At 36.9% G+C, this 144,179-nt stretch overlaps 1 protein-coding gene across 1 annotated transcript; it reads right to left on the bottom strand.

Moving 5' to 3' along the window:
• Window positions 1-60,062: 60,062 nt before the first annotated feature.
• lz (lozenge) lies at window positions 60,063-128,999 on the bottom strand. Its single transcript, XM_067780756.1, has 5 exons — window positions 128,255-128,999; window positions 119,713-119,952; window positions 97,634-98,014; window positions 87,678-87,908; window positions 60,063-63,388 (listed from the first exon to the last, which is right to left on the bottom strand). The coding sequence occupies exons 1-5, from the start codon at window positions 128,718-128,720 to the stop codon at window positions 62,472-62,474; spliced, it is 2,235 nt and encodes a 744-aa protein (XP_067636857.1). The 5' UTR covers window positions 128,721-128,999; the 3' UTR covers window positions 60,063-62,471.
• Between the last annotated feature and the right edge of the window lie 15,180 nt (window positions 129,000-144,179).

Here is a 144,179-nt window from a genome sequence, read left to right as displayed (position 1 = left end):
ATTCTTTGTGCTTAAAAGAACATCAGGCACATTTCTTCAGTTCATATTCTACATTGCATATCGAGCTGAAATGGATTTGAAAAACAGCTGTTTATTTTAAAAAATAAAAAAAAGTCGTTTGTAGCATTAGAAAATAAAAATAATTTATCCATGTTTTATTTTATTTTCATGAAAATACTTTAGGACTTGTAGTCCAGTCTTTTTTTTAACCATGAAACGCAAGGCGCGATAACCTCCGAAGAGATTTTAGGCTGAACTTATCTTCCAATTTGCGTCGTGCTCGTTTTAATTTTTCCTACAAATTGGCGGGACGGGTCCTACATGTTTTACGCCGACTCCGAACGACGAAGCTTTTCATGGCAGAAATACAGTCGGAGTGTATGCCAAATCACTGCTGAGAGCGACCCCGTTTAGAAAGAGTTACCTTTTGCTTTGCCCGGGAATGGAACCCAGAATCTTCGGTGTGGTAGGCAGAGAATGCTACCACCACACCAGGGCAGCCGCTATATAAAAAAAAGATGCCTTTTTTGCTAAGAACGCCATGATTCTTAAGTTTAGCAGCTGTTTAGAAACAACGCTTGTTACAAACATGAGCTCTAATGTGACTCAAGCCCAAATTATTTTAGGCTACATACATATTTGACGCCATTGCTATGAAAAAACGTTGTGATCAAATAAGTAAAAAGTATAAATTTGAAAACTATGATCAGTTTCCTCAGATGAAATATGTATTAATCTTGTATTTACATAAATGTAAAAATGGTGAGGTTAGGAATGTTTTCAGTTGTATATTTTGAATCAAAACAAGCAAAACCACAAATACTTGATAGGTAAACTAGAGTTTAATCCTGACAGTGCGGTCGCTGAAGCTCAGTTTTAGTTTACTGTTAAAGTTGACTGAAAAACTGCATAATAAGTTTAAGCGGAGCTTAACTGACAACTTGAGTTGAACTTGTACTGAAAAACTGGGCTTAATACTGCTAGGTTGCTGGCTTTGATAAAAATCGCTGTGAGTGTGAACCCACAGTCAAAAATTACGTTGTTCCTCAGAAATCGCGCGATAAACTCTGGTTTTCATATACAATTTATTTAACCCTCTAGCCGGCAAGCCCGCCTTTAGGCGGGGTTAGATTAAACTGGTAAAACATGTGTACCCCCAATTTTTTCGTACAATTTTTAATGCACCATGTTCGCTAATTATTAGATCAATGCGGCTGCCTTGATTTTAAAGCTGTAAGTGTTAGCAGGGTGCCGTTATAATCATTCTAGTTGGAAAAATAGAGTGCACTGACTACAAATATTATTTTTGCAAGAAGTGGTTTTGGTAACTATAATATAAGTGATAAAACATGTTTCGATCGTCAAAAAAAAATTATTGGTAAGTAGACTAATTGTTAAAGATTGAAATATGTGAATATGATGTGGAATTATAAAAAAAGATTATAGTATTATTGGCCAAAACGTATAGTCTGCCTAAAGGCGGAGTTGCCTGTTCCGCTGTTTTTTTTTTATAGCGAAAATCATACTAACCATACGTTTGTTCTTCAGTAGACGAACTTATATTACTGAAATGGATTACTCCAAAAGGCTCAAGTTGTCACAGTTGGCTGATGAAGAAATTGCAGAATTCATGGAAGCTTTAGATGACGACGATGGCCGTTCTGAAGATGAGATAAGCGAAGACGGGAGTGAAACTGAAGAGTAAGTTATATCAGATAGGGATTTTGAGCGAATTGATAATTACATTCAGGAACTACGAAGTGCTTCTACTAGCGACTTTCTCGCAAAAACTACTAACCGAATGCAGCTCATATGAAGATGATGTGTGCTTTGCGACAATACATGCCAGCTAAACCACACAAATATGGAAAAAAGTTATTTGCCCAGGTGACTCATACGGGTTCGCGTACAGCTTTGAAGTTTGTAAAGGTGCAGGCGACAATGATGTATTTGAAGGCGTCCCTGATTTGGGGGCAACCTCAAATGCCGTTGTTCGTTTGTCACAAACGATCCCTGATTTTAAGAACTACAAATTGTATTTTGATAACTTTTACACATCGCTTCCACTTTTGGGTTACTTGCGAAGTCGAGGAATTCTATCCCTAGGTAGGAAGGTGCCAATCGAATTCCAACCTGCAAGCTGTCTAAGGATAAAGATGTTTGCAAAAAAGATCGAGGTTATTCAGAAGAGTTTCTGGGTACTGCTTATGGTATTGAAATAACTACAGTTGTATGGAAGGGCACAAAAGCCGTTGTCTTGGCTTCAACATACGCAGGTGTAAAGCAGTTTAGAGAGGCATCTGATGAAACGCCATCAAGAAAGACAATTAGATACGACAGGAAGGATAAGCAATATATTTAAATGACCTGCCCTAATATTATTACACAACTATCATATGGGGGGAGTTGATCTCATGGGCGCTTTACTAGGACGCTATTCGGATGAAAACGACGAAGTGGACGCTAAATATATTTTATCATCTTATAGATATGGCAATGGTATAGGCATACCTGCTCTATCGTCGAATTACCGCAAATCATCAGCTTACAAATGTGAAACTCCCGGATTTTCGAGTTGAAGTAGCTAAGATACTTTGTAGCTCTCAAAAACTTTTAAGGAGACCAGTGGGGCGACCAGCTAGTGCTTCTCCAAGTGACCAATGGAAGCCAAATAAAAAAACCAACGCACCACCGATTGATATTCTTTACGATGGCATTGATCATATACCTGATTCTTTGGATCGGAGCAATAAAGGATGTGCAAAATGCCTGGTTGTAAATCAGAAACTGAAATATTTTGCACAAAATGTAATCTTACGTATGCTTATCAGCTAAAAAAAAAAATTTCCAACTATTCCATAAACAATAATTCAATACTCTTTTAACTTTTTTTGTTAATAAAAATACATAAGAAAATTCTTTCTCGTTCATTTCAAGTACCCGTAAACAGGCAGGTCCGCCTAAAGGCGGGGTGGGGTTTTTCAGCCCTGGGGGGAAATTATTAACTGTTTTGGCAATCTGACATCAAATTCGAGTTTATCGCACTAGAATTAATAGGTATGAATTTTTTCATTGAAAATAAAAATTGGCCGGTTAGAGGGTTAAGTAAAATAATCGACAACAGATCAGCGCAGCACAGAACACTGTAAAGTAAATCAATTATCAATTTAAATACTACATTAATTCGTTTATAGAAATTATGCGACTTAATGTTCTGCGAGACTGGTTCGAGTTGGAAATCCCAATAACCAAAGATAGAGTGTAATAAATTATTATGCACGAGTGTGTGCGAACAAATCGAGACACCGTTTACGGTTCAAATTAAAAACTCATAATTTTTTCTCATTTTCTTAATCACTTTCGCTTTCAATAGTATTCGTCATAATTAAGTTTATTACGTAGGTACTTCCTAAAAATATGACGCAGAGTATGCACAAAGCAGCATCGAATTTTAATTGATAATGCCAGTTTCACACAGAGGCTTAATGAAATAATTAATCATGTTTTCTACATTAAAGCCCTAATTGAACTCAATCTTCCATACAAAATACATTTTCTTAACTATATCATTATTGCTTTATTGAATGCCTAATCGAGTGAAAAATCCAGTCGGTTTTGCTTGTTGCTTCGAATTTTATTGTCAATGTAACAAATGACAATCAAAAATAAATTATTTTCAATACTTTACGAATATATCATGGCGGAACGATACAAGGTGGCAGCATGGTACAGCTGATTATAAACTTTTTTTATTTGATTTGATACATCAACTTCCGGCGCAGTACGATTTTGACATTTGTCCATCGAATTTACAAAAACAAAGTACATGGGATTTTTATTTATGTTTGTAGGTATGTCACCATGCTGCCACCTTGTATCGTTCCGATATGGAATATATGGAAAACTCGAAAAAATTCAAAATTAAATTTTCGCTGCAAAAGATAGTATGGCTTTTTTTTGTAAAACGAAATATTTTTTTGGGGCTGCTGACAGATGTTCGCTTAATGATGCAAAATGTCCTGTATGAAAAGGGAAAATAAATTATTTCATTAAATAGAATTGTGACTCGATTTAGTTTCTGTGTGAAAACGGTATAAGTCTTTTTTGCTGCACTCTTTCAAATATTGCATGCCTTAAAGGTCAGTGAACTGCTGGATATATCGCAATTTTGCGCATTTGACATTTTGGCATTTGAAATTTAACACCCAATTTTGACAAGTACTTTGTGTTTGTTGTTGTTACTCATTAACTGATGATTGTATCTAATTTGTTGCAAGCACGCAGCACAGAATGCTTTGCCCATCACTACATCAACCGATCGACCGATACACGTCAAACTGTCAATCCGTTTTGATGTGTTGCGTAACTTTTTTTGTTTGCACCGCCACTCCCCACTACCAAAGGATACCCAAAATGAGCGCTGCAACTGGATTAATGATTATTATGGCAGAAAACATAATTGCAAGCACTTCTGTTTTAAGTATCAAGATCTAAGCTACACCTGCTTATGCGATAGTGAAAGAGAAAAATATGGACATCTGGGCAATTTGAGATAAATTTCATATGCAAATTTTTTGCTGGTTTGCAAGTTTTGCATGCATTCTGTGGAAGCATTTTTTTGAGCTAAAAAAAAAAAACAAAAAACTGAGTGCAATCATTGATGGGCGTAAAAATGATTAATAAATGAAGCATATTTTGGAGTTTGGATTTTTTGTGGAATTTGAAGTATACAATTTTTTCTGCTTGAGTTGATAGTGAAGCATGAAATGCCTTATGGACTGACTGGGATTTTTAAGCCTAATGGCGGAACTCAACAAATATAGAAATCCCTTCCTCTTTTGAAGGGATACCCACCATAACCTAACCTCCACATTCCGCGGACTCTTTCGTTCCTGGGACCGTAATAAGAAGCGCGCTATATGAACTCTCTTTCTCCTGCTTATATTTAGTGGTATTCCCCTATTCGACGGCTTTTGCTCTAAAGTCTACTGCAACAATCAGGTTTACAGTTCAGATCTTCTCCAATACGTTCTAGCTTTTTGCTGAACCGTTACCGATGGCTCCAAGTTAGCGGAAGGGGTCGGGTCTGCTGTTTACTGTATCGATCCAGAAATAAGTAGATACTATAGGCTGCCAGATTACTGTAGCGTATTTCAGGCGGCAATTATAATGGTGAAGAATTTCTGAAGGAAGCGTGCTTAAGGGAACGAAAATGGTGATGAGTTGGCAAAGAAGGGTGCAGCACTCGCTGAATCGACGATAGGCATCCCAATCCATTTGGGAGAAATCAAAAGGAGACAGGAGTTGCATATGATCCATCAAGCAGGAAGGGCGTGAACAAAAGCGCGGGGCTGAAAAATGTCTAAGATTATGTGCAAAGCCTACAATATTAGACTCACAAAGTGGCTTATATCTTAAGACCTAAAGCTCACGATGGGCATACAAACTGGACACTGCCTTCTGGGGTCACATGCTTATAAGAAAAGCCTCGTCAGTAACAGCAGGTGTTGAAAGTGCGCACGTTCTGGTTCGTGTCCTGCGCTTGCCAGGTCAAGGCTCCAACTATTAGGGGCGGCAGAGCTGCCAGATCTATGTACTAGAAAACGTCTAGTATTTGCCAAAGAGGATGGAGCTATTCTATAACTTAAGTCCTGGTACCTGATCGGGGCTCTTCAGTTTGGTCTTCAAACTAATTCTGGTAGCACTATAGACAAATCCAGAGTATGTGAGGTGTTCATTGACCGGCCAGTCCAACATAACCTAACCTGAACCGTTAAAAGGTATCATTCGGAGACAATTAGTAGCTGACTATTGTGGGATTATCCACAGTTGGTGTCTATTTGGCTTAATAAGGTTCGCTCAAGAGTAAACGGATGGATGAGATGTAGTAGCTCATCAGCAAGCATACTCCGTTTAAGGCTGCATTAAATAAAGCTCCATCTCTGATATTGCAGTTAGGCCGCTGGATCCTCGTGTGCCGCTCTGAAAATGCTAAATGATCAAGACGCAGGAAATGGCCGAGCCACTTTGTGTAACATTAGCAGAATTTTGGGCTAGCTGAGGCTTACTGGTTGTTTTACCCACACTTCCAGTGGGAAGCTAACGCATAGTCGAGACACCCAAAACGGCATTGCATTTCTGCCTACGTCTAATTCTGCAATTAATCAAGCCAATGCCTATGCACGGTGCTGGGCTAAGCGGTTGTCTAATTCGTTTTTTTTTATTCCTAAGGGCTTGCACAATAGTGCCATCAAACCTGGTTGGGGTGGCTGCTTCGGCTTCCGACGCACTACTTTAGACCAAGAATCCCCATGTAAAAGCTTATTTATTCTTTCACCTCTATTTCTTCTTGGCCTCTGAGTCCCAAGTCAAAGAGTATGAACTCGTTCCCGTTTAATTAAGTCCTTGAACAGTCTATGCAGCTGAATATCCCTTCCTGGAGTTAGGTCTATCCTTACGTCCTTGGACACGGTAAATATAAGATAAAAATAGTGTGGCGAATGTTGACACCACTAGTAAATAATCACGCAACAACAAAAACATGAAGCAAGCCACACTTGTATACATGAATACATCAGTCATCATTTATACACATACATACAAGGCAACGAAGAGATATTTCACACACATACATGTGGTTATCAGCCGAAGTTGTTACTCACACATACACATGCATATATGTAGCTCAATTACCAAGCAGTAGATACAGCAGTTCTAGAAGGCGAAACGTCTAGACTTTAGAAGAAATATGGGAATAAAAGCAGCGCAAGCTGAGTAGTCAGTAATCGGTTTGATTTAAACATGCTTTTAGTTGTGAACTATAATTGTGAAGTACTACTCTCAAATTAGTCTAAATAAAGATCAGTTTGCTATTCGACAGTTCAGCGATTCGAACGTTAGTAGAAGGTTTCAAATAATCGGAATTTCCCTAAATTCGTTACAATAGATATTAAGCTAAAAATAAAGTCAAAGATATAGATGAAGATGAAGGTAAAGATAAGGTGAAGATTAAGCTGAAAATGAAGACAAAGATATAAATACAGGTAAAGATAGAGACAAAGATAAATATAAAGATAATGCTAAAGATAAACGTATAGATAAAGATGAAGATAATGATAAAAATAAATATGAAAATGAGGATAAAAATAAAGTGATTCATTTTGTTTTGTTGATTTTCCGACAGGTTGGCTCTTTGATGTATATTGGAACGATTTTCCGTCATCCCTTGTCAAATTTAGTTTCCAGAAAAACTGTGTCAATTTTCATTCTCTCTATCAGATACATCATAAAAATATAGATAAATATAAAGATTAAGATAAATAAAAATATATAGATAAAGATGAAAAATAAAGACAAAGATAAAAATAAAAATAAAGATAAAGACAAAAATTAAAATAAAGAAAACGCTGTAAAAAACTAATTCGAGTGAAGTAGGTGCCCTCCGAACTTTATCTTAGACATGGTCCTTCAAACCGGATATGCGCAAAAAAAATCCAAAAAAATATAATTTATAAATGAAACACCCTAATGCACACAGATAGAGCATCCTATATATTGTTAAATGGTTGAGTTTTAACCTTTTTTAATTGACTTCTTTTATTGTCTGATTAATTAATTTATTTTTCAATGCACTTTTTTGCAATATTCAATCTGATGTAAACATTTACGGGAAGCGGTTTGTATTAAGGCGCGTGTCATTATCATCAATAAAAATCCTAAACGCTAATAATGTTTACAGTTAAAACCGCAGTAGATATACGAAATATACATTTAGCCAAAAAAAAAAGTGTTTTTAGTATAAAAATTGCCAGCAAAATAAATTAAAACTCAATAGATGTGTCGTCGTCGCTTCCGCTGTTTTAGCGGGAAAATGTGAAATTCATATCGACATATGTACATACATACATACACACATACTTATCTAAGTAATACAAATTTCAATTACCACACAAACGCGCACGATGGGAATTCCACCTGCCACGTGAGATTGTGTGCGTGTTTGCTTGTGGCCTGCGGCATATTGGGTATGTGAACTGTGAACTTGATTAGCGGTTTTTTGGCTAACGTTTTTGACATATTTTCCAACGCGTCTCTACTACAACTTAAACGCCTCGCAAGCCAATACTTCCGGTCTAACGCCACTGGCATTCCTGCTGTTTGCTAAAATAGTTGTACATTTATTTGTTAATGTTGTTATTGTTACTTTGTTTTGCTAACAATTTAGCTCTCTCTGTGCCATTTTTCACTTTGGCTAATTTGCAAATTAAGTCGTTGCATTATAAAAAGCCAAACCAATATTGCTTCGATTCGTTTAATCCCGCTCGCCCGCCTAGCGTTTCATTATTATCCGTTGTTTAGCGTAATGTAATTGTTTTTCAATAAATTTCCATTCAATTTATTCTTGTTGTATGTATTTTGTAGTTGTTTTTGGGTGTTGCTTACACGTTTATTTATTTGTGATTTTCGTAGTGAAAAATGTCCAAATTGTGCGGATATGATCCATTACATGGAAATTGTGTGCCTGTATTGTTGTTGTTATTGATGTAAACCGCTTATTAAATATTGAAAATGTAGGATTTAATTGAAAATTTGGTAGACCAAATAGTGGCGATAGGGATTTTCCATATGTACATACATGTATGTATGTATATAATATTAGGGTGCTATCACAGAATTTGTGTCAGAAACGCCCCAATGAAGCACATTTTTACGTATTATGAAATAAGATAGTATTCAATAAAATTCTGTGATGTTGCGTTCTTGAAAGAGATTTGGAATTAGGGCGCTCTTTAAAGCAATTATTATATAGAGCGTTTTTCTAGACTTTGATGTGACAGGGGGTTGTAGAAGCGGCAGCAGTCTACATACTTACTCAACGATGCGCACAGCAGAATCAGTAAACACCTTTGCTGAGGCGCACACGGTGATCCGGAAAAGAATAAAGCAAACTACCAAGAGAGACACGAGCCACTCTGACCCAACTTTGTTCTAGATACTGCACCATGTTAAACTCTTACTTGTCCAGAATCAGTCTTGACACACTCAATGTATGCCCTGCATGCGATGTTTCCCTACATGACGCCAAACCTCCTTTTAATTGTAATGTAAAACCTTCGCCCCTAAAAGCAGCATCCCTATGATCCAACACTGTTGAAACTGCTAGTTTCATCGAGCTCTCCCGTTAGATGACTTTGATGACATTTTGTGAGTGGTCGCACATATTGAATAGTGCGAAGCAATGTTAACACAGCAACAACAACACGCGCACAGTGGTTTAAGTTGTACTGACAAGCGGGAAAAATGCATCCATGTCAAATTCAAATATATTACAACAAAACTTTAATCTAAGCTTGTTTCAATGTCGCTGATTATGAATATTAAAATTATTTAAGAAATGTAAAATGGTGGGTCCTAAATGACGGATAAAATTTGTAAAAAATAAGCGCATTTTATTAAAGTTTACCTTGCGGATGAGATATCATTGATCACGAAAGAAATAGTTTTATTTTTGAAGTTCAGCCGAAGAATAAAAGCTTAATATATTTAAAATGCAAAAGGTTATCAGTTTACTCAGCAAAATATACCGAATCTCAACGAAGAGAAGGAAGACTTTCATCTAAAATAATGGACCCACTAATGATGTTCTGGATCGCTCCTTTGGTTTGGACAGACTAACTCACCCGATTTAACTGTTGCAGACTTTCATGTAGGGTATTTTTCAGATCACGCGCTTAAATTAGCTATTAAGTCCTCAATAAGAAATTTGCCAGGATTGCGAGGACGTTGTGACAAAAGTGATGGAAAATGCAAAGAATGACAGAGACAGTTGATCGATACCATTTTATCTGCTAATGAAATAAATTCCAATGGATTGAACAAACAAAAGTGATAACGAAATATGATAAATAATAATAATTCCCAACAGTTTTATCATCCAAAGCCAGCGTTGAGAGTGATCTAAACTAAACTAAGATCTAGAACTGCGTATTCACAGAGAATTTTTAAGCCCATCAGCTAAGTAAAACACTAATCAGGATGGGTTAAATACTACGGCCATATAATTTAGGAAATTTATTTAGGCAATTTAATTATTAGTACATTGAGATAATGAAATCTTTTATAGTACAACGAACAGATGTCATAACCATTGTGGTTTACATAATGCTAATTAACTTATATATATATAGTTCTATATCTTAAGCTCTGTTTCACAAAAAAAAAAATAAAATAAAAATAGATGAGAGTGAAGTAGAAACAGAAAGGTTAAGGAGTATAGAGAAATATGCAGATATCAAAAGTGCCAACAGATAAAAAGCTCAAGTGCTATCACTAGAGAAAAAACTATAAAGAATCTGTTTATAGTTGTTTTGGTTTAGAGAGTTTCTTACAGCAGTAGGAATAGAATTCCAGAGACGTATAGTGTTGACGAAAAACAACCTAGTAGACTCTACGTAGTTAAAAATAGGGACAGCTAAAGTGCATGATCTAGTCGATTTATTAAAGACTATTTTATCGTATAAGTACAGCAGCGTCTTTGTTGAAATAAGACGGAAAAGAAAATTGCAGCTCCTAGCCTTATGGTAATCGAATAGGTTGCATCCTAAAACTCGATTTCTCCATGCTGATATATAGTCGAATTTGCACAGTCCATAAACATAACGCGTAACTTGATTAAACACAACCTCAATTTTATGAGCCGACCTTGAGTCTAGCTTGTTGTAAACTAACTCAGAATACGTAATGATTGGGACCATGAGTTGGATGGCAAGTTTTTTCCTAATTTGAAGAGGGGTATAGGGCGCAGTTTGCCTCAAATTACGAAGAGTCACATATACCTTACCCACTACTGTGTTAACATGATCGATCGCAGTGAGGCTCAAGTTCAACACAACTCCAAGGTTTTTAGCTTTATTGACGGTTGTTATAACAGCGTTTGCGATGCTTATTTTAGGTATTTCAAGCCTCGAAGCATCCTTTTTCGCAATGGGCAAGCAGTACGATTTTCCAGCATTGAGGCACAAGCCATTGTTATTAGCCCAAACAAATATCGCCGATAAGTCATTATTGATTTTAAGGCGAGAGTAGATTGTGTACAGATACGTGGGTCCTGATTTGTTTCGCCAATAACCTTTCTAACGCTTTTGATAAGATCGATAAGAGGCTAACAGGCCTGAAATCTCCCGGGGAAAACGCTTTTCTATTTTTGGGGTAAGGTCGAACTTTGGCCACTTTTCACGATTCCGGGAAGCTTGAGGTTGTTATCGAATGGTTGCTTATATGGGTAACTGTCCCTACAATGAGTGCAGAATCATTTTTACAAATATAATTGGAATTCCATCTAATCCGATTGCTTTGGTCTTAATTTTAAGGATGCATCTTATTACATCGGTTTCCGGTACCGTAGAGAATTCAAACGTGACACCTTGAAAACAAGCAGATTTACCAAAAAGAACATTCATTGGACTTAAAGTAGATACAGCACTACTAACAAACGCATTATTAAGGACAGTTGATAAATATGTAGTTTGCAAAGAGCGAATAGTTTGTAAAGAAAAATCATCAAGTTAGAACGATAAATGAATTTCTAATTATTAAAAGAGGAAAGAATAGATTGTTTTAAGAATGTAGATTATAGAAGAAATTTTGAATTGAAATAATTAACGCGGATTCCAGATTATCGATCCATGTCCTATTATCAATCTAGCCAATTTTGTAAAAGGATTTTCATAACATAAGGATCGCTAAATTCTTTTGTTTAAGTGACTTAAACTATCAACATTTTTCGTTCGTTTGTTTCATTAGCCATTGAGTGTGCTTGTAATTCTCAACTGGTTAGTGAAATATTCTAAAGACATACTTTCAATTTTTTATCCCAAAGTGGAGTTTTTCAAAGCAAAACAAGGTGGCTCAACCCGCAGCCAATACCTTGGAGCCCCCAATGCTCGCCCCCAATGAATACATACAAGGTGTAACAGGCGCATAGCGACCTCACTCTAAACAATAAAATAATATACAGTACACTAAAAATAACAAAATAATCTAACTACAAAAACCGATTCGCCCGCCGAATCACCAAAGCTTAGAGACTTTTGACCACCGCTTTACGAATGCTGACACACAGCAAGCCTTATTGACAGTTACATTATTATGGAGGTTGAAACTAAATTTGCTACCTATCGCAACCCCTAAGTCAACAAACTCATACACTTGATCAAGCTTATAATTGTTAATTGTGATTAGAAAAGCTTAAGGTCGTCAGCATGCATCAAAATTTTGCAGGATTTAATTATCTTAGAGATATCATTAATGAATAGCAAGAACAGAATCGCGCCAAGATCGCTACCTTGAGGAACCGCGGAGGACACGTCTATTATTATTTTCAAAAACCACGCTTTGAGTCCTGGCAAGAAGATAAGATAAGATCCACCGAGTGAGACTCAGTTACAAACTTTATCAAACGCTTTACTGGAATTCGTATAAATAACGTCCGTGTGCACACCTTTTCTAAATACAGTTAATACAATCGTTGTGAAAGTTGATTTACCTTTGTAAATCGGTTAAGCCATTTTGGAGACCGTGGTGCCAGAAAGAGGAGTAGAAATACAAAATTTTATGTTCAACTAAAAATTGTCAGGGCCCACCGTCTTTTAGTTAATTGTTCTTGAAACTAGCGTGGTAATGTATTTTCAAAAAGTCGAAAAAATATTTTTTCGGCAAAAAAAAAAACATGAATATGTGTGTGTGTATTTGATAAATTTGAAATTCTTTCTTGCCGGAAAGCGTAAGTAATGTAAGAAACGGTTGTACCCTGTAGGTGTATTTATAATGATAAAAACATGGTAACCGAGAAATCTATGATTATGGTGGCTGAATTTCAGTGGAATCAACCATATATATATATAAATATATATATTTCTGTATTATGACACATTCTTTTTCAGTGTCCTTAACAATGATTTCGGTGCACCAAATGAAAAAACTGCTCGTATTCAAAGCCATACAAAATTTGACCTATCCTAATGTATAAGTATTAGTAAAAATAGTGGCAATGGAAAAGCAAATTAATCAAATATTTATGTGATGATTAATGAAAAGATATTTAAATTGGGATAAATTAACTACTTAAATACAATGCTTTTGAATTTTTTGCTTACTTTTCAAACTGTTTTTTGACACATTTCTATAAATAGGTCTAATACATCTATTGAGCACACCTTTTTGACCACGGCCCGTTGAATCAATCGTTCAATGCGCCACCTAGCGGAAATTTTTGGACTATTTTGAACTATGTTCAAATCATAAATATCTCAAAGATTTTGTGCAGAAAGTAGGTGGGATTAAAAGAAAGTTATCTAACTTGAGAGTAAGTAAAACAAGTAAGGAAGGCTAAGTTCGGGTGTAACCGAACATAACATACTCAGCTGAGAGCTTTGGAGACAAAATATGGGAAAATCACCATGTAGGAAAATGAGCCTAGGGTAACCTTGGAATGTGTTTGTATGACATCGGTATCAAATGGAAGGTATTAAAGAGTATAATAAAAGGGCGTGGGCCATACTTCTATAGGTGGACACCATTTCGAGAAATCGCCATAAAAGTGGACCATGGGTGACTATAGAATGTGTTTGTACGATATGGGCATCAAATTATAGGTGTTATTGAGGGTTTTAAAAGGGTGTAGCCCTTAGTTGTATATGTGAAGGAGCTTTCGAGATATCGACCAAAATGTGGACCAGGGTGACCCAGAACATCATCTGTCGGGTACCGCTAATTTATATATATATGTAACTAGCTTATGCCCGTGGGTTTTACCCCACGTTTCTATAAAAATATGCAAGCTACGCGTAACTGGGTAAAGCATGAGTTGGTAAGATTGACTTCTGCTACAGCTAATGACTGATGTATGATATTTGTATCAGGATTCCCCTCGCGTAGGTGAGGTGGACAATTGAGTTGCAGAAGCTCTGAAGCTATAAAGGTTTGTATTGCGCTCATCAATCCCTTGATTCGCAGCTAATGATCGTCCTTGAGCTTCATTGAATAGGAAATTTGAGGCATTTACAAATCTATCGGTATCAATGGAATCCTTTGTTTTAAACTATTTTGTTTTCGAAATTTTCCGATAAAATGAATTGCTTCAATGACATTCGTAAAAGTTTTGTGATTAAAAGCCTTGTCTTTCCCAGTACATAAGCGTGCGTAAGCGAAATAACGAAACATACATATTATGATATTATGGGACCTTTTTTTAAGGATCAATCGATGAGGAGATGTTTCTGATGGCTCAAAAGAGCTAATAAACTCAATCGGATATGCACAGCTTGAGACTATTCCACGACTATGTTTATAGAATGAGGTGCCTAAAATGCCTTTTCTCAAAGCCATTTATTGTTTGTAAAAATAGATTCAATATTTGGAAGAAACATTAGCTTTTAAAGCTTCAGGTGATGTCATAATTTCTCAAAAACTTGCAGGAAAATAAATCAAATCTGTTAGTAAAGGAATAGGAATTTTGCTATAATTAATTTCAAGAAGTTGATTATCAAAAGTTGCTGCTGGAGTATTTCCGCCAAAATGCCCTCTCATATTTCTAAAGAGAGTAAATTTTTGTACGTAAAGCCGTCTATAGACGAAAAAGCATTAATTTACTTCAACTGCGGCTGTTCCAGCAAGTAACAGGAAAGCGCCACCTTTGGGATGACCATTACACCTTAAATTCTTAAGGGTTCGGTCTAAACTTGCAGCGACTGTTTATGAGTCATGGTACACACATTGCACACCCTCACTTTGGCCTGCTGGTTTGCTTATGTTGCACATCGGTGTATCAGATGTTTACAGACAGTTGTCATTTAAATGCGGAGTTGTACATCCACTACAGAAAGGGTATCCCCGGTATCTGGAGAAAGCAAGTGCCATAGTGATTCCTCTTTTTGCTCTTACATCAATTAATATTAAATTAAACAGAAATTTTTTTCCGGTTCTTCCAGGCGTCTCCAAAAATACCAACCCTAAAGATAACATAATAGAATACTAAAGGAATAACAGCCAAACCCAACTCTGCAATCAAACTTTACGTGTTCAAATAACCTAAGTTTTAAAGGCAGTCATAGTTCTGAAAGTCCCATGTGTCTTGTTTTTTTTTTCAATTCCACATATTACTGGCGCTGTTAGAACTTAACGTCATATAGCTCCTTACCAATTTTCATTATTCCATTTGTATGGGAGGTGCCACGCCCCTTCTTACTCACCCCTTCTTTTCTTAGTGTTGTTAGGGATTGATCCAATTTAACTCTTTACTGGATTTAAATGTTCTTAGAATATTTCCAGAGTTATGCTGTATCAAACATTCCATTTGTATGGTAGGTGCCACGCCCCCCTTTCCCCAATTCCACATTGTACTGGTGGTGTTAGGACTTAACCTCAAATAACTCCTTACCAATTTTCATTAGCCTACCATTACTACATCCAGAGATATGCAGTATGATAAATTCCATTTATATGGGAGATGACACGCCCCCTTCTCCCCCACCCCACATTTTCTTATGGGTGTTAGGGATTGACCTCATATAACTCCTTACTGAATTTCAATGTTCTAGCATGAATACCTTCAGAGTTATGTAGTGCCAAATATTCATTTTGCATGGGAGGTGCCACGCCCCTTTTATATATCGATATTATTTTTAGCCTATGACCATCCTTGGAAGGTTTCTAGTGGGTTTTGCAAATTTGGTTGTGATCGGTCGATCCGTTTAGGACGCAACTCGATCTATACCTACATACATAATTTGAATTTTATATATATAGATACCACGAATACCACGAACAGTATTCCTGCCATGATTCCAAAGGCTTTTGATTTCGCTCTGCATAACTTTTTATTTTTCTTCTACTTAATATGGTAGGTGTCACAACCATTTTACAAAGTTTTTTCTAAAGTTATATTTTGCGTCAAAAACCAATCCAATTACCATGTTTCATCCCTTTTTTCGTATTTGGTATATAATCATATAAATTCGTATAGAAGCTATACCCTTACCGAATTTCACAAGGATTGGTAAATGTTTGTTCGACTTATGGCATTAAAAGTATCCTAGACAAATTAAATGAAAAAGGCCGGAGCCACGCCCATTTTGAAATTTTCTTTTATTTTTGTATTTTGTTGCACCATATCATTACTGGAGTTGAATGTTGACATAATTTACTTTTATACTGTAAAGATATTAAATTTTTTGTTAAAATTTTACTTTTAAAATTTTTGTTTTTAAAGTGGGCGTGTTCGTCATCCGAAATTTCACCTCATTTACCCAGAGTACGTTAGATACTTAAAGCTCAAGTGGTGATTATTTCTTCGCGAGAAAAGCTGTGAAATAATGAATTTATAACGTGAATCGTTATTAAGAAAGAAATACTTTGGAAATTTGCATTTTTTTTATTTAATACATATGTATGTATGCCTCGAACTGTCTACTACCCAGTAAACATTTTCGTTCAATGATTCGTGATTCCTCGTTGAAGGGAGTTCCCCCTATGCTTTACCTTAACTTTATATTAACTTTGATTGGATAACGGTTGGTTGTACAGGTATAAAGGAATCGAGATAGATATAGACTTCCATATATCAAAATCATCAGCATCGAAACAAAATTTGATTGAGCCATGTCCGTCCGTCCGTCCGTCCGCCCGTTAACACGATAACTTGAGTAAATATTGAGATATCTTCACCAAATTTGGTACACCAGCTTATCTGGACCCAGAATAGATTGGTATTGAAAATGAGCGAAATCGGATGATACCCACGCCTACTTTTTATATATATAACATTTTGGAAATACAAAAAACCTGATTATTTAGAAAATAATACACCCAGAATATTGAAATTTGATATGTGAACTGATATTTTATATTATATATGATATTTGAATTTTTTAAATGGACGTGGCATCGCCCACTTGTGATAAAATAAATTTTAAAAATATTATTAATCATAAATCAAAAATCGTTAAACCTATCGAAACAAAATTCGGCAGAGAGGTTGCCTTTACTATAGGAATGCTTTGAAGAAAAATTAACAAAATCGGTTAAGGACCACGCCCACTTTTATATAAAAGATTTTTAAAAGGGTCGTCGACGAATAAAATAAGCTATATCTTTGCAAAAAGGCGCTTTGTATCAAACGTATTTCATTTCCCAAGTGGATTTGTAACAATAAATAGGAACAACTTTAAATTTAAAAAATGGGCGTGACACCGCCCCTTTTATGACTAGCAATTTTCTATGTTTCGGGAGCCATAACTCGAAGAAAAATTAATGGATCGTAATAAAATTCGGTACACAGATTTTCCCTATAGCAGGAAAAATTTCTAGAAAAAATGGACGAGATCGGTTAAAGACCACGCCCACTTTTATATAAAAGATTTTTAAAATAGTCGTAGACTAGAATAATAAGCTATAACTTAGCAAAAACTAGTTTGAATCAATGATATTTCACTTATCAAGATTTATTGTAAGAGGAAATGGGGAGACAATTTATTTAAACGGGCGGTGGTGCCACGTGTTATGTAGAAAAGTAATTTATCTGAAATGAAATGTACAATTGAAGCTCACGCTAAGTATATAATATTCGGTTCCACCTGAACTTAAACACCTTTACTTGTTGACTAAGAGATTTAATTCTTATCACTGCGGCTCGCTCCCTTCACGGCCCTTCGACCATCTTTCACCATCTCACGCGCCGATTCCAGACGCTCGCTCTCCCAAACGGTTAGTCAATCTTGGCTTTCAAATGCTGAACTATTCTTAATGTTGCTTGGTATTATAAAAGGACCAGTTTCGCCTATCCGCCTCGTTTCCCTCTCCTTCGCCGAGCTCACTGACTCCAAGCTTTCTGCCTTTCTTGGTCGATAATATCACTTTCCTTTTTTCCGGCTAGCAACGCTATTCTCGTTTACTATTCCCATTTTTATCCTCCCTGAAAGTGTTTAATATATAATTTGGGAACGCTGCGCCCATTGCAGTAAACTACCCAGTTAACATTTTCGTTCAATGATTCATGATTCGTCGCTAAAGGTAGCCCCCCTATGCGCTGCTTTTTTTACTAAGAGGTGTAAGTCTTGTCGTTGCGGCTCGCTCCCTTTACGGTCTTTCGACCATGCTTCACCGTCCCACGGGCCGATTCCAGGTGCTCGCTTTCCAGGTCGATTGAGTCGACCTTGGCTAACAAACGCTGGATTATGCTTAATGCTGCCCGGTATTTTGAGAAGACTCGTTTCCACCACTTTCCTTTTTTCCGCCTAGCAACGTTATTCTCTTTTTATATTCCCATTTTTATGCTCCTTGAAAGTGTTTGATATTAAATTTGGTAACGCTGCGCCTCTTGCTGTGATAAGTGCACCGTTACTTTACTAAGCGGCCCGGTTTCTGGAAGGCTACATACAAATAAAATATGTACATCCTTCCAATCATCTAATAGGAAGTGTAAGCATAACATCCTGGATTGGCGAAGTTTTGGTCCCACCGCTCTCCCATGAGGTGAAAAGGCATAAATGCAGGCCGCTTAACCGCTTAGGCTCTTAGTCGACCGTTTTAAATGGCATTTCTTGTGTACCATGTCAGTCAGCATATTCGCTACCACATACTCACTAGAATATCCGATGACGGTATACATTGCCGTATTCATACAAGCAACCACGAATTAGTCTGGGAGCATACATTTATCGGACCATAGCCAGTACTATATTATCAAAGAAAACGAGGTCTAGACCAATCAATGCATTTTGTGCTTACTGGGTATTTATGTCACTATTCGCAATGTTAAAGCTTTCGGCGAACGGTTTTTTTATTAAGTCCAGTGTATTTGGCTTTGCATACAAATCAGCTGTTCGTATAACTAACCTACGACCACATGGAATTGGAAAGCAACAAAAACAATTAGTGAGCAAACAATAAAACGTGATATCGAGGAACTGGTCAACGAAAATCCGTATGTACGCACGTATGTAGTAGATGATTCATACGTCTTGCGTATGTCTAACATCAGCAAGTGGACCAGTTGAAGTGACAAAACCCCGGTGCGCTGTGAGTCAACAGATTGAATTCAGCTAAATTCAAAGAGAGTCCCCATTTCACACACAACCGCTTGAACATTTCAACGGTTGAGAGCAGTTATTCCCAATTCGTTTTGTTCAGTGAGCGGAGCAAAGCACAGGGGCCTGGCTAAGTGGGAGCGCAACGCTTGCGCTCTATGAATTGTGGGTGGTAACAAAGTTTTTATTGATTTATCATTGTATTGGTGTTTTTGTACATGGAATTTTTTTTGGGGGATTTTATAACGCGCCTCCTTGCGGGACTTGCACATGCTTAGATTTGTTTTTATTAACATCAAGAATATTGTGGGTACATAAATAGATAGGTAGGTGGGTATGTACGATTATATTTTTTGAATCACCTTTTTATGGTTGCTTTTTTAAGCTTTTTTTGGTTGTTTAATAATGAAAGCAACTTGTTTAATTATGAAAGTTTTATGAGGATTGATTTATGAGCGAAATATGTTTGAGTGATTATTTTTTGTTTATTGTTGAATTTTAGTATTTCCTATGAAGTTTATGTGTAAGTCAACGTAGACTCCAATAGATATGATCAGTGTTGGCTTCAAGGGGTTGCCAGCGCAATTAATAGCTTCTCCGAACCAATTGTCAGACTCACCCACCAGTGGCGAAACCTGTTAATTTAGCAGGCAAAGCTCTGTTTCGGAAGGGAGGGCTTGGATAAGCTACAAGGTTCAATGTGGTCATAGGTATAAAATCGTTCTCGAGATGGTCGGCCTAGTACCTTAGTGGTGCTATTTTCCGGAATGTACAGGCAAAGGACCATAAACATTGATAAAACTTTCCAAACCCTTCGAGGAGTGTCCTTGTCGCTACAAGAACAAGAAAAAGATAGCCGTTGGTGAAAGTCCGCAAACGTGTACCCAATAAGATTTCGTTCGTTAGAGGTGGCTTTAGGGGGAAACTAAGAGTTATGTGCTTTTAGAACGATTTTTTTATTCTTATTCTGGCCGTTATGCAAAATAGTTTTCAAACATGCTGCAAAATTTTTGAATTCTGGATTAACTGTAAGGATCATGGAGATTACTGACCACATAGAACAAATTACAAAGCAATTGGCCAGCCGATTGCATGCTACGCATCCCCGATATGGTCGCCAAGCCTAAATACTACTCACTGGAAGAAGCTACAGGCCTGCCAAAATACTGCCCTCATAACCGCTACGGGTTGTCTCCTTATGTCCCCAGAACAACACCTACATAATGAGGCGAGAATACTCCCCATTAGGGAGAGAAATGAAATGCTAACCAAATAGTTCTAGTTGAATACCCAGAAACTTGGGCATCCCAACAGACATCTGATTGCTGAGCTAACATCGACTAGGGGCTTAAGGAGTCATCTCCGTAAGCATTATGCGGAAATACGGCACCTGAGAACTCAGCCGTATGAAGCCAAAAACACAAGCAGGTCCTCAGTGAACTCCACAAACAGGCGTCGGACCTTTATGCCGGGAATTGCCCGCTGAATCCAGTACTCAAAGAACAGTACCCCAAACTTGCAGAAGAGGAACGCACACTCCCTAGGGAAACGCGAGTCACTCTAGCTCAACTTCGATCTGGATACTGTAACAGGTTAAACACTTACATATCCAGAATCAACCCCGACATACAAAATGTATGCCCTGTTTGCCATGTGTCCTCACATGTCACCAACTATCTCTTCAATTGTAATGTGGAACCAACGCCTCTAACACCCCCTCTCATTATGGTCCACCCCTGTCGAAACAGCAAGTTTCCTTAGACTCCCGTTAGAGGATATTGATGACAATTTGTGATCGATCACACCTATTGGATGGGGCGAAGCACTGCTACAACAACAACAACAACAGTTTCTGTTTTGTTTTCCTTAACTGTCTGCGTAACTTTTGTTTCTGGGCGGCTACGACCCTCTGCCATTAGATGTCGAGCGACGATATAACGTGCTTGTATCTCGTTTGATCCGCGTTGATTCCTACTATAGCGAATTGTGATTCCATTTGTATGAAGTAGAGATCTGGCTTTTCCTTGCAGAATACAGGTGGCTTGATGCCAACACGGAAGATTTCGTCAGAAAATCGTTGACGCACGGGAATATGTTGTTCGTGAAGCTGCGATTACGAAAGGCTGGCTACCAAATGCGGTTTCACCTGTTTGCCATTATAAAAGTTTAAAAAATCGGCAGAATTGTTACAATTAAATGCGGAGGTAAGGCTAAACACAAAATCAGACCTTCGAAATTGCTGAGGCTATCATATCTATTCAGAAATAATATCATGTCAACCGGTTTGGCTCAGACCTGGATATAATAGCGAGAACCATACACTACCAAGTTGAAAAATGAATCCAATTTCTTTCGATTTATAGCTTTCAAAACTTTAAAATTTTTCTTCTACCGAATGTGGGCGGAGCATCGGCCATTTTCCAAAATTAATTAATTAAATTCTACTTTGCAGCACCATTTCATCAATATATTTTAATGTAATTTGTCAGTTTTGCTCGTGTATTAAATTTGGTGACGACATCTTAATGTTTTCTTAAGTTATTGTGACGGATGGAAGGCAGGCTGGGTAGAAAAAGTGAGCGTGGTTTCCAACCGATGCACAGTGGTCGGTCTTATATGGAGTTGGTGGACAAAAATACTTCCAGTATGGATATCAACGTGAAACTTTGGTCACGGGTGATACCTTTATACCGACCCACAACCACCCTCTTTCACCGCATGCATACAAAAAGTAAGTAGATGTGGGGGGAAAGGTGGTAAGATGTGTCTATCGCAAGTACAATGTTTAATAGTATTAAATAAAGAAATTAAAGTTATTAAAAGATCTTGCATATATAACAATAACAAAACAACAAAGCCACACAAAAGTTTACATTTGCATATCGTCGACTGGATAAAATAATGTCGTATGTCACATGTGAGTACTTATAACATACGACAATAATTTATCAGAGTGACGCTACCAGAAAAACTGTCGCAAAACATAGTTAGTGGCAGGAAGTGGCAGCTGATATTAGGTTAGGGTTAGGTTAGGTTCAAATGGCTGCCGTCCACATTGGAGCGGCACACTTAGGCCTTTATAGGCCCATTGTGAAACCACACGGATTTGTTCCTACTCTCCTAATCAAACCACTCCGTTGAGTTTATGAAGCTAACTAAGCGTCGTGTATTGACCTCAGCTATATCAGTCAGATCTACGAGAAACATCTTGCCCATAAAACCTTGCCTTCTTCTACCGAGCGCTGGACATTCACAGAGTAGACGCCTAACAGTTTCAGGTTCTTCTTCGTTGCCGCAGCTTCTACAATAATCATTAAATGGAGCGCCAATCCTTTCCGCATGCGGTCCAATACAAACATGATCCGTAAGAAGACCTAAAACTAAGGAAATATCCCTCTTACGGAGGCTGAGAAGCTCTCGCGATCTCTTCTCATTCCATTCCGGCCATGTGAGTTTTGCCGTGTGGCATCTATCATGATGCTTCCACCTGACTCCCGATTCCATCAGTAGATCCTCCTTTATCTTGAGCTTGCAGGTGGAGAGCGGCATGCCCAACCTCTTCCAGGATGGCGAAAATGGAAGGGATGTACCCTTTCTTGCAAGCTCATCCGCCATCTCATTACCTGGTGTGCCCTTATGTCCCGGAACCCATACCAGATGCAGAGTAAACTGTTCAGCCATCACGTTAAGTGATCTGCGACAGCCTACTACAGTTTCAGAATTAGCTGTGACAGAGTCAAGGGCTTTCAGTGCTGCCTCACTGTCTGATAAAATATAAATGTGTTTCTGAGAGACTACCTTCTCCCTAAGGCAGTCCAAAGCGTCTTGTATGGCCTCAAGCTCGACCTGAAATACGCTACAGTGATCCGGAAGGCGAAACGATCTTTGTATCCCCAATCGTTCCGAATAGACACCCCCTCTGACCCTGTTATCCAGTTTAGATCCATCTGTGTAGATCTGAATGCTGTTAGTGGGCCAATCAGAGTCATTCGCCCACTGTTCCCTCTCAGGGGTTAATATCTCGTATCCCTTGTTAAAGTTGGTATGTGGTTTGCAGAAATCTGTCCATTCTGGTATGCAGAATCTGTCGAGCATTTCAGTATGTTTGCAGTGCGACCATGTGGTCAGTTTCCTCAGCCTGATAGCTGCACATGCTGCATATTTAATGCCTACTATATCTATGGGTAGTAGGTTCAGTATTACATTCATAGCCTCCGTTGGCGTTGTGCGGATGGCTGCGCTTATGCATAGTAGTGCAGATCTTTGCACCTTTTGAAGAGCAAGAACCGTCGAGGATGATATTAACACTTTAGAATTTTAAAACTTTGGCTAATAATAAGATATAAGTCCCAACGTGAGGATCGGTGAGAAACCCAACTAAAACTTTAGCTAAAATTGAAATATTTGTGCAAATAAATACTAATAAAGGCACTGGTGAAATTTTAAATAACAAAAAAAAAAACACAACAAGCTAAAGACACGGAGATTATTTCAAAATGAAAGAAATCCCTTTGACTTTGAAATCATTTTCAAAAACCAACTAATACCTACCATAACCTCACTTTTGAAGCTATTCTTAAAGATTACAGTTCGAATACAATAAAAGCAAATATACCTTTTAAAAGGCTGTTCTAATAAGAGATACTAACGACACATTTGGTGACAGACTTTTCACTTTGATTTTTTTTTATTTTTGGCCTATGGAACCGACCACTGTGCGATGTCACCCATTTTTAAAAGAAATTATTAAGATGAAAAGAATGCTCCTAACGACCTTCGTTAAGATTGGCCGTCTGTTATTCGATGGCATTAATAGCATTATAGAGGGATAAACTAAAAAAGATTCGCACCCACGCCCATTTTTTTCAGTGGGTAGTGTCGCCAATCAACTTTGTTAGTTTTCATAAAGTGTATATAATATAGTTGTCTTATATGGGTGCAAAATTATTATTTTTTTATATTTTTTGGCAGGGTACCATCTTAATTGGTTCTCTATCCTAAGAAACCATTTCAGTATTTTAAAAAAAATTTTTTGAGGAATATTTAGAGGTCGCTACCGAGGGTTGAATTATGTATGGCGGATGGTACTTTTATGGTACTATTTACTATTTCACTTTCTCTAGTAACCTTCAACGATTTTTTTCCCCAAAATAACCTAGATAATATTTAAGGTTATAAGTAGACCTTTTTTATTTCTTTTTTTTTTGTTTGTTTTTTTTTTTTTTTTTCGTTTTAATTATTACAATGATTTTTTTAAGTTTGATCTTCTGTAGTGACCTCTAAAAACCTTATATAAAAAAATATATGCCCTCAGTATATCTGAGTTAATAATGATTTCACGGGGTGCGCTGTTAATTTTTAAAAGTGGAAGAATGAGGACCAGCCTTGTATATGCATACAACAACAAGGAAACTTCTGTGTCGAATTTCAGCATGATATATTCACCGGATTTTGATTTGAACTATTAAATTTTCGGTAATTCTTTACGACAGCATGACACTGCTAATACGCGTCGAGAGGGGTATCAAACGACGCGTCTTAACATCAGTATTAATAATCCGAAGGCGGAAAATAATAAGTAAATAATAAAAATTTTAACTCGTTCAAAAGATATTAACAAAAAACCGAAAAAAGACCCGCGGGTACCTCCGAAACCGGGGGTGGTATCCATGGTATTTTTGCACAGAACACCCTTCTGCGTTGGCGGCCTTCGGCCGTGCTTATTAAAGACTACCCTGGGTGGGTCCAACACCGGTTTGGAGACCAAAACTATATCCGCGCAAAACACTTACGTTCACAATTTTTTTGGTAGGTACTACAACATTACAACAAGCACATAAAATCGCCAACTTTAACTCCAAATATCTCCGGACAGAGATCAAAATCTTCTTTTCCGCCTTCGGAGACGCATATTAGGAGTGTCATGCTGTCGTAGAGAACTACCAAATTTTCTTATGTATTTTGGTTGTTGTGGATAATTGCTTTAGTGAGTTATAATAAATATGAAAGAAGAATTGTATCGTTTGCATTGTGTGTTCCGTAGCGAACAGAAAAATAGCAGTGGCAATTGTTTTTAAATTTGGTCAGTTTAATTATTTTTTTTTTTTTTGACGATATTTTAAGAAAAAACTTCTATTAATTATGAAATCAATGTCGAAAACTTTTTCCAAAAAAATCCAAGAAAATTTGACTAAAAAAAATTCGAACATTTTATTTGAAGCTCTCAAAAGTTATTTGAGTATACAGTCTTCTAGCCCTTGCAGTTTGAGTCAAAAAGTGACAAGTTATGGGTCTTTCGAAACCTGCATTGCATTTGGAAAAAAAAAAAAAAAATTCACACTTTGCGTAGAGGAGTATCTAAAACACCCTTCGAAAAAAGCTTTCAAAAATCAACGCAAATTCTGAGAAACGGTGCTAGAAGCAACGGTTTTAATTATATCTACACCACCAATCGTAACTATGACGCCCAGCGGGTTAGGGGGCTTAGAATAAACCCGCGTCAGGTATGCCTGTCATAAGAGGCGACTAAAGTACCTCTATTCAAGTGGTTATGTAGAGCAAAATGTAGCTTCTCCAATACAATTGTCAACTTCACGTGGCGAATCCTGTTACTTTAACAGCCGAGGCTCTGGCGACCCCAATTTCATCATAGATCTAATAGGTGGGAGGGCGGTATGGCCTTGAACGTTTCATGTGGTCATACTAAATCGTTCCCGAGATGGTAGGGCTGGTGCCGTAATGGTGATTGTTACCGGAACGTACCGGATCTGCACCCGGCAAAGGACCATCAACATCGATAAGACTGTGTCCTTATCGCTACAACAATATGACGCCTGCCAATTATCCACACACGAAGTTGCCTCGCTTAAGTCCATGCCTGGCAAACTATTATAACCACTTTTCGACGACGAGCGCATACTAATACTAGCCTACAATGATCAGAAACCCAACAGTAACTCGACCACCATGAAAGCACATAGCAAGGGTTTGTTAGCCACCCACAGCGAAACATCTATTTGTTTAGTACCTTCCGTCCCAAGATATCCAGAAACATCACAATACAAATGCCACGTCACTTGAGCGCGTTATGAACAAAGTTTTCTTTGCATGTCTTTGCAAGGTAGCGAATGGATAAGGTTGCCACACAATTGCGTTTAATGGAGCCACTTGCACTTCGATATACTAAAATTGATTGCACTACAAAACTGCATAGTCGAAAAACTTCTGAAAACTCTACATAGATAAAAAGTTCGAAAGTATTTTTGAAAGTATTTTGTATAGTTAATACCGAAATAAAAGAGTTAAATTGACGAAATTTAATAAAAATTGCCACTGGTATTTTCGTGTTCGCTGCTGTACATATGTACACTTACATGTACGTAAGTAGAAGTTCGCAATTGCAATATAATAAATTTCAACATTTAACCGCAAAAACAACAAACTCACTTAGTGCAAAAGTTTCACCATCACAATCATATTTGTACTTAATTAATATAATAATAATTAAAGATGCTAGTAAATGCAGTTATATGTCAGTATGTAGATATAAAAACACCGAAATATGTACGCATTTATAGAAACCACCTATACAATTATAAATACATTGCATATAATTAACTTAACTTAGTTGCACATGTGTACACAATACATTAAGTATGTGAATTTGGTAAAACAGTTTGCATGTCATATATGGGTCGTTCCATGACAACTCACCTTACCGATGGGTTATGTATCGGCGTTTTTGCTGAAATTTGAAAATTTGGACAACACTTCTGAACGGTTTTCCATGATTTGTTTTTATTTTTCCTTTAATTTTTTAAAATAAATTTATCGAAAATTCATGATTTCAGTTATTTTTCTTGGAATTGGATGCTCGTTTTTTTGTTTTATTCCAAAGAAGAAAATTGTCGGTATGTACATGAGTACATACATAGGAATTTCCATGTCAAAACATACTGTTTTCACTGAAATTTGGACATCTTTTTGTGCAGAGTTGTCTATGATTTGTTTCAAATTTGGTTTCAGCTCATAGAAAGATATAAGTCTACGGCTTAGTGCTTGAATGCCAGAGCGAAAACGCCGTATCTGAGAATATATTTCAAAGCACCCTACTTTAAAATTTGTTTTAAAATGTGCCCCATCCCAGAATTCGGATGAAGAACGCCATGTCTCATGTCATGTCATTTTCGGCATAAACACCCTAGCAAATGTTTTTGAAACAAATTCTGAAATAAGGCATTATTAAAAAAAATTTTGAGATAAGGCGTTTTCAAAACGACAGCCAAGATGTGGGATAGACAAATCCTTCAGCATTCGAAGTGATTGAAAATGAATATCAGTTTTTTTTTTTTAATTGATTGGCGAAAACATTTTTGGTTTGTTTTTTAATTTATTTTCTTTTTGATAGTTTTTCAAAAAAAGGCTAAAAAGTGTGTCTTTAAGGCCCTTTTGCAGAACGGCAGGTTAATTTAAAAAATTTGTTAAATATATATGAGTTTAACTCGTCTTGTGGCAAGTAGGCCTAAGTTTTTTAATGCTTTTTCAACTTCAAAGTTTATAAAAAAAAATAAATACAAGGCGCGATAACCTCCGAAGAGATTTAAGGCCGAGCTTATGTTCCAATTTGCGTCGGATTCCTTTAGATTTTTCCTATAAATCGTCGGAACGGGATCTACATGTTTTACGGCGACTTCGAACAGCATCTGCAATGCAGATGAGTTTTCACGGAGAACCTTTACATGGTGAAATACACTTGGAGTGCTTTTCCCGGGACGTGAGCCCAGGATATTTAAAGTTTACTTTAAAGCTCAAAACTTCTCCTATAAAGAAAAATTACAAGACTCGTCTCGTAAAGAGATTGGTTATAAAGAAATCCACAAACCTGAAGGTAGGGGAGGAAGTGTTTGCGATTATAACATTAACACGTAGTAGCCTAAGACCGTTTTAGTATAACAACTAAAAAGAATAATAGCCTGTTGGCGTTTAACAGTGAGTTATCATTAGCGTGAAAGCGTATCAGCGTAAAGAGGTAAATTCGAAACAGCGTCAAACCGTAGTACCATATGAGAAAACAAGCGTATAAGCGTACATGCGTTTTAGCATATTAACGTAAAATAACAAAGTTTGCCACAGTGGTAGACTGGTTATGGGTATCGTCGTAGTCGTAAACGTATTAACCTAACTAAGATACGTATTATCGTACAAGCATGTTAGCCTGTCCCCATTAATTTATAATAATTTATCAAAAAATTATTAATTAGTTATCGAAAAAATATCGATTTGTTATCGGAGTATTGCAAGTTTACTATTGGCGTGCTATTGATTTTTTATCGAAAATGATCGATTTTTTATCGAAATTTATCGATTTTTATCCAGAAGATATTGATTTTATATCGAAAATATATCGATTTTCTATCGGAGTGTCACGAATTTGTTATCGATGTGTTATCGATTTTTTATTTACCGCGCATCGGCGTGTTATGAAACAGATACCGATACAACTTCACTATAATGCGCCGATAAAAAACCAATAATAAGCCGATGACTATTATCAGGAAGAGCTGAGTGGATTTAGTCATGTCCGTTTGTCTGTTTGTCGGAACCGATCTGATCGGACCACTATAGCATATATCCCTCATATAACCGATTTTTCAGAAAAGAGGATGTTTGTCATATCTTCCTCAATTTATCAGATTGAAGCTTCAAATTTCACCAAATGCTTACGTATATAGCATATATTGTTGTCTGAAAAAATCATAGAGATCGGCGGTATATGTAGTATATACCCCATATAAAATCTCATTTCAGCCCTCTTTTTTACGGCTAAGCTTCAAATTTCATCAAATACTTACGCTTACGTCATGTGTGGCTGAAATAAGTGATTCGCGGCCATAGTTTTTACATGCAGACCAGAAAAAACGTGTAACTTTGCATCCTCACACAAAGTGCCTACCTATTTTTATACTCAGCTGAGCAGAGCTCACAGAGTATATTAATTTTTTTCCCATAACGGTACCACGTAACGGCATAAACTAATCGAGATAGATATAGACTTCTACATATCAAAATGATCTGCGCGAAAAAAGAAATTCATTTAGCCATGTCTGTCCGTCCGTCCGTCCGTCCTTCTATCCCTGAACACGATAACTTGAATAAATTTTGAGGTATCTTAATGAAATTTGGTATGTGGGCTCCTGGGCACTCATACCAGATCGCTATTTAAAATGAGCGAAATCGGACAATAACCATGCCCACTTTTTCGATTTCGAAAATTTCGAAAAACCGAAAAAGTGCGATAATTCATTGCCAAAGATGGATAAAGCGATGAAACTTGGTAGGTGGGTTGACCTTATGACGCAGAATAGAAAATTAGTAAAATGTTGGACAATGGACGTGGCACCGCCTACTTTTAAAAACATGTAATTTAAAAGTTTTGCAAGCTGTAATTTGGCAGCTGAGTATGTGATGTTAAGTTACACCCGAACTTAGCCTTCCTTAACTTTGAATGGATAACGGTTGGTTGTACAGGTATAAAGGAATCGAAATAGACATAGACTTCCATATATCAAAATCATCAGCGTCGAAAAAAAATTTGATGAATATTGAGATATCTTCACCAAATTTGGAACACGAGCTTATGTGGATCCAGAATAGATTGGTATTGAAAATGAGCGAAATCGGACGATAACCACGCCCACTTTTTATATATACAACATTTTGGAAAATACAAAAAACCTGATTATTTAGTAAATAATACACCTAGAATGTTGAAATTTGACGTGTGGACTGATATTGAGACTTTTGATAAAAATTTGAAAAAAACTTTTAAAATGGGCGTGGCACCGCCCACTTGCGATAAAATAAATTTTACAAATATTGTTAATCATAAATCAAAAATCGTTAAACCTATCGTAACAAAATTCGGCAGGGAGGTTGCCTTTACTATAAGAAATGCTTTGAAGAAAAACTTACGAAATTGGTTAAGGACCACGCCCACTTTTATATATACGATTCTTAAAAGGCTCGTGGACGAATAAAATAAGCTCTATCTTTGCAAAAAAGAGATTTATATCAATGGTATTTCATTTCCCAAGTGGATTTATAAAAATAAATAGGAAAAGCTCAAAATTTAAACAAGTAAGGATGGGACTGTCTTCGGCTGTGCCGGGGACTTCATACCTTTCATGAATGGGGCTGAACAATAATCTTATCCCGTTCGTAATCTCCTAATAATCGGATGTATAAGATAAGAAATATATAGTGAACAGATGTACATACCTAAACGGTTTTTAAGATAAATATAAAATAAAAAATGGCAAAAACCCCCTTTACTGAAGGGTCGGTTGTATGGGACGTATATGTTATAGTGGTCCGATCCTACCGGATCCGACAAATGTCTAATATAATACAAAAATACATCCTTGTGTCAAATTTCATTAAGATATCTCAAAATTTGAAGGACTAGTTTGCGTTCAAACATACAGAGGGACATACGGACGGATGGACAGACGGACATGGCTATATCAACTCAGCTCGTCGCCCTGATCAATTCGGTATACTTAATGGTGAGTCTGTCTTCTATATTTCTCAACGTTACAAACATCGGACCAAAGTTAATATACCATTTCATGTTCGTGAAAGTTATAAAAAATGGGCGTGGCACCGCCCCTTTTATGACTAAGCAATTTTCTATGATTCGGGAGCCATAACTCGAAGAAAAATTAACGGACCGTAATAAAATTGGGCACACAAATTTTCCCTATAGTAGAAAATATTTCTGGCAAAAATGGACGGGATCGGTTAAAGACCGCGGCAACTTAGAAATAAAACAAGTTTAAAAGGGTCGTAGACTAGAATAATAAGCTATAACTTAGCAAAAAATAGTTTTGAATCAATGATATTTCACTTATCCAGTTTTATTGTAAGAGGAAATGGGGAGACATGTTTTTAAACGGGCGGTGCCACGTGTTATGTAGAAAAGTAATTTATCTGAAATGAAATGTGCAATTGAAGCTCACGCTGAGTATATAATATTCGGTTACACCCGAACTTAGACACCTTTACTTGTTTTATTTTATATTTATCATAAAAATTGCTTAGGTATGTACATCTGTTCACTATATATTTTTGATCTTATGCAGCCGATTGTTTGGATATTACGAATGGGATACGATTATAGTTGAGCCCCATTCATGAAAGGTATGAAGTCCCGTCCTTACTTGTTTATTTTTCAAATTTCGCTCTAGCGCGTCGCAGCCGAAGGCGTTAACTTCAAAAACTAATGAATAATTTGACAAAACAAAATAGTCTCCAATCATACCACAAATGCACCATGTTTTTTGCTGGGTATATATACATGAATACATACATACATATATGGTACATCAATAAGTTTATGCTCATCCAGGCGTGATTGGCTACAACTACCTACCTACAGCGCATATTAAACAAAATATTATTATTGCAAAATGCAAAATTTGAATGAAACCTTAAAAACGCACCTCAAACAATTGCAACGTCACTAAAATTATAGATTCGCATGTGTGTATGTGTGTGCATGGGTATGTAAATTGTAGTTGTACGTTTACAATTAACCGCTAGCACCAACAGCTCCCCCACCAACATCGCCACTATTAGTATTACCACCAACAGGAGACCACAAAATATATAACGCGCCAACAACAACAATAGCTACATAAAGCAATGCCTGCAACAAAGCAACAACAGCAGCAGCAGCAGACGATCGAGATGATCGTGCAAGCTTTGCGGTTATTTGTCGGTATAGATTGAATTGGACACCGCAAGCTCACACACTATAGGCGGTTGCAACAATAATAATGTATATGTATATGTGTTAGTGTGTGTAAGTTTATGTATATGTGGTAACTACAATGACACCAATTTAATACACACCATTGTACATATATAAGTGTACATAAATATGTAGATATGTTCATACGTGCGCAAGTTTATGGCTAGAAGTGGTTATATGCCAATAAGCCAAACGCTTTACTTCTCTTTAGTCTTTTTTTTTTTTGTACTTTTTGCAAGGATACAGGATGTTTATGAGACAGATGTTCATTCAGCTAAAAAAATATTGATCGTTCGTCTCAAAGAAATCTCATTTAATAAGAAAATCTCCTACAGCAGGTTGAATAACGAAAATACAGAGCGAAAAAAAGACACAAATTCACTAGACTATTATTACAAGTATCGGTTCTTAGTCTTAGTTTTCATTTAGTTTGGGCATTAATAGTAGCTAGAATTTTCAGCTCACCTTATCCTAGTCCCGAAGCGGATTTAAACTGCCTAGTTACTTGGTGCTAGAGGTTTACGCCGATCAATTTACGGCGTAGGCGGCGCGCCGGCGTACGCCGGTGTTCTTACTTTAAAAAGCTTGATTTTTCTATTTAAAAAAAATAATATTTCGGAAAGGTTTTGTTTGTATGTATATAAGGAAATCAATGTGTTGGCCATTTCGGAAAGATCCGGGGTTTTTGCCTCAAGATCTCGCAGACAGTTCAAAAATTTTCAGGAGTAGCTCCTTGCGGAGGGATTGTCCCTCGTTCGCTTACTACAGAGATGCTTCGAACCTAATCCAGGTCTTTGGAATTGGTACGGCTGCGTCTGCTGAAAAGAAATAGAGATACATAAAATAGCCCCAATTTTGTTTGCATATCTCGTGCAAAGCGTAGTTTCGCCGAGGGTTAACTCCTAATAATCGTCGGGAACACTATTTCTTTAAATCATTTGTGGGTCCTTGGCGGTCACGCACAAAGGCGACTTACGGTCTATATACTCATGATACTCGTGGCATGGGGCGCCTCCAGCTTTTTCGACTGTTTAAGAGCTACGATTCCCCATGTACGAACAGTTGCGATCCCGCACCAGTATGGGAAGACTATACCAATTGGGAAAACAATACAACCTTTACAAACCATCTTTTGCTGCTCTTCCCGTTCCGACCGATGTCCGGCAGGGTGAGCGTGCGTTCCGCAAGGTCATCGCTTCAGCTTCTGCACGCTTCATCCCGGCCGGTAGAATACCTGAAATCATAACGCATATCCCGGCCGAAGCCGCAAATTTAGCAAGAGAACGTGACCTTGCGAGACAGCTCAACCCTAGAGACCCCCTTATTAGGAGTCTTAATTTGGATATCATACGTCTGGTAAATGAACATAAACGTACCAAATGAGCGGAGCATGCAACCTCTCTGCGGGTGTTGGTAAAATTTGGGCAACCGTTAAATCCTTGTCTAATCCAACTAAACACAATGATAAAGTTTCTATAGCCTTCGGTGATAAAACTTTTATCTGATTCGAAGAAATGTGCAAGCGGCTTTTGCCGACAATTTACAATGCATTCTTCTATAGACAAAGCCAGACGTCGTGCTAACAGACGAGTCCATAAACATAAACACGACGTACCGCCCATTACCATCACCCCCACAGAGGTTGAAGCAGCCATCCGTAAGGCTAGGCCCTCCAAGTCGATAGGCCCGGGCGAAATAGCCATGCCAATGCTTTAACACCTTGGCGATGAGGGAAGAAAATACCTAACACATGTTTTCAACCTGTCACTGGAATACTTCGTCATTACCGAAAAATGGAAAATGGCAAGGATAATCCCGCTACTAAAGCCTGGCAAACCAGCTAACGAAGGCGAGTCTTATCGACCGATATCACTCCTTCCGCCAGTAGCTAAGACATTGGAAACCGTTCTGCTCCCTTATTTCACGGCAAATCTTCACCTAGCCACGAACCAAAATGGCTTCCGTAAATTGCACAGCCCCACCACCGCTCTCAATTCCATTATCACTCACATTAATTACGGATTAAATCAGCAAAAACCCATCATAGGACGATGCTCGTGGCACTTTGCTTGTCAAAAGCTTTTGACACAGTCAACCACGGCACGATACTCCAAGACATAGAAGGCTCACACCTTCCCGCTTGTCTAAAAAGATGGACCACAGGAACATAATTTCTAAATATATATGGATACAATTTTTAAAATGTAGACCAAAGTTTGCAGACGTTTGTGTTCACAACATTGACTTTAATAACCTTAGTTAAATCAAAACGATATTTTAGAATGAAAGTCGACCGATTTTAAGTGAGAGAGGTTATGTGGGCATATAAATTTATTATATAACTTTTCTTTTAGTGTTTTGTTTTAATAACTTGGTGAATTGGGTGATGCAAAGTCCTTGTTCAGCTGACATCGAAACGCCTGTTTTTTTAAATAACTTTTGCACAGTTAGAAAGAGTTAAATTTCGCAATTAGTTTCTTATAACTGCCAGTGATGCGCATCCGTTGATACCACTTTCGACCATATCCGACCAATTTTCGACATGAAGAATAAATGGCCTAAATAGTATTAAACGAGTAGAAAATATAGTATCTCGCCGGACGCCGCCGCCGACGCCGCCGCGCCGATATTTTTGACATTCGGCGGCGGCGTGCGAAAAACGACCACAATCGGCGGCGGCGGCGGCGTTTATCGGCGGCGTATATCTCTACTTGGTGCAACGTAAATTCAATGCCGCTTAACCTCAGTAAATGTAAATTCTCTCGGAGATCTTTGCCAGCAGCCTCTTATGTAATTAATAATTTTTGTCTTCTATCAGAAAATACTTGGGAGTCACGATAGATGCTAAACTTAGTTTCAACCTTCATATTAATGGTACTGTCAATAAGGCTAGAGGTGTTCTTTCATTCGTGAAACGGTGGTCCAAAGTATTTAGTGACCCTTATGTAACTAAAGCACTTTTCACCACTTTAGTTAGAAATGGAATCCTAAATATCGAGTTCATGTAGATCGACTTGAATCAGTACAAAAGCAATTTCTACTTTTCTTTTTAAGAAATTTTCAGTGGGACTTTGCGTATAATCTTCCCCCTTATACTAGTCGGTTGAAGCTTATAAATCTTCCAAGCTCTTGCAAGTCGTAGAGAACTGCTAGGCGTACTATTTATGGCTAAACTACTGAATGGATTGATTTCTAGCCCAATTATCTTAAACGAAGTAAACTTTAACGTTTCATCACGAGTGTCAAGACATTACAAACCTCTTCTTTTGAGGCAGTGTAGAACTAATGTCGAATTAAATGGACCTTTTCGGTGTTTGTGTCATGATTTTAACACTCATTCTTGTTCATCTGATATAACGGACTCACTTTTTACTATAAAGAAAACTGCCCTATCCTATCTTAACTCGTAACAAAAACAAATAAAAAAAATTTATTTACTAAAAGGTTCACTTACTTAACAATGTAGTATATGCATAATTTTTAACTGTTATTTATAATACTCAGCTGATGATTTTTATTCTGTAGCTGAGCAGTTTTAGATCTCAATGCTTAACAAACCTCCGCCTGTCAACAACTCGCCAAAAACAAATCCCTCGCGTCGCACAGTGGTGCCTCTGCCGTTAAAGCATGGCAAAAATCCAAAAAATCATGAAAGCCTTCGCTAAATCTAATACATGTTTCTAATAGAGAATTTTCCAGGGATCAAGAATATACAACTGTTTTTTTCACAGAAAATTATAGTTTAACAGGTAGAGCCGCTCAAAATTGACCAATTTTCAACATTGCACAGTGTTTCGTGTATACAAGCTAGCTGGACAAAATTATTTTATGAGATTTTCCGTTTCATATGCAGTAATTTATTACAACTACGTAATTTTTTTCAGCCATATGTGCTTTTTTCTTATTTTTTTCCAAAATTTTACTTCATATGCATACATTTGCTTATTTCATATACAGTAACTCATGTGAATAAGTGACATAGATCCAAAAATATTTAAAGGACTTAAGAATATTACTTTATTGTAATTAAATTGAATGAACTACAAATCTCAATAATCTAAAAAATTCTAAAAATTCGGAAAAAAAATTAAAATTTTTTAGGAAAATTCGTCGAATTTTTCAAACATTTTTTAAATATAATTTAGTTTTTGTTATAGATCGTGACAAATTTTCTTATGGGAAATTAGTTAAAATAAATTTGCGAAAGCGAAAACTCTAAGAATTGTCCAAAAAGGGTGTCTACATATTTATGTGAGTGACTGTACATATGTACATACTGTAACGAATTTGCTGCAAATCCTTTTATTTGCAACCCTCTGCTAAGTTCGTATCGCTAAACTGTTGAATAAATAACTCCAATATTGAATAATGGAAAAATGGCCTTTATTAAAGTACTTCACAATAACACTTATACTTTGCTACTCGCTGGCTTAATAACCAAACTGATTGATAACTCAAATGAAACTCTACTATTGGCCGCCAGATCGCGTGCTTAATCAAACTGATTGATAGCTCAACTCAAACTGAATTACTTCTTACTTGCCTGCCCCGCTTTTATAGTTTACGCTGCATACTTCTAGGCTCTTCGATTTCCAGAATTTACTAGTTAGTTTCGGCTACAAAATCGCCAGCCACAACTACGTGCACAAATTATTGCTCTCTCTTGTGACAACTCAGATAAGATATATGCATGTATTTGTGCATTGCCGCTCCGCTGCACGTATACGTACATATGTGTAGACGCAATTATTTATTCGTTTATGTAGATACATAATGATCGAATTATTGATGTGAATGTTTGTAGTTTACAGTCTCTCGCGCATACATAGGCGTATAAGTAAATGCATCTGTGTGTGACATCTTTCGGCTGCCTTATATATGTGTATACATGATTTGATTATTGACGTAAATACTGCTTATCGTGGCCTTGGCATCGCCTTAGTGATGGTATAACTTAGTGATGTTAATATCCGTGACAATACATATTTTGTATTTATTTGAGTATTAATCCTGGCACTACAATTTTTACAAAATTATTTTATAGTACCAGTCAGGAATGTAAAAGTGAATTACAATAATAATAACAACAATGTAAATAATTAAATTAATTATGTGAAAATAACTTATTACAAAAACTTAAAAGTAAAGTATCATACAAAGTACAAAAACAATATATTTAAATTAAATAAAACCTGATCCAACAAAAAGTTATAGAGTAAGTTATCTTTTATAATTATGTTATTATTCGCTATCATCACTTTCATTCGATGAGTCACTTGTGGAATAGTCACGAGCATCAGCAACACTACTGTGAAAGCTTGAAACAACTGGAGTATTTATTGACTCCTCAACATTATCGGGGGACAGTAAGTTTAAGACTTCTGAAGTCAGACATTTAAATTTTTTCTTAGGTATCTCCCTAAAACTGTTAACTAAAGGGGCTTCACGCGACTGCTTTTGTATGTTATCATCCCTGAATCGTCTCAAATCTTTGTTACGGGCTTCCTGTGCTTCCTCAGAAAGTTGACCAATAGGTAAAATTGCTGATTTTATAATATCAGTACTATGCACTAAGATTTTGTGAACTGTAACAGGTATATTAAACCATGGATAGAGATCTATGTATAGTTTTTTAGTCTCGACCGCAAATTTTTCAAATCTTTGAATATTTATATTGTACCCAGATGCTAATGCGCAAAGGAGAGTGTCGAATCTTTTGATGAGCGTAACACCCAGTCCCGTAATCTCAGCACCAGCCTCAGAATTTTCGAAAAACCTACGAGCAGTGTTGCCGTCATTAGTATTTCCGAAACCTGGTTTTGGTTTATCTACTATCAATCCAAGCTTTGCAGTATTTATATTACATTGAGGTATTGGCGTAGATGCTACCAAATGGGGTTGTTTTGTGTAGCGTTCCTGTGTGGTTATACCTGCATTAGGATTGCTTTGTATGTACCTGTTTTTATGCCTTGGTGACTGGTGCGGTAGGTTGTGGCAGGTTGAAGTCAGTGATCTTCACCTTTTTGCTTTTGGTGTGCCCTTTTTGACCTTGCGCGTTTATGTTTGTGTGTTTTATGGCTACGTGTTTATTCCCTGTACCTGGGAATTGGGTTTTCCGTTTGTAGATCAGCTTTAAAGGTTCAAATATCTCGTCGGAGCTGGTACGTACATACAACCTATTTTATATGTAGAGATAACTAAATCTACAAAAAAAAAAAAATTAAAAATAGATGTGCAAAGAATTCGCAATAGTTTTTTCTTTGGACTATTAGAGAATACTTGCAACTATAACATATGTTAAATTTACCCGGGATATCGGCGGATGTATGTAACTTTTTTGTCCCTAAAGTTAAAAATATAGAGAAAAAATACCTTTTCTTCTTAATAACGGAATGTTAAATGTATTGAAAATACTCTAATTACGAAACAATTACTATTAAAAAATTTTACTTACCTTCGAGCTTAGAATCCATAAAAAAAATTATATAAAACTGCTCACTTAAAAGAAATATTAAGCTTAATATACAACAAGAATTTTGCAAATTAATCAATGCATTTTATGGCCACTCCTGCCTTCTTAAATCAATTACTCAATATATATGACAAAAAATATCAAAAAAAAGCAAAAATCCCGTTATTTCGTTTGTTTTCTTTCATTTCTCATTACACTTTTCTTGGAATAAGAACTTTGTTTTTGTCCAGCTAGCTTGTTCTACACGAAACACTGTGCGTCGCACAGTGGCGCCTCTGCCGTTAAAGCATGGCAAAAATCCAAAAAATCATGAAAGCCTTGGCTAAATCTAATACATGTTTCTAATAGAGAATTTTCCAGGGATCATTAATATACAACTGTTTTTTCACAGAAAATTATAGTTTACCAGGTAGAGCCGCTCAAAATTGACCAATTTTCAACATTGGGAAACATTTGAAAATTTTCTCTTTTTCGTTGTATTTAAAATGGTTTTGTGAGTAAATAAGGCGGCCGGTTGTCGTTTTGTTGTATAGCAATTAAATATAATTTAATTTAGGATTGAAAAAAAAAAATGTTTTTTTTTTTGGTAAAAGTTGGCGGATATACCTGTTTTTCAAAATGCTTATTTTTAGACCCTTTTTAAAACTTTGATGGAAAAAAAACAAAATGTTAAAATATGTGCTCCGTCAAATTACCAGTAGTTATTTGTGAAATATTCAGTTACCTAAATTCAAAAAGTCTACCTGCGTCCAGCTGCAACTTCACTTTTTACAACAAATAAAGTTAAACAACCTTGGGCATAAATACGCGCCTGAGCAGGTATATATAATTCAATCCGGCCGTAAGGTCGTTTTTGTTATTGGAACTTGTTAACAACATACATTTTTTTAGTTACCTGAAATTCATTTTAATAATTTGAGTAGGTATATAAAGCTATCCATCATACAATGCAAATTATCATTCGTCTTTTGGAGATTAAGGAACTAAGTATTCTGTTTACTTAAATAAAGTGAATAGTATTTTTAAATATAGTTCACAGTTTAATATTTAGTCAGATACACTCGAAGCCAATTCTAATATGTATCTAGAAAACTCGAAACTATTTGCTGTGTTTAAATCGACAAAGTCAAGACGGGACATCGTTGAGGCTATTATAAGAGAATTAGCGAGTGAAACAGGCATTAAAGAAAAGGAAGGCCTGGAAGAAAAAAATTGGTTTACAATACAATATGATAGAACGAAAATGGAAGGACGTCTATCGTAGCAATTAAAAATTTCTAAGTAAGCATAAAAAGTGGCTAGCTGACAAAACTTTTTTGGACGAAGAAACGCCTAGCACGTCAACCAATCCAACTAGAGGGAGACCAACAAAACCCATAGAAGAGTGTTCTACCTACACAAGGAAAAGGAAGCTGTCTGATACCACAAAAGCTATGGCCACGACTCATCTTTCAGAAGCACTGGCTATTAAATATGAAAAAGACGAAGAAAACGTGAAGTCTTATATAACAGAAGCAGTTACGGTAGCAAGTCCAGTGCGACTGATGAGGATCAAAAACAGCATTCCCACACCACCAAATGCGCTACCTAGGAAATACACTCGCGAAGAAGCTTTGGCTCTGTTTATAGATCTCGGTTTAACGAAGAAAAAACATATTATATTGCGTAAGCCATTATTGCAATGTAATGCCGATATTTTACCAGGATACAAAAAAATGTCTCTAGCCAAGAAAGAAGCAGTTCCTCTAAGTCCCAAAATAACCAAAGTATCAGCTAAAATTGAGCTACGAAACCTAATGGATCATACGTCTACACGACTCCTTCAAAGTTTTACTGAAGAAAAGTTGAAATCACTGCCAAAGGAGCTAGCATTGATAACTAAGTGGGGCTGTGATGGATCATCAGGACAAAGCGCATATAAACAAAGAATAAATGTAGACGATGAAACAATTACAGATAGTAATATGTTTATGGCTTCTATTGTTCCATTACGACTAAAAGATGAAGCTTCAGAATATTGGAAAAATCGACGTCTGTCATCAACTATATTGTGCCGCCCGATATTATTTAAATATGAGGAGTCTTCGGAACTCATAAAAGCTACAGTGAGTGATATAAAAAATCAAATTGCCAAATTAGAACCAACAAAAATTTGAATTGAAGAGGGGAATGTCATTACAATAAAGCATGATTTTCTTCTAACAATGGTCGATGGAAAAGCTTTGAACTTAATAACAAATACGACATCTACAATGAAATGTTCAATTTGCAAAAGGGATCAAAAGCACTTTGAAAATCTTGATGATTCAATAACTGACGAAATAAATTATTAGTATGGAATATCTCCTTTGCATGCTAGGATAAGATGTGTGGAATTTGTTTTGAAGCTGGCTTATACACTACCACAACAAGGAGAAGTTTGCGACGACAATACAATATGTAAGGAGAAACAAAACAGGCGAAAAAAAAATAATTCAGGATGCATTCTATAAAGAGATTGACCTTAGAGTTGACTGTCTAAAGTATGGATACGGAATACACATGATGGTAACTCCTCAAGAAGATTTTTTTAAAACGATGAAGTGACTGCTCGCATAACAGGACTTGATAGAGATATTGTGAAAAGATTGGGAGTAATTTTAAATATTTTAAACTGCCATGAATCAGTTAATGGAACCAAATTTGAAGAATATGCATCTAAAACTGCAGAGTTGCTGCATCAAAAGTATCCTGAGAAGAAACTTACACCGACGGTACATAAAATTTTAGCGCATGGAAAAGATTTAATAGAGTACCAGTGCTTACCATTAGGAGAATAGTCTGAAGAAGCTCAAGAATCTTGGAACAAGGACTACAAAAGATATAGACGTATTAACACCTGCAAAGTATCAAGAGTTAGACAAAACGAAGACCTTTTCAACATGTTAACTATCTCTTCTGATCCAGTCATATCATCTATGAGGTATGTAAGAACACAAAAAGATCTTACAGATGCGTATAGCTCAGAAATGGTTGCTTTGTTAGATATATGTTCCAGTGGCGATGGCTATGTTAAGATAAAATAAGTTTCTCACTTCTTATCACAACAACGAACAAGAGATTTATTAATTAATTTCGTTACTTTATTGAAAAATAAGATATCTATATATTTCGCCTTCAAACGAGTATTACATTTTTATAGAAATCAATACGTCTATCGAGTTTGGTACAAATTGGTAAAAACTTTTTAGCATAAATGGGCAGTGCCGCCCCCTTTTTCCAAAATTCGTTGGCTATTTATTCTTTAGTTCAAATAAAACTTCATTGAACCACTTTCAATAACTTTTAGTTATTAATAAAATACATATTTGGCTTGTAAATTAAAAAACAAAACATGTAAAATTTTACGATGAATTTTGAAGCACCTTGTTAGTGTGGCACCAAAAACGGACACTATCCTATCAAAAGCATTAGTTTATTTTATTTAATGCTTAAATACGTCATTATAAAACAAATTTCTTTTTATTTTTTACTAAAAACATTTTGTTTTTGCATTTTTCTAAACATTTTCGATTTTGATGAATTTTTTTGAAGCACCCTGTATCTGTGACATTCTGAGCTTTCACACAATAAAACCTCAAATAATTAGTTTCATTTGCATTTTAAATTTTTAAAATATCTTCATTGGTTCAAAAGTTATGATTTTTGCAAAGAAAAAACTCAAAAGGCGCCACTGTGCGTCGGTTGGGCGGGCTTTGGAGGGTATTAAAACGTTGGGTATTATTGCTATCCCAATGCTCTAATGGAATATGCCTAGCATCTTTTGAAAATCTTGCCTTCCTAAAACAGTTGGCAATTATTTCTGGTTTAACATAGACATTCCATACAAGGCTTAGATTTCGAATTGAATGTTTTTCAACTTGTTTTTTACATCTTTAAGGTGCGCAGTGCAGTTATTAAAAAACACAACACCTTCCCGTTTTCATCACCAAATTTTTTGTCGAGGTTTACAATCTATTTTGTAAAAATCTCACTGGTCATCCATGCCTTTTTCTTAAACTCATAATCGACAACTAAAGATCTTATTCCCTTGAAGCACCTCGGATTTTTGGCCTTTCCGATTACAAGCAATTTTAGCTTTTCCGATCCAATCATATTGCTTCCACCAGGAGAGTTTTTCTCTCCTTGCTTTGTTTTTCACCAAACCATTTCTCATTTTTGAATGCCAGTGTTTTATTTGGAAAGCATTTGAAAAACAAAGCAGTCTCGTTGGCACTAAAGATATTGTTAAAAAAAAAAAAAAAAATGTAAGGCGCGATAGCTTCCGAAGAGATCTAAGGCCGAGCTTCTCTTCCAATTTGCGTCGTGCTCCTTTTTAATTTTTCCTACAAATTGGCGGGACGGGACCTACTTGTTTTGCCTACTCCGAACGGCATCTGCGAGGCAGATGAGTTTTCACAGGGGCGACTGGGCTTAGAAAAATTGTCTTCTAATTGAAAGAGCTATACGCAGACATCAACATAGTCCAGCGAATTAAAATGCAGCGGCTGCGCTGGCTAGGCCATGTTATGCGGATGAATGATGATGCTCCGGCCAAGAAAGTGTTTCTATCGGAACCCGCTTATGGAAACAGAGGTAGAGGGCGGTCCCCACTCCGTTGGAAGGACCAGGTGGAAAACGATTTAAACTCCCTTGGTGTGACCAATTGGCACCGGTTGGCGGAGCGAAGGAGCGACTGGCGCGCCTTGTTGGACGGCCATAACCGTTTAGACGGTTAAGCGCCAATTAAGTAAGTAAGTAATTGAAAAACCTTATTTCTAAAATTTTGATGTTGCTTTTCCCGGGGTGTGAACCCAGGACATTCGGTATGGTAGGCGGAGCACGCTACCATCACACCAAGGTGGCAACAAAGATCTTGTTAATATTGTAATTTTCAATCAATCTCGGTAAGACGTTCATTACACATCTTTCACGATTTTCTATATTGTCGTCAGCAATTGCCCCACATAAAGTCTTTTGAATAACGCCATTCCGACTTTTAAACTAGTCAAACCAACCTGTACTAGCCTCAAACTCCTGTGCCCCCAGTCATCAGCAAAATCTTTGGCCTTTGGCTTCAATAATGTTCCAGATAAAGGAATATTCTCAAAATGGCAAGGTCGAAGTCTCTTGCGTTTGGTATTTACTGCCAGATCGTCCCCATTTTTTAAAATCACTTCGCTATTCTTTAAAATATTTGATAAAGTGCTGGGAAGAACTCCGAGTTGATTAGCAATATCTTTTTTTTTTGTTTCCGTTATTAACTTTGTTAATGATTAATATTTTTTTTTTCAATGTAATTCTGCTTCGATGCGGTATTTTAACTTCAATCACTGAATAAAACTACAACAGCTGAGCTCTTTCTGTTTTAATTTTGGTATTCCCCTTATTACAGTTTATCCATACTTCTGGGAATACGCAGCTATATATAATTTATTGTAAGAGAAAACTTATTTGAAAACATTCACTATATGGAGACAAAAACGTATGACGCTTAAATTTCCAGCTGTAAAATTTGTTCATTATATAGAAAACTTCACTATATAGAAATTCATTATAAGGAGACAAAAATACACCGAAAGTAGAACGATAAAGTAGTGTCTTCGAAACCACTTCATTATAAAGAGAACTTCATTATATGGAAGTTCACTGTAGAGAAGTTCGACTGTTTGTATTTCTAAAAACTTTTTTCTAAATTTATGATGTTACTTTGCCAGGGCTTGCACCCAGGACTTCTGGTGTGATAGGCGGAGCTTGCTACTGTCACACCACGCCAACCTTCCCCAAAGTGCAAGCAATAACTTGACGAAGTTGTATTGACCTGCTTCGAAAAGGATATATTATCTTTGCTGACGTTCTCCTTCCTGAATTTTGTATACCTTTCATGAAAATGAAATGGTATATTATGTTTGATCCGAATTTCGAAAATTGCCAATAAGTATACCGAAATGATCAGTATGCCGATCTTTTATAATATGTTCGTTTTATAATGGTCAATTCGAGCCATTTCCGACTCATCTCTCAAGATCTCAAGAGTGCTACCAAACCGCGCCCATATTTGGTCTATACTTAAACGAAAGACTTAAGACACGAACTTTTCTATGTCAATATATTCGCGATTCGTTTACTAATAAGTATAAATAAGCCTTATCAACTTGCAAGAACATCGAATTTTAATATCAACAAAACTGAAAAACTCTGTGGAAAGCGAAGCGAGGATAAATTTGCTAATTAATTTGCATTATAAAAAACGGAAATTTTATTCCTTCAATTATTTTGATGTTTCTGAAACCTAGCGCGAAGTAGAGAAAAAAATAGTATTTGATTTGCTCAGCGACAGTTTCGAAATCCGATGGGAACAATTATGGGGATTCAAGGGGTTGATTAGCGCAATACAAAGCCTTGTCGCAGAGCTTTAGCAATCCAATTTTCAACCCTACCCGAGTGGAATCCTGTTACAAATATGATTGTATCATTCAGATATTTAGCAGACGAGGCTCTGGCGGCTGCAAGTTCCTCATGGAACTAGGGATGGCGGGTGGTATGGTCTAGATGTTTGAACGTGGTCATATTAATAGTTCCCAATGTGGTCGGGCTAGTACCTCAATGGTGCTTGTTTCCGGAACGCGCCGCATCTATATCCATTCGGAGACTGTCTTTATGGTTAATACAACAACAAGTCATTCAAAAAGCTTAAAATTGTCTCTGACAAAACGACCAAATTTAGGACCCCTGGTGTTTACTAGCTTACCTATCATCTCTCCCTTTTAATATTATATACAAAAATTTTGCTTTCCACGTAACACCTTGTAACTTGTATAAGTAACTGGGAAACTAAGCAATTCAGACGTCACTGGATTGCTTGCCCAGGGCAAAGACAGGCCAAACTGTTTATACTTTCGGCAACGAAAGTATCAGCCAAACTCCTTAATCTAAGCAGGGAGGACCTAAGAACTCTTACTAGGTACTATACGGGACACTGTGGTCTACGATATCACCTAAGTAAGTTAAATCTATCCGATACTCAAATTTGTCGTTTCTGTGAGCTAGAGGATGAAACGCCGGTTCGCATTCTCTGCGAATGCGTTGCTCTGGCTAGGCAGAGACTCTCCCATATAGGTGGTGTGACTCTTAATCCCTATGTGATATGAAGCCTGAAGGGATATTTAGACACATCAAAAGCCTCCAGGTACAAAATTAGTCTGAAAGGTCATGCACAATGGATCTGCACAAAAGGTTGCAGTGCTTCCAGGCCAAGTAATAATAATAATAAAACCTTGTAAAAAATTCTGTTTGAGAGCTACTTTTCGTCAGCCATAAAATGTTACTCATACGTCCCGACATACAACTGTCCTAATAGAACAAAGTATTTGGGTGCTTTTCTCTGAATTTATTAATTTCTGTGGTTTCTCGACATAACCAAAAAAGTCAACTACAGCTGTTTTTTTATAAAATAAACTTTAAGGTTTTGAAGTGTTTGTCAAAAGCTGCAAACTTTCATGACTTTATCGTTTATAATATCATTGTATGGGTTGCCAAAGTTAAAATATTAAAAAAAAAATTAAGGCAAGGAAAGAAAACTAAAGAAAAACAAAGGAAGGGAAAGAAAAGGAGAGTTAAAGAAACGAAAAAAATTGAGAGAAAAGGAAATATTTGTAGCTATCGCCAAAGCCGGAATCGAAGCTGGACGGCGAGCTAACAATTTGCTATCGTATTGTTAACAGTTTGTTATCGAAGAGTGCAGGGTCTGTGATCCATCTGTTAGAGGCGTGCTGTCCATTTCTCATCGACGAGTTAAATGTTTGTTATAGGTACATTATTGACGAGTTATCGATTTGTTATCGAAGTTCTAAACATTTGTTATCAACAACAAAGGTTATCAATGAGTCATATACATTTTATCGACAAGTTATCGGTTTGTGATCGAAAAGTTAACGATTTCTTATCGAAATGGTAACAATTTGTAACAGAGGACTCATCAGCTTATTCTGATACATATGCCGATACAACTTTAATATAAAAACGAAAACACATTTTTAAACAGGTATTAATAAACTCGGCGATGATAACACAGTCGACAGCATCTCAAACCTAGAAACCAGACTGTATATTTCCGAAGGTTAATGAATCCAAATTTGGCCTCAGAATTGCTCTATGAGCTCTGGTTTTCGAGATATCCTAACATAAAATGCAAAGAACACCGTTATTGCCCATATTTGAGGTTATGTAGCCTTGCAGATGTTTCCTTTCAACAAAACTAAAGGACGGCATCTCTAAACGCAAGTCTTCTTCTTTCAATTGGCGTTGAGTTTGCTCAAATATACCTCTTTTTTGCTGATATATCGCATTTTGAAATTTTTGTGTTTCTAAATTTTACTAAATTTCTTGAATTGAGTCTTATTTTTCTTAAAATTTTATCTCACACCATAAGTGTGCTAACTCACCACACCCCTACACTATCTAACCCTCGGGTACCAAGTCACACACAGCCCTAACCCATAGAAACCATCCCTATCATAACGCAAGCAGGCTAACCCACTTAACCTTGGGGACAGCGTTTACTCGCATATTTTTCTTAAAATAAGTCTTCTTTCTTTAGATATCTCACACCACAAGTGAGCTAGCTAACTTAACTATTAACACATCAACTCCCGTATCCCCTAACCCCTAGAAACCACCCCTACCACACCAGAAGCAGGCAAACCCACCTAACCTTGGGAAATTTAGAAACATGAAACTTTAAAAATGTGATATCTCCGCGAAAAAATGATATTTGAGCAAACTCAACGCCACATGAAAGAAGAAGACTTGTGTTTAAAGGTGTCGTCCTTTAACTTTAGTGAAAGGAAACATCTGCAAGGCTACCTAACCTCAAATATGGGCAAAAACGGTGTTTTTTGCAACTTTAGGTTGGGATATGTCGAAAACGAGATCTGATAGAAAAATTCTGAGACCAGATTTGAATTTACCGCATCATAAACCTTCGGAAATATATAGTCTGGTTTCTGGATCTGAATGTGGGTTAAATTTTGTCGGCCTGTATAATTTGCTATCGATAATAAGCGTCAAATGAAAATTCGAAAGCGTCAATTGGAATTCGAATAGTATGTTGTAAATGAGAAAAATCAATTGAATTCGATATGAAAATAGGCAATCGTGGATGACAGGGCATCAAATGAAAATGCGAAAGCATATTTTTTAATTGCCAGTATTTTTTTTTTAATTGGCACGGTATCAGTATCTGGAAGAAAGTATCAATTGCAATGAGAAAGCACATTTTGTAAATGACAAACTCCTCCAGTTACTGTTTCCTTCGTTTCACCCACAAATTGTTCGAACTATCTCTCTGCGGGATGGTGCTAAACGAGGGACTTCATACAGGCTATCGTAAATCACATCAAGAGCTGTCGTACACCAATAACGAATCGTTTTATGGTTCACCGACTCTGCCCAGCGTAGAAAAACTGGCAGAACCCAAGCAAAACAATGATATCGCGCCAACTGCATCGGCCCCTGGCAACTTACTATTACTCTTCGCATGCCCAGTTGATGCCTTTTCATTCACGCTTGACTATTATAATATCGTAGTGACGCTCCCTCATTTCCAACTCACTAGCTCGAGTTGACGCTTTTCCATTTGCAATTGACTTTTTTCAATTACAGTTGATCTTTCTCAATTACAATTGACTATTCTCAATTGAAAATGACGCTTTCACATTTTGATTTGACGCTTCCTCATTTACAATTGGCTATTCTCATTTTTAATTGACTTTTCTTATTTAAAACTTCCAATTCTAAATTACAATTGACGCTTCGAATTTTCATTTCACTATTCTTATATTGAAGTGACATATTCGCATTTGCAATTGCCTATTCTTATTTTCAGCTAACACTTTATCGTTTACAAGTGAACATGTATTAAACCCCACAAATTCTAAAAATATTTCCAATGCACAATATATTGCTTTTCTTTATATCACTCCATATAACAGTAGCCTTTCAATATGCAGATGCTTTGGACCGCCCAGCTGCAATGCATGTCAACTCAAACACTTTAGCCATAACGCTTTTGACATCAGCACATGCACATGAGCAAGTCCACAGACATACATACTCGCGAACACACAAGAAAATTAAGCAGTAGGTAATAGCAATGTTGAATAAAAGCTACAAAAAAAAAAAAACAACTCCAAGTCTCCACAAATTCCAATATTGAAACTCAACCTGCGTGAATTCCTGCTTCTTCATAGATTCGCCCCAGCTTCAGCGAACATACGTACGTATTTTGCTCATTACCAAGTTCTTTGTGCTACGCATTGCTAGAGCTTTAATAATTGAGTTTTTGTTATACCTGCTAATTGTTAGAAAGTCAAATTTTCATATAGATATTCTACTTAAGTATGTGTGTAAAGTTTCTTGTGCGTCCACCGCAAGGTGATCAAATGTACTCTCACACTCTTCGAACCAACATTTTTGCTGCTGCTGCTGTTGATGACCGTTTGCTCATACAAAGGGAATCGATCACTTGGATCGTTTGAATATCTTCAGTACTTTTTTTCATACGCGTGTGCTCCGCACTCGTCGATAAAGAGCCGCTTGATGTTGCACATGCGCGCTGTAGCATCTTGGGGCTTCATTCTTTCTCTGGCAAATGAGTACGTGGCAGTTAATTATGAACGAGAATTTGATATTGTCCTATATATTTTTTTAACGCTTATATTACTTTACTTTTACCTATGCATACTTTCGCATTGTTTTTCCTTTTGTTTTGTTGTTGTTGTTATGCTTCTTATGTTCACGGGCTTCTGTTAAGTTGAGACTTTTCATGTCTTTTCAATTTTACACATGAGTGCTGATGCACACGCCGTTGCTGCAGCAGCAGCAGCACATATCGCAAGGGGGGGCCTTAAATATGAAGAATATGCAACAATTAAAAAAAAACAATTATGATAAACATGCGTGACATAGTGCGAATGAATAAAAACTCATTCGTCAACCAATACTGGAGTCAATCGATATCCAATATATGCCGACGCCAATAACATCTTTGCATAAGAATAAAAAAAAAATTGTAATTTGCAATCGAAGACGAGCCCTTTGAAAAGTATTTCATTGCTATTGGTATCGATGGCTCGAAGAACTTGTCAGGCTTCACTCTGGCGTACAAAATTTTGATGCATTAACAACGCGATGCACATATTGTGGCAAATGTTGACATCACTAGGCTGTTAGTAAAGAATCACGCAATAACAAAAACATTAAAGCGAGCCACACTGGTGTACATGAACACAGAAATCATCATTTACACGCATACAAACAAGGAAACAAAGAGATACTCACAAACACATGTAATCATCAGCCGAAATTGTTACTCACACATACACACGCGTATATGTAGCTCAATTACCAAGTATGCGATACAGCAGTTCTAGAAGGCGAAACGTAGACTTTAGTAGAAATATGCCAAGGAAGCAACGGAGAGTATAAAAGCAACGCAAGCTGAGTAGTCAGTAATCAGTTTTGATTTAAGCACGCTATTGGTTGTGAAGTATAATTGTTAAGTACTACTCCCAAAGTAATCTAAATAAAGACCATTATTCAATACGGAATATTGGAGTGATTTATTCAACGTTTAGCGATTCGAACGTAAGAAAAATGTTTCGAGTAAGCGGAATTTCCTTAAATTCGTTACAATATGTACATTTTTTTTACATGTAAACGTGCAGGTAAAAAAATAACGGTAACAATTCTAAAAATTGTGAATTTTATAACAAAAGCTATGTACACAAACTTCGAAAACATGTTCGAAAATTTTCGAAAATTCTAGATGCATTCGTAAATAAAAAAAAATTGAATAAATTGTGTACGAAACCGATAAAGCCAATTTCGAAAACGTTTTCAAAAAGTGTTGAAAAACTGCATGAAACTTTCCAATTCATTTCAGTCTGACGAAGCACAAGTTTTAAGGCTCTCGAAATTAGATTTGATTTTTTAAATTTTCATTTTTAATATATAAGAAATGTGAAACACCTACCACTAAAAAAATATAAAAATAACATATGTAAATATAGTTTAAAAATCGTGTCTCCGCTTACAAACAAGCATACACACAAGTGAAGCTAATAAGAATAAGCGTGTTAAAAACTTGTAATTTGTCAAAATGCATACTCAGAAGATTTCTTAAACCCAAATCAAATTTAAAAATTTTTTGGAATATTTTTACAAACTTGTCGAAATTTTCAAACGGTTTTGAAGTTTAAAAAAAAATTTCGCTTTTTCAAAAATTTGTCCAATCATCAAAATAAAATTTGAAAACCTTTTGAGAAAACTTTAAAAACTTCTTGAAATTTCCCATTCCGAAAAAGTTTTTGAAATTGATTTAGAAACTGCCTATTCAAAGAGTTTTCTTAAACACCAAATTTTCAAGACAACTTTTAACAACATTTCGAGTTTAGCAGTTTTTGCAATTTTTTTAAATAGTTTTCATTGTTAAATGAATTGCACGTTAAAAAACTGTTTTCTCAAAAAGTTTTCTAAAACTAAATAAGATGCTAAAACTTTTTAGAAAAGAAAATTTAAAAAATTTTTCGAAACTATAAGTTTTTTTTCGAAAACGTTTTTGAAATTCTTTTAAATAATTTTCGTAATACGATTTAATTAAAAATTTGTTTTTTAAATCAACGAATAACGGTGTCGTATTGATATAAAGTTTTAAGATTTGAGTTGTTTCCATGGTTTCCAATACGAAATTTCATTAAAGCATACAACATACGATGAATATGTTGTTCCTCATAAATTAAATCAAATAAACGCTTTTCTAGTCCCACTTTTTCAAACTTTTGTACTAAAGCCAAAAGTATCATAAAGAAATTTTAGTCGCGGTTTGAGACGGTTAAGGGGTGTCGGACAAAGGTCAGACTATGAAGACTTGAAAATTTTAAATACAATTTTTTGTTTTCAAATACAAAAAATCGGCAATGCTGCAGTTGGCGATATTACATACAAACTTTGACACCAATTGGAAATGATTAAGGTATGTTGTACAAGTTGAATTTATTTTAAAAACACTCTATTAGGCAATTCACAGGGTCTCTTAATTACCATATGTGCTATGCTTTGGTCATAATAAAAATAATAAATAAAATAAAAAATAAAATTTTATATTCAAAATTCAAAATGATATTCGGGTACTAAATAAAATCCGACTAAGAACGATTTAGTAGAATTTCTTATAATTTCGCGCAAAATGTTTCAAAAACCAAAGAAACGATATCAGATACCCATAATTTCGGAGCGTATAATCTTGTTTCAGATTTTGATCCAAATGTGGCCAAAGTAGCCCAAAAGCAGTTTTTGTTATTTAGAAAAGAACACAGCTTTAATATCCAACAAGGTTTCGAGATACCGAACTATATAATATACTTACAATGTAATGAATATAGGATCCCGGTATTCTAGAAACAATGTCGAGAGATTTTCCTCTATATATATAAAATTGACTTACCCAAATGCGCATACCGAATACATAATACATAACTACAAGTGTACTGTAGGAATTCAATCTGATTCATCACCTCAATTTGTGGCGATTCTATTATACTTACTTTATTTTTGATAACCTCGGCTCAAGTAATTTAGAATATATGAGTATGCCAGCAGGCCGTCTGATGCTTCCTAACGTCACAACCTTACACGCTCTAAGATAAGTCTTTTGCTTTCGTTATCGATTAGCGAAAACAGCTTCAGACAGATACCACTTAAACTTTGCAGCATAATTGCTGCTCAATGTTAAAGAGTTGAATGTTATGCTGGGTGTAGATAAAGGCGTGTCTCGAACCCATCTCTCAGCCACACTGGCGTCTCCGTAAACACTACGATATAACACAATGGTTTTATCCACCATAAAGAGTTCTCTCCTATTTATCACGAGTCATATTTTCGATATCGAGCGAAAAAAACTCTTCTAACCAAACTTTTAATTTGGTCCAATACTGGAACTTCCATTTGCAGATTTTGATTGTGATTCCACGAAAATTCGTGCTAAATTAAGAGCTCGAAGTTCGATACGCAGAACAATAGTGGTCGTTTCAATAGTTCTCTGGTAATTATACTCAGTTGAGCAGAGCTCACAGAGTATATTAAGTTTGATTGGATAACGGTTGGTTGTACATATATAAAGGAATCGAGATAGATATAGACTTCCATATATCAAAATAATCAGGATCGAAAAAAAAAATTGATTGAGCCATGTCCGTCCGTCCGTCCGTCCGTCCGTTAACACGATAACTTGAGTAAATTTTGAGGTATCTTGATGAAATTTGGTATGTAGGTTCATGAGCACTCATCTCAGATCGCCATTTAAAATGAACGATATCGGACTATAACCACGCCCACTTTTTCGATATCGAAAATTTCGAAAAACCGAAAAAGTGCGATAATTCATTACCAAAGACAGATAAAGCGACGAAACTTGGTAGATGAGTTGAATTTATGACGCAGAATATACTATTATTAAAATTTTGGACAATGGGCGTGGCACTGCCCACTTTTAAAAGAAGGTAATTTAAAACTTTTGCAAGCTGTAATTTGTCAGTCGTGGAAGATATCATGATGAAATTTGGCAGGGACGTTACTCCTATTACTATATGTATGCCTAATAAAAATTAGCAAAATCGGAGAAGGACCACGCGCACTTTTAAAAAAAAAAATTTTTTAAAGTAAAATTTTAACAAAAAATTTAATATCTTTACAGTATATAAGTAAATTATGTCAACATTCAACTCCAGTAATGATATGGTGCAACAAAATACAAAAATAAAAAAAATTTCAAAATGGGCGTGGCTCCGCCCTTTTTCATTTAATTCGCCTTGTGAAATTTGGTAGGTGCCTAGACTCTATATACGATAACTGTTTTCTGTAAAAACGGGCGAAATCGGTTGATGCCACGCCCAGTTTTTATACACAGTCGTTCGTATGTCCCTCCGCATGGCCGTTAACACGACAACTTGAGCAAAAATCGACATATCTTTAATGAACTTAGTTCACGTACTTACTTGAACTCACTTTATCTTGGTATGAAAAATGAACGAAATCCGACAATGACCACGCCCACTTTTTCGATATCGAAAATTACGAAAAATTAAAAAAATGCCATAATTCTATACCAAATACGAAAAAAGGGATGAAACATGGTGAGGTAATTGGATTGGTTTATTGACGCGAAATATAACTTTAGAAAAAACTTTATAAAATGGTTGTGACACCTACCATATTAAGTAGAAGAAAATGAAAAAGTTCTGCAGGGCGAAATAAAAAACCCTTAAAATCTTGGCAGGTATTACATATATAAATAAATTAGCGGTATCCAACAGATGATGTTCTGGGTCACCCTGTTCCACATTTTGGTCGATATCTGGAAAACGGCTTCACATATACAACTACCACCACTCCCTTATAAAACTCCCATTAATACCTTTAATTTGATACCCATATCGTACAAACGCATTCTAGAGTCACCCCTGGTCCACCTTTGTGGCGATATCTCGAAACGGCGTCCACCTATGGAACTAAGGATTACTCCCTTTTAAAATACTCATTAACACCTTTCTTTTGATACCCATATCGTACAAACGCATTCTAGAGTCACCCCTGGTCCACCTTTATGGCGATATCTCGAAAAGGCGACCACCTATACAACTACCACCACTCCCTTTTAAAACCCTCATTAATACCTTTGATTTGATACCCATATTGTACAAACAAATTCTAGGGTCACCCCTGGTCCACCTTTATGGCGATATCTCGAAACTGCGCCCACCTATGGAACTAAGGATTACTCCCTTTTAAAATACTCATTAACACCTTTCTTTTGATACCCATATCGTACAAACGCATTCTAGAGTCACCCCTGGTCCACCTTTATGGCGATATCTCGAAACTGCGCCCACCTATGGAACTAAGGATTACTCCCTTTTAAAATACTCATTAACACCTTTCATTTGATACCCATATCGTACAAACGCATTCTAGAGTCACCCCTGGTCCACCTTTATGGCGATATCTCGAAAAGGCGACCACCTATACAACTACCACCACTCCCTTTTAAAACCCTCATTAATACCTTTAATTTGATACCCATATCGTACAAACGCATTCTAGGGTCACACCTGGTCCACCTTTATGGCGATATCTCGAAACGGCGTCCAACTGTGGAACTAAGCATCACTCCCTTTTAAAATACTCATTAGCACAATTCGTTTGATGCCCATATTGTACAAACAAATTCTAGGGTCACACCTGGTCCACCTTTATGGCGATATTTCGAAACGGCGTCCACCTATGGAACTAAGGATTACTCCCTTTTAAAATACTCATTAACACCTTTCTTTTGATACCCATATCGTACAAACGCATTCTAGAGTCACCCCTGGTCCACCTTTGTGGCGATATCTCGAAACGGCGTCCACCTATGGAACTAAGGATTACTCCCTTTTAAAATACTCATTAACACCTTTCTTTTGATACCCATATCGTACAAACGCATTCTAGAGTCACCCCTGGTCCACCTTTATGGCGATATCTCGAAAAGGCGACCACCTATACAACTACCACCACTCCCTTTTAAAACCCTCATTAATACCTTTGATTTGATACCCATATTGTACAAACAAATTCTAGGGTCACCCCTGGTCCACCTTTATGGCGATATCTCGAAACTGCGCCCACCTATGGAACTAAGGATTACTCCCTTTTAAAATACTCATTAACACCTTTCTTTTGATACCCATATCGTACAAACGCATTCTAGAGTCACCCCTGGTCCACCTTTGTGGCGATATCTCGAAACGGCGTCCACCTATGGAACTAAGGATTACTCCCTTTTAAAATACTCATTAACACCTTTCTTTTGATACCCATATCGTACAAACGCATTCTAGAGTCACCCCTGGTCCACCTTTATGGCGATATCTCGAAAAGGCGACCACCTATACAACTACCACCACTCCCTTTTAAAACCCTCATTAATACCTTTGATTTGATACCCATATTGTACAAACAAATTCTAGGGTCACCCCTGGTCCACCTTTATGGCGATATCTCGAAACTGCGCCCACCTATGGAACTAAGGATTACTCCCTTTTAAAATACTCATTAACACCTTTCTTTTGATACCCATATCGTACAAACGCATTCTAGAGTCACCCCTGGTCCACCTTTATGGCGATATCTCGAAAAGGCGACCACCTATACAACTACCACCACTCCCTTTTAAAACCCTCATTAATACCTTTAATTTGATACCCATATCGTACAAACGCATTCTAGGGTCACACCTGGTCCACCTTTATGGCGATATCTCGAAACGGCGTCCAACTGTGGAACTAAGCATCACTCCCTTTTATAATACTCATTAACACCTTTCTTTTGATACCCATATTGTACAAACAAATTCTAGGATCAACCCTGATCCACCCTTATGGCGATATTCCTAAATGGCGTCCACCTATAGAACTATGGCCCACTCCCCCATAAAATACTCTTTAATGCCTTTCATTTGATACACATGTCATACAAACACATTCCAGGGTTTCCCTCGGTTCATTTTCCTACATGGTTATTTTCCCTTATGTTGTCACCATAGCTCTCAACTGAGTATGTAATGTTCGGTTACACCCGAACTTAACCTTCCTTACTTGTTTTTACATGTGGTCTTCCTAATCGCATATCTACCTATCTCGTGTGGCATTTCGAAACCGCTTTATCTTTCTAGATTTTTGCAAAATGCCCTATATCAGAACTAATTTGAAGATTGATATTTAACTCAGGCATTGAAGCATTTTCCTCAAAATTAAGGGATTAGAAGATATGAATTTCAAAGTGTTTAAAACAATTTTTAATAAGCTTTGGAAAAATATTCTAATTTGGGTAAATCTTTGCTTTTAAAACTTTGTTTGATATAAAATTAATTGAAAATTAAAATTACGAGAGTAGGTTTAAAGTTAGTATTTCGGCGACAAGTATTTTTTGGGATTTCAAAACAAAAATTTAAAAAGCAAAATCTGCATCTTTGAAATAACAAATACCAGAGCATTAGTTTGAAAACTGTTTTAAGGAAAATCCATCAAGAATTAAATTAGATACATAGAATGTAACGAAAAATCGGAAAATTTTCTTAAATAATATTTCCAATTATTATTATTTTTTTTAATTAATTTAAAAAGAATACATATATTGCTCTCATTGTCAATAAAGAAAATATGTCCAAATTTTACAGAAATCAGTCTTGTAAAATTCATAGCTCAATGAGTTGGCTTGAAAAGCCTCATATTTATCTTGAACAGTAAAAACAATGCACAAAAAAGTTTCTTTTTTTTTTTTTTGAATTGACAAAAAGTTTAATTTCATCAGAACAAAGTTTCATATAAAATGAATAAAGTTTCGTTTGAATTGAAAAAAAACACCATTTGTTTTGAAAAAAAATAAATTTTTGTTTTTAATTAAAAAAAAATTTTATTTGGTTTGAAAAAAGTTTAATTTGAAAGGAAAATAAACTTAAAAAAATTTTACACGATTTCAAAAAGGTTTCAGTTGCTTCATTCAAGTTTCCTTTTATTTGAAATAAATTCATTTGACTTGAAAAAAGTTTCATTTGACTAGAAATATTTCATCTGAATTGAAAAAAATTCCAATTTTTTTTTTAATGAAATAAGTTTAATTTGAAAGAAAAACAATTTTATTTGATTTGAGAAAATTTCATTTGAAGGGCAAGAAGTTTAATTTGATTACAAAAAATAAATTTTACTCGATTTGAAAAAGTTTTTAGTTGCTTCATCCAAGTTTCATTTCACTTAAAAAAGTTTCGTTTATCCAGAAAAAATTAATTTGAATTGAAAAAGTTAAATTTTTTTTAAGTTTAATTTGAATTAGAAAATTTTGCATTTAATTTGAGAAAAGTTTCATTTGACCCAAAAATGCTACATAGCCATAAAATATTAAAAAAAACCCCACACTGTCAAACATTTCATCTCACGCTGTCAAAAAACGCAGTTTTGGTTTATTACATAAAATTTATTATTATTTACATTAATTTTTAATTAAATACATTTAATTTCATTCAATTATATTTTATATTTATTGAATGACATGAAGTCATATTTTAAGTTGTACTAATAATTATGAGTAAACACTTATTTTATATTATTTTTAAACTTATATAACAAAATTATTGAAAATTTTTAATTTTTTTTATATAAAAGTTTATGTTTATTTATAGATTTATTTACGGAATATTGTACGACAGCTCTTATTATGGACAATTGCATTATTATTCATAAAAAAAAAATCAGTAAAATATTATTATTTATGTACATTTTATGATGTTATATAAATTGATTGACAATTACCATCAAATTTAATTTCAAAATAAAATGAATTAAATTTAAATATTTCAAAAAATATTTATATTTAAATGAAGATGTACATTTTAATATTATATCTAATATCATTTTTTTAATAATAATCTCTTCTTACATATCGACTGCTGAGCTGAATATCACTTTTTCAAGGCTACCTTTTCGCCCTGTCTCAGAAAACGTTTGGAGAACGCCCCATTTCAGAACTTTTTCCATAAACACCCCAGCTAATGTCAAAATGTATTGAAATTGAGCTCAGCTGGGGCGTTTTTGACACAAAATCTGAGATAGGGCGTTCCTGAACCGAATTCTGAAATAGAGCGTTATTCAAAAGTTTTTTCGAGATAGGTCGTTTTCGAAAAGACAGCCGTGATAGAGTGATATTCCAGTCAATAGTCAATATTTATATAAATACACATAAAGGGTGTTTTGTTAGCGATCTCGAACATTTTAAAACTGCATTCTTAGCAGAAACGAACAACTCTAACCAAATTTGTCTGCGGTTTAATGAACTAACTGTTTATTCTAAACTGAACGGTTTACTGAGTGTCGGCGTTCATTGCCTAAGATACGGATGCTTCTCAGACTGCAATCAGGGTTACAATAAGTTTAAAAGCTTTAACACGAAAACAAGATCTTATGGATAAATATCTTCATTATATCTGGCTAACTGCCGAAATAGAAAACCCAAACGAATGAAAAAGGATACATTAAGGGCCATTGTCTCAGAGATCAAATTCTCAGTCCCCCTGAGGAAGACATGAAAGCGTCGAAACGCGTAGAATTGAAAAAGAATATTTAATTTCGTCTTCTCAATTTTCGGCCGAACAGCTCCATCAAAGCAAAAAGTGAGTTAAAATCTTTGGCTCAAAATTCAAATACTACATGGAAAAACAATTTTTTTTTCTAAAACTCAAAATTGATAACACTTTAGGCGAAGGTATCATTTAGAGATGGTTAAGATGTGTCTTCATAGGTAAAATTTATACATATGTATGTGCTATAGTTATCGATTTAAGATATTTGATTGAAATAAATTTTTATCTTATAAGCGACCATACCGAAATGTGAGCCCAAATCGCCTTATTTGATGCATTATCGAAAGAAGATTTTTAAATCACATTTTATTGTCATTTTTAAAAATATTTTGACAGATTCATATAAAGCGTTTGACTAAAATTTTTGTTCGACCTTAGAAAATGTAACGCAATACCGGTGTTTAGCTTAGACTCCTGTGCAGCACGCCATAACCATCTCCAATCGGGACCGACATTTATTTATTACATCCATGACCGTGGAATTGTCGTTTGAGGGTGTGAGCTTAAATAATATCATTGTTTTTATTTCTTGAAGGACCACCCTAATGCATTTTCTATTCGGCGTTTGTGAATGGTTTCAGTTATCTTCGTTGATCCCAAGTCCCCAATTTCTTGCCAATGTTACATATTAAATTTTTCCAACAAATTAACACAAATGTCGTCCGCGTAGGCAAATCACCTTATGGCCTCCACCCCCACCAGTTAAAGTAGCAGAGATATATCACCTCCATTTACTAACCTATTAAGCTTATTTCCACCCGCCTTCGTGCTAATCCTTCTGCGAGTAAGCAGTTTGTGTATATACTCAACTAAGCATGCGCCTATTAGCAGGCTCATTAGGCCGATATAATTGCCCCCGGAAGACCGTTATGTCTCGGGGTCGATCCATCTATCAATGACACATTCAAACGCCTTTACTCTTTATATCTTTCAAAAACAAATTCAATATATTTTTGGCCGAGGTATACCGTCTTTACAACAAATTTTGTGATCGTAAGTTCTTCAGCCGCACCCTGGATTGGGGTCTATAACATTATGCCGCCTTACAAAATCTCTAACAATATCCCCACAAAAATCGCGGTCATTCATGAAAATTTGAAGTATTCACCGAAGGCTGGTTATTCAAATGCTTTCTGAAATATGGCATTTACGACACGGCAACCGAGATAGGGTTATATTCCACTCAGCAGTCGAAATGTTATTTTCTACAAGTCTGGTATTCTACACCTTTTCCAGTTTAAGTTCAGAAAATTACAATTCAAGTTCAGAATTTCTAATTTAAAATCAGAAATTTACAATTTAGGTTCAGAGTTTCTACTCCAAATTCAGAAAGTTGCAATTCAAGTTCAAAAATTCCAATTTAAGTTCAAAAAATTACGATTCAAGTTCAGAAAAATACATTTAAAGTTCAGAAAATTACAATTCAAGTTCAGAAAATTAAAATTCAATTTCAGAAAATTACAATTCAAGTTCAGAAAGTTGTTCACGAATTTTTTCTTTCATGCAATGCAATTAAAGTATGTAAGGTGGTAAATCTTAGCGCTAATAATCTGATACAATGATATGAAGGCCTGCTATCTGTTAAAGAAGCATTGGACTTCTTTACTCACTTAAATCAATTTTGCTCACATGAAGGAGATAGCGAAAAAAAATCGTTTCCTCTCTTCTTTTTCCACCTCTCATGAGAGGTCAGTTACAAGGTCATCCGGCTATAATCTATGTAAAGGTATGACGAAATCAACGGAGCGTCCACAATCCCGCAAGTAACGTGTGCACAGATCAAGTCTTCCTCCACCTGCCTCTCGCAAATCTGTGGAGGTCTCCCCGTCCACTTACTTTCCAAGTACTTTCATGGCCGGAGCGTCCTCATGCACTTGTTGCAAAGAGTTATCCTCCATTTGATTTCTTAGCTCGAGATGTACACGCCTTGGAGAAAACTTGGGGTACAGCATATCCAAGCCATTATTGTCAACGAATCGTCAACACTTACGCAAATAATATGTAATGTAAGTATTACATTACGTAGTTGGAATAACTTTTGAAAAATAAGACCCTACTTATAATTTTCTGAATTTGCATTGTAATTTGCTGAACTTGAAATGAAAATTCTGAACTTTAATTATAAATTTATAAACTCGAATTGTAATTTTCTGAATTTGAATTGGAATTTTCTGAACTTGAATTGCAATTTTCTGAACTTGAATTGTAAATTTCTGAATTAAAATTGGAATTTCTGAACTTGAATTGTAATTTTCTGAACTTGAATTGGATACCCTGAACTTGAATTGTAATTTTCTGAACTTGAATTGGAAATTCTTAGCTTGAATTGTAATTTTCTGAACTTGAATTGCAATTTTCTGAACTTGAATTGTAAATTTCTGAATTAAAATTGGAATTTCTGAACTTGAATTGTAATTTTCTGAACTTGAATTGTATACCCTGAACTTGAATTGTAATTTTCTGAACTTGAATTGGATACCCTGAACTTGAATTGTAATTTTCTGAACTTGAATTGGAAATTCTTAGCTTGAATTGTAATTTTCTGAACTTGAATTGCAATTTTCTGAACTTGAATTGTAAATTTCTGAATTAAAATTGGAATTTCTGAACTTGAATTGTAATTTTCTGAACTTGAATTGGATACCCTGAACTTGAATTGTAATTTTCTGAACTTGAATTGGAAATTCTTAGCTTGAATTGTAATTTTCTGAACTTGAATTGTAATTTTCTGAACTTGAATTGTAAATTTCTGAATTAAAATTGGAATTTCTGAACTTGAATTGTAATTTTCTGAACTTGAATTGGATACCCTGAACTTGAATTGTAATTTTCTGAACTTGAATTGGAAATTCTTAGCTTGAATTGTAATTTTCTGAACTTGAATTGCAATTTTCTGAACTTGAATTGTAAATTTCTGAATTAAAATTGGAATTTCTGAACTTGAATTGTAATTTTCTGAACTTGAATTGTATACCCTGAACTTGAATTGTAATTTTCTGAACTTGAATTGGATACCCTGAACTTGAATTGTAATTTTCTGAACTTGAATTGGAAATTCTTAGCTTGAATTGTAATTTTCTGAACTTGAATTGCAATTTTCTGAACTTGAATTGTAAATTTCTGAATTAAAATTGGAATTTCTGAACTTGAATTGTAATTTTCTGAACTTGAATTGTATACCCTGAACTTGAATTGTAATTTTCTGAACTTGAATTGGATACCCTGAACTTGAATTGTAATTTTCTGAACTTGAATTGGAAATTCTTAGCTTGAATTGTAATTTTCTGAACTTGAATTGCAATTTTCTGAACTTGAATTGTAAATTTCTGAATTAAAATTGGAATTTCTGAACTTGAATTGTAATTTTCTGAACTTGAATTGGATACCCTGAACTTGAATTGTAATTTTCTGAACTTGAATTGGAAATTCTTAGCTTGAATTGTAATTTTCTGAACTTGAATTGTAATTTCCTGAACTTGAATTGGAAATTCTTAGCTTGAATTGTAATTTTCTGAACTTGAATTGTAAATTTCTGAACTTAAACTGGAAAAGGTGTAGGATTTTACTAGAAGACAGAGTTATTTTATACTTTAGGTCCTGATTTTTTGAAGGTTGCTTGCTTGAAAATTGGGATTATGAGATGCACTCCATTTTTCCACCAAATGTTCTTGAGTTCTGTAACAAAACACCCTGTATATAATATACTTATATATCATAACAGTAAACGACAATCCTTTTACTTTTTTATACTTTCAGTTCAGTTCAATACGCAATTAATATACATAGCTTTTGCGGCCGCACTACCGCCCACGACTTGCTGCGCGGCTACTTCTAATCTCATTATGTACTAACAACTGGTCAATATGGACGCCACACATTACCCATATCGCCAACATCTTCGTCTCGTGTCCCGCCACTATGCTGTTCACCACCACCACTTACAGAGGCACCACCCTGAGACACATCTAAATGCGTTTGTTGTTGTTGTTCATGATGAGACTGCTGCAATGAATGTTCACTACTCGCATTCGCAGTACCTGCACCACCTGCAACTACACCTGCTAAACTGCCTGCATCGCCATTTCCACTACCTCCACCATTATTTCCACTACCCATTTGACCATCATGCAGTGCTTGTGACGATCCCTGCCCGCCCAATGTTTCATGATCCGAAGTGCCAATACCAATCTCAATACTTGGACGATATCCCGTTAGAGAACTGATCGTCAAGGAATTATCATGCACATGAACATGAATTTGATTTTGATTGACGGTTGAATAAAGTTGCGGATAGAGTACCATTGTATGCGCCGCTTGTGTTGGATATCCACTTCCTTGAGCCGCGCAACTATTATAGTTGTAATTGTTGTAACCATTTGCGAAATTATTATACGAAGGGTAGGTTGTATTGAGCGCGTCCATGTCGGATTTGCCGCCACCATAATGCGTGGGACTGCAAATGGGGGGTTGTGCGTGTGGTACAAACGAGCCAGTTGGTGCCGTCATGCCGCTGTGCGTATAATCGCCCGTTGCACATAACGACTGCATATCTGTAATTATACTCGGCATATGGAGGTTGGGATGATCCGCCGTTAAGGTTGGTGCGACAGTGGAGTCATAGCCGTAGTGTGGTAGGCTTGTGGCTGTGGGCGCATTCGGTGTAGGATGTGGGTATTGGTAAGGGTTCGGATGCGAACGATAGCCGCTGTAAGCACCCGGACTGCACGATGCATAGCCTGTGGTCCAATCTGTAGCTCCCATTAATTGGTTGGTTTCTGCAAGAAAAAAAGGAAACAAATTAAGTTATTTTTTCAGGCAGTCAATATTAGAAAGATCAGTGTTCATTATAGGACCGCAAAACCTGTATAGCAAAATGTAAATTTTGAATTAATGAGTGCCATTAAAGGTGAGTTGATAAGAGCATACACAGTTCCTTTCAGCCAAGTTTCAGCGTGAATTACGCGAAACGGGTCTGGTAATGTTCTTAAAGATTTGATACGGTCATAGCAAATTGGTCAGATGGGCAGTCAGCCTAGAAGTTGAAGTTGCCAAAACTCATATGTTCCGGATTCATACCGAACAACGAACCGACTTCAGCTTCACAGAAAACCTGCTGGCATTTTTTTTTATTTTATTACAACAACAAAAGCATTACCAGTATATACTTAGTAGAAGCAGGCGTAGAGAAGCGCCAAACCAGAAACCATTGGTTTTTGGCAATGAAATTCTAATTATTTTGTGCACTTTCAAAAATTTTAGAAATTCTACTACCTACATATATCAGGCTTGGGAAATTCCTCTCTTATCACCGAAGTCCTTTTCCTAAGTTTCAAAATCAACAGTTTCTCTCCCCTAGAAGTCCCATGGCTTTTGTAGGCGCCATCTCGATGATATTCCAAACGGTATTTCAACCCATGGTCGAAATTAAATATGGAGCTACTCTGATCAAAACTACAGGTAAATAAGCTTTTCATTCCTTATGGTGCAAGCTCTTGACAAGCTTTTAGGTATCTAGTTAAAGCTAAGCTACAAACAAGATATCCTTTCTGCCCTCCTAGATATAGAGGATGCTTTCAACAAGTGGGATCCCTCTCTACTGTTGTGTGTTCTAGCACTGTTCATGATACTAGTCGAGCTCGCCAGGAATGGAATAGAGGTCGTATATGTAGACGACAATCGATATTGTAGGGTGTTCGCCCTCAAAGTTAAGTGAACTCCAGCAAAGTACGCCTAGTTGGTTACATACATCAAAGCGCTACTTAGCGTAAACCACAGCAGGTCAGCACTGATACTTATGAGATGTGGCTTTAGTCAGCGGGCATAAGACCAATACAAGCGTACAAAGCAACATTATAGTGGCTAGTCCTGGAAAATCAATATTCCAAAAAGAACTGAAGAAAATACAACGGACAGCCTGTGCAAAAGTAACAGGAGATAGTCTGGACGTTGAAACGAGAAGCAGTGTGATAGCAGTGTGTCCAGCAAAAAGCCTTTCGCTCATATTGAACATTGACAAGAACTTTGAGGTGAGACTTCCCCTCGAAAGTTGGGAAGTACTATGTAAGGAGGGATATGTGTCACTCTACGCAGATAGTTAAGAAAATGGACTGCATCTTCTACGAACTTCTGAAAGTGGCGCTCAATATTCGTCTCCTAAACTTCTCCTCCTTTACGACTAGAAAAAGTTAGGAGTTTACTAAATAGGTCAAGCATTTACGAGACTCTGGGTTACAACCCACAAATATCAGTTACCTTACTTTCAGAACTTAGAACTTTTGTGCTGCCTGATACCAGGACGGTGCCAGCGGGTTAGGGGGTCAGAATATTCCCGCGGTAGGTATGCCTGTCTTAAGAGGCGACTAAAATACCAGATTCAAGGGGCTGTGTAGCGCAACTGTTCAGGTTGCCAGCGCAATATATAGCTTCTCCAAACCCAATTGTCAACCTCACCTATCCGCGGCGAATCCTGTTTCACTAACAGACGAGGCTCTGGCGACCCCAAGCTCATCATGGAACTTGGGGGGGGGGGGGGGGGGGGGGGGGGGATGGCCTGAAGGTTTAATGTGGCCACATAAATCGTTCCCGAGATTGTCGGGCTAGCACCTTAATGGTGCTGCGCTACCGGAGCGTACCGGATCTGTATCCGGCAAAGGACCATTACATCGATAACACTCCCCAAAACGTTGGGGGAGCAAGCCTATCACTACAACCACAACAACAACAGGACGGTTCCAAAGGCTCCATAAAGGACAGAAGCTGGTATTTTCACCTAACCAAATGGTTTGAGTATACAACAGAGATCATAAAGGTTATGACTTTTAAAATTAAAGTCAAAATTTAACAGTTATTTTTTATTTTACTTTTATCATAGAAGTCGGTTATAGTCTTCGTGGGGGATTCAAGGGGTTGTGTAGCGCAACATATAGCTTCTCCAACCCAATTGTCAACCTCACCTTCGAGCGGCGAATCGCGTTTCACTAACAGACGAGGCTCTGGCGACCCCAAGCTCCTCATGGAACTTGGGGGTGGGGAGGGAGGGGATGGCCTGAAGGTTTAATGTGGCCACATAAATCGTTCCCGAGATTGTCGGGCTAGCACCTTAAAGGTGCTGTGGTACCGGAGCGTACCGGATTTGTATCCGACAAAGGACCATCACATCGATAACACTCCCCAAAGCCTTCGGGGAGTAACCTAATCGCTACAACAACAACAACAACATACTTTTCGTGGCCAGTTCGGGATTACTTTTGGGACAATGATGCCGACTTCGCGGTTATTTCCGAAGCATTTCGGTATGACTTCAGGCTTTCGTATTTGGGTCATTTTCAAAATCGAACTGCAACTGCTTCACTTCATATTGTTTTCAAGCTCAATTCGGAACATTGCAGAACCATTTTAGGACTGTTTTTGGTGGTGCTTCGGGATCTTTTCAAGAGATTCTTTCCGAATAGATTCTTAACTATTTTAGGATGATTTCGGGATCACTTCAGGACCATTTCGGGACTACCTCAGGACAATTTCGTGACTATTTTTGGAACTATTTGGAGATCAAGTCAGGACTATTTTCGTACCATGAGGTGGTAGTTCAGGACCATCTCAGGACCATTTATACTGGATTACTTCGGAATTGTAAAGGGGCTAAGATGTGTAGCAAAGTCTTTAAGTCTGTATATATTTCTTCTACCAAATTTCAATGTGCTGTGACATGTGCTCTGATATGAGAAGATGTGACTTCACAAAATTATCTCAAATTTTTCCACACTGCTCTTGTTGTAGCTAACCTAAGGATAATGTGTTTTCAATATTATGTGGGAACAAAATATTCGCGCCTGTACAAATATTGATCCATACTTCTGAGAACAAATAGCCCAAAAAGACCCCGATAACAATCCTAAAATTATACAAAAACGGTTCTACAGTGACTCCGAAATAGTCCCGATATCCATATAACAATCCCGAAATGAACCTGAGGTTATTTAGAAAGAGTCCCGGAATTAGCCTGAAATAGTCCCGAAATTATTTTTACAAACCCATCGCGAAACGATACTGAAATGATGAACAGCGCCTGTACAAACATTGATCCATACTTCTGAGAACAAATAGCCTGAATAGATCCCGATAACAATCCTAAAATTTTACTTAAACGGTTCTACAGTGACTCCGAAATAGTTCCGATATCCAGATAACAATCCCGAAATGAACCTGAGTTGATTTAGAAAGACTCCCGCAATTATCCTGAAATAGTCCCGAAATTATTTGCAAACCCATCCCGAAACGATACTGAAGTGATGAACAATCTCAGAAGGGTGCTGGAATGATCGCAAAATACTTCCAAAAACAAATCCGAGACAGCATTATTTAGGCAAAATAGATATTTATGTATGTAACTATGTATATCATTTTTCCAAATTCAACGCCGTTTTTCCAAACTGTCACAAATTTAAAGCAAAACAAGATGTCACAACATGTCATAAACATAAAATATCATAAAATGCTGCTAATTGAAAAATAATTCCATGGCAAACTGTGAAACGCACAATCATGAACTTTGGCCATTGACACATACAATTACATACATACGTACATGCATATGCATATGTATGAGTGTTTTATTTAGTACTAAAATCAGGGAAAATTGCAATATATGGTACCCCGCTGAGAGCTATCAATAAACGCGAATTACACATACATAAAAGGACATACACACATGCATATGTCAACATGCAAACATAGCACAGCACAAAACAAATTATCAAATACTTAGTAAAACGGCGAAAAGGGTTACCAGCGAAAGGCAAAAAAAAAAAAACACAACAACAATGAAAAGGTGGGGGAGCAGGAATAGCGACATGCCTTTAAATTTATTTTCAATTTATCACAAATAAGTTATGAAGACATCAAGGAAAGTATGAAGACAACAACAATAACATACATAACTAACATAAAGGTAACTAAATGCCTTTTTGTAGAATTGAGATTGTGAAAATCAGGCAATGACACGACGCAACGAATGTTAAATATGTTAGTAAATACTTTGATTAATTATTTAAGAAAATTGAATGGTTGAGCAGAGCAGGTGTGTTGGTACGCTGGGACCGACGGCTGTTCAGACGGCAGCTAGCGGAAGAAGCCACTTAACAGTGGTGTTCTATAGGAATGTTGGTGATAATTTTATACTGACTGAAGTTAATAAATTAAATTCAACTGAATTAAGTGAAAGGTATGATGGGATTAGGTTTGTAGCTATGGGAAATTTTAAATTATATTGATTACAAGACTATTAGGAAATGTAACTTTAATCATGTCCTACGTAGTATGTCTTGAATATGAGTCATTTTTGATATGTGGCAGGTATCAACGCCACATTCGATTTTTTCTCTCTGAGAGCGCGCGAAAAGGATAATTTTTCATACACTGGCCATTGATGCCATCGTCAAAATCATATTTGGACGTTTTCAAACAACTTTTGGGTGTTTTGTACCCTAATGATTTATTTTATGATTCCTACTCATACCAGAGTATTTCGAGCTGTTAGCGAGTAAACGACTACGCCGGAGTAAAAATTAAATTTTCGGAGTACATGTTTCCTTCCTTTTTTGAAAGCGGGCGAACAACTATCATCAAATTGATTTGGTGGCTTAGCAAATCCTTCGATTGTGTTTCTCAGCAAAAAAGTTATCTGCCTGATTAGATGCACATCGAGTCGGCCTAAGACGTGTAGGATGACCAATTGTGACCCGGCCTATGAAAAGGCGGCCTATGACTCAAAAAAAAAAAAAAAAAAAGAAAACTGCTAAGAAACTGAAGAAATGCATTTTTTACCTTTAACAGCTGTTTCTCGCAATTTCTTTTTTGAGTCATAAGCCACCTTTTCATAGTCCGGGTCACAATTAATGTTCCCATTAGCACACTACATTCTGGAAGAAAAGAGGGATCTATCTCCTGGGGTATTTAATGCAAAAAAATATTATTATTATTTTTGGTTTACCATACATATTGCATGCTCTTTTAATGACGGAAAGTTTCAAGACCGGGGCAGATTCCTGCAGGAGCGATAATGGCGACCTGGTAACTGACGTACAGAGTCTAAGGAAGACGAACCCGATACCCCGATCGCCGATGATGCAAAACACGCTCCGGCATCCAACTATGGCGAAGTGAGAATGGTAAGTGAGAATGGAAAATCACAAGGTGCTAAATAATGACGGCATACCCGCCGAGCTGTTCATACATGGAGGCGAAGAGTTGGTATAATATTGTTACGAATATTAGCAAAAATAAGGGGTGCTGCCACCTCTAGGCCGATGTTAAGCAGTGACGTGAATTCACATCAATAATTCAATCATTATGTATCTACATAAACGAATCAATAATTGCGTCTACACATATGTACGTATACGAGCAGCGGAGAAGCAATGCACAAACACATACATATATCTTATCTGAGTTGCCACAAGAGAGGACAATAATTTGTGCAAGTATTACTCAAATGAGAAATTAAACATCTGTAGTTGCAGCTGAGAAATTTATAACTAACTAAGTAAAATTCTGGAAGCGCCTAGAAGATGCCACGAGGAAATCACAGAGTATAAAAGCATCAGCGGTAGAGGCGCTATGGGCAGTTTCGATTAAGACGCTATCTAGCGAGCAATAGCAGTATTATTTTGAAAGTCAGTTTCATTTAAGCTATCAGTTTGGTTATTAGGCCAGCTAGTTGCAAAGTATAAGTGTTATTATTGTGAAGTACTTTAATAAAGGCCATTTTTCCATTATTCAATATTGGAGTTATTTATTTATCAGTTTAGTGATACGAACATAGCAAAAGGGCAAATAAGAGGATTTGCAAGTAAATTCGTTACAATATAAAGAAGAAAAAAAGTGGGTATTGCGGTAAATGAGGACAAGAAGAAGTACTTGCTGTCATCGTGGCCTTTTCAGCCACGTCACTGTTGACGGATATAAATTCGAGACTGAAGGATTTCGTCTATTTGGTAAGCAGCATTAAAAGCAAAAACAATCAAACGAAGAATAACTCTTGCCAACAAGTACTTCTTTAGGCAATTGAAAAGTAAAGTCCTGTCTCGACGAACAAAAATATCGCTCTAAAAGTCACTTATGGAAGGTGTAGAGAGAAGATGACATGGCTCTTGGAGTATTCGAGAGAAAATTTCTCCAGAAGATTTATAGTTCTGTCCGTGATGTCCACGGCGAGTATCGCAGCAGGTATAATGACGAGCTATATGAGATTTTCGCAGATATGAAGATAGTGCAGCGAATAAAAACAACAAAAACAAAAACCAAAAAATGGGCGTCGTACCGCCCTTTTATGACTAAGCAATTTTCTATGTTTCGGGAGCCATAACTCGAAGAAAAATGAACGGATTGTAATAAAATTGGGTGCACAAATTTTCCCTATAGTAGAAAAAATTCCGGGTAAAAATGGGCGGGATCGGTTAAAGACCACGGCAACTTAGATATAAAACAATTTTAAAAGGATCGTAGACTAGAATAATAAGCTATAACTTAGCAAAAAATAGTTTTGAATCAATGATATTTCACTTACAATTACAATTAAAGTTCACGCTGAGCTATATCATGTTCGGTTACACCCGAACTTAGACACCTTTACTTGTTTTTTTAAATTTCTAGTAAAAGGATGACTGTATTCTTGTATAGTTTTATATTTAAGGGTTAAAGAGCACACTATCACTTCGTTAAACCTAGTGGTTCCTAGGTCTATATCACATACTACTTCAACTTTACCTCTTGCAAGAAAGAGCATGGCTGAAGCAGCGCATTCTCTTGCCTTTAGTCTATATTATATTCAGCCCCGTCGAGAGAAGGGGTGAGGGGGGGGGGGGGGGGGGGGGCTGAGGGGGTCATTACCCCCCGGGCCCGGACTTTGGAGGGGCGAGGGAATCTCAAAATGCTATCCAAGCCACAATTTAATCACCTTTCGTAGATTGCAATCGGTTTAAATTTCAAAAAATTAATGTTTATATTAATAATTTATGAATAATATGTATATTTCTATGTAAACATATTTACTCATATATTGATCTGTATGAATGTGTAGATAAATTAAATTTCGTAACTATATATTCATTGAATATAATATACATATACGCATATATATGCTTAAATGTATGCATATATATGCTTAAATATACATGTATATACAAATGCATATAAATATGTAAAAGATGGTAATTTTGATTTTGAGAATTTGTTAATTTTAGTATGGGGGCCCGTGTTTTTTTTCGCCCCCGGGCCCGGATTTTCTCTCGGCGGCCATGAGTATATTGCCCCATAGCACAAGCCACTGCACCGTGCTATCCCTTAGTGCGACTTCGTCAACTCTTATTCGAATTAAAAATTCTATCTACTTCCGGATAGGGTCTTCAACCCAAATTCCCGTGCCCAACATATACAGAAAGGGGCAAAGTACTACCTCTCCGTAATTGAGAGTACTCTGAATTTTAGAATGCAGTTGGTAAAACACTGTTCCGGTGGATCTCCCTGCAGGTTGTAAGATATAATGCCATTGTGAACTATCATTTCCATTGCTTTTAGGATAAAGCACGCCAGACTGATTGGACTCAATGACTTAACCAAGCTATATATTTTGCCAATTTTCGTATGAAAATCACTTTCGCTCTCCGCTGTATAATCAGAATGTAAACTAGCTCTATTCTGTCATATTCTTCGCTATATATGTGATAATATCCTCTAGCTATTGTAAAAAGACCTGATATATGCCGCATATACCCCGAAATCAGTGCTGCTTGAGGGATTTCGGGGTTGGTGTTGAGAAGCATTTGGAAAATGAACACCTGTTAGAGTCGTATTCTTTCTTCCGCAGTGCCATGCTGCTTAGAATAATAATTAGATTTTCTGGCCAACCAGAATTAGATTAGATTAGATTATTCTCATAGTCCGAATACTGTCTATCAAATTGGTTCCTTTTTAAGTTTTATAATTGAAAAAATTCCTTGAGTGATTTTGTTGCCTTCCATCGAAAAGGTGCGCGAGGATAGGATTGACTAAGTAAAATGGAGTTTGAGGTAAGAATCGATTTTAGACCTCAATGAGCTTGAAAATGCGTTAAAAATATAACCGATTCACGTTTGATTGCAAAATCAATAAAAATCACAAATTATTAACTGAAAAAAATATGAAAAAAGCCTCATCCCCATTTTAATTCCTTCTGAAAACCTTAAATGGCCTGCTGCCCTATAATCATTTGTATAAAATTGCGTTGCCTTCCACTCCTCCTATGCTATTATCACATTTTCATGTTTCAATTATGGCAAGAAATAACAAAACGCATAATGCAAAAACAACTACAACAACAACACAAACAATCAACAATTTAACAACTATATCATTTACAGTAATTTAGCAAAATATTACAATATTGCACTTGACCCTCTGCCACTGGACCGGACCTGCCACCCCAGCTGTGCTGTGGAACCCTGTTGTGCGTAGCCAGTAGCCAACCGCTGCCACCAACAAAGCTACTAAATAAATTATAATGTTGCATTACAACGCTGCAGTCATCACTGCCGCCACTATCACCACCACCGCCACCACCACCACCACCATCAACATTATCAAGCAACAAAATTGCTACGCTATTGCCGCCTTCAAACAAAACACCGAACATATAATTTACGAGGCAGCAGTGGCGGTTCACGCTGGTCAAAGGGTTCGTTCATACTTGCTGTTGTATATATTTTTTTTTTGTTATACCTCTTTACTTCCTTTATATTAGGTCGGTTGAATGTTTGTCCGCTTTTCATACAAATCTTGCAATCGATTTTTAAGTAACTTCTCATTGAGCTACGAACGTGAAACTTTACACATAGCTTAGAACACCGTGACAATGCAACAAATGGAAAAAAATCCGTTAGGTGGCGCACGGATCGAAGTAATTAAATAAGAATTTAAAACATTTCAACGTTCAATTCACGTTAACGTTAATAAACGAAACAAAGTCATTTCGTTTCGTTTATTAACGTTAAAAACGTCAAATTAACGAAATGATTTCGTTTCGTTTTCTGCCATATCAAAACGGAATCAAATCGTTTATGTTCATTATTAATTTCAAACTATGCTGGCAAAGCTGATTGATGGCGGAGTCATTAAAGGTGAAAGCAATAGCCAAGCTGATTGCAACTTTTCTCATGAATTTTGACAGTACGAACATTTCTCAGAGTGTTTTTGACATTACCACCAACGAATTACACAAACAAATTATATGGAGTTTGTGTGTGTATGTGCGCTCGTTGTTACCACCTTACGACTTCACCATGGCTATAGCATTGCCAGCACAATTCAAACATAAAGTATTACGTTTTTGTAAAAGTTTTTAACGTTAACGAAGGCTTTTCGTTTCGGTTAAAAACGAGATACAATTTATCTTGATAATTTCTTTATCGATAATATTTCGAAGTGTTTCAACGGAAACGGTGGAAATTTTTTGATAAACGATTAGCTTAACGTTAAGGTGCATCCCTGCTTTTAAGTAACTTCTCGATGAGCTAGAGCCTTGAAATTTCAAACTTAATTCAGAGGTCGATGACAGCCGATGACACAATACAAAAAGTTTCGCTAGGGGGCGCACGGACTGAGATATTTAGAAAAATCAAACGGAACGGAGGGAATTTTGGGATTGATTTTTATGTAAGTTCTCATTGAGCTACATGCGTAAAACTTAACAGATAGGTTAAGACACCGAGAAAATGTAAGAAAAGGAGAAACTAAAAATAAAATTAAGCAGTTCTTTTATATAAATGACATAGAAATTGCAAACATTTTTATGAGAAGTAAAAATATAAAGGTAGAGCGCACATTATATAAAGGAATGCTTAAAATTTTTTTATTTTATTTTTATTTTTTTTAATTTTATTTTGTTTTCACAACGTCTTTAGTGAGCGCACGCAAGAACAATAGCAAATCGCACCATACTGGTCTGTAGTTAATCAACTAAAAACTCACGACCATCTGAATTGTTCATGAAGAGGCAAGCGAAGGCGAGTTTACCTATATTGTGGAGGTTGACTTCGTGGCCTCAATGCTATTGTCCTTTCGTCGTGGGTTAGATATGAATGTAAATAGACGTGTAGTGTAAGATAAACGGTGCGTGCCGCCTGAATGCACATTTTTAGGTACATGAAAACGTTTATGTATGCGTGAGGTCAGTTTTGTCATTAATTTAGCTCTTAATTGGCTTTTGATAATAGGAAAAGACACAACATTTACTGGAGTCGTCATGCAAATAAGCGCAGTTTCGGTGTCATATTTGTGGTGGGATGCAGACTTCGTCGCCGAGTACTGCCGTTCACCCATGTGGATGTACATCTCATCGCTATACGTATAAAGGCCGAACTCTTAAACATTATGTTCTGCTGCGCCTAGGCAACGACGTACGAAAATGACGATGAGGGTAAAGACGACGAAACTAAGCAAAATGTCGAAAGGCTGCAATAGCAAAAGACTACCAGTGACTGCGAAACTATAGACTCACACACCTACTCTCTGAGAGCACAAGTCAACCCGTCGAAATGCTGTAATAGTGAGGACATAATGAAAGAATTGGTTTCCGGCCTGTGGATGCCTACGAACAACGTTAAGATCGAATGCAACAAGTGTAATGTGTGAGCGCCACCGCGAGTTGAAAACGGAAGCGAGAAGCCTTTGCAGGAAGTAAAAAAAGAGGTTGAAACGCATGAATGCAAAGAGCTAGAACTGTAATCTGCCAGAAATAAAGCCCACCAATTTTACGCGCCTTGGCAACCACGCTACTGTTGGCAGCCATAATTTCGAAATAGTAAAAGACTTCGTTTATTTGGGAACCAGCATCAACACTAGCAACAACATCAGCACTGAAATCCAGCGAAGAATCACTCTTGCCAACAAATGCTACTTTGGACTGAGTAGGCAATTGAAAAGTAAAGCCCCCTCTCGGTAAACGAAAATCAAGCTCTAGAAGTCATTTATCAGTCAACATCAGCTGAGGCAACTCTTGAAGTGTTCGAGAGAAAAGTTCTTCGAAACCTTTACGCTAGGTGGTGCAGGTGGAAAAGGGTTTAAATTCCATTGGTTTTATCAATTGGCGCCAGCTAGCACAGTGAATAAGCGACTTGTTGGACAGCTAAAACTGTTAAAACTGTTAGGCGCCAACAATATTAGTAGGTAATCTAATTAGCAGCTCCTACGCAAGCTAATATTTTTTTTTTTTTTATTGATTTTAATACAGATTTAATGTAGATTTAACCACATCTTCACTTCAAATGAGCAAAATTTGATAATCAAAAACGAAAAAAATAACTGTTTTCATACATATGTACATATATATTGATGACACATTATTGCAAATTTACAAATGAAAGATTTTTGATTAATCCGGAAATACCAATTCAGCTAACCCACCCTGTAGGGAAAACCTCTTGTTGTGAACTGGTGCTCTGTCAGTGATGAATTCGTCCTCAGTTTCTTTCGCAAATTCAATTTAGCGATGGCCATGGTCACTAATAGAGCGCAATGAAATAGTTTGGTCAGTATTTATTTGTATATGGGGTATTCCATCCCATTTCGACCAATTTTGAACGACGCCTTTAGAATTGGCTGAAAGTTTTTCTTCTTTTTCTAGCTTACGAAAGACTGTTTTCAGGATTTTTTCAAATTTTTTCATCCAACTCAAAAAAAGTTATGAATCTAAAACAAACACCGTTTTTGTTTTCAAAATGCTATAACTTGTTCAAAAATTGACCGTTTGCGATCTTTTTTTTTAAATTTGTTTTTAAATGTACTTTTCGGAAAAAATTCAAAAAAATGTTTAAAGTTTTTTTTTCAATTAATCAAAAAAAAAAAAATAAATATCGGCCCACTCCGGGATTAGTGGGGATGATTGCCGAATTGATTGAAGTTTTTTAAGAGAAAAAAAAATGGCGAAATTCGAAAAATCTCGAAAAACTGAAAAATTACAAAAAAAAACTTAAAATTTTTTTTTGAATTTTTTCCGAAAAGTACATTTAAAAACAAATTTAAAAAAAAAAGATCCCAAACGGTCAATTTTTGAAAGAGTTATAGCATTTTGAAAACAAAGGCGGTGTTTTTTTTTTAAATTCATAACTTTTTTGAGCTGGATGAAAAAATTTGAAAAAATTCTGAAAAACGTCTTTCGTTGATCATAAATTTGTGGTATCCAGCCATTCTTTTTCGCCAACAAAATAATTAAATTAAATACAATGGATCAGATTTCTAAAAAATACTCCATATAAGATGTTTTATAAAACTTCCTTGGATGACAATTTCGAATTCAAAGCATTATTAGACCTCTCACCTAATAGAGGAAGTAGGTCACACGAAAATATTGATTTGTTTTTTTTTTTTGGTATAAGTAATTTCAACCTTTCAAAAACACATTTCCTTTTAAAAATGGTTATAAATTTCACGATCAGAATAAACACATATTTGTTGGCACTGCTCTACTGTCGAAAAATCATATTCCGGAATGCAAAAATATTTTTTAATCCTTTAAAATGCAAAACTCTAAATATCTCGAAACAAGGAAACTAAGACTTATAAAAAATAAATGTAAGGTGCGATAACCTCCGAAAAGATCTAAGGCCGAGCTTCTTTTCCTATTTGCTTCGTGCTCCTCTTGATTTTCCCTACAAATTGGCCGGACGGGACCTACTTGTTTTATGCCGACTCCGAACGGCATCTGCAAGGCAGATGAGTTTTCACGGAGAGCTTTTCATGGCATAAATACACCTGGAGCGCTTACCAAACACTGCCGAAGGGCGACCTCGCTTAGAAAAATTTTCTTCTAATTGAAAAACCTTATTTCTAAAATTTTGATGTTGCTTTGCCCGGGGTGTGAACTCAGGGCATACGGTGTGGTAGGCGGAGCACGCTACCATCACACCACGGTGGCCACCTAATATGACTTATACCACATTCAAAATCAAGGGCTCATATAGAAAAAATAGTAGTAGCAATTTTTTCAAACTTGATCAATTAAATTCTTTTTTTTTGATTTCCATATTTTAGGAAATAACTTGTAGCTGAAACTAAGGCAGGTACAAGTCAGTAATTCAAGTCGTTTGACCTTCTTTGTGGGTTTGTTGCTTTGGTGCGTTTATTACGTGCCTCAGTCAGCTACACAAATCGATCAGTAAAAACCACTCTCGGCTCTGAATGAACACACAGCACATACACATTAATATACTCAAGCATCAATTTTGACAATACTTGCTCATGTACCTACGAACTATAAATACAGAACAAACGACAACAACAGATCAGAATGAAAATGGATTTTTTGTATATTTGTGCTGCAACGACGATTTCAAAAGGTTATTCAATTAAAAAGAAAAAGGTAAAGTTCATATCTCGTTGAAAACAGAACTGACTAGGAAATCGTCCCAATTAAGCTAATATTAACACAGGTTCAATAGTCGGGGAAACGTTTAAGTGAGCAATTTCAATACGAGTTCAAGTTTTCGCTATATTTTTTTACTGATTCTCAGATATTTCTACACGTGAAATTAACGCGCCGAAATATCCTTTCTTTAATGATAATGAACACTGTGTTCGCAGAATAAGCAGTTATATAATCATAGGCCGGTATACGGCTTCAACCAATTGGTATTGGGTTTTTAGCCTCTAAATCCTTTATTTGAGAGTCCATTGAAAATTTTGAGTATGTACTTTTTGTATACTCGACTAGAGCCACAACTTTATGTATGTCACGCAAAACCTGTCACACAATGTTATTGACGTTCCTACAGGGCGACTTGTTACTCAGGGCAAAAACAGAAGTGGCGCTTAAGCTGTTAATTTATTGAAAATGTAAAAGCAAACTTGAACGAAAGAAATCAATTCAAGAAAAAAGCAGAACAAGTTGAACTTCAAGTAAAATCGAACTTGTCTAAAATTCTCAGAAATTGTATCAAACATTTATATACAAAGGAATCTATAAATATTATTAAAAAATGTAAAGTAAAGCCGCTGAGTGCTGAAAAACGTGCGATATTAAAAATTGTTAGTATGAAGTCCTTCATATAATTATGTATGTACACCAGTTCCAGCTTGCTAAACATTTTTTTTTGGTTTTTTTTTTTTTTTTTGCTCTATAAAATGTTAAGTTTTTAGAAAGAAAAGAAAATGATGAAGTTGCAATATATATTTTTTTTTTTTGTGTATTTTATTTCATTGTACCTACATATGCACATACATATTATTATGAACATTATATAGTGCGTAAAGCCACAAATCAATCCAAATGCGGTTTCACAGATGTTGGATGCGGAAAAAAAGTAATAAAAGCATCTTTCACCTTGGTACTATTTTTTTTATTTCCTTAATGTTTCTTGTTTCAATACCAATTGGGGCGCAGCTACTAACAGCAGCTACCGTTAATTATACTCAGCGTGATTTGCATACAGAGGATATTAACTTTGATTGGATAACGGTTGGTTGTACAGGTAAAAGGGAATCGAGATAGATATAGACTTCCATATATCAAAATCATCAGTATCGAAAATAAAATAATTTAAAAAAAATGTTTAAGTTAAACGGTTTTATTGAAAACAATACTTACATGAAGTAATAATAATACGAAAAGCTAGAAAATAATTAGGTAGGTCCTAGGTACTAGTCATCACACTCCTTAGCAATCTAGGGCGTTGATCTGACAAATAAAAGCGTTGGGCGCGTGAAATTTCTAAAAATGTGAGGCGTAGCATAACCTGATTAAGGTTCAGTTGGTTTTACTTATGACTATCAATAGAAATTTGACGCGTCCAACGCTTTTATTTAATTGTCTGATCAACGCCCTAGATTGCTAAGGAGTGTGATGACTAATACCTAGGACCTACTAATTATTTTCTAGCTTTTCGTATTATTATTACTTCATGTAAGTATTGTTTTCAAAAAAACCGTTAAACTTAAACATTTTTTTTTAATTATTTTATTTTCAAGTTTTTAGTCTTTATTTAATTGCCTATTATTTCTCATTCTATTTAGTTCATTTAGTGACTCATTATTACAAGGACTCTTTCCTGACAATTTGTTACAATCTAATTCCTCAATACATAATCCTTCCAAAGACTTTACTCGACTCTGCGCCACGTATGCTTGTCCCTCCTCCAACTCCAAAATATTTGAATGTCACTTCTACCGGACTATATGCAATATGTGTTCCAAATACGGACCAAATCAAATCGAACCACAAATACGATTTTTGTGAATATCTCGATCCTTGCGCCACCTAGCGGCGATTTTTTTCACAGGTCGATTTCTATTCTTGCATGTATTATGTGTTCCAAATATGAGCCAAATCGGACAACAAATGCGAATTTTGCGAATATCTCGATCCTTGCGCCACCTAGCGGCGATTTTTTTATTATTGCATTGTCATCGGGTTCTGAACTATATATATAGTTTCAAGCTTGTAGCTTATCGGGAAGTTACTTAAATTTCAATTACAAGATTCGTTCACAACGGCCGTGCGGCCGTGCATGCGGCCTGCCTGTCAACTCAAGCTAAATAAAACCGTTTAAAAAATTTGATAGACCCATGTCCGTCCGTCCGTCCGTCCGTCCGTCCGTCCGTCCGTCTGTTCGTTAACACGATAACTTGAGTAAATTTTGAGGTATATTGATGAAATTTGGTATGTAGGTTCCTGGGCACTCATCTCAGATCGCTATTTAAAATGAACGATATCGGACTATAACCACGCCCACTTTTTCGATATCGAAAGTTTCGAAAAAACGAAAAAATGCGATAATTCATTACCAAAGACGGATAAAGCGATGAGGCTTGGTAGATGGGTTGACCTTATGACGCAGAATAGAAAACTAGTAAAATTTTGGACAATGGGCGTGGCACCGCCCACTTTTAAAAGAAGGTAATTTAAAAAATTTGCAAGCTGTAATTTGGCAGTCGTTGAGGATGTCATGATAAAATTTGGTAGGAACGTTACTCCTATTACTATATGTGTGCTAAATAAAAATTAGCAAAATCGGATGAGGAACTCGCCCACTTAAAAAAAAAATTTTTTTAAGTCAAAGTTTAACAAAAAATTGAATATCTTTATAGTATATAAGTAAATTATGTCAACATTCAACTCCAGTAATTATATGAAGCAGCAAAATACAGAAATAAAAGAAAATTTCAAAATGGGCGTGGCTCCGCCCTTTTTCATTTAATTTGTCTAGAATACTTTTAATGCAATAAGTCGAACAAAAATTTACCAATCCTTGTGAAATGTGGTAGGGGCATAGATTCTACGACGATAACTGTTTTCTCTGAAAATGGGCGAAATCGGTCGAAGCCACCCCCAGTTTTTATACACAGTCGACCGTCTGTCCTTCCGCTCGGCCGTTAACACGATAACTTGAGCAAAAATCGATATATCTTTACTAAACTTAGTACACGGACTTTTCTGAACTCACTTTATCTTGGTGTAAAAAATGGCCGAAATCCGACTATGACCACGCCCACTTTTTCAATATCGAAAATTACGAAAAATTAAAAAAAGCCATAATTCTATACCAAATACGAAAAAAGGGATGAGACATGGTGATTGGATTGGTTTTTGATGCAAAATATAACTTTGAAAAAAGCTTTGTAAAATGGGTGTGACACCTACCATATTAAGTAGAAGAAAATGAAAAGTTCTGCAGGGCGAAATCAAAAGCCCTTGGAATCTTGGCAGGAATACTGTTCGTGGTATTATATATATAAATAAATTAGCGGTACCCGACAGATGATGTTCTGGGTCACCCTGGTCCACATTTGGTTGATATCTCGAAAACGCATTCACATATACATCTAAGGGCCACTCCCTTTTAAAACCCTCATTAATACCTTTAATTTGATACCATATCGTACAAACGCATTCTAGAATCACCCCTGGTCCACCTTTATGGCGATATCCTTAAATGGCGTCCACCTATAGAACTATGGCCCACTCCCTTTTAAAATACTCTTTAATACCTTCCATTTCATACCCATGTCATACAAACACATTCCAGGGTTACCCTAGGTTAATTTTGCTAAATGGTGATTTTCCCTAATTTTGTCTCCAAAGCTCTCAGCTGAGTATCTAATGTTTGGTTACACCCGAACTTAGCCTTCCTTACTTGTTTTTTATATAAGTTTTTGTTGTAGCCCTGAATGACTCCAACTTTAAAAATTTCACCTTTTTACTTAAAAAGTAAGTACGGAAAGCTCTAAAGATGCTTTTTTAATTCGATTTGGAAGAGACGAAAGATACTTCAAAACTTCATTTTGTTTCGTTGATTTGCCGACAGCGTGTAATATAGATGCATATTGGGGCGATTTTTCGTATTCTTTTGTCAATTTTGGTTTCGAGACAAAACGGTTTCATTTTTAGTCTCACTTTTTATTCTTTTCAAACTTTCAAATTTCTTCGTTCGGGCAGGACGACGTTTGTCTAATCCTTAAGTAAACTTTAGGACTCTTGTCAATATATATAAAGATATAAACAACAACTTATCGGGGCTGGGCTTCAAGATTTTACCATACAAGATCGGGAACAGGATGCAGATACTAGAGCTAAGTGCAACCATATTGGCTAACAGAACCAGCAATTAAAAAAAATAAATAAATGTAAGGCGCGATAACCTCCGAAGAGATCTAAGGCCGAGCTTCTCTTCCAATTTGCGTCGTGCTCCTCTTGATTTTTCTCTACAAATTGGCCGGACGGGACCTACATGTTTTATGCCGACTCCGAACGGCATCTGCAAGGCAGATGAGTTTTCATTGAGAGCTTTTCATGGCAGAAATACAATCGGAGCGCTTGCCAGACACTGCCGAGGGGCGACCCCGCTTAGAAAAATTTTCTTCTAATTGAAAAATCTTATTTCTAAAATTTTGATGTTGCTTTGCCCGGGAGTTGAACCCAGGGCATACGGTGTGATAGGCGGAGCACGCTACCATCACACCACGGTGGCCACCAGCAATTGCTATAGTAAAAAAATATATGATAAAACAAGCTCGATAGTAGCTGACTGTTTTACGCCAACTTGTAGTTAACTTGTACCTAGCTTCTTTTCCTGCATGGATAGCAAAGTCTGTTTTTTCCCACTTATGAAATGAGGGGAGATGAATTTCTGCTATTTAATTACAACTAGCAGACCCGGCATTCCCAGTCCCACTCCCATTCGGAATCCCAGTCCCACTCCGAGTTTCAGTCCCAGTCCTAGTCCTAATCCCGTCCAAGTCCGCCTCTGGTCTACTTCCCGGAAAAAAGGATCGTAAATACTAATATAGGCAAATCGAATGGGAGGTATGTAAAGAGGTATGTGGGTATTATTAATTCACGTCTTTATTTCGGCTTCGCATGTATATTTATCAGTTTTGCCAGGTTGATGCGACTAAATCGAATATCACAATGAAAATTACTTTAAAGCTCTCATCAACAGCTTTCATTTGTTATCCATATTCTGTAAACACATCCTAGTGTTACCCTGATCCACGTTTTGGCCTATATCTCGAGACCCTAGTCACTAAAGTACTCATAAACAGCTTCCATTTGATAGCCATATTGTACAAGCACATCCCAGGATTACCCAGGTCCACGTTTTGATCTCAAGACCCTAGCCAGAACGGGATAAAAGGTATCCTATGTCCGTCTCCTGGTTCCAAGCTACCTCTCCACCAATTTTCAGCCAAATCGGTTCATCCGTTCTTGAGTTATAAATAGTGTAATTAACACCGCTTTCTTTTATATATATAGATTTCCAGCAAGAGACCGGGAAAAACGTCAATAAAGCCCCAAGCGAGTGCAAAGACGAGGCAAGCTCGCCATCATTATATTGTCCACCTTGCGTGCTCAACACAGCCGTAAAACCTTTGGAAAGGCTCTTCGAACACATTATGTGCAATGTAAAATCCTCTTGGCCTCCTCTCAACCGTACACATTAAAACACGGCTTTGGTAGTGCGAGATATAAGGACATTTGGATTGCTCCAAAAAGTAGATGGCATCCTCATTTACCAATAGAAGAGAAGTCGTGTGAACCATGTACGCTCCATGTTTCGTAAGACCCAAGAGTTCAACTCACGGCTGTGATCTATGGAACGTCAGCCAAGACAAGATTTTCAACCCTGAAAAACCGGTTGGCAGCAGAAGAAACAGAGTTGATGCTACTGACAAAAAAGTACACAAAGCTAGAAGTTGGACTGGAAATCTGCTTTAGAAATGTAATCTGGAATAAATTATTTGGCCCTTTAGACTACCTACCAACATCATCATTATAATTATTTGGCACTTAACCGCATAAGTCACGTCGGCTATTCCTATTTTGCGATAACTGATGCCAATCGGGATTACCAAGGGAGATCAAGTCTTCTTTTACCACCTTCTTCCACCTCAGCGCAGATCTCTCTCCTCCTCCTACTTTCTTCCGGAATACTCCAAGCGCCATCTCATATTGACTCTACAAAGTCAATGACTCCGAGCAATATATCGGAACAGGTAAGATGAGCAACTTATAGAGCGTGATTTTTGTTCACAGAGAACTTTAAATTGCCTCCTCAGTACAAAGTAACAATTGTTGGAAAGATTTATTCTCCGATTGATTTCGAAGCTGACATTGTCTTCGCTCTTGATGTCGGTTGCTATGTAGACGAAGTCCTTTATAGTCTTTAATTGATATCCGTCTACAGTGACGTGGCTATCAAAGCGCGAATGCGTGGATGGCAGCAGGTACATCTGCTTGTCTTCATTTTTCGCAAGACCCACTTTTTGCCTCTTTTTCTAATCCAGAGAAGGCAGAACTTACGACGCGTTTGTTTAGTCCAATGATATAAATATTGTCAGCATACGCAAAGAATTGTACGCTCTTATAATAAAGTGTGCCCTCACGGGGTCGATTTTCTTATGGATTGGGTAGTGCTCACATCTTGTAGTGTAGAGTAGAGTTTTTATTCTTTAGACGGGATATTTCCACTCTCACTTCGTCATACATAGTTGGGTGCCGAAACGTGTTTTCCATCATCTGTAATTATGATATCAATGAGGAGAAGTGCTCCCCGCACAACTTAAGCACACTCAATACGTCAGCTACTATGTTGATATTATCATTCCTACAGTAATCTGCGCAGGTATTGAATTATTCCTCCACCTACCGAATTATTAGGTAGACTTTTCGGGAACTATACTATCAGCCATATCTGAACTCGTCACACTCACGCCGTTCTGCCTCTCGTTTTCTCTTTATAAATGGGCGTCTATTGCCTTCTTCCCGTCGCGATAACGCTCCAATATAGAGCGCGTTGCTGCACCCATACGTAGCGTGGCACTATAAAATTATTTACTTACTTAAGACCTTCCTCCTCCGCCTCCAGAGGCGCATTCTGATAACAACACGTTTTTGACGGGAGCATCATCTTTCATTCCCATAACATGAGTTTGCCAGCGCATACGCAGTGTTTCAATTTGTTAGACTCTGTTGGTGTCGCCATAAAGCTCGTACAGCTCATTTTTACATTTTCTTCGCTACTCTACGCCGCTAACGCGTGGAGGCCTATAAATCTTTCGAGACACTTTTCTCTTGAACACTCCCAGAGCCGCCCTACCTGATGTTGTTATGGGCCATGCTTCTGCACTATTTAGCAGGAAAGGTGCGATAAGTGGACTTGAAGAGCATGATCTTCGTTTATCTCTATAAGCAGCGTTCTGTTTTTCCGAGGCACGGTTAAATTAATCATCATACCAGTTGTTTTTGCAGACGCGTTGAAAACTATAGGTGCTTGCAGCGGGAACTATGCTTCCATTGAACAGTCAGCTCGTAGACTGCTCTCAGCGAGCGGTGCCGGAGCCGAGTGGCGTAATCATCATAGGACAGCAGGTACCTCGCGTAAAACCTATCACAGGGTGTCCAAAAATAAAATATATTAAGCTCCCTGATGCTGGTATAAAATCATGACCAATATTTTTCTGATGGGCGATGCAACAGCTTAATAAGCATACATATCTACAAAATTTATTAATCGAACGGAAGCGTTTTACAATTTTGGCAGCCTTTCAATTTCGACAGCAAATCTTCGACCATTTTAAATGCAATTTGCCCTCACCTTTCATGTACCACGCTCTATATGAGCCTCACATCTGTATGTATGTGTGTATGTATATGTGAGTGCATGCAATTTTTTGTACAGGAAGCAGTGATCAAAAGGAATACAACGAAATGAAATCTTTTGGCCCACGAAATGTAATAAACCAAACGCATTACGAACGTATGTATGTGTGTGTGTTTATGGCTAACAAAAAAGACAGTAGAAAGTCATACAGACATTGGCTGATCGTATGAACCGATGAATCGACGAATTTTTGTGGTAAACCATTGTTGGTAACCGCAGATGTGACCGTTACCGCTGCCACCACCATCACCACCACCATCGTCGGGCTATAAACGTTGTGCCAACTTCCGTTCCAAACGCAGCCATTTTCCATTGCTGCTAGCAAGTTCTACCACTCTTGGCACAGAATGTCAAAGTCAAAGTACCCAGACGCAAATTCTTATGTTGCTCACTCGCTTAGTTTGCTGGGATTTACTTAATATTGGCAAATGTTAAAAGTGTTCTGTGTTCTGTTGTTGTTGGTGGCAGACAGTTTGCAACATTGTACAAAAAATATTGCATACACACATGCATTCAAGCACACGCATACCAACACACAAAATAACAAAGTGAAAATCAGTAAGTTAATGATGGGCTGCAACAATGGGAAGCATGGCAGGCAGGCAGACAGGCAGGCAGGCAATCGAGGTAAGGAAGGTTTGGCCACGTTAAGCAACATAAGAAAATGGCAAATCAGCCAAAGCATGTAAACAACAACAATAACAATACATTCAGTAAGTGCAACTGAGATGTTATATTGCTTATGCTTACTGTGTATGTATTGCTGACAGAAAAGTGCCAAAGGCCAGTCCAAGTCCATCAAGCGGCACTCAAAGATGCTTGCTCAATTTTGCTTTTCTTTTTGGTAGCACTGATAGTCGGAAGTAGCGACCGATCGTTTTGTGCAGTGTGAGAACTTTAGCTGGTTTACTCAATTGATCAGCTAAAATTTGAACTGTACATTCGCTCTTTCTTCCATCCGGTTCTTCATTCATTATCTTACAGCTTCTGTGTTCTTGATGAGGAAATTGACTGGTAAGTAAGCTTAGGTCGCGGGTGTGAAGTATGATGTTGCTTATTTTGAGACATTCCAATTACAGGTAGTAGCTGTTTTTTTGCGGTGCAATATGAAAATTATCAATATCCGCTTGGATCTGTAATCGACTAATTTGCGTAAGGGAATTATTGGAAGAATGGACAATAGAATTTTTTGGTTTTTTCTTCTTTAACACGAAATAATATTGGTGCGAATATTAGCATCACTAAGCTGTTAGTAAATAATCACGCAACAACAAAAACATGAAGCAGCCACTCTTATGTACGTGTACACATCAATGCTAGTAACAGTTATGTAGAAGGCGAGAAGAGCTATCTCACACACACTTATGTAATCATCAGCCGAAGTAGTTGCTCACACATGCACACGCATATGGCTATAAACTACAAATATAATAAATAAATGTAAGACGCGATAACCTCCGAAGTGATCTAAGGCCGAGCTTCTCTTCCAATTTGCGTCGTGCTCCTCTTGATGTTCCCTACAAATTGGCCGGACGGGACCTACATGTTTTAAGCCGACTCCGAATGGCATCTGCAAGGCAGATGAGTTTTCACTGAGAGCTTTTCATGGCAGAAATACACCCGGAGCGCTTGCCAAACACTGCTGAGGGACGACCCCGCTTAGACAAATTTTCTTCCAATTGGAAAGCCTTATTTCTAAAATTTTGATGATGCTTTGCCCGGGGTGTGAACACGGGGAATACGGCGTGGTAGGCGGAGCACGCTACCATCACACCACGGGGGCCTACAAATATACATGTACTTATATAGCTGGTAACTAACCAAGCAGGAGATACAAAAGTTCTCGAAGGTGAAACGTGTAGACCTTAAGAGAAATATGTGAACGAAGCAAAGGAGAGTATAAAAACAGCGCAAGCGGAGTATTCAGTTTGATTTAAACACGCCATCAGTTGCGAAGTGAAGTATAGTTGTACTACTCCCAACGTAGTCTAATAAAGACCGTTTTGCAATAGAGAATATTGAAGTGATTTATTCAACAGTTTAGCGATTCGAACGTTAGCAGAAGGTTTCAAATAAGCGGAAGTTCCCTAAATTCATTAAGATATACTCACACATCCATAGAAATTCGCTTACTCTTAAGCTTTTGGAAAAGATGAAACGCAGATTAAGATGAAATATACAATGGGGCTATACTGAAATAACAGCATTTGGTGAAGGAAAAATTCCGAGTCTCTATGCTTTATAGAACAGATCCTAATAGACATCTGATTGAAGATACCCCGCCTCCCAGTAAGAACTATGAAGAAATCGTGCACACAAGAATTCAACGGTTTAAACGGCTCTCAAACACAAAAGAGTGGGCAAACTACTTTCCGATAGATGCTCGCCAAAGCCCGTTCTCAAAGTCATACACTCGAACTCGCAATTGAAGAAATCAGATATGTTAGGGAGACGGTCGTCACTCTGACACAGCTCATATCTGTTTTGTCTTGCATGTAATGTGACTGCACATGACACCAACCTTGGGCCCCAGTAGAGGTAATTGATGAGAGTTTGTGAGTGATAGCACCTATTGGATTGGGGGGAGGCACTGGTAGAACTGCAACAACAAAAACATAGAAAACAAGCCTTTGTGATCAGCATTAGTGCTCCTAGAAACAGCCGTAGGAGCTATGGGCGCCATTTGGTGACCACCAGCATTACTGCTTGTCGTTCATACTATACCAGGAAAAAAAGATTTAAACAAATTTACTAGGGGCAATATTTCGGGATAACGTTGATAAATTTTCGAAACAATTGATATTTTAGTCACTCTAATAAACATACAAACAACAAATACATATGTACATACATACACAGACTTCAAATCGAAATTATTTACCTGATATATCTGGAGCATTTGGCTTATATAAATCTGTATTTATTGTACGACTGCTATTGGGCGATGAATGATTGGTTATATGCGGTAGGGCGGTAGCACTGGAAGACACAGCCGGCGTTTGGCGTACACTGCGACGTACATCAAAGTCTCGCAAATGCGTCGGATATGATGATTCGAAAAATGGCGTTTGTCCAAGACCTAAAGCGCGAATGGGATGTACGCCAGGCGGACCTGAAAACGTAAATACAAATTGATGAGCTTAAGAGTTTAGCTAAACAAAAAAAAAAAACAGATGAAAGGTAGAGATAAAAACGATTGAAGTTGGAAACCACGAAATACTCTGCCCAAAGTTTGTACAACTGTCTTTGTAAAATGTTAAAAAGGTTATTTGTATGTTATGGACAAATGAGAGCGATTATGAGATTGATGGTTCTACTGTCTGTTTTTATACTCAGCTGAGCAGAGCTCACAGAGTATATTAACTTTGTTCGCATAGCGGCAATCCGTAATGGCATAAAATAATCGAGATAGATATAGACTTCTATATATCAAAATGATCTGGGCGAAAAAAGAAATTGATTTCGCCATGTTCGTTCGTCCGTCCGCCCGTAAACACGATAACTTGAGTAAATTATGAGGTATATTGATGAAATTCGGTATGTAGGTTCCTGGGCACTTATCTCAGATCGCTATTTAAAATGAACGATATCGGACTATAACCACGCCCACTTTTTCGATATCGAAAATTTCGAAAAATCCAAAAAGCGCGATAATTCATTACCAAACACGGATAAAGCGATGAAACTTGGTAGGTGTCCTTACCTTATGACGTAGAATAGAAAATTAGTAAAGATTTGGACAATGGGCGTGGCACCGCCCACTTTTGAAAGAAGGTAATTTGATAGTTTTACAAGCCGTAATTTGACAGTCGTTGAAGACAACATGACGAAATTTGGCAGGAACGTTACTACTATTACTATATATGTCCCAAATAAAAAATTAGCTAAATCGGATGAAGAAAACGCCCACTTTTCAAAAAAAAAAAAATTTTAAGTAAAATTTTAACAAAAAATTTATTATCTTTACAGTATATAAGTAAATTATGGCAACATTCAACTCCAGTAATGATATGGTGCAACAAAATACAAAAATAAAAGAAAATTTCAAAATGGGCGTGGTTCTGCTCTTTTTCATTTAATTTTTCTAGAATACGTTTAATGCCATAAGTCGAACAAAAATAAACGAATCCTTGTGAAATTTGGTGGGAGCATAGATTCTATGACGATAATTGTTTCCTGATGGGCTGAAAATGGGCGAAATCGGTTAAAGCTGCGCCCAGTTTTTATACATGGTTGACCGTCCGTCCTTCCGCTCGGCCCTAAACGCGATAACGTGAGCAAATCGATATATCTTTACTAAATTTAGTTCACATACTTATCTGAACTCACTTTATCTGGGTAATAAAAATGGGCGAAATCCGACTATGACCACGCCCACTTTTTCGATATCGAAAATTTCCAAAAATGAAAAAATGCCATAATTCTATACCAAATACGGAAAAAGGGATGAAACATTGTAATTCGATTGGTTTATTGACGCCAAATATAACTTTAGAAAAAACTTTGTAAAATGGGTGTGACACCTCCCTTATTAAGTAGAATAAAATGAAAAACTTCTGCAGGGCGAAATCAAAAGCCCTTGGAATCATGGCAGGAATACTGTTCGTGGTATTACATATATAAATAAATTAGCGGTACCCGACAGATGATTTTCTGGGTCACCCTGGTCCACATTTTGGTCGATATCTCGAAAACGCCTTCACATATACAACTAAGGACCACTCCTTTTAAAAACCCTCATTAATACTTTTAATTTGATACCATATCGTACAAACACATTATAGAGTCACCCCTGTTCCACCTTTATGGCGATATCCCGAAATGGCGTCCACCTATAGAACTATGGCCCACTCCCTTTTAAAATACTCTTTAATACCTTCCATTTGATACATATGTCATACAAACACATTCCAGGGTTACCCTAGGTTCATTTTCCTACAAGGTGATTTTCCCTTATTTTGCCTCCAAAGCTCTCAGCTGAGTATGTAATGTTCCGTTACACCCGAACTTAGCCTTCCTTACTTGTTAGTTTGCACATTGTTTGGGTTTAATAATTTTGAAGTAAACAAACACAGAATACAAATTCGCAAAAACTGAATTCTGAAAGAAGCATTTCCTCGTCGCTTAGTCTTTGATGGTTTGCACTAGCCGGCCAAATCACCCTATTTGAACCGACCCAAACTTTTTTTCTGGTTAATGTGAAAACAAACCTCAGACTTTTGTAGCCCTTCGACAGGGGTAATGGGACATGTCTAGAAAGTTCTAGAATGAATCACCACAAAACTGGTCATCAATTCTGAAGGCGCCAACTTGGCCGATTTAATTTTTCTGACTTTATGGAATACATTCTAATAGATTGAATGAAAAGATTACATAAGCCTAGTCAAAGTTTTTCATTAAAAATATAAAAGCAAAAAATCATCGGCTAAGTCCTGCTTATGCTAATTTGGCAATGAGGCTAAACACTTACATACGTTAGCTTCAGCGAATAAAAATTGAATTTAAAATAAAAAATTGTATATTAAATATTGTACCGAATTTTGTGAAATTTCTGATTATTACGCCCCTTCCGCCAAATCCAATATTCAGTATTGAAAAATAGTCTTTATTTAGACTACTTTGGGGTAGTACTTCACAATTATACTTCACTACTAGCGTGTTTAAATCATACTAGTTAATTATTCCTCAGCTTGCACTGCTTTTATTCTCTCTGTTGCCTCGTTCGCTTATTTCTCCTAAAGTTTAGACTTTTCACGAACATGCCTTCTGGAACAGTTGTATCTCATACTTTGTTATTTAGCTATGTATATGCACGTGCATGTGTGAGTAAAAACTTCTGCTCTTAGCTGATGACTACATATGTGCATGTGAAATAATCTGTTTGCTTCCAGCTGCTGGTTATGTGTGTGGAATATTCTTCGTTGCCTTATACATAAGTGTGGCTGCTTGCTATTTGTTTTTGTGATTAATTACTAACATCATAATGATGCTAATATTCGCCACAATATGCTTAAAGCTCCGTCACATAACGACACTGGCGCCATCTGACAGGAACAAGTAGCAAACTTCCAAATTTTTTTGCAAATAACGTATAAGAAGAAGAACTCGACATTTGCTTAGGCTAGGGGTTCTTTCACACTTTGCGAACTGTGTGAAACTACTTTTCCCTCTCTTTGGTACTTTTCTAACATTGTTCACAGTTACAAACTACATTTTAACAAATGAATAGGAGACAAGATATGTTAGCAATAAGAATATTTATAACAGCGCTTCGGGAAATTTTATATGTGAATGAGCAAGGCAAAATAAACTTCAACTGCTAAGTTGATTGTGGTTCGGTCTTTATAAAGAACTATTAACTGCAAAATATGCAGAAATATACTATGCCTATAAAGTATAGCTCAAATTTCATATTTTTATTATGTATGCATATTTGATTGGTTTAATGGTTATGAGTAGTGATAGAACTTAAAAAAAAAGTATCGATACCGGTACTCATATAAAATATTTAAAGTAACGATAATAGTACTAAAACTCAGTAAAACTCTCGAGTGTACTCGATCCAAGTGAGCACTTCCGTGTTTTCACCAAAAGTGAAACAACTTTTTTTAAATGAGATCTTATGTTTTTAATTTAGTAACAAAACAAGCAAGAAAGTTAAAGTTTGGACGAAACCGAACACTATATACCGAATTGTGGGCTTTTCCATATATTTTAAGAATATATTAAGAGATGCGTCAGGAACATTAAATATGTTAAAATATTTTTGATCGACTTATGGCATTTCATTTTCAGTTTTTTTAGTAAGAAAACATTTTTTTTATCCATTTATTCAAGTTCCCCTACTTCATCAGTATTTGTTAACGCATTGCTCCTTTTTCCATTTCCCAAAGTGGGCGTGGATATAATCTGATTTCGACCATTTTTAATACCAATATATCGTGAACGATGCTATAAAAGCTGCTAACTCCATCCACTAAAGTTTCATAGAAGAACGAAAAAGCTCTATTTCATGACAAGTTAAAATGTATTGAAATTTAATGGAGTTAGCAGCTTTTCATTACTTTGTTGGAGCTAGTGATTCTGGAAAATAAATACGTACTTTCCTTTTACCAGCATTTGCAGAAATCGTGTCCTATTCAACCATTATAAAAAAGTAAATTTAAATTGAGTGCGGAGCTTTTACCACTTCGTCGACGATCTCAATTTATGCTCAAGTTATGGTATTAATGAACTGAACTTTGTTGATCTTAAACATGTAGACCATCGGGACTTGGTAAAGTATCGGAGAAAAGTATCGAGGTAAAGTATCGTTACTTTACTACTCACGCAGTATTCGTATCGTTCGATCACTAGTTACGAGTTATATAAAAAAAATATGCTGTTGCATACTTTGGGTGGCCCTGCTGATAACATATTTATGTTAGCAAAATTGCTTATTTTAGCTCTTGGACTTTAAGTACATAAAAACTTATCTCTTTTTGCGCATCACCAAAAGGCAAAAATATCAAAAGAAAACGTTGTGGTAAAGATTCACAAAAAAACTAATTATTTGCCATTTAAATTTCGTACATATATACATACATAGTTTATGTAAAATCAATAACATATAATTTTACACCATAAACAATAAAAAAATATGAGCTAAGCACAAAAACGACGATAATGCGTATCCAGCTGCGTCCTTATTATTGATTGTTTGAAAACATTTGGCATGCAAACCATGTGGTCAAACAAATACTTTTTTCCTTCGCACCTACAAAATTGCAACATTGGCAAGAAAAGGGCCAAATGCGGCACTTGTAAGAAAATGTGAATGCAGGAAAAGTAAAAATGCGGAAAACCGCACAAAACAAGGGCATAATTACCATTTACGCAAGCAAGAAATTACAAACAATAAAAAAAAAATACTAAGTAAAAAGGATCAATTTCGCTTTGTGCCATTTTGAATGCAACACTTACTGCTTTTTTGTTTGTTTGTTTATTTAATCCCTTAAATGAGCTGACTTTGTTTTATATACCTAAGTGGGTATTAAGGGTATTACAAGTGAAGTGAGCGGAATACGTCAAAATATTTCAATATTAGATTGACTGGATAATGGACTTAAGAACGCTTATAACGTGACCATATGCACTGTTTGTTGTAGGTACGAGTAAGTTGAACTGGATGAGTTATGTACATACCCACCTTTTAAAGGACCGTTGGTATATTAACTTACTTTTAGTATAACTAAAGCAAGAATAACGGATATGTCTTCTCATATATATGGACTCATTTATGTGATTAAGTAGATAGAACTTGTATAAGTGTATATATATAGAAACATGAATAGTCTTCGCATAACGTTGGGTCAGTGTGTCAGAAAAATGTTTGCTTGACGCCGCAATGTTCTGTAGTTGGTAACAAAACTAGACTTTTGTACATAAAAACAAACTTGCGGTTTTAAAGCAAATTTATTTTTTATTGTACTTATTCCAATTGAGTTGATCGTGTTTGTACAACTTGTTCAGTTAATCATTTTTAAGTCTTCACTGTTGTTGCCTTTTTTTGCGAAAACATTAAAATATGCGCCATTTTTTTTTTTTTTGTAAAATTTATCGCCTTGAAATTCACGAAAACTCAGTAAGGTAGATAAGAAAAAGCAGAGATCTTGATTTTTAAGGGTTTCATTACAAAACTCATTTTTAAGTATCATATATATTATTTCTAATTGCTGTTTTTATGTACGGGTCCCTTTTCGCTCTTATTTGGAATCCAAATCTATAAATAAAGTTTTGGTTGTAAAGATGGAGATTCGGGCTATTAGCGAGCTTTGGGCAATTTTGGTCGTAGTGCTTTTGTTTAGCTATATTTTATTAAAATAATTTGTTAAAAATAAACGATTGTGAGCACACAAAGAAATCTATTTGTACTATGGCACTATTGTGAATATTTGCACTGCATTACCGGCAGTTGCTATTGTACGCTAGATGGCAGCGCAAGCTGTTAGAACAGCTGATTTCTGTTGATATTTGACAAGAGACTTTTATATTGCTTGCGCAAGATGAGCACGGGCCCGGCTCGTTGCGTTTTTTTTTTTTTTTTAAATCATATATTTCTTTTATGCATTTATCGAAAGGTTATCCATATGTTATCGATTTGTTATAGAAAAGTAATCGATTTGATATAGAAAAGTAATTGGATTCTTTTTGGAGTAAAACGTGTTATCGATTTATCTGTTTGTTATTACAGAGATACCGTCAAATAAAATTAAAAATAAATACAAGGCGCAATATATGTACCTCCGAGGAGATTTAGCCGAGCTTCTCTTTCAATCAGCATCGTTCCCCTTTAATTTTTCCTAAATTTCTGCAAGGCGGATGAGTTTTCACTGAGAAGCTTTTCATGGCATAAATGCACTTGGAATTTTTGCCAAATTACTGCCGAACGGCGACCCCGCTTAGAAAAACTTGTTTCAAATTGAAAAAATGAAAAATGTTTGATGTTTCTTTGCCCGGTACTCGAACACACGATCTTCGGTGTGATAGGCGAAGCACGCTACCACCACACCATGGCGGCAACCGATAAAACTTTAATATAAAATGCACGACACGTCTGGAACCCGTCGATAACAAGCCGATGACTCGGCGATAACAAACAAATAAGTCGACCATAATAATTCGCTAAATAGCATTAGCGATAGTAAAAAGGCAAGTAATCGGTATCAGGATTAACGACATTTATTTGTTTTCGATAAAGTTACATCTATCGTGGTTTAACCTTAGCCTCTGGGCGAGCTCTATTCGTTTTGATGGCGTTCACCTGTATGACTACACATCGAATTTCACGAGTTTGGAAAGAAACCGATTCCGTCGTTGGACCATCTTCAGTAACATTTTACTTTATGATCTGATTTTACGGTATATTGAGGTAGGAAGAAGTCAGTAAATTTAAAGGTTTAAATATTTCGTTAGAGCTATAGCTATATAATATCTGTTAGTTTTTTGATTATTCGAGGTCAAAATGTTTATTAGACTGGATCGAAAAAAAAGTTGCTAATGTCCGCCCCTAAATTTAAAGATTATGTTGAGAGGGTTTCGAAACAATTTTTTTTTATTTTTTTTGATCCTTCGAAATACAGCCAAAAAGGTTTTTTCGTTGTAGCTTGGTTATCTGACGTCCGATTTTTAAAATTGATATGTCATTATTTTGGCCATGAGAAGCTTCACATTTCCCTTTAATGTCATTTTAAGCTATGAAGTCGTTTTCACATGATGAGGTCAGCTAACAAAGTTTTACCCCCCCCCCCCCCCCCCCTTTCCTTTTTTCCTTACCAAACGAAAGTACTTGAAAATTCAAGAAAATGTTGCTTTGAAACCATATTACTAAAATAGTAAACAAAGAAGTTATATCACTTTCAATATTTATTGCAACTGTTAGTTTACCTGATTTCTATTATACTTAGACCTGAAACTCATGATGTTTTTGGAGGAAAAATTATTATTAGGGTTTGCATTTAAAAGTTAATAAATATATGCCAAATATCATAAATAGGGGAAGTCGAAGTAAATAAGTGAGTCTCAGACCTGTTGTTTCTTATTTATAATAATAACACTATGCGACAAAATCAACTTTTTTTCTGGGTATTGGACAAAGCCCACTTTTTTGTAGAGATTGAGGCTTAAGTAAGCAAAGTAATAACTCCGTTTTTCGGGGCGGACATTAGCAACTTTTTTTTGTATGGGGACCAACCCAGTCTAATGTTTATTGTTCGTAAATTTTTATATTTTCAAGTACGTTCAAGTGTCGGTCCTTTTCCTCCTATTGCGGTTTACTGGGGAAACATTTTTTAGGGTATGTATTTCGAAAAGTAAGACTGTGTAGTGATGGTGAGTTAGGTGTCTTTTTGTTGTTTTCTCTTATGTGTTCCCGGAACATCTTATACTTGTACAAACAAACGTTATGTGAAAAAATATTATAATACCCTTTGCACCGACACATAAAATAAAAAATTATCTATGTAGTGATTTGAAGGGACCCAAATTCAAGCTCCGTTTAGCTCGAACATCCCAAAATTTTCAAGAAACTTAAAATTCGGACTTGGTGCGTCGACACACATGTCGATAGACACGCCTGTTGATATTCCACGATGTTCCAACGTACAAAAAAGTGGTTGGAATATTTCAGCAGACCGCTACAGCGGGTTTTGGGAATCAACAATCCAGCTAATTGAATCTCGAACTCGGGCTCAGTTTTTCGATTTGCAACCAAATATATTCGATACACCAAATATCGATACCAATATTGAAGTATTCAAATTTTTCTAGCAGAGTAGGCTTTAATAACTCTTCTCAAATGCAAACTTTTTGAAAGCTGGTGTGATCCCCTCATACAACCTCTTAAGATATGAATAGCAGGTGTCATTGCTCTTAAAAGCGGACGGCGCCTTTTTTCGCGCCGACCTGCTAGAAAGAATTCTATTTAAAGAATAGTGCAATGTCCAGAATAAACTTTTTGTTCAAATTCCCTGAAACAAATAACGGTAGTTAAATCAACAAATTGGGTTTGCTGTGCTTGACTTAACAGACATTCTGTAAAATTGACAGCACTTTGGTTACTTCAACAGAGTTTTTTGTCAAAAAAATAAACTTGTTTAGTAATTTTAAACTACTTGCTCTCAAGTCAACAATGATCTGTAAAAATTACAGGCTCTCAATCAATCTGATTGTGCTGTTAGAAGCTCTGATTTCATTAGTCATTTCAACAGGGAACAACCGTCAATATTATGTAAATACAGCAATTTTAGACAGAAACTTACGCTCACTGAGCTCACTACTTTGTTCTAATGACTATGGTGCCACAGATTTTTTGTTGATTTGACTGTTGAAGCGGAACAGTTGACATTTTTTATAACAATTTTCAGTCACTCAGAGCCGACTTATGATCATATTTAAGGTGTAAGTAGCACTGTAGTAGATTTTCGATCTGTAAGCCGTAAGAAGAAAATTTGTCTAAGCGGGGTCGCCCCTCGGCAGTGTTTGGCAAGCACTCCGAGTGTATTTCTGTCATGAAAAGCTCTCAGTGAAAACTAATCTGCCTTGCAGATGTCGTTCGCATAAAACAAGTAGGCCCCGACCCGCCAATTTGTAGAAAAAACTAAAAAAGGAGCACGGCGCGTAAATTGGAAGAAAAGCTCGGTCAAAAATCTCTTCGGAGGTTATCGCACCTTACATTTCCTGTTTTTTTTAAGCCGAAGGCGGAAAAATTTGAAAATGCCAAATAATTATACGAGCTTCTGCCACTTTATAGGCGAATTTATTAAAGAAGGTGATAGATCCTTTTTATTTTAGTGATATAAATCCAAACACTGTACCAATAAATATTTGATTTCACGAAAGTAAAAAGGTATTTTAGTCCTTGCACTTTGACTGCTGCGTGTTCACGGTCTTCGTTTCGAAAAACGCTCTATATAAGAATTTTTTTCGAAGAAGGTACTACTACAGAATCTCTATCAAAACCCCCCTTCTCAGGATGTTATTGAACAACTTCTTGTTTCACGTCCTATCTAAGAGTTTGTTTTCAGAATGCATAATTCAATACATTTTGAGGTGAGATAGGGCGATTATGAACAAATTCAGAGGTGGGGCGTGCCTCATTCAAATTTCCAAAAAGGTGAGTTCCAACTGTTAGTTAAAATAGAGTGATATACCATTCAGACATTGAGTTCAAAGATTTGTGTTTTTTGTACTCAAATTCTGTGTATCTAATACTACTTTTCTATCTAAGTTGGACCCTTTCGATGATTACGTTATTTGATGTTGTACATGAATTTCTTTTTACTCTGCACAAAGTCTCACCATTACTTGTTACATAATCATCACAATCACTCTGCTCAAATGATTGGCAAGACATGTATGTCGATGATATTGAAGTTCGAGGCGATTGAGTAGCCGGCGATTGTGAGTCCATAATTTGCGTTTCATAAATATCGTTTTTGATAGTATTTTTTGTACTAAAAGTTGTTGTAGTGATAGTAGTGCTAGCAATAGAAGAAGAAAAATCTCTAGTGCATTCCCCTTTAACCGCACGCATACGCCCGCAACGGCCAGCTGTGACCAACTTACTTGTCTTGGAGCGCGGCTCACGCGGTCCATCAACGGTGACTTTAATTGCTTTGGCATAGGTGGCCACCTGTATTGGACTCGTATTAACGGTGATGGTGAGTGTAAAGCTTTTGCCTGCAAAAAAGTAAAACAATAAAAAAAAGCATATTTAAAAACATAATACATGAGTTAGTAGCATAATAAAATTAAGGCTTATTCAATTACGGTGGCTTAAAAACAAAGGATATACATTGGGGTGTGCCAAGACGATTTTTTTCGTTTTTGTATCGTGAAAATATTGTTCATGACATCCAAAAAGACAACTTGTAAAAATATAAGCTTTTTACTTCAATGTTCAGAGGTGTTTCAGCACGTCTTTAGTTTTTCCATACGAATCGTATGGGGATCTCATACAGTCTGCGGTTGAACTTCGTATAAATACTGTGACGAATATTAGCATCACTACAGCACAGTGCTTTGTGCTTTCATTGATATCGAGGGTGCCTTTGACAACACATCTCACGAAAGCGTGACAATAGCACTGCAGAGAAGAGGAATTCAGATGCCTATCCAGAGATGGATTGACAATCTACTCCGCACAATAATCGCTGAAGTCCATGTAGGGAACAGCGCAGTTAAGGTTCATACCACGAGGGGGTGCACCCAAGGAGGTGTCCTGTGAACTCCTGCAAAAGCTATCAAACAGTGGCATAAGATGCCAAGGATATGCTGACGACATTGTCATAATTGCAAGAGGTAAATTTGAGAGTACGCTCTGTGATATAATACAAAGAGTATGAATGTTGCAAGGGGATGGTGCGCCAGTGCGAGGCTTAACATCAACCCATCTAAGACAACCATCATCCCCTTCACCAGAAGAAGGGTCCTACCAGCCCTGAGAGCAATAACAATAGATAGCATGGAACTAGAATATGGAACCGCTGTGAAATACTTGGTGGTCACTTTTGACACCAAGCTCCTATGGAAACAACACCTCGACTCCATGAGAGCTAGGAGCACGAGGTCCATCATTGTATGCAAACGTCTAGCAGGCAAATCATGGGGCTGTAGCCCCACATGATAGTAAAACCTATGATAACATATGGCTCGATAGCCGGGGCATAGAGAACAACTCGGGCGATGACAAGGCAAGCACTGTCAAAACTTCAGCGACTGGCATGCGTATGCATCACGGGAGCTATGCGTACATACCCAACAAGAGCGCTGGAGGCTATCCTCGATCTAACCTCGCTGCATATATCGATAGAGCAGTCAGCCAAGCGAACCCTCTTGAATATCGTCAAGAAGGGCTCGGGCAAAAGTGAAGTCATATCGTCCCGGAAAATGGAGGGATTGAGAGAGAAGATCCCAATCTCTCAACTCCCGAGGGATAATATTCTCAGGCAGATAGTTTATGAGAAAAGGTATAAAGTAGAGCTGGGAGACAAGGGTACGTGGGAGAAAAGCAGAATTGAGAACATTCATCAGCCAAATTGAATAAGTAGTATGGTATACCGACGGCTCGAAGATGCCAGATGGGATTGGATCTGGAGTCGTTGGACCCAGAGCCAAGATATCAACACCACTGGGAGCATACCCGAGCATTTTTCAAGTGGAAGTATTCGCCATTAGCCAGTGCGCTGACCTGAACCTTCAGCGCGAATACTCCAATGAAACAATTTCCATACTCAGTGACAGTCAGGCCGCCCTCAAGGCGATCTCGGCGTCTGAAATAAAATCAGCACTGGTCCTTGAGTGCGTTGGAAAGCTAAATGAACTAGGAGCACACAATGAACTACTGGGCTGTGTTACTGGCCACAGGGGTGTTGAGGGTAATGAGCAGGCGGACAGCCTAGCCAGAGAGGCAGCAACGACACGACCTATGGGTTCTGAACCGTTCCTTCCGGTAAGGCATCTATTAGTAAAAGAAAGGGAAAAGAGGGATGAACACTGGCGCAATATGTCATGCCTGAGACAATCTAAGTTACTGTTAGGGGGTTACAACTCAACTCGATATAGGGCATTAATAGGCCTCTCGACAGGACACTGTAGACTGAACAAACACACGCAAAAGCTGGGTATATTATCGAATAACACATGTCGGTTTTGTGATCGATCAGCGGAGACGGCGGACCATGTACTCCTGGAATGTGACGCCATCCCAATACGGCTAAGTTTATGGGCTCACTATGGCCAGAGCATTCTCACATCAAATCCCTCAAGCCAGGTGAACTGCTAGGATTCATCAGAGATGTCGGCTTGGATGAGGTGCTGCGTAGCAGCTGAGGGATTGCAGTGCAATCTATCTATCTATCTAGCATCACTAAGCTGCTACTAAATAAATGTACAACAACAAAAATATGAAGCAGCTACTCTTATGTACATGTACACATTAAAGCTAGCAACACTTATGTAGAAGGCGACGAAGAGATATCTCACACACACAGATGTAATCATCAGCCGAAGTTCTTACTCACACATACACGCATATAACTAATTATCAAGCAGGAGATACAAGAGTTCTAGAAGGTGAAACGTCTAGACCTTTGGAGAAATATGCGGACGAAGTAACAGAGAGTATAAAAGCACCAAAAGCTGAGGAATTAGTAATCAGTTTGATTTAAATACGCTATTAGTGAAGTATAATTGTACTAATCCCAGAGAAGTCTAAATAAAGACCATTTTGCAATACTGAATATTGGAGTGATTTATTCAACAGTTTAGCGATTCGAACGTTAGCAGAAGGTTTGAAATAAGCGGAATTTCCCCAGAATTCGTTACAATACTAAACGAATCAAGTCAGCACCAAATTTTGTTTGGCCGTTTTTGCAGACCATTCAATTTGCTATAAGAATATATATACCCAATGATTTAGGTACTTAGGGTTAGACCTAAAAAACGCGATCAGGTAACTCTAAACATTAGAATAAAGTGCTGAAATTTTTACAGACTATACTATGTTTGGATGCCCTGAACAATATTTCACTATATCCAAACGAAACAAAAAAAAGTTTTGGCCCACCCTAATATACCTATGTATATTCAAACTACGCACGCAAGTCAAAACCCAAAAAGTATAAAGCGCGAGCATAAATCTTCGACAATGTGGCAATATGTCAATTGCTTGACATGCGAATGGATTTTGGAGCTGCGTAATCTCCCCAAAAACGATAGCTTTAAGCGCGTCAGTTCGAATGACTACTTGAATGGCCAAGCGTTTAGTTGGGCATTGACTGGATGGTAAGAAGTCGGCAGTATTGGTATATTCTCTCTTTGTCAACGTGCATCCCGAATCACGCTATGCGACGCGCCCTTTTGCTTGATGGGTAAATTAATTTAAAGTGATCATTACACGCGTTTTAACAGCTGGCGGCAGCGCTTGAAGATGCAAAGTGGGGGTGTTTTAATTGCCAAAAAAACAAAAAAAGATTTTTTGGTAGGAAGTGTGAACTTCTTTTTTAAAGGATTTTTTGTTTGATTGCTTATGTTTGTGACAGCGGCATAATGAGAAAATGATGAATTATGAGTGAGAGCTGTGAGTACGAGTTTGGAATTGAATTAAATGGTTCACTATGCCAAGCGGCAAGCTTTGTTGACAATGTGTAGGGGGAGCAGAGGTTATAATGGTGCACGCGGTATTGTTGGATAGCGCATTCAATTTCCAAATAGCAACCCAAATGTGTAGAATAACCGTAAATCCGCTGCTAGAGCCAATTGAAAATAAATTTAATTGCAAAGAAAGTAATGAACGCTCTCTGTATATTCTTAGTCCCTACAACTCCGACAACAACCCGTTGAGTTCCCATTTATGCGGAGCTAATTTTGTTTGTACACCTCAAATGTGTGTTTCAGTGCCCATTTGGCAGTATCTTTCTTGGCGAAGCGAGTCACGCGCCAGCGATGGCAGGCGACTAAAGGAGTCTCTTAGTACGCCACTGTGACCTGCAACCCACGTCACTGCCCCAGAATACCTAGAAGGTTCGAAATAGTCACATCAAATCGTTCCGAAGATATGCGGGGTTGTACCGTCATGAGCTAATTACCCGACACGTACTGGATAAATATCCGGCAAAGGATCATCATCATCGTTAATAGTCCCCAAACCTTAAACATTCAGCAAAGTAAAGCGGCGTTTGAGCGAGCTCTTCCTAAATGTTAAAGAGATATGGCGCTGATCTATAGGGAGGTCTCTCATAAGGAAAAAGGGTATCTTTCCGCCTTCTTGTCATGTAAACATTCTATAATGTCCGTTATTTTCGTTTACTCAATTTAATTTTCGGTAATTTTGAAAACTAAAAATTAAATGGAGCAATTAACGAAAGCATTGAGTTTATTCAGACTTTTAAACAAAAACAATAAAGTTATTAACAATACAGCAAATGTTCATCCTAATGAGCTTAAAATTTTGGTAGCTAAAATGGGAACAGCATTTCACAGCCTAGAAGAGCTGGGTAACCAATATGAGCAATTAAGTTGTAAAAGTAACTCAAATTGCGTTTGAAAGTGTAATTAATAAAAATTTACGCAAATTAATCAAATTTACATGAGCGCATTTGAAAAAAGTTAACGCTGAGATGAAAGCCAATAATACACCACACAACAAGGTGGATAAGAGAAAACTGAATAGTAATTTCTAAGTACGAGGCATTGCTCTAATGGATGTATGTAAAATATTACCCAAGGTATGTAGAGCAAGCTGTTTGTGCATTAGACAGTTAAATTTTTTTTTTTTTTTTCAAAACATAAACAAGCAATTTCATTCCAGAGTTATTAAAGTACAACATTGAAGGATATCAAAAAGGTTATGGTAGTTCCCAAAAACTAAACGAATATTAAAAAACCAAATTACAACAGGCACTTCATGTGCTTTAGTACAAACTTTATTATATTATTTTTTTGTATAAACTTTACACGATAACACGTACTTAGGTAAGAGAATGCGATGCGGACGCGGCGTTAGTTAAAGACAACTGAACTCACTTATATGAAGGGAAGAACAACCCCCAGCGGGTTAGGGGGCCTAGAATATACCCGTGGTAGGTATGCCTGTCATAAGAGGCAACTAAAACACCAAATTGATTCAAGGGACTGTGTAGCGCAACCCTCTCAAGGGGTTGCCAGCGCAATATATAGCTGCTCCAACCTAATTGGCAATCTCAACTAACCGTGACGAATCCTGTTTCATTAACAGCCGAGGCTCTGGCGACCCCAATTCCTGAGGGATCAAGGGGTGGGGCGTGATGGCCTACAAGGTTTCATGTGGTCATACCAAATCGCTCCCGAGATGGTCGGGCTGGTACCTTTATGGTGCTTGTTACCGGAACGTACCGGATCTGCATCCGGCAAAGGACCACCAACATCGATAACACTCCCCAAGGCCTGCGGGGAGTATCTTTATCGCTACAACAACAACAACAACAAGGGAAGAACAACTACAGCAGGTTTTGACAGCTTACAATTTTTAAAGGACCGTTACGCTACTCTCTTATACACTTTATATAAAGAAAAATGATGAAAGGGTAGGGTTGCCGCCCGCATGCAATTTATACATAAATACAGGGGACTAATTAATTGAAACTCATGTCCTCAACACTATTGTGTTTCAAAAGTTATAAGTGCCCAAACGAACAGACATTGAACTTTATAGATATAGAAGATAAATAGCCGAATAAAATTTAAGACATAAACGAAATATGATTACGAGACCGGAAAATCAAGATCGAAAACTTATCTATCAGCCTTAAACTTTGTATGAAATTTATTACGAAGATTTTTCAGATTTCTCAAGCTATTGTTAACCAAGGTAACTTTTACGGCTTCCTTTTGATCGTAGGATTATTGATAGAACATATGAAGGGAATTGCGAAAAGCGTTGTAAGCGCAAATTTCGGCATTGCAATAAACATTTGGGCTTGAGGCACATTAAAGCTCAATTTTTACCTAAATTTCGCACCGATGAATGGTTTATGCAATTTTTGAATCCTGTTTGTGCTAAATTTGAAGCCTCTCGAGTTATAACAGTGTTTTTTAATATTATTCAGTTTCAATTTAAAACTTATTTGAATAATAAGTCTAAGATCTTAAAATAATTTTTAAATAAAACCGAAAAAGTGTCAAAAATCTTAAAATAGAAACCTTTATACACCTCTGGTTAAAAAAAACCAAGAGTTTAAACTTGGTTGTGAATATTTAAAAATACAAAATATCATTTATTTTCTTTTATTTTTCGCAGCATTTTGTTAAACATATAACGTGTTACTAGATGTTTTCCTACACAGATGTGACAGCTCAGTAGGTAGAGTAAGCTACTAGAATCCGTGGCATGTCGGTTCGAAACCAGGCCATCAACCCGCTAGATTTTTCCTTTTTTTTTTTTAATAACTGTCAGTAGACCTCTCTAGTTTCAAATTGAAATCCATTTCTGAACACCCATTTCCAGGAAGACCGGTATAATGTATATTTGAAGCCAAATTGGGTTTGGCCATATATATATTGATTGGTTGCTGGCCGAGCAGCAAGACCAGGCCCAAGTAGCAATCTAGCGGCCATTTTGATGCACGTTCTCCTGGAGCCAATTAATTATCATTTATATTAACCTACTGTACAGTGAGCTTGTTTTGTTAGTTTAAGCACTTTTTCTTAACAGTGGCCCAACATGAGCATCAGGATTCTCACCATAAAGGGCATTTTTTTAATATGGCAATAAATTTCGTTTTCTCAACTTGAGATAAAGATAGTTTTCAACTTCTCATGAAAATTAATGATTCCGAGCACTTGTTTATTTTTGTCCAATAAACAGCTTGTAACGAATTTTGGGAATTTCTGATAATAATGCAGCTTCTGCTAACGTTCGGATCGCTGAACTGTCGAATAAATAACTTCAATATTCAGCATTGCAAAATGGGCTTTATTTAGACTACTTTGGAAGTAGTACAATTATACTTCACTAATAGCATATTTAAATCAAACTGGTTACTAATTCCTCAGCTTGCGCTGCTTTTATACTCTCATTTAACCCGTTCGCCCATTTCTCCTTAGGTCTAGACGTTACACGCACATGCCTTCTAGAACAGTTGTATCTCATGCTTGGTTATTTAGCTTTATACATATATATCTGTAGTTTATGCTTTTCTTCTAGCCATGTGCGTGTGTATGTGTGAGTAACAACCTCTGCTCTTAGTTGCCAGCTACATATATGTATGCAACAGATTTCATTTTCATTGCTTGACTCCTGCATGACTTTGGGGTTTACTAAAAGTCAGACCAGAAAAATAGAGAATTTTTTTTGAATAAAAGCAAACAAATATCGATTTTAATTGGGTTTTTGGCATAACTTTGGGGTTACCTTATAATCACCCAACATTAGGTTAGGTTAGGTGGTAGCTGTCCTGATAAGGAAAGCTCACTTGGACAACACGAAGGTTCGTTGTGATACCACATACAACAAAAATAACGGTGACGTAGATCTAGCTACTTAGAGAATCGTTGGGTAGCAACGATAAAGTTCCGAATGATACCGATCTCAACCTTGGATAAATCCTCGGGAGATCCAAGTGAGTCGCGACCGAAGTACTTTCGCCTAGTTCTGGCAAAAGCTGGGCAATCAAGCATAAATTGATTTGGTGATTCCACCTCATCATCCTCCATACAGCTACAGCAGGATGGAGTTTCCAGTATATGGAGAGGTACCGCATGGATACACATCGGGCAGTGCCCTGTCAAAACCCCAATGACCATTGATAGGTGAGCCTTAGTGAACCCAATTATTTCGGCAGACCTCCTGCCATCCACTTTCGGCCAGAAAGATTTTGCTACCCCGCAATACGTGGTGTCCGCCCAAAGTTTGCTGAGCTTATTCGAGGCCCAGCTATGGAGGAGCAAACCACAGGTGGCCAGTGGAATCCCGAAATCCCTACAGCCTTCTTCATCCGATTCAGTTTTATAGCTGCGGGCTAAGAGATCCGCTTGACAGTTACCCGTGATATCACTATGACCTGGGACTCAGATAACCTTAATTACAAAATAGTTCGATCCAATCGCAAGCGAGGTCATGCACTCCCAGATCACCCTCGATCGCACTACTGTAGTTGAACTCAAGGCCTTGATAGCCGCTTGGCTATGAGAGTAGATGTTAATTTCCCTAACCGTAGTAGCACTGGATAGCATTTCATCCACCGCATCCTTAATCGCAGCAACTTTCGCTTGGAATGCACTGCAGTGATCAGCCAAGTTAAACTTGCAGCTTACATTTAGCCCCCCACCAACCTTTTCGTCCCACTTCGACCCATCCGTGAACAAGTTAACCGATAACCGAGATAATTCCTCTTCCCCACTCCTCTCTCGGTGAAATAAATGGGGTGAAGGTTGTATAGGGAGCAGTTATCGGCATACAATAGTCCTTCTTGCCTGTATAAAGTCGAGTGGTAAGAAGGCTAGAGTGTCCGGAGCCCATAGCCCATATCACGAAGCCTGACCAACGACGGGGCCGCGGCTGCCTTTCCCGCCCAAGATTAATTTATTAAAAGTTAATTTTTAGGTAGACTTGCTACAGAAGTCCCCACCGAACCAGTCTCTGAACCACCATTTAACTTAACAGATGGAGGATGGCTTGAGATCTACTAGAGTTTCCTATTGGCCTTAGTTTTCATAACAAAAAAAATAATAAAATTCATAATGAGAAATTTAATAATCCTGTATGGACCGAGGAAAAAACCAAAATATTTTCTGAAACGGTCTAATATACATACATATGTAGATATTTTGGCTCATATGTACTTCAGTTATGAGCACATTAATAAATCCATCATTTTAAAACAAAAGCAAATAACAGTACATACGGCTGTTTTCAAAAAATTTGGAAATGAAGACAACAAAAGTTCCATTCAAAAAGTTAATAATCTTAATTAGTCATCAAGCGGCAAACTACTGCACCAGCGCTTTGTACGCATGACCATCTTAAACCAAAAAAAAAATAGTTCAAAGCATAAACTCATCGCAGATCAAGTAAAGAGTTAAGGAATCAGTTCAGCATATAAATCAAAACGATGCAATAGCATTATGTTATTTTTATTGTTCTTATTGTACCCAGATTGTGCACATTTACCACGGGAGTGAACGTAAGTACTTACTGTCGTCGCTTCTTATCATTGGCAGGGGGCAGGTACGATGATTATCTCTTTAAAGAGTTGACTTTCGGCTTATTTTGTTGTCGCAGGCGAAAGGCGCTTATTGATGACGCGTGTCATGCTCTCATTATGCTCCCACGAACCAAACGCAACCAACAACAAAACATTTCCCAAAAGCAGGGCCGCATTAACAAGTAGGCAGAATAGGTAGTTGCCTGGGTCCACCAATTTTTGGGGGCCCCTGAAAATGAAAAAGACTTCTAAAATTTTCTTACAAACATAAAATTCAGAGAGTGAAAGAAAAATATAATCAGAACTGAAAATAAATTTTACTCAAATAAATAGAACTCAATTGACCGCATTCAAAAGGCGACGACCGACCAACTAGACAAGGTTCCTAAAAGGGATATTTCTGACTCATTTGGCAAATTGTATGAGCGTTCAAGGAAGTGTATCGAAGTGAAAGGAGAGTATATTGAATAATAAAGAAAAATTATCTCAAAACACTTGTTGTTTTTATTTTGAAAAATTTCGGTTATTTTTGGAACAGAGAGTATAGAAGCCTGCAACTCTATTTTAACTGCTATGCGTTCAGTGAATAAGTCATTGCAAATTGAAAAAGCAGATTAGCAAAAGTGCGCTTTTTTGGACGGATCGTTAGAAGAGGGTTTAGTGTCACTCCGTGAAAAGTTCAATGATTTTGGGGAAAAAACCAAACAATTATTACCTGGTGTAGGTTATGCAGAAATTGTAAAACGTAATCCTCGTAAAAAAAACGAACCTAACGACGGAAATGGTCCAGAAGTAGAATTTTCGCCTCGCGATGATTTTAGGACAAACGGTTTCCTCGAAATCATCGACAATCTTCACGGTGAAAGTATATGGAAGTTTCAGAGAGATTTGGATTTCTCATCAACTTTTCTCTAAGTCATGGAGACATCCACGAAGCTATAATTAACTTAGTTATTTTTTATTCTAGAGATTTGGAAGAATTTTTCATTGAAATGAAACAACTCTAAAGTTACGTGAACTCCAAATACACTGATGCACAAAAAACTCATAGTCATTTGTATAAGATTCTAATGGAAGATCAATTAGCCGATGTATTTCCTAGCACAGAAATAGCTCTTCGGATTTTTTTAACATTAATGATCACAAATTGTTTTGCCGAACGATCCTTCTCGCAATTAAAAAGAATCAAAGCTGCTGAAAGAGCAACAACGCGACAAGAACGACTCGAGATGTTAGGTATACTTTGCATTGAGTCAGATTTATTGAACAAAATCGATATTGATGATATAGTTGGTAGTAGTATAATTGATGAATTTTCCGAAAACAAATGTAGAAAACGACATGTTTAAAATGTAGATAGTAATTTTATTGATATTATTACATTGTGACAATACAATTTTTATTAAAAATATATGTTTGTATTTTTTAAGTGAAAAAAGAAGGAAACGGACGTGAAAAAAGGGCCCCCAAATTAATTGTTGCTTAGGGCCCGTTGAGGGTTAATTCGGCCCTGCCCAAAGGTACAAAATTTGAATTTACTTAAATTAGCTGAATTTTCGAATGCGTGATGCGAGAGTTTTGAAAATTTATTTAGCTATGAACTGGAATTTTGTGCAAACAAATTGAGTTCATTAATCTTATCAAATACTTTGGCATTTCCAACTTTTACTCGAATGAATGAAGCTGTCATTGGAGGAAAAGTTGATAAAACTATGTGGCCGCTAATGAGACTTTTGAGCATACAAATTAATTATTTAACAAAAACGCATTCCAACTTGAATGAAATTAAAACTTTTAGAATTGTAAGCCGTAAAGATTGTATGACTATCCAAGGCGTTATTTAAGACTTTCTTCGGTTGTGTCATGCGGCTATACCTCGGTGTACGATACAAATTTCCGCTAAGAAGCCTTGTCGAGCACATGATGACCCCAGCGGCTTAGAATATCGCAACGATAGACAAGTATGTCGTTAGAAGCGACTGAGGCCCACGTGTCCCAAGGTTAGAGTGGTCCAAAAAAATCGGTCCCGAACTATTCGGAGTAGTAACGAAAGGTGATAGTACCAGAGCGTATCGGATTTATATCTAGAAAAGAAACGCCGTTACCAGTGATACTTCTTCAGTCTTGTGGGGTATTATTTCAATTAAAACAACAAACGTAGAGAGGAGGAACAGAAAACCGCACCTTCTGAAATCAATGTCAACTGAAAATCTGTTGAACATAAGAGAAAAGAGGGCGTATCCAAGAGTACCAAGCACTCACCCTCTAATGAATACCAGCGACATGTTACCGCACTCGGGAAGCAAACATATTCAAAGTAACGCATCTGGTGTGCATAGCAGTGCCAGCAGGTCTATTGGTAAGGATGAGATGTCCAGAAGGTCCAAAAATGTATCCAAAGAACGGAAAAGGGCTCCTTTTGAGCACAAAGCCATTGGTAAGTGCGGCCGCAGGCTACCTCTCTCATGAAGCCCAACGGAAGGCAATGGAAGAGCACTATCACCGAAGAGACCTAGGCCGAGCTTCTTTTGCAATTTGCATCGTGCTCCTTTTAATTTTCCTACAAATTGGCGAGACGGGTCCTACGTGTTTTACGCTGATTCCGAACGGCATCTACAAGGCAGATGAGTTTTCACTGAGAAGCTTTTCGTAACAGAAATACACTCGGAGTGTTTGCCAAATGTGTACCTAGAGCCGACCTCGCTTAGAAAAACTTGTTTCCACCAAAAAACTTATTCAAATGTTATACGGAATCCACGCTTCTAACACCAACAAACCTATGTACCTTCTGGATATGCCAAAGCTCAACAACAAAAACTGAAAAAATTACCAAACAAAAGAGAAGCGGAGGAAGAGTACATGAAGAGCAAGTCCTCGACGAAGTTAGAAAAAGCACTCTGAGCGCATCCTGGATCATATTTTTCTTGCGTTCCATGCACCTGGGCGAAATTGCAGATATAGCAAGAGCAAAGGCATATTTTCCCATGCAGGCTAACAAGAAGAGCCTGTCGAGAAACCAAAAGAATGCAGTCCTCGCTAGGAATTTGCGAAAGCGGAATTCAAAAAGAAAAGAGCACAAAGAGCAATCACTGTCTTCAGCAATGTACCTTCAGCAATGCGCAAGAACCGGCAGCCAACTCACATAGAGATTCAAGGGTTGATAAGCGCAATACCCAGCTGTATAGCTTCAAAGCCTCCGCAACCCAATTGTCAGCCTCACCTACGCGAAGGGAATCCTGTTACAAATATGAGTGTATCATACACATATTTAGCAGGTGAGACTCTAGCGTGCACAAGTTTCTCATAGAACTAGAGGGTGGGGATGGCGGGATGACCTAGAAGGTTTAATGTGGTCATATTAATTGTTCCCGAGAAGGTCGGGCTAGTACCTTAATGGTGCTTTCTTACCGGAATGTACCGGATATATATCCGGCAAAGGACCATCAACATCGATAGCACTTACCCCAATGCTTCTGCGAGTGTCTTTATAGTTAATATAACAACAAAAAACAATTCACAACGTTACTGGCCGTCGTAGCGGACTAGAAAAAACTCCACAATAGAGACAACGTGCTTACCAAGTAGCATCCATGTTTGACCTTTATCAATACTAAGGCATAGCACAAGCTTGCGAACAGAGGAGCCTTAAAGGCATTCGAATGCAGTCATAGGAATATGCTGCAGGGGCCCTTGGCAAGGAGACCACATACGGCAGCAATTTGCTATAATGATTGAGTTCGCAGAGTAATTCCTACAAATATTTAAAGTTGTACTCCTTAGGCAAATCATTTTGCAATTTTTCGAAGATTCCTTTCGTCAATACTGAATTTTTTCCCCCACAGCAAATTTGAGCCACCCTAATGTACATATATTTGTTAAAAGGTTGTCAGCAACACAATTTGAGCAGCGCGCCATAAAGGAAACTGACCAATGGTGAAATAGAATTTTTTCGCTCGCTTACTTCATAGCAGAAGAAAAAAAGTTAAATATAAAAAAAAAGTAATGATGAGTAAATTTAAAAAAATTCTTATTTACTTGTAGCCTTGTCAACATTATGATTTCACATAATTATTGTTGTCGCTGTTACGCATGATTAAATGTCATTTCAATCAACGACAGTAACGGCCATCATCATCATCATCGCAACCGACATTTAAATAGTCACCATCAGCAGACAGAATTGGAATTGCTTTTTTACGCTGTTTGCGACCGCTGCCCAACCCCCTAATTATTGTTGCTCTTTTAAATGCTTTGCTACATTACTTTAATGGTAGAAATACATATGTAACTATTTAAAGATATACATATAACGAATTTTTCAACACAGAAGGTATTTCTCTACATTAGTTTTCCTAAGCGATTTCGTAGGTATAGCGCCATCGAGAGAAGCTCGAGTCAGAAATTTTGAAGTTACGTGTTCGTCGACGTATACTCCTGGCGCTGCAATGGCATAAGCTCAAGTTCCCATTGTGAAGTTGTCGCATCTAAAGTTTACCAGAATTTTTATTAAACGAGCCGGACCCGTGCACATCTTGCGCAACCAATATAGAAGTCCCTTATCAAATATCAACAAAAATCAGCTGTTCTATCAATCAATTAAAACTTACAGCTTGCACTGCCATCTAGCGTATGGTAACAACTGCCGGCAATGCAGTGCAAATATTCACAATAGTGCCATAGTTTATTAATTAAACGATTTTATTTAGGTTGATTTGGATGCCTGACACGAATTTTGTAATTGAAATTTAAGTAACTTCCCGATAAGCTACAAGCTTTAAACTTGGAATATAGTTCAGAACCCGATGACAATTAGATAATTAGAATGCCGCTAGGTGGCGCAAGGATCGAGATATTCACAAAAATCGTATTTGTGGTCCGATTTGGCTCATATTAGGAACGCATAATACATACAAGAATAGAAAGCGACTTATGAAAAAAAATCGCCGCTAGGTGGCGCAAGGATCGAGATATTCACAAAAATCGTATTTGTGGTCCGATTTGGCTCATATTTGGAACACATAATACATGCAAGAATAGAAAGCGATCTATGAAAAAAAATCGCCGCTAGGTGGCGCAAAGATCGAGATATTCAAAAAAGTCGTACTTGTGGTCCGATTTGGTCCATATTTGGAACACATAATACATACATGAATAGAAATCGACCTATGATGCCCGATTTGGCTCATATTTGGAACAAATATTGAATACAGTCCGGTAGAAGTGACATCAAAATATTTTGGAGTTGGAGGAGGGACAAGCATACGTGGCGCAGAGTCGAGTAAAGTCTTTGGAAGGATTATGTATTGAGGACTTAGATTGTAACAAATTGTCAGGAGTCCTTACAGTAATGAGTAACTAAATGAACTAAATAGATTGAGAAATAATAGGCAATAAAATAAAGACTAAAAACTTGAAAATAAAATAATTAAAAAAAAATGTTTGATTTAAACGGTTTTATTGAAAACAATACTTACATGAAGTAATAATAATACTAAAAGCTAGAAAATAATTAGGTAGGTCCTAGATGTTAGTCATCACACTCCTCATCAATCTAGGGTGTTGATCAGACAATTAAATAAAAGCGTTGGGCGCGTCAAGTTTCTATTGATAGTCATATATAAGACCAACTGAACCCTAATCACATTTTTAGAAATTTCACGCAAAATTATTTTAATAAAATATAGCTAAACAAAAACAGTACGACCAAAATTGCCCAAAGCTCGCTAATAGCCCGAATCTCCATATTTACAACCAAAACGTTATTTAAAGATTTGGATTCCAAATAAGTGCGAAAAAGGGACCCGTACATAAAAAGAGCAATTAGAAATAATATATATGATATTTTAACAGGAATCACAGTGCTCCTCCTTGAAGATTGACGAATCCTTCAATTCAGCGACACTTTAAGAAAAATTGTTCAGTTTCTAGAGCCTAAAATACGAACTCGTTATGCCAAGCTCGTCAGTCAACACACGTGCACTCTATTGACATATATGTATATATATATATCTAATATAGAATGTGCGAAATTTTTATTTATCTAAATTTAAATTGTTCAACGATTCCAAGTTGCGGTTTGCAGTTGCGCTCAAACTGTGGCTGATAAGAAAACTAAAACAAATCCAACTCGATTATGGAATTATAAAACTTGAAATGTGTGAGAAAGAAATAAACTTGATAAGTGTGTGAACTTTTTTTAACATACATACATACGTACATATTGACTGGGGTGTGGGAACATTAGACTGGGTCGGTATCGATACGATAAAAAAAGTTGTGTTCCTTCTGTATTGTCCCATGTGAAAGAATAATACTTAAGCGATTATGGCTTGTGACCATATAGATACATACAAAGTTTTTGGTAAATCTAACATCAACCAGATTTTCACAACGCGCCAAATCTTGGAAAAACCCCGCGAAAAAAGAATCACCCCTTCGTCGATTTTAAAGCCGCCTTCGACAGGACCAATTCGGTCTGAAATTGCGTTCCCCACAAAACGGCTGCGCAAAATTACGTTGAGCAACACCATCAGCTCAGTCAGAATTGGGAAGGACCTCTGAGCCGTTCGAAACTAAACGAGGTTTCAGACAGGGTGACCCCCTGTCTTGCGATTTCTTTAATTTGATGCTGGAGAAAATTATACTAGCTGCAGAACTTAACCGCACTGGAACAATATTTTATAAAAGCGTTCAATTGCGGGCATATGCTGATGACATTGATATCATTGTCCTAAGCACCCGCGCTGTTAGTTCTACTTACTCCAAACTGGAAAAAGAAGCGGTAAAGATGGGTTTCATGGTGAATGAGAACAAAACGAATTACCTGCTGTCATGGAGCAAAGAGTCAACGCATATGCGCCTTGGCGCTACTGTTGGCAGCTATAATTTCGAAATACTAAAAGACTTCGTTTCTTTGGAAACCAGCATCAACACTTAGCAACAACATCAGCTCTGAAATCCAGCGAAGAAACACTCTTGCCAACAAATGCTACTTTGGACTAGGTAGGCAATTTAAAAGTATAGTACTCTCTCGGCGAACAAAAATCATACTCTACATCATACAACATCATATGAAGCGGTTCTGGGAGTGTTCAAGAGAAAAGTTCTTCGAAAGATTTATGGACCTCTAGGCTTTGGCGATGGCGAGTACCGAAGAAGATTTAACGATGAGCTGTACGAGCTTTACGCAGACATCAACATAGTCCAGCGAATTAAAATGCAGCGGCTGCGCTCGCTAGGCCATGTGACGCTCCGGCTAAGAAAGTGTTTCTACCGGAACCCGCCTATGGAAGCATAGGAAGAGGGCGGCCCACACTCCGCTGGAAGGACCAGGTGGAAAACGATTTTATCTCCCAGTTGGCAGACAGGAAGCGACTGGCGAGTCTTGTTGGAAGGACATAACCGTTTAAATGGTTAAGCGCCAATTAAGTAAGTAGGATTTGTATTTTAAAAACGCTACATTGTAGAAAAAAAGGTGATAAACTTTAACGACCTATGCTGCCACCCTAAGAATAACAATGAAAACTGTAAAAATAACATATTTTCGTCAGCATTAGAATAAGAGTGGTGGCTGTTGATATGACAGAGATTTCTGCGGCGCCATGATCATAGGAGCAAAGTAGTGAGTGCCATGAGCGTAAGTTTGTGTTAGTAGTAATAGTAGTAGTGGTTTAGTCGTTGATTAACGAGCAACTTACTTAGTTAATTATAATTAAATAATATAATATAATAATTTAAAACCATGTGAGGCCAGAAGGCAGTGTTCAGTCAGAATACCCGCCATGAGTCTACACATCTCTCTTTTTAATGACAAGAGTAACTTTAACACTTTAAAGTTGTAAGATATACACATAATCTTCGACACTTTACTATTCCCATAATCCCTGGGACCCAATATAGATAGATGTATGCTTCTCCCTATCCCCATACTTCCCAGGGATTGCTTACCCTATAACACACTTTTAGATGTTGTGCTATGCGGGATCATTGTCTTAATTGCTGCTCTGCTGGCGAAAGATGGAGCGGCTGCAGTTTAAACAGTTTCCCTCTAGTGTTTCTACGACTTCGGTTACGGCTACTACTTCCATCTGAAAAATACTACAGTGATCTGGTAGCTTGTAGGATGTATTTATATTCGGATCAGCACAATATATCGCAGATCCTACTCCTTCCAATACCTCCTCTATTATTTGGGCACCCTTGCGCCAATCAGCCATCTCTATTGTGACTCTGAGTGCCCCTTCGAAGTGCAGATACGAAACTCTCTCCTCCACGCTGAGCTTACACGACAGCTTACTGTCTAGAATGATTCCTTAATATTTTGTGCAAGGTTTCTCCTTCAACGTCGCTCTCCCTAGGTTAGGCCTGGTCCAATACGGAACCTTGTACCTCTTTTTTAACAAGACCATATTCGTGCTCACCACATTGGCCGTCAACCCGACATTAGATGCACAGATATTTATATCTAAAACCCCTGAACCATCAAAGAGGTAATTGTTGGGAGGCGCTTTCCACATATGACAACTCCACAGTGTTGCACCCTCCTTCGCCAATTATTCGTCCTTTTCGTTACCTCCTATCCGTATATGACCAGGAGCCCAGTACAGATGTAAGCTCTGACCTGAGTGAATTATCTTTAATACTGTTTTGCATTCCAGGACAATATACATATATATTAACGTGACTACAGCTTAAGCAATCTTTTTCCAGAATTTGTGCGCTTGGAGTTTATTAGAGAAACATTTTTCGTGGCGGCGATAATTAGTTCCCAAAAAATTTAAATGGTGTAGCTACCTAAGATGAAGATTTCTGTCAGGCACTACTTTCAGTGGTATTGCAAATCAGGCCTCATTAAAACAGAGAAGTGGCGATGGTCTCGACCTCTCGCTAGGTATTTTTCATCGAGGTAGGTTATTACGAAAATCATTTCTGTGGTAGAGCAGCCAACGTGAAAACGTATTTCAAATCCCAGAAGTATTCCATTCACATCATCTTCCTAAAACGCGCCCAACATGTTTAGCCAACTGTTGTAGATAAAATTCGTTAGTTAGAATATTGCGTGAATTCTTAGAGCTTTAATTACATCTTTTGAGCAGAAGAAATTAGGGAGCTGTCGCATTGCGCTTGAAGAACCCCAAAGTCATACTTTGCATGCATTTGCACAAGACGCTGCTGCCGGTGCCGATAAAATAAAGATGACATGTTGCAAGTGCAGTACAACAACATCAGCAATAATAACGCCAAAATGCACACTTTAAAATCGATTATTGATGGCGAAAATGTTTGTGTTGCGTGTCAAGTTTGTGAAGAGCATTTTTGAAACATATTGCTGCTGCTGTTCTTCCTCAACTTTTTGAGCAAAATGTGAAGAATGCAATGTGTAAAGCAACAACAACAATTGCAAAACGCTGTTGCAGCGCCCCAAAGACATTGCATGTTGGTTATTTGGCTGACTGTTTGCTTGCTTCAAAGTCTACAGCGACTGCAGTTAAGCGCATGGACACGTGATGGATGGGAGATGACAGTTGGTGCAGTTTTGTTGACTGTAACACGCTCGGTTGCTGCTGCAGAATTACACCTCGAATCGCTCAAACGCAATTTTCGTTAAATTCGAAAAAAAAACTGTTGCGATTTTTTTAAGGGTAGCAAGCAGTGATGTATGGTTAGAAAGAACCGGTTCTTTGGAGTATGATTCCAAGCGGACAGGAAAATGTATACCGGTTACTGTTTTGGTGGATTATCTGAGAGCTGAAAATCCCCTAATAAATCAGCCTATTCTCCTCCCTTTTATGTAGTATAATTTGGTTGTTATCTAGGAACAATTGACATTATGTAAGACAAGGCTGTCCCTATATGTATGCCCTTTCCTGAGGCCCGACTGCCGAAACCTAGAGGCATCTTGAGAGGCCGTTTCCTTGTTAATAAGATCGATTGACATTGTATATCACGTTTAAAGCTTTTGAAGGGCATGATCTTATCGCGCCTGTGATCGCCCCACAGCACAACTTTGATCTAGACGTAATATTGTAACGAATTTAGGGAAATTCTGCTTATTTGAAATCGCTAAACTGTTGAATAAATCAATCCAACTTTTAGTATTGCAAACTGGCCTTATTTAAATTACATTGGGAGTAGTACTTCACATCCAATAGCGTGCCTAAATCAAAACTGATTACTTATTACTCAGCTTGTGCTGCTTTTATATTCTCGGTTTCCTCGTTCACCCATTTCTAATAAGGTCTAGTAATTACGCGAACTTCATGCTTGGTTACCAGCTATATAAGTAGATGTATATTTGTTGTCTGTAGCCATATGCGTGTGTATGTGTGAGTAACTCCTCCGGCTGATGACTACATATTTGTATGTGTGAGATGAGATATCTCTTCGTCGCCTTCTACATAAGAGTGGCTGCTTTATTGTTGTTGTGCATTTATTTAGTAGCAGCTTAGTGATGCTTATATTCGCCACAATATGTTATTTATGTATGAAGTTTACCCCGACTGCCTTCCATCAGAGCGGTGCTCCGTATGTTAGGATCGGTCATATAAGCGCCTTTTACATCTATGTTGTGAGTTCTGGCATCAGACCTAAATTTTTGGCTAGCATTCTTTTGCAGGCATTCATAGGCCCCTTTATATCGTTTTGCCCTATGCTTCGCGTTGAGCTTCTAAATTAGGTGTTAGAATTATACAAAAAAATTTGCATATGACCGTTAGAAGAAGTTAGATTAAAACTTGTGATTTTCGTCCTTGTGGTGAAAAGTATTAGATATGTCTTTGTGGGGTTAGTGTCGAGTTTTGTGGTCTTAGCCAGACTACTCTGCCTCCTCCTTAATTCATATATGATCCTCAGTATTATTATGCCATCGCTGAAGGTCACCACGTAGAGCTGTTAGGGGCGTCAGAGTCTCGCCTTTCAGAAGCTATAAATTGCGCTTGTAAACTTGCTTGAGTTCGCTTGGACGCTGATCAAACATTTCTTTGGCTCGTGTACTTTGGTACATCGTGGGGCTAGGCCGACGACCACAGATACTCACGTAAAGCTCTACACTCTAAATAACTCAGAAACTATCCCGAAAATGATCCTAAATAGTCTCACTATAGTCTCAAAACTAATCCTGATATTTTCCGGAAAATAATACCAAAACTACCCGCAAAACAGTCGCAAAAAAGGTACCAAAACGAAGGGATCTACAAATATAACACAATACTGTATCGAATTTACTGAAATTCCGCTTATTTGCAACCTTCTACATACGTTCGTATCCCTAACCTGTTGAATAAATAACTCCAATATTCAATAATGCAAAATGGTCTTTATTAGAGTACTTCACAATAACACTTATACTTCGCAACCAATAGCGTGCTTAAATCAAACTGATTACTGATTACTCAGCTTTAACTCCTTTTATACTCTGTGATGTCTCGTTCGCATACTTCTAGGCGTTTCAATCTTCTAGAATCTACTACTTGTTTACCAGCTATAAACTCATCAGCTATAACTACATATGCACAATTATAGCTTCTCGCATAGCCATATGCGCGTGTATATGCGAGTAATACTTCCACCGATGATTGCCTACTTTTGGGAGTATCTCAGATATATGCATATGTTTGTGCATTTCTCTCCGCGAAATTACCCTTTAATACTCCTAAAACCAAATGGACTCGCAATAACCCTGAAATAGCCCCTAAATGAACCGAAATTACCAGTACCGATAATAATCTTCTTCGAAAAACTTAACGGTTACGAAATTAGCCCAAAATAGTAAAAATAATAATCCACAATGCGGGAAATTCGGTCTGGCATCACTAAATGCAATTTTTTTTTATAAAAACTGTGTGGTTTGCTTGCCACCCTTTTTTTCGGTAGACCACCCTTGAAAAAATATTATCATAATGTTCAAAATCGCAAAATGGCCTTCTCGCTGTGAGTCGTTTTTCCAAGGAACTTTTTTGATTTTGGGAAGTTTTGAACTTGAAAAATTTTTGATGATAATTTTTGTTTCAAAGGGTTACGAAAAAAAGGTGGCCTATCCTGAGCCAATATTTGGTAAACGAATCACATAGTTTTTATTTCAAAAAATTCGCATTTTTAGGTGCCAGCTTTTCGCAGTTGGAGCTTCCAGAACCGTTCGAAACATTCTATGTCGCGCCATTACTGCAATGTGATAATGACAGAAGCCATCGGGTCTTTCATGATTCGAATCACCGGGTTTATGCATCACCAACAGCAAATGTTAACAAACTTGCATGAACCAACAAAATTTAACTCGTACGTAGGTACGCACTTTGTAAACCAAGTATCTTCAGCCCTTAGGCTAGCGGACATAATGTGACGACTTCTGTGAGTGAACCTCTTTGGGTTTGATAGTCGAACTTGACATTCCTCAATTTTCGGGACTGTAATTTTCGCAAACGAACTACTGCGGAAACGCTTGCTCGTCCAATTCTTTGGCTTTCACTTTATTTCTAATTACTTATTCGTCTCACTTAATGCATTATCTCATCTCTCGAGAAGCCTTCTTCATGCTGCCTTACCATCATTGACGGAAGTTAAACGCTCTTATATTGGCTTATTATTAAGTGCTAAAGTTATTCCTACCAATGCTTCTGATTTTCACACAAAACTTTCGTGCATTACATTTTCATATATTTTTTTAAGTTTTTTTTTTTGTTCACTGTCAATCAAACTTACCTCTGCCGCTACGTCCTACAAAGCGTAGATCATTAAATTTGGCCACATGATCCTTCATGACCGCTGTGCAATTTCTCAGTTCAGCGCAGCAGTTTTCATCATTGCCGGCTCGTATCGTCACCAATGTACCATCGCCGACTTCCACAAGTGCCACTACTTTGAATGAGTTGGGTAGCGTTTTGTTTGAACGCCAGTGGGCGGGCAGTCTGGAGCACAGGAAATATGGATTGCTGGTACGAACTGTAAAAAAAGATGAAAGACGTAGTAGTTGTTGTTGTTAGTTTGTAGTTGTGAGTGGGAGAGTCATAAGAGTTAATTAATTATGTTTAATTTTCATTAATGTGATTTCATTACAGCGTGATTGTTTGACATGCTGTTGGTAACCGTAGTCCTTGACGTGGAAGGATTAAGCGGTTCGAAAGCCTGAGCTTTTCACGAGTTTTTAACAATTAAATAGAGCAAAGACTTGAATTAAAGAAATTGTTGGATTTTAAAGTGTTATTTTTTAAAACAGCCAAAGCTTTGTAAAGTTTGGGATCGACCTCTCCACAGCCTTGAAAGCCAGTTGTTAGCGTACGGTAATGATAAGGATATAGTCAGTCTGAATAGCCATGATAGCCACGGTGTCAAACACAGATCAATGTCCGTTGATCTTCGGCCCAACAAGTTGGTACCAATCGGTGAGCTGGGTGTTCAGGTCCAACAACCTTGGTTTGGCCAGGGAGGACTATCCATCCTCCCCTTCCATGCTCGGGTAATGGCACCCGGTTGAACGGCAACTCCACCGCGAGTTCCGTGCTTGTCTCAGTGTCCCTCTTTCATTGATTTTGATATCTCGATATCTGATTGACAAGTTAATCAGATTGAGATATTGTGTTTTGTCGCAATTTAGGAATGTGAGCAACCTATCCTGTCCTGCAGTGTTACAACAATGTAAAACATTGTTGACAACGGAGCTGGTTTTGCTTAGATATTGTTTAAAGGCCGCACTACGTTGACAAACAGAGTGAGCTTGGCACCAATTATGCTCCGTCTTAAACTCCATCACAATTGAAATCAAGGGATGTGACCAACCTTTTCCACACACAGACCTGTGAGTGCCGAGTGCCCGCCTCAGCAATGTCTCTCGACATCGCTTAAGACCACACTACGTTGACAAACATTGCGCGCCATATTGTGCTACATTTTGGCTTCCATTTTTTCTACTATTATTTCACTCCAATTTTGACTCAATTACGCAACAATTATGCTCCATTTTTCACTCCGATTACACTCCTACCACGATTAAAGGGATGTGTACAACCTTTTCCGCTCACAGACCTGTAAGTACCGAGTACATGCCCCAGCAACACCTTCGCATAGCAGTCGGTCACACTGCAGTGATTTGACAGCATCAAATCTTGCCACATTTTTGGATGCGGCCATCCATTCTGCGAACGCCTCCTATTCGCTACGCAGTCTAAAGTAGCTTCAACATCTCAAAAGACGAGATGAGCACCGGCCCAATCGTACAATTATCGATTATTTTCGGCTGACGATAGACATACGTTTCTTCACCTTCTTTCACTATCTTGCACCATCGTTCACCATCTTTCTCCGGTTTCTCCGGAGGACAATACGAAGTATCTATTTGCTGCCATCAAACACAGATTTGCAAGAATTCGGCTTCACAAAAGTGAAAGGGGGAGATGGTGGAAGTAGCGGTACGAAAAGTGGCACTGAAGATGTCACAACGAGCCACAATTAGACAAGGAATGGCACAAAATCCTTTCTAAGTTTTTACAATAGTCAATGCGAACAGTTGTCTAGCTAAAAGCTCAACACCCATCTCTTTATTTCTACAAGAGACTCCAAGTGATTTTGTCTTAGTGTTTCCAACACAGTGATCGCCTGTCCTTTTGTCGTCTACCAGCGCTCGTTGGGGTTGTTGTTTTTGTTGTGTTGATACTATGTATTTAAGGATACTCTGTGGTAGTTAGGAGAAGTAATGTCCAAGTTTATAGTACGCCTACCTACCAGTACCTTCCGATTTATTTGACTTCGTTGAATCTTCTAATCCATCCTATTAATGAGCCGTCCGTGAAAACTGAAAAACCGTATTTGTCGTCAAACCTTTTTCAGTAGCGTCTAGGTTACATGGAGATATTTCGGTCCATCATAATTTCTCTACATTAGTGCCGGATGGGGCTCATTCGACTAAAAATTAAGTTTTCTTCTTAATGCCTATTAAACCACTCACTCCACCAGATTCAAGTGTCCGGTTCGTAAGGTGATCACAAAGGCAAACAGTCTCCATATGAACTTAATTAGGAGTGAAATATTAACCTCTCTTACCACCGCCAGGCTTTCGCAGAAATATTCCATCACTTTGTCTGCCGACGTGTACTTTCCGTCCGGGCAATTTGTAGAAAAAGCAATCTCCCCGGAGGTAAATCGCGTAAAGTGTTTTTTAAATTTTTCCCACTTTATCTGTAGTTTTGGACATTGGAAGAGAAAGTGATCCTCCTTATTATTTTCCTGATACGAAGGTCTTATGTACTTTCGCTGCACGTTTGTTTAGTTTGAAAAGGGAGACCCTTCTTATCAAGCCAATCACTGTCATTGCGGCCGTTTAACCATCCCGGTTGCTCCAATAGACAAAATATTCCATAATTCTTCTTCGGGAGGTCGTCTAATCTTGGTAGAACAATGTTGTTTGTTTGTTTTAGATCGAATGTGAGATTAGATTATATTAGATTGTAGTAAATTTAAGGCAGGCTAGTTGTCAACAAAAAACGCAATGTTGGTCACTGGAAATTTATTATTCTTAAGCTTCCATTCAGCTTTTTCTACAGCATAAGCTTCCTTTCCAAAAACACTGCCAGCGTCAATAAGTCGATAAGATTGCATGAATCGCAAATACTCCCAGTATATCCTCTTTTTCCATTTTTCAACCGCCCGTGTTGGAGGGAATTTACCATCGTACTTATTACCCCTGGTACTCGTTTTACGTTCTCAGCCCGCGTCCACAGTTGCGTTGACGATACTACTCTTGAGCAAAGAGTTAATTCAAGTGTCCTGCAGATCGATCAATTTGGATTCATTTTTCGAAACCACTTCGGGAACTTTTTGGGGTAATTTCGGCATGACTTTTAATACTATTCATCTCGGTATTATTTCAGAATAAATTTGTTGTTATTTCGTAATGATTTTTCGGACTATTTCGGGAACCTTACGGCGCAATTTTTTCATATGAACATCACTTGGATATCACTTCGCGGTCATTTTGGGAAGATTTAGTGTATTATTTTGTAGTTCTCGTAGAGTTTGTTGATAATTTCGGCGTTACTTCAAGGTCAATTTGGGGTCATTTTAGAATGGTTTTGAGGTCTATTGTCGGGCCATTTCGCGGTAACTTCGGTATGCCTTTAGATTTCTGGATCGACGTCGGAGCTTACATGTTTCGAAAGAACGGCGAGGCATACATGTTTTGGATCCACACAGAGAAAGGTCAGCAGATATTGCCGAAAGCAAATGCTGATTTTTGATTAGGAGGCTTAAAGCGTTAATAACAAATTTAAAAACAAGTTTCTTCTTTACATGTCCATTTAAAGTTAATGAACCACGAAATAGTCACCAAAACCATCACAAATGACCTCAAACTGGCCCGTAAATAACCCTGGAAAGACCTTGAAACAAATCCCGTAAAGTACCCTCAATAGACTCCGAAACTATCCCCAAATTACTTCTCGAAATGAGCCCGAAATATTCCCTAAGACCACCCCTAGTGACCCCGAAATAATTCCTAAAATTATTCGGAAAAACTATCCTGAAATGATCCTGAAATCACCCCGAAATAGCCACTGAAATTATCCCAATATGATCCTGAAATCACCCCGAAATAGCCACTGAAATCATCCCAATATGACCCCGAATGGGTCGTAAACCTATCCCGAAATGACGACGTATTAGTCCCTAAAACCTTACGAAGTGACCCTGAATAGCGATAAAAATCTTGACAAACGCCCCGCTAAAAATAGCATGTTGTTCGTAGTTTTTGTTCTGCCACGTACTCTGCACTAAACTACGACATAGCTCATAGCAGAGCCAGAGAAATGCTATTACTTTGTTATGATATGGCTCTGCTCCATTCAATATTCACGTTCATAGCCGGAGCAGTAGAAGAGCATATACATAGTTCGTTCCTACTGCTGCTCTGCACTAGCAAATGAAAACACTGCACTGAACTACTAAAGCTCAGATACAATGTTTTTATTTCATACTTTTTGGTGCAACCCGCTTTGCCGAAAAATATCCTGGTTACGGCCTTGCTCACTGCTCATGTTCTGATAACAGAAACACCACTATAGGGAACAGAAGAGAAGGCGTTTTAATGGAAATAAGAACTGGAACTGTTCTTGATTACAGTTTTTGTTAAGATTGGGTGTCGATTACGCTTCGTTCCTTTTTTGAATGAAAAATATACAGTTTTAAAAATAAAACTGTACTTAATGGAATAAAGAGTTTATTAAACATATAAAGAATGACATGAACCCTGGCTTAGCATCAGCATGTCACACTTCTACTAAGGGATCTTGTATCAATTACATAAGCATTATATTATAATTTTTTTTTTGCACTGGTAAGAAAATAACTCAATTTTGTCAATGAATTAAGTTTCACCATAAAAAAAAGATCTCATGCCAACCTAGAAAAAATACGGTCCTTTTGAATGATGCGAGCATCGATTCATATGAAAGAAGTCACAAATTTTTTCACACAATAAGCAAAGATATATCAATAACAAAGTAGTCAAATTTCATAAGCAAAATGAAGCCTTAGAATTGTTTTTTTTTTGTTTTTTTTTTTGACTGCAAAATATCAATTACGATGTGAACATTGATTTTTGGCGTGTGTAGAGATCATCATTGCCATTTCTGAATTAAAACAAGTAAGAACGGGACTGTCTTCGGCTGTGCCGAAGACTTCATACCTTTCATGAATGGGGCTGAACAATAATCTTATCCCGTTCGTAATCTCCGAATAATCGGATGTATAAGATAAGAAATATATAGTGAACAGATCTACATACCTTAACGATTTTTAAGATAAATATAAAATAAAAAATAGGTAGGTAATCTGTGTGAGGATGCAAAGTTTCAGGTTTTTTGTGGTCTGCGTGTAAAAACTATGACTACGAATCACGTATTTCAAAAATATATGACGTAAACGTAACTATTTGATGAAATTTGATGAATTTTGAAGTTTCTAGCCGTGAAAAAGGGGTCAAAATGACAGTTTATATGAAGTATATAATATATATACCACCGATCTCTATGATTTTTTCAGACAACAATATATGCTATATACGTAAGCATTTGGTGAAATTTGAAGCTTCTAGCTGTTAAAATGGGGCCGAAATCGTAAAAAAAATATATATATACTATATATATAAACTATATATACCATCATATATATATTATATATATCACCGATCTCTATGATTTTTTGACACAACAATACATACTATATACGTAAGCAATCGGTGAAATTTGAAGCTTATAGCTGTTAAAATGGGGTAGAAATTGCGAAAAGTTTCTTATCTGAACAATCGGTTGTATGAGATATATAATATATATACAACCGATCTCTATGATTTTTTCAGACAACAATATATGCGATATACGTAAGCATTCGTTGAAATTTGAAGCCTCTAGCTCTTAAAATAGGGCAGTAAATACGAAAAGTTCCTTATCTGAACAATCGGTTGTGGGGGATATATACTATATATACGACCGATCTCATAAATTTTGTCAGCCAACAATATGTGCAATATACGAAAGTATGTGGTGAAGTTTGAAACTTCAATCTGTTAAATTGGGTAAGATATTACAAAAATTCTCTTTTTCTGAAAAATCGGTTGTATGGAGGATATATGCTATAGTGGTCCGATCCGGTCGGTTCCGACAAATGTCTAATCGGACACCTAAATACACCCGCTCACCAAATTTTATCAAGATATCTCAAAAATTGAGGGACTAGTTTGCATACAAACAGACAGACGGACAGACGGACATGGCTAAATCAACTCAGCTCTTCAACCTGATTATTTCGGTATACTTAATGGTGGGTCTATCTATTTTCCTTTAAGGACTTACAATTTTCGGTTTCGTGACGAAATTAATATACCATTTCATTTCCATGAAAGGTATAAAAAAAAATTCACTTATATGTAGGGACAGTTTGTACCATCGCGGTTTAGCTCTGCTGCTGGAATTATCTCCTCCATAGAGGGGGTCTCTCAACTGAACAAGTGAACTAGATCTTCGACTTCGGTTCTATTTGTTCTTTTAGTTCGTTTTATCGAATGCTATTCTTTCTCTCTTCTCTTGTACATACATACATAGAAATTCACAGTGAGCACGAATGTCGATGATGCCACTTACACTAAAGATATGTGTGGCACTGCTACAAAAAGTTATGTGTGGCAACAACGAATTCTGTAAAACTGTTGTAACAACGCAGACTATTTATGAAAAACATCTTTTGTAAGAAACTAATTATTACATTTATTAAACTTGAAAAGTTCATATTTACAATTTGTGTCTGTACTCTTCCAACTTCCTGGATCTTCCGAAATTTGTAACTTTTTTGGAAGTTAATTATACATATTTATATTAACTTATTTGTTCATAACACATTTAAATATACCTACACAAAGCATTGTGCATACACACCCCAATCTATACTTGTTGGCTTTTTCCGCGGAGGCGAGCAGCAATGAACAAATTTGCTTAAAAAAAAAGGAACAAAAAGATCAATTTGTTCGTTCATAGAAAAAGAACGAAAGAACCGAATCTCTGAAAGGAACGAAAAAGCACAACTCTACTCCTCCAGCATTATGTTAAAGAAATCGCAATCGAAAGGGAGTCGCCTTCTCTGAAGCCTCGTTGGGTGTCGAGTGGCTCGGAGAGGTCCATCCCAATCTTTACGGAGCTGCTGCTGCTGCCCAACGTCATTTGGCAGAGCCTTATTAACTTTGCAGGGAACTTAAATTGAGACATAGCAGCATACAAGCAACTTCTCTTCGCTTTGAAGACGTAAAACAGATGGTAAGCGTCGATTCTCTTATCGTGAGTCTTCTACAGGTTCTGGCGCATCGTGAAAATCTGGGCGTTAGTAGATTTGTCAGCTTTGATAACGTCCAATCAGTTCGTTGACTTTGGCTGCAGTCTTTCGCACAATATGCTAGATAGAACGTTATTCGCAATATTAAATAATCTGATAGCGCGATATGTTATGCGGTTTGTGGGATCGCCTTACTTTTGAATTGGGCAGAGCACACTTAAATTTCTATCCGTAGGCATGCGCTCGTCCGTCCATATTTGCATTAGAGTGAGTACATGCTTACCAGCTCAACGCATTTGGGTTAATAGAAGGTGGCATCTTCCCTGCAGCGAATCGTACTTAGTCCGAACTAATGCAGAACGACCTCCTAAGAGACGCTAGCTACTTGTCTAACTCTGCACCTTGGCAGTGCTACCAACTCACACTTTTAACCTTGTGTCGTGTCTTACGAAATGGCAACTGTCCCGCTTTGCAAGCACGTGCTCTCAACTGGTTTATTCGTAGGTGGCTCTGAAATATCACTGCGTTTGATTAGTTAATTTAGATTCACAAAGGTCAGACTTATGCACTCTTGTTACAAGTGTGGCTACAAAGTGTCCCGCTCTGCGTGCGATTACCAACAGTTCGGAGGTAGTCATTTAACCTTTTCGCTGCAGTGTACTTATTATTTTGACGGGATGTTGCTATTCTTACATCGTCACAGTCGGGCATTGGAAGGTATACTCCACCATCAGAGATTGTGGTATCAGGTTCGCCTTCTCCCTTACTAGCTAGTAGTGAGGAGAAGTGCTCCCTCCATAACTCGAGCACACTCTGTACATCAGTAACCACGTTACAGGCCCCGTGTTTTGTACAGATTTCCCCAGATTATTTTATAGTTGGGTACTTGCTAGTCCAGCGAATTAAAACGCAGCGGCTGCGCTGGCTAGGCCATGTTATGCGAATGAAAGATAACGCTCCGGCCAAGAAAGTTTTTCTATCGGAACCTGCCTATGGAAGCAGAGGTAGAGGGCGGCCCCCACTCCGTTGGAAGGACCAGGTGGAAAACGATTTAAACTCCCTTGGTGTGACCAATTAGCGCCGTTTGGCAGAGAGAAGGAGCGTCTGGCGCGCCTTGTTGGACGGCCATAACCGTTTAAACGGTTAAGCGCCAATTAAGTAAGTAAGAAAGTACTTTCTAAATATACAAACCATACCTAAACACACAGTACATAAGAACGAAGGGTTATGCTAGCAAACTCGGAAGACTTAATGTCCCTAATATTACCATATTTCAAGAAACACTCAAGTGTTGGACTTAAAATGCATGGATCAGTTCATTAGCTTCATTAGGGGCAAAAAGGCGCTCTTGGTGGAGACGAACGCCTGATGAGCAAATTGAAATTTATTTAAACATAAGAAATGTAATTTAAAAGTACATTTAATTTCCACTTACCTAACTCATTGGGAAATTTCTCGTGTGCCAACTCCAGCATTCGTTCCGTCCACCACAGCTCTTGATAGCTAACATTATTATTGTTACTACTACTACTATGATGATTGTTGTTGCTATTGGCATGATTATTATTACTGCTACTATTTGTATTACTATTACTACTATGCACCGTACCATTGCTGGCGCCACCAATAGGTGAACTACTGCCGGCGCTCGCATTACTGGGCGGTGGTATTGTTTGTGGCACAGCAGCAGATTCACACCAGCCCATTGGTGAGATAGACGATGTAACCATTGCGGCAGCACCCGTACCAATCAAACTGCCAACATTGTGGCCAACCGTATCGCCAATACCAACACTAACACCAATACCAATACCACCGCCGCCGCCAATGCCTCCACCGAGCCCACCACCAGAGTGTGAACTGGTGCCGTACACTGCAGCCGCTGTGCTCGGCAAATGCATACGACGTTGGTATGGAGCAATTTTGGCGGCGTTTGGATAAACGGTGGCAGTAGAAACGGGACGAAGACAACCAACGGCAGCCACGTTGGTGTTATTATTTGTGCCAACCAGCAATTGTGGCTGAGGCTGTGGCTGCGACGAAGTCGATGATGAAAGGTGTGCGTGCGGGTGTGTGCCGTTGTGATGTGATCTGTTTGTTTGTTGTTGGAGCGGAACTGTGGAAGCAAAAACAGAGGCTGCGGCGTTCGAGTTATTACTGGGCGTAGTTTTTATCTTCAGCTTTGCGGTTTAGATGCCCGTTTGGCAGGCAAACTTGGATTCGATTACTTAGTGGCACTATGCAAAAAAATTTGTTTACTTTTGTAATGTTCTGAAGCTTGAAAATTTTATTACTGGTGATAATTTCTAAGCTTTGTTTCAATTATGAAATTTTCTTCTTTTGTTAATAAATATTTTGCACTTTTCATCGAAACAAATTTCTTTTAACCAAAACAACACTAAAAATAGTTGTTGTTTTAAAATCTGTATTCACATTGCTACTTTAATACACACAAACTGTAATAGTTTTGATCACAGCCAGCAAATAACTGTTATTGGTCAAAATACAACCCAAAAAAATCTTACTTAAGGTGTTATGCCTGTTCATAGGAAGTACAAGAAAGCATTCCTTTTAATACCGACTAATTAGATTTTTTTGAGTTGTAATATAAAAATCAAGGATAAAAGTTTTTTTTTTGGGTTTTTTATTTTTTCGGAAGATAGCAGCCATGTTTTGATTTTATAATTTTTGAGTTTTTACTTTTCTCGGCAAAAGTCAATCATTTTGTCGAGTTATTTTCACTTCTTTCAGAAGACAACAGTTATTTTTCGAGTTTTTTCTTTTGTTCGGAAAATAACAGTAATTTTTTTAGTCTACATTCTTCTCGTAAGAATTCACTTAGTGTTTTTGTTTTTATTTATTTTGGCAGATAGCAATTCGTATTTTTATACTCAGTTGAGCAGAGCTCACAGAGTATATTAACTTTGATTGGATAACGGTTGGTTGTACATATATAAAGGAATCGAGATAGATATAGACTTCCATATATCAAAATAATCAGGACCGAAAAAAAATTTGATTGAGCCATGTCCGTCCGTCCGTCCGTCCGTCCGTTAACACGATAACTTGAGTAAATTTTGAGGTATATTGATGAAATTTGGTATGTAGGTTCCTGAGCACTCATCTCAGATCGCTATTTAAAATGAACGATATCGGACTATAACCACGTCCACTTTTTCGATATCGAAAATTTCGAAAAACCGAAAAAGTTCGATAATTCATTACAAAAGACAGCTAAAGCGACGAAACTTGGTAGATGAGTTGAATTTATGACGCAGAATAGAAAATTAGTAAAATTTTGGACAATGGGCGTGGCACCGCCCACTTTTAAAAGAATGTAATTTAAAACTTTTGCAAGCTGTAATTTGGCAGTCGTTGAAGATATCATGATGAAATTTAGCAGGAACGTTACTCCTATTACTATATATACGCTTAATAAAAATTAGCAAAATCGGAGAGGGACCACGCCCACTTTTAAAAAAAAAAATTTTTTAAAGTAAAATTTTAACAAAAAATTTAATATCTTTACAGTATATAAGTAAATTATGTCAACATTCAACTTCAGTAATAATATGGTGCAACAAAATACAAAAATAAAAGAAAATTTCAAAATGGGCGTGGCTCCGCCCTTTCCATTTAATTTGTCTAGGATACTTTTAACGCCATAAGTCGAAAAAAAATTAACCAATCCTTTTGAAATTTGGTAGGGGCATAGATTTTATGACGTTAACTGTTTTTTGTGAAAATGGGCGAAATCGGTTGATGCCACGACCAGTTTTTATACACAGTCGTCCGTCTGTCCTTCCGCATGGCCGTTAACACGATAACTTGAGCAAAAATTGACATATCTTTAATGAACTTAGTTCACGTGCTTACTTGAACTCACTTTATCTTGGTATGAAAAATGAGCGAAATCCGACTATGACCACGCCCACTTTTACGATATCGAAAATTACGAAAAATGAAAAAATGCCATAATTCTATACCAAATACGAAAAAAGGCATGAAACATGGTAAGGAAATTGGATTGTTTTATGGACGCGAAATATAACTTTAGAAAAAACTTTATAAAATGGTTGTGACACCTACCATATTAAGTAGAAGAAAATGAAAAAGTTCTGCAGGGCGAAATAAAAAACCCTTAAAATCTTGGCACGTATTACACATATAAATAAATTAGCGGTATCCAACAGATGATGTTCTGGGTCACCCTGGTCCACATTTTGGTCGATATCTGGAAAACTCCTTCACACCACTCCCTTTTAAAACTCTCATTAACACCTTTAATTTGATACCCATATCGTACAAACACATTCTAGAGTCACCTCTGGTCCACCTTTATGGCGATATTTCGAAACGGGGTCCACCTATAGAACTAAGGCCCACTCCCTTTTAAATACTCATTAACACCTTTCTTTTGATACCCATATTGTGCAAACAAATTCTAGGGTCACCCCTGATCCACCTTTATGGCTATATCCCTAAATGGCGTCCACCTATAGAACTATGGCCCACTCCCCCATAAAATACTCTTTAATGCCTTTCATTTGATACACATTCCAGGGTTTCCCTCGGTTGATTTTCCTACATGGTTATTTTCCCTTATGTTGTCACCATAGCTCTCAACTGAGTATGTAATGTTCGGTTACACCCGAACTTAACCTTCCTTACTTGTTTTTTTTTAGTTTTTTATTTCACTGGGAACTAAAAGTTATTTTTTATTTTTTATTACTTCCTTTATATTAGGTCGGTTGAATGTTTGTCCGCTTTTCATACAAATCTTGCAATCGATTTTTAAGTAATTTCTCATTGAGCTACAAACGTGAAACTTTACACATAGGTTAGAACACCGTGACAATGCAACAAAAGGAAAAAAATCCGTTAGGTGGCGCACGGATCGAAAAAATTATATAATAATTTGGAAATTCGAAACCGGGTTTTAAGTAACTTCTCGATGAGCTAGAGGCTAAAAATTTCAAGCTTAATTCAGAGGTCGATGACAGCCGATGACACAATACAAAAAGTTTCGCTAGGGGGCGCACGGACTGAGATATTTAGAAAAATCAAACGGAACGGAGGGAATTTTGGAATTGATTTTTAAGTTAAGTTTAAGTCAAGTTCTCATTGAGCTACAAGCGCAAAACTTAAGGTTAAGACACCGAGGAAATATAAGAAACGGAGAAAAAATTCCGTTAGATGGCGCACGGAACGAAATCTTTATATATAAAAATCACGTGTCACATTGTTAGTCCGCAATGGACTCCTTAACTACTGAACCGATTTTGAATTTGTTTTGCACCCCGTGTGTAGTTTGATGTAACTTGAAATATAGGATAGGTTATATCTCAGTTTATAGTCGCAATATTATTTTATTGCAAATTTTTTTATTTGTTTATACGTAATAATAAAATGTTACGTATACGCACTGGCACTCACATTTTCAGGTGGTGCGGATAAACTTCCGTGTAATTGGTTGGTGTTTAATTAAACAGCGCGCTTATCAATAAAAAATATTGAATGATATGAAGTATAGCACATCACCAGGCCCGTCGAGGGAAGGGGGGGGGGGGAGGGGGGGGGGGGGGGGGGGGGGGGGGGGGGGGTTCCGGACCCCGGGTTTCTGAGGGGGCCCACGACTTAGAAGTACTAAGACACTTTTTTTTTGTGCCATGTGCAAGTTTTAAGCCGAATTTCAAAAGCCACGAATATCTGCATTTCGTTTTAATATTATAGTGAAGTGTGAAAAATAAAAATCTATATATATATATATAAAAGGAAAGGCTAAAATGTGTGTTAGTTGGTCGCCGGTGTTTGAAGAGATGCGTCGGCCGATTTTATTCAAACGTGGACCCGGGGACCCCAAGAATGTGTTTATAAAATATGGATAACAAATGAAAGCTGTTGATGAGAGCTTTGAAGTAATTTTCATTGTGATATTCGATTTAGTCGCATCAACCTGGCAAAAGTGATAATAATGCATGCGAAGCCGAAATAGAGACATGAATTAATAATACCCATATACCTATTTACATATGTCCTATTCGATTTGGCTGAAATTTGGTATATAAGTTTGCCTATATTACTATTTACGATACTTTTTTCCGAGAAGTAGACCAGAGACGGACTGGGACTGGGATTGTACTATGACAGGGACTGAGACTCGGAGTGGGACTGGGACTGGGACCAGAAGCTAGAACCTATTTTAAAAATACTTCCGTCCTCTTGGCAAATACTAGAAGCTGTCTAGGAGCTATGCTTCTTGCTGGTTCTAGATCTGATAGCTGTGTCACACCTAATAGCTCGATCGCTTTCGTTAGAAGGTAGTGTCCTGTTAGAGTATCAGTCATGATTCTACAGTCCTCTCTTTTTAATGGTAGGAGTAACTTTGTTAGTCTAATGTTGTAAGACTTGCACATTAGCTTTGACACTTTGCAGCCCCGCGTTTGATTTCATGCCGTTCCTGCTTTGTCGATCATGTGTAGCTCTTGCCTGCTTTTAATCTCGCTCAATCTGATTGGGACGTCTACGGTACAAGTTTCGACGCATGCATCCTGTTTGGCTACCACCTTTTCATTTCCATCTATTCTCATATGCCAAGGGACCCAATATAGATGTACACACTTTTAGATGCTGTGCTATGCGAGATTATTGCTTGTTGTTGTTATTGTTGTTGTAGCAGTGCTTCGCCCCATCCAATAGGTGCGACCAATCACAAATAGTTATCAATTTCCTCTAACGGGAGTCCAAGGAAAGTTGCTTTTTCAACAGGGGTGGACCATAATGAGAGGGGTGTTAGAGGCGTTGGTTCCACATTACAATTGAAGAGATGGTTGGTGTCATGTGTGGGCACATTGCAAGCGGGGCATCAATTTTGTATGTCGGGGTTGATTCTGGATAGGTAAGTGTTTAACCTGTTACAGTATCCAGATCGAAGTTGAGCTAGAGTGACACGCGTTCGGACGGGCAATTCCTGGCATAGAGGTCCGACGCCTGTTTGTGGATTCCACTGAGGACCTGCTTGTGTTTTTAGCTTCATACGGCTGTGTTCTCAGGTGCCGTATTTCCTCATAATGCTTACCACTTAAGCGCCTTGGCGGTGGAGCCTCATCAATTACATGTCTGTTGGTATGTCCAGGTTTCTGGGTATTTACCACAAACTGTTTGGTTAGCATTTCATTTCTCTCGCTAATGGGGAGTACTCTCGCCTCATTATGTAGGTGGTGTTCTGGAGACATAAGAAGACAGCCCGTTACGTTTCTGAGGGCAGTATTTTGGCAGGCCTGTAGCTTCTTCCAGTGAGTAGTCTTTAGGCTTGGCGACCATATCGGTCAGGCGTAGCATGCAATCGGCTGACCAATTGCTTTGTAAGTGGTAATGAGCGTTTCTTTCTCTTTACCCCAAGTACTGCCAGCAAAAGATTTGAGGATTTTATTAAGGCTCTGGATTTTCGGTACAATTGCGGCTGCATGCTCACCAAAATGTAGTTCCTGATCGAACGTCACACCCAAGATTTAGGGGTGTAAGACAGTCGGTAGCGTCTCGGTAGTCGCATTTGTTGCGAGATTATTGCCTTAATTGTTGCTTCTCTATCAACATAAAATTTGACGCGGCTGCAGTTTAAGCATTTTCTCTCAGAGTTTCTATTGTTTTAGTCCCGTCTACTTCTTTCGCCTGAAAAACTTTAAATTCATCTGGTAACTCATAGGATCCGTTTATTTCCGGATAAGCATAGTATGCCGCAGACCTTACTCCTTCCATTACTTTGGCACCATCGACGTCTGCGATATGAGCGCCATTGCGCCAGCTTTAAACATATATATTGGCTCTAAGAGACCCATCAAAGCTCAGCCAGGGAGCTAGGCAGTCTGTTCGTCCAATATTTGATGTCGCTATACTACTTTATCCGACAACGTACTGCCTATAATGATTCCTCGACATTTTATATAAGGTTTCTCCTGCAGTGTCACCCCTCCTATCTCAGGCTTAGTCCAATTAGGGAAATTATACATACCTCCTAGTAAACCAAGCCACATCCGTCTTCTACGCGTCGACACTTAACCCGACATTAGATCCGAAGAGGCCCGAAGCACCCGATCCAATACCAAGTGCTAATTGTTGGAAGAAACTTTCCACTTATAACAACTGCAACATCATCTGCATACGCCGTAAGCTTGGTGGGTCCCTGGTCGAACTGCCTGAGCAGTTGGTTGATCGACAGCGTCCACAGCAGAGGTGATAATACCTTTCCCTACGGCGTGTCCCTGTCCACCGATTTTGTTGCCTTATACAGCCCCCACTGCGAAGTAATCTTCCTGCAATTAAGTAGGCAGCCATTACATATTGCAAGGGCTGTATGTACTTCAATACACTTAAGACCCGCCATGATCGCCTGCTGAACGGCCCGGCAATATCTAAGAAAACTCCTAAAACGTACTCCTTATATCCCAAGGCTTTCTCTTTGTTAATAGCCACCCTATGCAGTGCCGTTTATACCCACTAAAAAATAGCTATTATTGTCCGAGGAAAATAAAAAACAAAACACAATTTTCCTATTTCGAGCGAAATACAAAACTACACTTAAAAAAAAATTCCTAAAAATTGCTGAAAACGAAGAAAAAATTTGATTGACCATGTACCATAGAAACGCTTCCCTTAATGAAGACAAGAAATTTTCTCAAAAACTAGGATGCCTTTTTTCCCTGGTTATAGGAATAATTTTCTTAAAAATAAATATTGTGAGAACTATTCAATCACTTTATCTTGATTGAAAAAATAGGAAAAAAAATATTTCTTCAAGTTAATAAAGAGTTGTATTCAAAAATCTTGCTCAATTTAAAGAAAATTTTTTGGAAATATTTTTTCTCATTTTATTTGTTTCTTCTGAGTGTATTTTATATACATTAATATATAAATATAATTATACGAGCCCGACCCGTGCGCATTTTGCGCAACCAATATAAAGCTCTCTTATCAAATATCAACAGAAATCAGTTGTTCCATCAATCAATTAAAACTTACGGCTTGCGCTGCCATCTGGCGTATGAGAGCAACTGCCGGTAATGCAGTGCAAATATTCACAATAGTGCCATAGTACAAATAGATTTCTTTGTGTGCTCACAATCGTTTATCTTTAACAAATTATTTTAATAAAAAATAGCTAAACAAAAGCACTGCCGCCAAAATTGCCCAAAGCTCGCTAATAGCCGAATCTCCATCTTTACAACCAAAATTTCATTTATAGATTTGGATTCAAAAAAAAAGGGGCCCGTACATAAAAACAGCAGTTAGTAATAATGTATATGATTTGAACTCGAATTTTATAATAAAATTCAAAAACAAAAAATTTATTTATCAATAGTCTGATTAAAATTAAAAAAAATGAAGAAAAATATTTCCTCAGATTAATAAAAAAGTTGTATACAAAAACAAGAAAGTCTTACTCATTACATTGAAATTTTTCTTAATTTAAAGAAAATTGTTTAGGAAATATTTTTCTTCATTTTAGGTAGGTGTTTCTTCTGATTGTAAAAAAATTATATTTGCACTTAATTTTTATAATAAAATTCATAAAAATAAAAATTCATTTATCAATAGTCTGAATGTCTGGATTTTTTTGATTTAAAGTTTTTAACAATAACACTTATTTGCAATCTCTTAAACAAATTTCTTTTAGCTAAAAACGCTCTTAAAAAAATTATTGTTATCGTAATAAAATCTTTACACATATTGCCATTGGCACACACTCAAACTGTCACAGTTTTATTTTATTTGTTTTTTAGCAAATCGTAAGAACTTCCGAAAATGTCGGTATTTCCCAAGCTTCGCCGAAAATTTTTAGTTTATCACTAAATTTTAATTATAATTCAGCATATGACAAATTAAAAATTTTATTAATGAATGATTAAGCGCAAATACAACAAATTCTACATAAATTTTAACGATTCAATCACTTCACTTCAAGCGTTTCAAATAAAACAAAAGAAGCCACGCTTAAGCCGCTGACGTGACGTAGTTATCTACACTTGTCACACTTTCTACTTGCTGTTGTTTTTGTTGCAATTTATACATGTTTTTAAAGCTTACTCGTAAGGTGGCGTGAGTCACACCCGCACCGGTTGTGTAGCTGCGTACGCGCTTTTGATAGCGAAAAAACAACTAAAAACAGCTGGGACGTTGACTGAAAAACTTTATTTCTTCTTTCGAACGATGCGCGGGTTTTTACTAATTCTCAGAAAATCACAACAAAATGTTACGCATGTTTGTACTACAAATTTAAAACAAATATATATACAAACGCATGTATGAAAGTTTGTATGTATATATCGCAGACCTACATACTTCAAAAATATTTTTTTTTTATTTTTAACTCGAATAGCGTTCGGAGAAGCTGCATTTTTTAGAAAAGCTCGATTCTTTATTGGTTTGAGTTTTGGTATGTTTTTTTTTTTTAATTTTTTTGCAATTGACTTGGAAATTCTTATCACTCATTTCTACAGTGCATGTGCCTATCAATGTCAATGGGAGCTGAAAACTCAAGCTGCCGAATTCCTGTATTGTAAAGTCTCATTTCATGCCTGACCAGATGCTTATCCATAACCCCTTCGAGAGGTTCATTTGATGATCAATTCTATTGGTCCAGAACTAGAGCTAAAGTGCTAAATAACAACTAATTTGTTAATACCTAAAATATTGGTTTGTAGCTTCAGAGTGAAGGAAATCTGTCGTTATATTATCCATAACTGCACCCCAAAAAATATCATCAAAACTAGGAGAAAGTTCCTCAACCAGACAATTTTTTTTTTTTTTTTTTTTTTTTTTTGGCATGAGATATATCTTTCTTTAGTTTTTGGGTAATAATTCTATTAGGAGACCCTACAGAAAAAAAAGCAATTGCCCAACGCTGAGGACAGAGTAGAAACGAGAAGCGTTGCTGTAATATAAAGCCTAGCATAGCTGATAGCGAGCACTCTGTCGGCAGCCTAAAGCAAGCTAGCTAGTAGTTGGCCTTTTCACGGGTATACCCAAAAGAACTAACTTAAAAAAAGGTTAGCTTTTAAACTAGTTTGTGCCATAAAAGTAAGCGCTGCTAACAACTTTTTAATTGTCATCTCAGGTAGGGGTTACCAACACGGACTTTTTTTCGGCCATCGTCATAGAAAAATAGTCTTCTCTTCTCAACGGAAATAATCAAATAAGGCACTCGTAAAAAAACACCTAAAATGAGGAAAAATATTTCCTAAAGAAATTTTCTTTAAATTGAGGAAAATTTCGATACAATGCGTCAGAATTTCTTATTTTTGTTAAAAACTTTCATTAATTTGAAGAACATTTTTTCTTAATTTTTTTTTTTTCAATCAAGAATACTTGCTTGAATATTTCTCACATATTGTAGGTACGAGTAATCTCAGTGAATAATAGTACTCGACCGTAAAGTTGCGAACCTGGACTATAAATGCATCGTCCTGACAGTTACACAATTAAATTTTTTTAGGGACAGAAAATAATAATTATTTTTTTTTCGGAGTCGAAAAAGTCCGGGTTAAAAAAATGTCCTAGTTGAAAATGTTTGAGTTCTCAGATATCCCTATAGCAATATCATGTCGAATCATGCATCCTTTTTATTTTTCGAACTTTTTCCATAAAAGTCCACATATAAAAGTAAAATCTGTATTTTTATTTTTTGAGTCCAATAGAACTAGTTAAACTAGTTAAACTATTTCGGATGAGCCGTTTCGTTGTTATCAAGCCGGACTTTTATTTTGGCATCAAAAAATAAAAGTCCAGATTTAACTTTTATTTCCGGACTTTTATTTTTAAAAGTCCGAGTTTAACTAGTTCTATCGGACTCAGGTAATAAATATCCGAAAATAATTTGTATCTTGATCCAAATATATTAAAAGTCCAAAATTAATAGTTTTGCAAGGAATTATATTATAAAAGGAATAATAGTTTCCGCCGCTGATTTTTTTTATAAAATTTTCTCCATTTTTTAAAAAATTATTCCTAAAAATTTTGTATATTGAAGTGCAAATCACAACACATGTACAAAATTTTATATACACTAACATTTTTTTTTTTTTTTTGTATTTAAAAAAATTAGAATACAATTTTTAAATGTTCAAAAAGCTTAAAAGTTCCAATATATCGATTCCTTAAAACATTTCGTAAATCGCTATATCATCACAATACACAAGAGCAATCTTAATTCTCAACATTCAGCACAACTTCACTCGGCATGGGTTGAATCGATGTTGCTGGCTACCCCCAAATGTTAGTCCTAATACAATATTTGAACGAGTTCGCTTAATTAATATCTAATCTAGGTCGCTGCAAAGTTTCAACAACTGCTAGCTTAACTCAGAAATGGTTGGGACTACGAAAAGTAATGCAGTACTAGACCTGTGCAGAGTTTCATGATGTTCAACTTCGAACTAAGCGCGAAACTCGAGCAAGACATAGGAAGCGAGATATATGCGAAGTACTAAATTTAGAGACCCCGGGTCTCGAACATCTCAGGACGCGCACATGCTACTTATTATGACTTTTAATACCATTATCATAATGTCAAAATAAAGGCGTATGCAAGTTTAAAATTCTTATCTCAAATTCTGAGCTCAAATCCTTAAATGGCTGAATATAAAGTTCAGTGCCATAATATTTTTGAATTACTTTTAGGGCATACGGGAGTTCTTTAAAAAAAAAATGTTTATATTTCAAGCGTAAATTTGTATCTGTGCTATGATTCAGGGCAAAACAAAAACAAAAGTGCTATAAGTGTATAGTGCTTGAGCAGCTGTGCCTATAACCAAAGAAAAAAAGTATTAGTTTTTGAGAAAAAATGTACTTTCTATAACGCAAAATCAATCCCATTTTTTTGGTTTTAAGAAATTTTTAGGAATTCTTTTTTTTTTTTTTTTTGAGTTGTTTGACCACTTGTAATAAATAGTACTTGGTGGCTTCTTTTCCTGCATGTAAGATACAATTTGGTTAAAAAAAATATAACTCTGCAACTTTCAGTACAGTTGGTTTGGAAACTCAGCTCCCACGACATCACTTTGACCTTGACTTTGACTTGAATGTCAAAAATTAAATTTTACACACACAAATTGGTAAAGAATTCAATGTATACGAGATTTTTCGTAGTGGGACAATAATGGATTATAATTTTATTTTTATTTCAGAATTAGTAATATAATTTTCTTTAATAGCTAGTTTTGCTGCAACTCTTCATCTATCTGGCAGCACCATTCAGCGACTTACACCACAAGGAAATGGTCATCGTCAAAAGGATTTTTCCAGTTTTCACTTAGTTTGGCTGAATGCAAATTATTTTCGGATTTTTTTTTATAAAACACGTACCTATCAATGTTTAACGCTAGCAACGAAGAAAATTCTTAAACTTTTTGAAAAATTTAACGAATTTTCATGAAAATGTTTAACTTTTCTGCTAAAAGGCTTCACAGATGAATAAAACTTATGTTTTATTTATATTCATGTATAATTTATTTGGTCGATATTTCGACTTCAATCAGAAGTCATCATCAGGAACATATGGATATGTATGATCGACTCGATCGAGTTCAATAAATCTAACAATCTGTAAGAATTTTTAGAGTTTTTCTGAGGATGCAGTTTTATAGCCCATTGAATTTTGGTAAAATTATGTGTTAATTTTAATACCGTAAATACACTGAATTTGTATGAAAAAAACAATAATTTTCTTGGAAAAAAAATTAGAAATCTTACGGCTCGATATCTTTGGCGGAATCGAAATAGCTATAATATTAGCCAATATGTTTATTTTTTTCCGTTGTTTTTTTATATCAAAAAATACAATGCAACTGGTATAGCATCATTACATTGCTAACTTTCATAGCATATTTTTTACAGTACACTAACAAAATATACGGCTATGCATTTGCTACGCCATTGCAAATACGCAACATGAAATCCCGTAGTTAATTTTTTCAATATTGGCTACCAAATCTTCAACTGTCAAAACAAAAGAACAGCCGATTAAATCTAAGATCAAAAACAAAATTGTTTAATAAATAAAAGAAAATTTTTTCAAAGAGTAAGAGAAGATGCATAAATTTCAGCAAATCGGGTGGTGCAAAAAATTCGGTCGATGGGCTGATCTGGTCGCCTCGTACAAACCCAAACAAAACTGGGATCTTTACAAATCATATGGTTCATAGCCCGTAAATAGGCAAACTTATCTCAATAAAGATTTAAGCTGGGGTCATATAAGAGCTTGATTATAGAACTAAGAAACTTCTAATTTTTCAATGCTGTTTCTGAACAGTCGCTCAAATTGAAAATTATAGCGTTCTCAGCAAAAAGGGGTTTATTTGCTGTCTCTCAAATTGAGAAAAGGATAGTTCTCAACAAACAAATGTGATTCTACAATTGGATTCATATGTAAGATTGAAATAACGAAATTTTTCTATTATTATTTTATGAATATATTAGGGGTATTCTCTCTGTCTAAAATCCATAGAAAATATAGAAAATTTTAGTTTTATGATAATATAATTTATAGAAGTGACAAGAATGTTAAACTAAATTTTCAATTGCCCTATTGATATATATATTTTTTATAATTATGTTTACAATTTTCTGTTTTTTTATGATTTTGCAGATCAATTAGAGATCAACTAAATTTCTCAAAGTATACATATACTAGTTGGGGGAATAATTGCAAGGTAACGTTGAAGATCAACTTTGAAACTATAAAATTCTTAAAATATTTGGAGAATAATTGTAGAATGATTTTGGTTGAGAACATAACATTTCTGAAAGTTTATAGAGGAATATCTTTTCGTTTTTTTTTTCGTTGTTTGTCTACGCCCTAGTCAGCGATTTTCCTAGACTAATTTCTGGCCTAATGAAAAAAATGTAAAGGCCCGCCAATAAATAAAAAGCTTATGTTAAGGGGTCTTGGAACATTTTTATTTTTTTAATTATAACCGAAACTATTTTTGTTATAACTTGATTAATTAGCTTTTTTTAAATCGAGCTTTCAAAGCTCTTTATTTACGTCCCGTTAAATATTCTTTTTGTATAACCCATACATGAAATGACATTACACGTAATTAGAAAACTTCTGAAGTAGAAAATAATGACTTATCAAGATTAAAATCTGATAAGTTTTGGAAAGTTCATGAAATCTGAACAATCTGTTGTAGGTATGCGATATTTATTTGCTTAAGGAGGGCAACAAATTACGAAAATCCCCTTATCTGAATAATAGTTTGTATATGATATACACATATTATATATTATATGATCAATCTTGAGCATTTTTTCAAAGAACAATGTATGTATGTATGTCTTCTATGTAAGCGCCTTGTGAACTTTCAAGCTTCCAGCTTTTACGATGGGAAAGAAGGGATGAAAATCCTCGTATCGATTGTATGGGATATATGTACAATGTATATGCTATACTGGTTCGATCTGGTCAATTCCTGAAAATGATTCATCGGACACCTAATTTTATCAAGATCCTGAAAATTGATGGAATAGTTTGCGTTCAAGCAGACAGAGAGACAGAAAGACGGACGGGACTACATCAACGAGCATCCTGATCTTGTCGGTATACATGTTGGTGGTTCCATCTCATCTTCTTTTTACAAATTTGAAATTCGTGCCAAACATAATACACTATTTTATTTTCAAGTAAGATATATGTACATATGTACATATGTATGTAAAATCCGCCGACTAGGTCTAGGATATATTTTTTGTACATTTGTAAGAATTATCACTGCTGTTTTTCCTATCTTCCGAAGCTTGAATCTGACAATTTGTTTCCACTGAAAGAATATGGCTCCAGTGTAACCGGTTAGGAATTTTTTCGGCTGTAATTTGACGCCAAGTTGCAACTTTCGCGTTAAGAAGTGTCAATTATATATTTCAAAATTATGACAAACTAAAGTAACAAACAAAAAAACATTTGTTATGTTTCATTTTGTATTTTACTGTTTAGGGAGATGATGAAAATTCATCATCAGCGAAGCAATTAACGGATGCCAGTTACTCGTACTCAAAAGCGTTTCAAAACTTTTTCTGCGCTAAGCAATTTCAACACAGATTTAAACGTTTAGCGCTATTTATAAGCTATTGTAAGTATTAGCTGATGTTAATTACAGATAAAAATTGTTGTATTCTCTAGCACAGAAGCGTGCTAAGCCGGTTGACTTGCATACGATTGCCGTCTTTGTTTTTTTTTTTTGGTTGTTTTTTTATAATGTAAATATCGTAAATTTAAATGCAATAAAACTGCTACGTTTGTAGTTGCGATTTCACAAATTTCACAAAACCGTTTATGCGTGTACTTTTTTATAACGATTTTATAATTTATTTCACACTAACGCTTAATATATTTTTTTTTTTTTTGTATTTTAATTATTTTCTTATTACTGTTTTAGGGGATTTTCTGCAATTAATAGATATTCACATACACGCATGTATAAATTTATTTTCGCGCCGTTTAATGTGCTCGATATATTAAAAAGTGATTTATTGATTTACGCGCGTATTCATGTCAATTAAAAAAAAATTTATTTACACTTCACGTCAATGATTTGCTTAACTACGGCGCTACGTTCACTAAACGATGCTCTCTTGAACCGTACAAAATTGTTACTGGCACTTGCTGTGACCACCAGCAGCGCCATAAACCCAGCAGCCACAGGCAGCCCCCACAGCAAACGCATTGGAGCAGTCAAACACTCACGTGCATACATATGTACATACCTATGTACATCTACTCCAAAAGGGAAGTTCAGAGATAAAAGAAAACAAGTAAATTTCTTGCTCAATTGTAGCAACAGTTACTTACGTACATAGTTACAACTACAAATACGCTGAAAGCAGCAACAAAATTTACCATTTTTTTACATTTTTGATAAGAATCCAAAATACCTACCCATATGCACATATGCATATGTATAGGTTCTATAGTATAGATCTATATTTTATTTTGCCAGTAAATTCATTGCTCATATGTATCAGGGTAAGAACTTTATTATGATAGTAGTAAAATAAATACTTTTTTTTATTCAGAAATCGACTACATTATTAAGGGAATTGAAAACCTGAAAGACAATGTAGAGTTTTTTCATTATTTCATGCTTTACGACCCTGAGACAGTAAAAGAATTTTTTCCTGTAAGGCCCGGTTTTTCAGTACAAGTTCAACTCAGTTTCTCAGTTAAACTACGCTTAAACTTATTCTGCAGTTTTTCAGTCTACTTTAACTGAAGTTTAAGCTGAGCTAAAAACGGCCGATCTGGCAGGTTTAAACTCTAGTTAACCTATCAGTTATGTATTTGCGTTCGTTCGAAATGGCGTCGAATA

The sequence above is a fragment of the Eurosta solidaginis genome, chromosome 4, assembly GCF_040869045.1.
Source record: "Eurosta solidaginis isolate ZX-2024a chromosome 4, ASM4086904v1, whole genome shotgun sequence".
Taxonomy (NCBI): Eukaryota; Metazoa; Arthropoda; class Insecta; order Diptera; family Tephritidae; genus Eurosta; species Eurosta solidaginis.
This window is presented reverse-complemented; position numbering and strand designations above follow the sequence as displayed.

Bases quoted from the DNA above. Each gene is read 5' to 3' on its own strand.
- lz (XM_067780756.1), bottom strand. From the start codon at position 128,720: ATGCATTTGCCGAGCACAGCGGCTGCAGTGTACGGCACCAGTTCACAC. The intron at 98,015-119,712 runs GTAAGTTTGATT...ACTTTTTTGCAG, and splicing joins TGTAGGACGTAGCGGCAGAG to GCAAAAGCTTTACACTCACC. The intron at 63,389-87,677 runs GTAAATAATTTC...TTTTTCTTGCAG, and splicing joins AAATGCTCCAGATATATCAG to AAACCAACCAATTAATGGGA.